Raw genomic sequence first — 144,179 nt, forward strand, 5'->3', positions numbered from 1 at the left:
TTGGATATATTCTATGCTACCTACAGATAATGTATTTATGTCACTCTTGCTTTGTGAGCTTATTTGAGAAATATTTCCTGACACCAGTAGCTTTTTATCACTATTTGTACTTCCTCTCTTGATTAATTCTGCAATGGTAAATGATATCCCCCTTTTATATAGTGTTGGATTATCTGTACAATAGTACCTCTTGACTTTCTCTCTTGCCTTAAAAGGACTTAATAGGAATGATGACAGGTGAAAATAGTTACACGGAATATTAACAGATGGGTCATAAAGAATGGTGTTTCATGTATAAATGAGTTTAAGAAATTCTGGGTAAATAAGTAGAAGTTGTTTATAATGGAGCATATCAGAAGCTTTGATGTGCAAATATGTGCTGTAAAGCTTCCAAAGAGCATGTGATATGCAACATTTTCCAATCTTCTAATGATAGAAACTTTTTCACAGCACATCCAGTGATATCTTAAGGAAATGTTTATAAAAAGGTCCAGGAGGCAATCTCCTCTTTGATGTGATGGAAGGAACACAAAGTTACCTTTTAGTGAAACAGTAGTGATCTGCTAGGGCGTTGAGAACTGGATACCTGTGGGTGCTATGCTGAGTGCCAGCTGTGCTAACAGTACCTCAATTTCACAAAGAGAGAGGCTGAGGTATAGAAATGGCAAATAGTTTGGACAGTGTCCCACCACATTAAGTGGCAGTCATGATTCAAATCGAGGGCTCAGGTTTAGAAATCCCCCAGGACACTCTTCTGCCTCCCCCAATGACAGCTAAACTGCCTAAAAGGAAAGCAGTGAAAAAGGACTGTTTAAAGACCCAGGCACATTAATTAGATTCTGTCATTTTCTGTAATCATCATGCTGACTTTTACCTCTGTAGAGCAACTTATTTTACACCAACATCATTTACATTTATTATCTCCTAGAGTCTCACCCAACCCTGTCAGTGGACTGAGAAGTCCACTGGATACAAAAAGTTTGAAGGATACAAAAGTTTGAATGTGCTGGCTAACTCAACATCACTAATCAAGGACTAAAATAGTCAGGGGTTTACCTTTTTACTATCTCTATCCTAGCGAGAAGAGTGTCCAAATTTAATGAATAAAAATACAGGAATTTACGATTAAAAAAATAAAAATAAGAATAAAAATCTTTGAAAAGTCTAAATTATCAGGTTTGATTAACTCTAGGCTAGTAGAATGCTAGAACGAAAAAGAATGTCAGATAAAGAATGACTAGTGGTTTTAGTATATGTCTAGTACACTACTTGAGACATGCTTATAGTAAGATTTCACATGCATTGTTGATCTAAAAATTTTTATATGCATTTTATCTGGCAACTTGATAACTGGAAACAGAGCTCAGAACACAGGATTGAGTAAAAGTAGAGACGGAAGCTAAGTGACCTGGAAGCAGTGGGACATTAAGCTCTGTCTCTGAGCTTCTCAACTGGTGTGTGCTGATGGCTTAACAAGATGGAGAAGTACTGGTTCCCTCAGCCCCCTGCACAGTTAAGGAAGTCAGAAGTGGTAGAAACACAAGTTCTTTCCAGGACTCCTTGAAGGGTGACCCAAGCATGATGAGGTCTAAAGGGGGCCCAACAGTCTCTCGATGACTTTCAGAATAGTTCCAACTACATCGGCAGCCAGCTGCAAAGCATGCCACTGCCCATCATGGACAAGGAGACCCATGCACCCACAAGTTTGTATTCCAAATGCTCGAAGAGCAGGGCTCACAGCCCAAGGTGCAAGCTTTTGGGGTGAAGGTGGTCAGGACATCTTTCAGGTATGGGCCCACACAATATAGCTCCAAATCTCTTTCACATATATTGGATAAATGTTGCTTTGTGGCCCATGTGCTCTTACTGGCAATCTAGCAAGCTTCTCAGATGACTGTATTCATGTTCTGTAAATTAGAGTTTCAATGTTACTTTCAAATACTTGATACGTAAAATATAGTTTTTGAACTCTGATTGCATTATTGTAAGCTAAAATTTAACATATCATTTGTCAACAAAGGAAAAGGAAAAACTATTGAAGTTTTTAAATATAAATTTACCCTTGCAAGTGTTTGAATAGGCTGTGAAAAAATGGTTTCAAGGTGTTATTGCAAAACTGTTTTTAATGGTGATGACGAGAATTTCAAGAGAATGCATTAAAAAGTCAATTAGGGTTCACTTGTAACCATTTCAACATAAAACATGATAGAAAAAGCTATCTTGACTTTCACATCCACAAGAGAACACTGCTCCTACCTTAAGAAGAGCAACCCAGATAATCTACAAAAATCATGTTTTTTTTAAGCCTGAAGAGAATTCAGGTTGTAAAAAAGCCTAATGAACCGGATCCAAAAAGTGACAACAACCTCCTAGGAGAGCAGCTTTTTTCCTGAGCAGCAAATCCAATGGAAAAGGAAGCTGAAAAAAAAAGCAGCTGAGCCTTCAAGGCGATTTTAAAGGGTTTAGAATCCCCAAGAGCTCAGACACAGGGGCCTGCATCTATCCTTTGGCCCTTTTCCATGGACCTTCACAGGACAGCTTGAGGGGGCAGGGAGATAACTGAGAGACCCTGAACTCAGGCATGGAAATCCTGCTGAAGTCAGAGAGGAAGAACTAGGGGAAGTCCCGAACACCCACGTCATGGTGCTGCTGATGAGCAGCATGTACCTCTGGGTGAGGAGCTGCAGAACTGAGAAAAACAGCTACTCTCTGTCCCCAGGTACAGATGGGAGTCTAAGGAGAACTGAGAGTGATTCCAGGAGAACTCAGAGTAACCCCAGAGATACACATGGGCCTTACCCTGGGTTAGGTTCTTCTCCCCACTGAGGGAAGGTCCAGGAAATGGAGGTAGACAGCTTACCCCAAACACAACTACAAAAGACCTCCTGAAGACTAAGGGCAGAACAGGGATGTGGAGAGAAACACCAGACCTTGCACTGAGTACTAGGAAGGGACCATGTACAGTTGGTAGAGGGCAGGAGCGTGGATATGTTAGGATACAGGGGGGAATTTTCCCCCAACCCCCTGGGTTCTTCTGACACTAGACAAATACATTTATATCAAACAGATTAAGTAGGAGAAAATATCAAATTTAATAACAGATATATGGAGAATTTACATTATAAATTCTGAAATAAATGATGCAAGTCTGGGGTTTATATTCTGTGTGAAGGGATCTAAAGTATAAAGTGGTTGGGGGTCATTTCACATTACGCAGAGGGAACAACTTCATATGACAAAGTCTTCCCTCTGGATGTTTGCCCTGCCTTAAGGTAGGTTCCTCTGATTTTAAAAAGAAGAAGAAAAAAAAAAAAAGGTTGTTTCTGGAAATATCCTTAATTTAGTAAATCTAGGTAATCATTCTTGAAGAAGTAGCAACAGTTTCAATCGAGGATCTCAACTGCTCTTAGTTCTACATATCAAGATAACATATATTGGGGGAAAAAATCTAGACGTCTTGGAAAAAGTCTATCTGAACCCTTTTCAGGACACTGCTACCACAGAGGAATAAAGCAAAAGCAATCGGATCCTGTTAAAAAGTGAAGGTAAGAAAGAAGTGATTGGCCTCCCTGGTGGCACAGGGGTTAAGATGTAACTTATGAAGCTACCCACAGCCACTGCAGCATGAGTTTGATCCCCAGCCAGGGAGCAACCTACATGGCACAGCAGACCTCTCCTGACTCGCCTGCTGTTCCCCTCAGCAATGTATTTCAGTCAGTCTGCCTGTTCTGTGCCCGGCTCTGTCTCTGGTGAATCCTCACACCCCCCACAACTCTGGCCTGTGCACCAGTTTTTGTATGCATAAATAAATCTTAAAAAAAAAAGAAAGGAGTGATTAAATACTCCCAGGTGTTCACATCCCAGTTTCTGCTAAAGGGAAGTGGAGGATAGGCCTCTGTAAGTGTTTTAGAAGAGGCTTGATGGAGATGTGGCATGTGCATTATTTCAAACTAAGGTTAATAAAGACCCTGCAGGTTCTCATAGGAGAAACTTTTACCAATCCCTTAACTATCTTGAAAAATGAAAATTGAGACTATTGTTCAGAATGAGGCTTTTTACCAGAAAGAACCCGTCGATGGTAGAAACCTATCTATGAGGCAGGGCAGACGTCTAAATCGAAAATCTGGTCATTGTCATATGAGTCACCCAGTCCTCATAATGTGAGTTCCCTTCCTCTCTCCTTGAAGGCCCTGGCCTCTATCTTATTCCTTAGCTAAGGATGTATACCCTCATTTGCCCCCACTGACCCCGGAATTCACATCCACTTAAATTCTCCATATGTTTGTAACTCATCTTTGTTTTTTTCCTACTGATGTATCTGACATTACTTTGTTGTTCAGCCAGTCTAAAAGAACCCAAAAGGGGTAGGGAGAAACTTCCTCTCTTCCCCTACAGAAAGTTGTGATTCCTCTATCACTTTACATGAAGCCCACAGTGAAATGAATAACTAAAGCCACAAAACCTTACAGGCCTAGCTCCACTACTGACTAGATTGTGTCAAATCGTCTCACTAATGGTGAGCCAGATAACAAAAGTCTGCCCTTTCTCTAGAGATGATTGCTGTTTTCTTCAGACTCTACTATTCCTTTATAATTGATGATCTCTGAATTTAATTTTAATCAAAATCAAATTATAGGGCCTCCCTGGTGGTGCAGCGGTTGAGCGCTGGGTTGCGAAGCTGCCCGCAGTCTCTGCAGCGCCGGTTCGATCCCTGGCTGCTCCCCGGCCACCGGAGGAGGGTCCCACACGGCGCGCAGACCACTCCTGCCGCCCGCTGCTCCCCTCAGCAGTGTGCTTCAGTCCTTCTCCCTGCTCTGCTCCCCGTTCTGGCTCAGGTGAATTCTCTCACCCTCCCGCACTTCTGACTGTACCCAGTGCTTGTATGTATAAATAAATAAATAAATCTTTAAAAAAAAATCAAATTATAAAACACATAGAAAAAGTAAGAAAACTAATATTTCCTCAAAGAGAAAACAGTAAATGAAATCTTACCTACAGAATAAAATTGTTGTTGGAATTATAAGGCAGACACTTTAAAATAATGTTTATAAATATTTAAGATGAAAGAAATAGAATAAGTGAACATGTTAGGACAATTTCAGAGTCAAATGCAAATGCTAGAGATGAAAGCTATATTACAGATAAATAATACTGTCAATGAGTTTATTATGTTGTATACAGCAGAGGAAGGAATCAGTGTCACTGAAAACAATGTGATTTTAAAACATATCTGCGTTCAAGATAAACATGCCAATAAATACATAACTTGATTTCCAGGAGAAATACTTTAATGGCCCAGAACATATGAAAGCCATTGACCCAAGATTCAATAGACTCAGAAACCTAAAGAAGAATAAATACAAAGAAATACCAAAATTATACATCACTGTCTAACTGCTTAAAATCAAACATGAAGAGAAAAACTTAAAAGCCACAAGAGAAAACAAAACACATTACAGAAAGTAGAAAAACAACAGAAATTGCATCTCCTCACTGGAATCAATAGAGACTAGAAGACACAGCCATGACAACTTTAAAGTGTTAAACAGAAAAACGTATTAGTCTAGAATTCTAGAACTAGTTAAATTATCTTTCAAAAATAAAGATATTTCCCAAAGGAAAAGGTGAAAGAAATTGTCTTAAATAGACTTCTGTAAGGAATACTAAAATGTATTAATTTAAGAAATACTAAAGGAATACTAAAATGTTTAGTTCAAAAAGAAAAATACCAAGTAGAGACCCAGTTATTCAGGAAGGTATGAAGAACACTGGAAAAAGAAAAGACATATCAGTAGATATAAGTGACAAACACATACACACACAAATACATACATTTTAAAAACTATTAAGCTTATAAAGTAAAAATAGAAACAATGTAATGTTAGGTCGTACCATATTTAGAAATAAAAAAATGTGTGGCAAGACAGAGCACAGGGGAAGAGAGAGTGATAATTAAAAATATGCTATTTTAATATCCTTACATTGTAAATTAACAGAATTTTGTTATTATATACATATGACAAGATAGAGATGTATAATGTAATCTTTAAATCAACCACTAAGAAAATAACATAAAATGATATAACTAAAGATAATACCTAACATAGAAAATAAAAATAAAAGTGATTACCTAAAAATACTTAATTAACAATAAAAAGGGAGGAACAAAGAAAGAGCAAATGCAACAATTAAAACCAAATATCAGCATTGTAGTTTAAAACCCACATATACTAATAATAACTAATAATAACTAAAAAAAGAAATTAAAAGATGCAGACTCAGACTGGCTAAAGAATGCAACATCACAGTCGATGTTTTTGAGAAGTAACACTCTTTAAACATCGCGACAACAGAAAAGGGGGCCTCCCTGGTGGCGCAGGGGTTAAAGACATGCACTATCAAGCTCTTCCCAACCACTGCAGCATGAGTTCTACCCTCAGTCAGCCAGGGCGCAACCCACATGGCACAGCAGACCTCTCCTGTCTAGCCCACTTCTCCCCTCAGCAGTATATTTCAGTAGATCTTCCTGTTCTGCTCCCCACTCTCTCTAGTGAATCCTCTCACTCCCCCCACTCCTCGCAACTCTTGTCTACACCCCAGTTCTTGTGTGCATAAATAAATAAATCTTAAAAAAAAGACAACAGAAAAATTGAAAATGAAAGAATGGAAAATATATAGCACTGAAATACTAATTATAAAACATCTTCCATCCCATATTTTACAATAGAAGTAGACTTCAAAGAGTATTACCAAGATAGACATTTCATAATGATAAAAGGGTAAGTCATCAAGAAATCTTAAAAATTTTAAAGCTGTCATATTACTAGTTCTCTTATGAACTAATGAAAAGTATAGACAGATCCAAATTATTGTTGCAGATTTTAGCACCTATCTCTCAGCAATTGATAACAAGACAAAAATTTAACAAAGACATCGGAGATATAAATCAACTTAGTTGAAAGTTATAGAACACTAAACCCAAGAACTGAAAAGAATTGTATAATCTTCTCATGTGCACTGGAAAAATTCACCAAGGTAGACTATACTCTGAGACATAAAACAAGTCTCAATAAATGTCAAAAGTCAAAATCACACAAACAAAGCATGTTCTTAGGCTGTAACAGTATTAGATTAGAAATCATTAACAAAATATTACAATAGAATTTTCTGTAATGATGAAAAGGTTCTATATCTGTACTGCCCAAATATGGTACCCATTATCCACATATGACTTTTAAGCAATTAAAATTTGGCTAGAATGGTTTAGCCACTGAATTTTAATTTAAATTCATTTAAATAAATTAAATATCCACAATTGACCAATGAATACTATATTGGACAGTTCAAATCCATTAAATCTCCAAATATTCAGAAATTTAAAGGCACATTTTTTAATACATTTAGTACACAAAACCACATTTTCTTGGGTCAAACAAATCACAAGCAAAACTGGAAAATATTTTGAACAAACTCATAATAAAACACACGATGTCAAATTTCATGGAATACACATAAAGCAGTTCTCAGAGGGTACTTCATAATTTGCAGACTTGTAGATATTACTTAACTTCTCTGAACCTCCATTCTGATTTCTTAATGGGGAAAATAATGCTACCTACCTAGATATTTTTGTAGGAATCAGATGAGAAAATCTTGCATTGGTTTGTGATTATAAAGTGCTATTACTTTAAGACATACTTAATAAAGATAAGATATCCAAAAAAGCATATTTAGGAACAAAATATCACCCATGTTTGAATTATTATCTCGCCATTACCTAGTTGGGTGACTGTGGATACTTTGCATAAGGTCACTTGACCTCAGTGTAAAAGAGAACATAAAAACAAAAGCAAGGTAATTTTAAAGTTATTTTCAAACTCTAATTTTTAAGAACTATGAAAGTGTGACATTTCCTTTGTAATGTCTACATGACTACGAAGTGCACTGCATTATCATCACCAGGATTCCCTTCTTTCCTGTGGGATCAGGAAGGAGAATGGTGGAACCATCTCCTGACAAACACTGCACTCACTTCTTCACACGCATCATTCCATTTCCTCCTCACACTCCTCCTGGGGGGCTGGTATTTTAAGAAAAGTGTTACTGAAGAATCTGAGGTTCAGAGAAATAAAATGATTTGCCTAAGTCTGCACAGTTACACAAGGGACAGTTCTCAAATTTCTCTCTCTCTCTCTCTCTCTAACTTCATATTCACCCTCGAAAGTGACCTCGAGGACCCGCCAAGCTCACCAGGGAGCAGGACCCAGGGAGTCTCTGCTCCAGAAGTGGACACGCCCGTCCAGTCACCCGCATCCCCGCGGGGAGTGTCCCGGCCTCGCGCTTCCCCGTCTGTCTCGGGCCCAGGCCCTGGGACTCGCGCTGGGCGGGGCGGGGACGCGAGAACCACGAGGAGCCGCGACCCGCCGCCGGGTGACCGCGAAGACGGTCACGAGCACCAGCGCGGGCGCGTCACGCAGAGACGGGAACAGGGGTTTTCTCTGAGAGAACGTGTGATGTCCCCCAAGGACACCTTCTGTTGAGGCAAATGTTTTCTTTCTAAAGATTTATTTATTTACACACGCAAGAACTGGGCAACCCGCCGCCCCGGGGAGGTTCATTACCGGCTCCAGCAGCCCCGGTGGTGTCCTCACGCTCTCCGCGCTCAGCCGTCGCCGCGCTCCGCCCGCTCGGCCACTCCAGCCCCTCCTCCGGCCTCGGCACCGCACCACACTGCGCTGCGCTGCGCCACGCCACGCACGCCACGCACGCCACGCCACGGACGCCACGCCACACCTCGTACGCCACACATGGCACGCACGCATGCCACGCCACGCATGCCACGCACGACGCCACGCACGCCACGCCACGCCGTTTGGCCCAGTGCACATGCACAGTGGGAGGGCGGCAAAGCCTGAAGCTTCCCCCCTACTTACCCCCACACCCCTTCATTTGCATGTTGTCATTCCACACCAACCACCAAAGCACCCACAACCCTCCACCAGTCCATTGTGGTTCCCCCCTTTTTCGCCCGCAACACCCCCTCTGGTAACCTCAATTCTATGGTAGGATTTCTAGGGTTTGATTTAATTGTGTCCGTTCCTTTGTTTTGATGTTCCGTATATGAGTATAATCATCCAGTATTTGTCTTTCTCCAACTTACTTCACTTAGTGTAATCCCCTCCAGTTCCATCAGTTCCCTCCATGTTGTTGCAAATGGCATGACTGCATTTTTTTGTGGTAGGTGAACAGTGTTTCATTGTGTAAATTTACCATAAATTCTTTATTCACCCATCAGTCCTTGGGAACTTAGACTACTTCCACAACTCAGCTGTTATAAATAGTGCCGCAATTAGGATAGGAATTCATCTATCTCTTTAAGTTAGTGTTTTTGTATTTTGGGAAATAGATATTTAGGAATGGAATTGCCAGACCATACGGAAGATATATTTTACTTTTTTGAGAAACCTCCATACTGTTCCCATAAAGGCTGAACCAGTGTACAGTCCCATGAACAGTATGTGAGGGTTTCTTTTTCTCCTCACCAATATTGTTGTTTCTGATATTTTTGTTATGGGCCATTCTCACAGGTGTGAGGTGGGTGATATCTTGCCAAAGCAATCCAAACCAAAAAGAACAGAAGAATTACAGTACTAGACTTCAGACTATACCACAAAGCTATAATAATAAAAACAGTATGGTAATTGAATAAAACAGACAAGTAGACCACTGGAATACAATTAAACACCCAGAAATAAACCCATGCTTATACAGACAAGTAATATTTGACAAAAGAGCCAAGAGTATACATTGGGAAAAGGAAAGTCCCTTCAATAAATAACACTGGGAAAAGTGGACAACCAAATGCAGAGAAACTAAACTAGACCACTGTTTCACACCATACACCAAAATAAACTCAAAATATATTAAAGACATGAATGTAAGACCTTAAGTCATAAAATATATAGAAGAAAAACATAGACAAAACACTCCACAACATTGGCTTCAAAGATGTTTTGGGGGACTTGACTTCAAAGGCAAGGTAAACAAAAACAAAATAAACAAATGGCTTTATATCAAACTAAAAGCTTCTCCACAGTGAAATAAATATCATTAAAATAAACTATCATTAAAATAAAAGATATCTACTGAGAGGGAGAAAGTATTTGTACATCATACATTCTACAAAAGATTGATTACCAAAATCTACACAAACTCTACAGAGAACTCATACAACTTAACAAAAAAAAAGCAAATAATCTAATCAAAAAATGGGCAGAAGAACAAAATAGACACTTCTCCAATTAAGACATACAGATGGCGAACAGACACAGGGGGGAAATGTGGAGGAGTGAGGGTGCCTGGTGGTGGGTGTGGTGTGGTAAAATATACCTAAAGAGGTGTAAACCTATACCTCTGAATCATACACAGTGTTGTGAGCCAATGTTATTTCAGTGGAAAACTAAACATTGGTTTTTGTTCCCATTCAGTGAAAATACAAAAATGAGATAGCAGAAGAAGACATCAAAGGAAAAGAATATTCATTGTCACTTATAATCAGAAAAATGCAAATCAAAACTGTAATAAAAAGTTCTTGGAATTATCATTGGATTACAATACCATATAGATTTTTGGAACAATTTTCCACACCTTGATATGAAGATGCCTCATCATACCCACTAACAAAGTTCTAGAGCACATCTAAATAATTTGAGTCTATAAATATTTCCAAAATATTTTTAAAAGACTATTTTCTCAGTATCTTCTATTGTATACTTTAAAAAGGAATTTTTTTAAAAGATTTATTTATACAATTACAACCCCCTTATTTTGCCCCCAATCCCTCCCCTCCCCGCGCCCCACCCCCCACCAAGTGTCTCTGGTTCATAGTTGTTTGTTGATTTTGATTTTTTTTCTTATAGTTATTCATTTTCCTGGTCCCTTATTTAAGTTTTCTAGATTCCTGCTATGAGTGAGACCATCCGGTATTTTTCTTTTTTTTTTTTTTCTGGCTTATTTCGCTGAGCATGATCCCTTCCAGTGCCATCCATGTTGCTGCAAATTGCATGTGTTTATCTTTTTTGAATGCTGAGTAATATTCCATGGTGTATATGTACCACATCTTCTTGATCCAGTCATTTATTTTTGGGCATTTGGGTTGTTTCCAAAGCTTAGCTATTGTAAACAGTGCTGCTATGAATATAGGGGTGCAGGTGCTCTTTGGAATTGATGTTTCTGTGTCCTTTGGGTAAATACCTAGGAGTGGAATTGCTGGATCATATGGAAGCTCTATGTTTAGTAGGTCCAGAAATCTCCACACAGCTCTCCATAGTGGTTGGACCAGTTTGCACTCCCACCAACAGTGCAAGCACTGGGTATAGTCAGAAGCACGGGAGGGTGAGAGAATTCACCAGAGCTAGAGTGGGGAGCAGAGCAGGCAGAAGGACTGAAATACACTGCTGAGGGGAGCAGCGGGCGGCAGGAGAGGTCTGCTCGCCATGTGAGACCCTCCTCCTGTGGCCAGGGAGTAGGCGGGGATCGAACCGGTGCTGCAGAGGCTGCAGGCAGCTTCGCAACCCAGCGCTCAACCGCTGCACCACCGGGGAGGCCCTATAAAAGGAATTTTTATGAAATAAATTTAAGTCTCAACAGTGTGACCTTGCCAAAAAAAAAAATATAGTTATGTTGTCTCCATTTGATTACTTTCTAAAATAGTGACCACTTTGGCAACAGCAATATTCATCTGCTTGGAACAAATATTATCCACACGTGTGAACATGTATCTCAAACACATATTGCAGCATATCTCTGATGACTCACTTCTTTTGTGTTTCATAAACATCTTAAAATGCTTCTGAGGTCATTAGCTTCTGGGTGAAGTCAAACTACATGGATAGTTCATTTACTGCATCCAGCTGTAAGGCACCAAACTGAATTTCAGCTATGAGATCTTTCAGTACAAGAAGTACGATGTATTTTATGAGATTCTATTTCTACTTTAACTCATATGAAGAAAAGTTGATTATTTTAATTATTACCAGTCTGTAGGATTTGGAAACAGACTAAATATTATGCTCTCACTAAAGCATAATTAAGGGATTTTTTTCCCTTTAGCTGATATTATAAATACTAGCATTTGTCCTAAGTATTAATTTTGAAAAGAAATATTACAAATTGCAATAACATTTCCCTTTTGTATAGAAGTGAATAAATGATTTTACTTAATTTCACTTTGACTTTGATTTCAAATCCTTCTTACATGCTTTCATTAAATAACTTAAATTTATCCAAATGAGAACTAGTTCTTCTAACTCCACCTTTTTGTCCCTCATAAGCTTGTGTTCTTTTGTTAGGCCTACTCAGCCACCTGGTCCTGAATATTTAATTTGAAAAGAATCTCCAGCATCTGTCATTAACTGTCAGTCTCTCTGCATCTGGTTTAGCTATGATCTTTGTATATTTATGGATAGTCTTTTAAGCAGACATTTTAAAAAAAAAAAAGTAGGATAAACTAGGAAAAGAGAATGAGGGAAATTAAGCAAAAATCATGTACTGTAGCAGAATTTTTATAGTGTCTGGTAAAAAAATTGGGTCTAAAATTAAATTGATAATGCAGAGTTTCTTTAAGCTAAAATATATTTTTAATGTTTCTATAACATTATTTTTTTAAAGATTTATTTATTGATTTATACAAGAACTGGGGTACAGGACAGATGCGTGGGAGGGTGAGAGGATTCACTAGAGACAGAGCCCGGAACAGAACAGGCAGACAGACGAAGCACACTGCTGAGGGGAGCAGCAGGCGAGACAGGAGAGGTCTGTCGTGCCATGTGGGACCCTCGCCGGCTGGTCGGGATCAAACTGACGCTGCAGAAGCTGTGAACAGCTTCACAGTGCTCCGCTCAACTGCCTGTGCCACCAGGGGAGGCCCTGTTTCTATAACTTTTTGAGGGAACATTGATTTGCAACACTTTATACAATTAAGGGATATAGGTTCATGCCTCATAAGTTATATGTTTCCACACCAGGCCTACCACACATGTATACCTAGAATCCTCCACCATAGACCACTGAGCCTCCTTCCCACTCATCCCCTCTCTAGCCTCTATTCTGCAGCCATATTTCTATAGTTTGTTTTTATTAGTTTTGTCTGTTCCTTTTGTTTATTTCTCTGTATTTCATATATGAATCAAATCATCCAGTATTTGTCTTTCTTCTTCTTAGTTCCTTAGCATAATCCCCTCCAGTTCTATGCATGTTGTTTTGGCAAATTTTCATCTGTTTTTAAACTGAGTAATATTCATTGTACAAATAGGCCACAACTTCTTTACCCACTCATCTATACTTGAGCACTGAGGTTATTTCTTTTTTTTTAAATTTCTTTTATTTTTATATTCCCCATACAATTGCAATCCCCTGATTTTGACCCCAATCCTTTCCCCGCCCTCCCCCCCATAGTGTTTCTCTGGTTCATTGTTGCTTGTTGATTTTGATTTTTTTCTTTCTTATAGTTATTCTTTTTCCTGGTCCCTTATTTAGGTTTTCTAGATTCCTGCTATGAGTGAGACCATCTGGTATTGTTCTGTTTCTTTCTGGCTTATTTCGCTGAGCATGATCCCTTCCAGCTCCATCCATGTTGCTGCAAATTGTATGTGTTTCTCTTTTTTGAATGCTGAGTAATATTCCATGGTGTATATGTACCATATCTTCTTGATCCAGTCATTTATTTTTGGGCATTTGGGTTGTTTCCAAAGCTTAGCTATTGTAAATAGTGCTGCTATAAACATAGGGGTGCAGTTACTCTTTGGAATTAACGTTTCTGTGTCCTTTGGGTAAATACCTAGGAGTGGAATTGCTGGATCATATGGAAATTCTATCTTTAGTAGGTTGAGGAATTTCCACGCAGCTTTCCATAGTGGTTGGACCAGTTCATTGAGGTTATTTCTATAGCCAATGCAAATCGTGGGTAGCGAACATAGGAGTATAAATATTCCTTTGAATTAATCTTTTTGTAATTCTTCTAGTGCATGCCTAAGTAACTTCAAATAGATACCTAGGAATGTGGCATCAACCATCAGATCTGTTTTTAATATTTTGAGCAAACTCTGTACTCTTTTCTATAAGGGCTAGCCCTGTCTGAATCCAACCAACACCCTCCCCAACACTTGTTCTAGTCTTTTCAATATGGGTCATTCTCACAGTGTAAGGTGGTATCCCAATGTGGTTTTGATTTACAGATGATGAAAAGTGATGATGAACATGTTTTCATGTTCCTGCTGGTCATCTATATGTTTTGTTTGGAGAAGTGTCGATTTTATTGGATAATTTTTGTTGTTGAAGTTTGTAGATCTTTTATATTAGTCCCCTGTCAGATATATGATATACAAATATTTTCTTCCACTCAGTGGGACATCTTTTTGTTTTAATGGTAGTTTATTTCACTGTGCAAAAACTTTTCAGTTGGGTGGCATCCCATTTGTTTATTTTTGCTGCTGTTTACCTTGCCATTGGAGTCAATTCCCCAAATACATCCCTGAACTCCATGTGGTAGAGTGTTCTGCTTATGTTTTCTTCTGTGTATTTTTTATGGCTTCAGATCTTACATCCACATCTCTATTCCATTTTGAGTTAACTTTTGTATGTGGTATGAGACAGTGGTCTAGTTTCATTTTTCTGCATGTGACTGTTCAGTTTTCCTAGTACCATTTGTTGAAGAACGTTTCCTTTCTCTAATGTATACTTTTGGCTCCTTTGTCATAGATTAATTGTCCATTTAAATAAGTTTCTGTAGTCTCTAAAAAAATGTATGTTAGAATTTAGTGTGATAGATAATATTTTGTTATTATATAAAGAATATGGTAAGTTGGGCTACTTATCTACTTTGGGTTATCTTCCCTCCACATTCAATCTGATGTTAAGCAGACCACTTAGTAGTTTGTTTTGGAATCTTTATGGAGCAGATAAATTTAAAGATTTGGGGATTTGATCCATAGTAAAGTAAGTAAGTATAACTCCATGTCTTACCTACCTATGAAAGATGAAATAATTGAATTTCACAACTCTGAAATATTAAGACAAGAGTCAGTTTTCCTACTATGTAAAAAAATGAAAGGACATTATTCACCACATTATTCACCACTTCCTGAAAGCACAACAGGGAGTTAATTGAGTAATTATAACTAACTTAATCATAATGGAAATGAAAGTGCTATAGCTTATACTTATTAAAAATCTGAAAGGTTACAATGTGTTATAGAATTGAGTCAAAATTGAGAACTATCTATTAACCTAAAATATTCCATGTAATGGTAAAATTACAAGTACTTATGAGAATTGAAACGAACAGTAGCATCATTCCAGAAATTAGCTTTTGCATTTTAAAAATTGCCACAATATTACCCTTTGTCACAATAGTTGATAAATAATTTTAATGGATATGGCAATCCTTATTTCATATGATCATTATGAAGTTTACATGAGTAAATTCATATAAAGCATATGTCAAACACAACAGTTCACGTATGGAAAATCTTCAATAAATTATAAACTAACAATTAATTGCTACCTATTTCAAATTACCAAATAAGTAAATATCCAAATTGTGAGGCAGTCTTCCCATTGATGATGGCCTTGATCTTCCACTAGATAATCCATCCATTGTTGGATAGCTCTAATGCTGAGAAAGGAAACTTGTATATTACATTACAGCCTTCAACTTTTGCTGTAAATTTTGTTCATTGGACAACACAGACCAGCTTCCCTGTTTTCCACATGACAACTCTTCAAACATTTCTGTACAGCTACATCCTCTTCCTTCAGACCTACCCCTTGACAGTCATCTTTAGAAAACTGAACCTGGAAATGACCACTGTAGTCCACCACAGTATAATCAGGGCAGAGCTTAGATTTAATACTTTATTAGTACTACCTAGAGATTTAATACTTTATTATTAGTCCACCCTTATTCTAGACACTATGTTGGAGGTTAAGTTTAAATATTATTACTGACATTTTGTGTTGCAAATGACAGAAACTTAATTAGCTTGAGTTAAAAGGGAATTTACTAGATTCTGGCAGGTTATTACAGTAGAATGACACTAAGAGATAAAGATGCACCTCAGCCACAGAAGCAACTGACCCAAGGAAACTAAAAATAGAAAGAAGTCTCTCCTGTTCCTGTCTATACAGATCAGATCCCTGTGTTGCCCCCATAGTGAGAATATGGCTACCTGCCAACCCAAGGTTTTACCTCTTAGACCCCAGATTTCCTAAAAGGGACTGTCTTACCATTCTCAGATCTGATTTTGGACTCGAAATAGATTCTCTTTCTTGTTCAAGTGTCCACTTCTGGTCTTATCACCTACATCATGTTGTACCTTAAGTGCTTATGTGGCTACCATTCTGTATAGGTAGAGAGTTAATTTCTGGAAAAGATGTGCTGGAAGGACAGCCCTGCCAGTGTTCACTGGAGAACACGTTGTTTTAGTTTTCTTTTCTTTTTTTTTTTTTGAATAGCAATTAGTTTAACCCACTTTAACATTTATATTTAAACCTCAGTTTAGTCTCATGTCCTGGTCTATTCTTGTGATTGTGACATCGTTTTTACTAACTGAACTTCAGAACATCTTTGCAGCCTATATCCATTGCTTTTGTATTTTACTTATCCAGAGACTGACTTTCACATCTTCGTGAGTGAATGATAAAGTGTATAGAGTTACAGATAGAACCTTGTTGCAGCCCATTAGAAATTTCTTTGGGGGTGAACATGGATCCATTTATCAATACCTTTTGGGTACAATCAATCAAACAACCACGATGTCTTAGAAGTGAATCTTTGTAGGAGCTCATGGATGTAATGTCAGAGACACTGAGGTTAGAACACTCAACATCTCCTCATCCCATGGGCGAAAACTATTTGAGGAGCAATGTTCCTGCTGCACCAAAAGAATAAAAGCATTTCTTTTTTTAATTAATATTTTATTTTATATAATTCTTATATCATTTTTCATTTTTGCACAATGTCTGCATTTTCATATTGGTTATATTCCCCATACAATTGCACCCCCCCTTGTTTTGACCCAAGTCCACTCTCTCCCTGCCCGCCCACCCATAGTGTGTCTCTGGTTTATAGTTGCTTGTTGATTTTGATTTTTACTTTGTATTAATTAGTCTTTTTCCTGGTCCCTTATTTAGGTTTTCAAATTCCTGCTCTGAGTGATACGATGTGGTATTTTTCTTTTTCTTTCTGACTTATTCCGCTGAGCATGATCCCTTGTAGCTCCATCCATGTTGCTGCAAACTGCATGTGTTTATCTTTTTTGATTGCTGAGTAATATTCCATTGTGTATATGTACCACATCTCCTTGTTCCAGTCATCTATTTCTGGGCATTTGGGTTGTTGCCATAGCTTAGCTATTGTAAATAGTGCTACTATAAACAAAGGCGTGCAGGTGCACTTTGGAATTACTGATTCTGTGTCATTTGGGTAAATACCTAGGAGTGGAATTGCTGGATCATATGGAAGCTCTATCTCTAGTAGGTCAAGTAACCTCCACATAGCTCTCCATAGTGGTTGGACCAGTTTGCACTCCCACCAGCAATGCAGGAGAGTTCCTTTTTCTCCACAGCCTTACCAACATTTGTTGTTGCTAGTTTTTTAATATGTGCCATTCTCACTGGTGTAAGATGGTATCTCATTGTAGTTTTGAATTGCATTTTCCTGATTACAAGTGATGTTGAACATTTTTTCATATGCATGTTGGCCATTTGCATTTTCTCTTTGAAGAAGTTTCTTTTTAGCTCTTCTGCCCATTTTGTCACTGGATTATTTTCTTTGTTTTTGTTGAGTCTCATCAGCTCTTTGTAGATTTTTGTGATCAGTCCTTTATCATTAGTGTCCTGTGCAAAAATTTTCTCCCAGTTGGTGGGATTTCTCTTTGTTTTTCTTATTGTCTCTTTTGCTGTGCAGAAGCTCTTTAATTTGATGTTGTCCCAGCTGTTAATCTTTTTTTTTAATCCTCTTTTTTTTTTATAGAGGCACTTTTTTTTATTTACTTATTATTTATTTATTTATTTGTTTGTTTGTTTTATACATGCACTGGGTATAGTCGGAAGCACGGGAGGGTGAGAGAATTCACCAGAGCCAGAGCAGGGAGCAGAGCAGGCAGAAGGACCAAAGTACACTGCTGAGGGGAGCAGCGGGTGGCAGGTAGGTCTGCACACCATGTGGGACCCTCCTCCTGTGGCCGGGGAGCAGCCGGGGATCGAACTGGCGCCGCAGAGGCCGCGGGCAGCTTCGCAACCCAGCGCTCAACCGCTGCGCCACTGGGGAGGCCCCCAGCTGTTAATCTTTCCTTTCACTCTCACTGCTTTGGGTGATGTGTCTGTAAAGATGTCTTTGAGGTGCATGTCATGTAGTGTTTCGCCTGTATTTCCTTCTATGTATTTTCAGGTCTTATGTCTAGTTCATTAATCCGTTTTGAGTTGGTTTTTGTGCATGGTGTGAGGTAGTAGTCGAGCTTCATTCTTTTGCATGTAGCGACCCAGTTTTCCCAGCACCATTTATTGAACAAACTTTCTTTGCTCCAGTGCATATTCTTTGCTCCTTTGTCAAAGATTAGCTGACCATAAATCTGTGGGTTTATTTCTGTATTTTCTATTCGGTTCCATTGGTCCATGTGTCTGTTCTTGGTCCAATACTATGCAGTTCTGATGATTATGGCTTTGTAGTATAGTTTGAAGTCTGGGAGTGTGATGCCTCCATTCCCTTCTTTTTTATTTCAAGCGAGCTTTGGCTATTTGGGGTTTCTGGTGATTCCATATGAATTTCATCAATAATTGTTCTATTTCTTTGAAGAATGTCATTGAAATTTTTATTGGAATAGCATTGAATCTGTAAATTGCTTTTGGTAGGATGGCCATTTTAATAATGTTAATTCTTCCAATCCATGAGCAGGGGATGTCTTTTTTTATTTCAAGATGGGCTTTTCTCTTGGGCATGAAGTGGTGCCTCATTGTGGGTTTACCTTTAAATTTTTTTTTCTCCACTAAAGAGAAAGGCATTTTTTTTAAAGATTTATTTATTCATTTATTCAAGCACTGGGTACAGTCAGAAGTGCGGGAGGGTGAGAGAATTCACCATAGCCAGAGCGGAGAACAGAACAGGCAGACTGACGAAATACACGGCTGAGGGGAGCAGCGGGCGGCAGGAGAGGTCTGTGCGCCACGTGGGACCTTCACCAGTGGCTGGGATCGAACTGGTGCTGCAGAGCCTGCAGGCAGCTTCGCAGCCCAGCGCTCAACTGCTGTGCCACCAGGGGAGGCCCATGAGAAAGGCATTTTTTAAAAATGAAATCCAAAGCAGAGGAAAAATAATTTCCCACCAATTTTCCCTTGGAAGCAAATTCACTTCCTGCTTATATTTCATCCCTTCACTGTTTTGTGTGCTCACTGAGGAGACTCATTAGCCACCTCCTGTCTTCCCCCTCTTCTTTCTCATTGTCCCCCCACCCCCACCCACTGCTTTTCCAGGCCTGCTAAGTTCGGGTAGCCAACAAGGAATTATTGACAATCCGCCCAGTAATGCCAAATGAAAACAGTGCAGGCAGTCACAGATGGCCTACTTGAATAAGAGCCGCAGACCAGCTTTCGGCAAAATATTGGGTCAGAGTCCTTGAAAGGAAAAGACGGCCTAGGTGTGGTGTATAGGACTGAGGGGAAGGGGATGAGGCAGTGAGGAGACACTGACACTGGATGAGGTGCAAGTATCTTCTGCTGAGAGACTCAGCAGGTCTTTCTTTAATCAATTTTAGTAATCAGAAAAAAAATGCATTATCATGTGTAAAGCAGAGACAATCAGAGTATTCTATTCCCATGGACTACTGGCTCCTACAGGTTTCAGCTAGACGGTAGCCTTGAAGGTTAATAGATAAAAAACCAAACCTAACACTAAAACTTATGATTTCAGCTAGACAATTACCTAAGACAGTGGATAGCCGCCAGTACATCCCTATCAGCTAAAGCTTAAGCAAGAAAAGACTTTTCTTATTCGCATGGCCTTCAGCCGGAACCGGCTGCTACTCAGCATCAGAACTTTTTCTACCTAGAAACTTCTTAACACAGTTAACTTCATTTAAAAACTTTCCTAAGAAACTTCTAAATAAAAGGAACTTCTAAAAAGCAAAAGAAGGACTTACTATAATAATTGTGCTGGTTTGCTTGTCAGGCATGTACAATAAATTGTCTCCCATTGTCAAGTGGGTCAAATTGTTTAATAACTAATTTCTAAAGAGATAATTTTCCGCGCCATCCACCCACAGTCTGCTGACACGTACAATCCACTGCCCAATATACTCTCTAATAAATTTTTCTCTCTCTATGACCAAGAACAAAAAGCAAAGGGATGCCAGATCTTCAGCTCCATGGTGTGAGGCCCTTTCTCTTTGTTGCTTGTCAGTATTGTATCTGGCTGGGGCAACAAGACCCCCTGCAGCAAATAAGCAAGAGCAGGACCCCTGTAAAAGTCTCTCCAGGGAGGGAGAACAATGAATCTGTTTCTCAGCCACCTGGGGTTTCCTCATGCAGGCTTGTCTCCCACCAGCAACCCTATGACACCTTCATTATTGAGGAATCCCAACTCCAATCCTTCGGAGGAGTGACATTTTAGGAGCCTTCAAAGGAGAAGCAGATGTTTCTCTAGTAAAGAAGGCAGAGAAAGATGGTCCAGGCAAAGGGACCAGCATATACTAAGGGACAAGAAGGCCTGGAAAAGAATGAACATTTAGGAAGCATCTAGAGGTCAGCTAAATTAGAGGGTTCCCAGGTAGGGCATGGCAGGGCGTGATGGGAACACACTGGCCATGGAGGGCCAGGTCAGGTCCAGATGTGAAAAGTGAAGGAATCCCTTTGTTACAGGAGGATGAGGGGTACCCCAGGACCTCCAAACCTGTCTGCTCTAAATAGGTTCTGCCACCCAGCACATCAAGACAAAACATGCTCAAGTGCATAAAAGCTTCAATGGAAAACAACTTTAATACAATTAGTGTGCAATAAAGAGAAGAAAAAACAGGAAGAATACAGTTTCCAAATCAAGCACCAAAAACTACTACCCATGCGCTTGTGGGTAAATGCCCAGCCAAACAGAGTTAGCTCAAAACAGGACCCGAGTCTAAGGCATTTCCTGGTGGGGGCCCATAGGAAAGGGGCAAAAGGGGCCAGGAAAGTCTAGAAGGAAAAGAGCAAAATCAGGGCCTCCCCGTGGCTCAGCGGGCTGAGCGCAGGGCTGTGAAACTGTCTGCAGCCTCTGCAGTGTGGGTTCGATTCTGGCAGGCCAGGGAGATAACCACATGGCGCGGCAGACCTCTCCTACATCGCCTGCTGCTCCCCTCAGCAGTGTCTTTGGTCCGTCTGCCTGTTCTGCTCCCCACTCTGTCTCTGGTGAATTCTCTCACCCTCCCCTGCACCTGGCCTGTACCCCAGACCTTGCATAAAAATAAAATAAAAAACTAAAAACTAAATAAATAAATAAATAAATAAATAAATAAATAAATAAATAAAAGAAACAAGCAAAATCAAAACCCAAATCAATATAAAGGCTGCCATTGTCAGCCTCCCCACAGGTCTCTTCCCCACATCTCTGTCTCTTTCAATTGTCTCCTTCCATATCCCCCAATTTCCTGATACAAGCCCCAGGCCAAGGAACAAGTAAGTACAGCTTCTTCACATGTCTCTCTGCTCCACTGTCTCCTCCAGGTGCTGGTCTTGGTATCCCCTTCCTTCTTTCTCCTGCCTTCTCTTGCTCCCCGTCCCTGCTCAGCTCCACACTTCCATGACAGGGCAAGTGAGACACAGGGCAAGCTAGAAATTAGGCAGTTTTAGGGACAGTGCAGGAGGGGACCTCTGAAGAATTTAGGGATTTTCTCCTCAATAAACTTTTTCTTTATCAAAACAAACCTGCCTCTTCTTGCTTGCTTGCCTGAGAGTCTGCGAAGTTCCTGCTGCGGCTTCGGAGACACCATCCCGTGGGGGTCTAGTGGCTGGGACTCAGCGCTGCACCTGCAGCCTGGGATCTGTTCCAGGCTGGAAGACTAGGCCTGACAATTCCGGTATCACAAGGAACCTGGAAACTCCCCTTTCCTGGGGATTGCCTTGTTACACCTTCAGCTCTAAAATCATTCCTGTGTATTGGCAGCAAGGTAGTTTCTCCCTGTTTGGATAATATTAAGTATTCACCTGCAGGAGGGTGGGGGAAGGACTTTCAACAATGCTTAAGAGAAACCCACACCTTGACGATTCTCTCTGCTATCTGATGAGCACTAAATTAATTTCCATATGAACGCATGATGTGGAGGTAAGACACAGAAACACAAATTACAAGAGACACTGCCAGCTCTTATTAAATTTCCCAGAAACACAGTGTGTGCATTAATTAGTCTAAAGCACCTGGAATCTAATGCAAGAGAGATTTACAGGGAGCAGCTGTACAGAGATGGATTAACCCCAGAAATAGGTTTGGCTCTGAGGCTGATGTTTTCTTTTCCTCTCTGAATGGAACAAGATAAGATACATTACTTACAAAATGTAACCATTTCTGGCAGTTTTACCTCTGGTTCCTGCCTCCTACCCCCACCCCAAGTGCTGCCAGTCACAGAGACTGGTTCTGAACACACCCCAAAGTTAACTATTAGCGGCCTGGGGCCTCTTAAACTCAAGCCCCAGAGATGCTTGCGGGTGAATTGTGCAAATCTGGGGGGAAAATGCCAGTTCCTGATCCTCTCAGGCTTGGCCCTGTTTTCTGTCAATCCAGCTTTGCATGATGAATTGAAGAATTTCCCATATGGCCGAAGGCACCAAGGCACCATCACTACTGGGCTTAATCCTAATGCATTTTTTAAGTCCCCCTATTTTAACCAGGCGCCAAGGAGAAAGGATCAACTTGAAAAAATTCCCTGAACAGGCACCAAGGAAGCAAGAGGCATGAATGCCACTTTCTTTGAAAGGCTGAGGCACTGGGAGTAGAAGAGTTGTCATAAAATGCAGGCTAGAGCTCCAGACCCCCTGGGCTGTGACCGAGGCCAAGGCCAGTGTGGCACCCTCAGGACACTTGTGACCTGCCTCTTTATGCTCCTATGGAGAGTTCAGCAGGTGTGATGGGATTTTTTTGGAGTTAGTGGGTTTGGAGTGCGGGGTCCTTGGGCTCACTCTGGGAAAGGTTTCACCAGAGCTCCCGTTTCAGCAACACGCAGTGAGTTTCCCAGGCAAGTTCCTCCACGAGAACAGAGACATTGGTTATATTTAAAAAGCAGGTTTGTTAGGGAAAGGACAGAAGAATAAAGGACACTTGCATAGACACAAGCAGGCAGGAAGAGCTGCCCTGAAAGGGACAGGTTGTCTAAGAGAGGCCTGCGTGTTTGCAGGCAGGTGGCCTTGAGGAGAGCGGCCTCCGCTGAAGGAGGTCAATGAGGGGAAGTACAGGTCACGGGCAGGTAGGGAGCTGCTGCCCTGCAGAGGGAGAGGGTTGGTAAAAAGAAGCACCTGCATAGGCACAGAAGGCCGAGAGATTGCTCCCAGAGCCTGTGCAGAGACTGCACTGATAAAGTCTTCTCTTGTTTGGGAGGGGCTCACTCCTTGTGAGCCTTAGGTTAGTTGCTTATTTTTTTTTTAAGATCTATTTATTTATGCATACAAGAGCTGGGGTATAGGCCAGAGGTGTGGGGGGTGAGAGGTTTCACCAGAAACAGAGTGGGGAGCAGAACAGGCAGACTGACTGAAATACACTGCTGAGGGGAGCAGCGGGCGAGTCAGGAGAGGTCTACTGCGCCATGTGGGTTGCTCCCTGGCTGGGGATGGAACTCGTCCTGCAGTGGCTGCAGATAGCTTCATAGGTTGCATCTTAACCCCTTGTGCCACCAGGGAGGCCCATTTGCTCATTTTGGATAACTATGTAGAATCTGAAAAGGACAGGAGATTCCACAATGGACTTGATCTCCATATCTTTACCCTTGAACCTTTGCTCTGGACACTGCCTACAGCAGCTTGATACCTGCTTGGATCTTATGCTTTGTAATTTGGGCTTTGGCACCTAAGGATCTTGGTTTCCATAGCTGTGTCAACAGCTATGCTAATCTCTTCTACCCCCAATTCCTGTGTGAGCCAGGTTGCTGGTCTTGTGGGGCCGCCTTTGCAGTTTTGCTATTCCTGTCCTCCATCAGGTGAATACCATGTGAACAGTCTTGTTCTGGAAAGAACAGACTTATTTTGCTGTAATCTTGCTGAGTGATCATGGGCAAGTCACTGAACCCCACATTTTCCTCCACTGTTCAACAGAGAGGTAGAGTGGCATGATCTCCAATATCCGCATGATGTTAAGATCCTATTATTTTACTAACAGCAACCTTATGCTTTCACATTGTGGTGGACATGGTGATGGGCCTCCCAGATGGTCCTTCTGTAACAGGGAGCTTCCCAGGAAAAGGGGAAGTGCCAGATTCCCTGCCCCACCCAAGGGAGGTTATAGCTGATCAGGGAAGAGAAGAAGCTGAAGAGGAGACTGGAGAAGGAAGGAAGCAGGATAGAGAGCCAGAAGGAGACCTAGAGGAGGCACATGGAGTGAAGAGACATGTGAAGAAGCTGTGCTTGATGTTTGGTCCTAGACGGACTGAAACAGATGTGGGTGAGAGACCAATGGCAGCATTGATCTTGATTCTGATTTTGCACTTTTCCTCCAGACTTGTCTGGCTGTTTCTGACCCTTTTCTATGGGTCCCCACCAGAAGGTGCTTTAGACTTGTGGCAGACTTTTGGGCCTCAGTGGCCCTGCTTTGGTTCAACCCAGTTTGGCTGGGCATTCACCCATGAGGGCATGGGTAATTTTAGGTGCCTGATTTGGAAACTATATACTTTGTCTTTTCTGTACTGCACACTATTGTATTAAAGTTACTTTCCATTAAAGGTCTTGTATGTTTTGTCTTGGTGTGGCAGACGGCAGAACGTATTTAGAATGGGCAGGTTTGGGGGTTCTGGGGTGTCCCTCTCTTGCCCTGTAACACTTAAGTGAAGACCTTATTGTCCAGAGTTGGAAAGTGTCACCAGGAAAAATTGCCTCAAATTGCATAAAGCTATATACCAGAGTCAATGATGCTCCTCAGTTCCTCCTGAATAAGCAGCCTTCCTGCTAAGCCCCTTTATGGAGTCAGCTTCCGAGAAAGCCCAGCCTGTCAAGGTCACTCCATAGAGTTGTACAGTTTGAGCCTCTGACTGCACATCCCCCCAGCCTTCTTCCCTCATTGTAGAGGAAATGATGTCTCAGATAATGACTTGCCAAGTTCATTCTATAAGCAGGGCTGGGACTAAGTCTTCAGTTTCCCACATCTCAACCAAGTCCTCCTATCATTACTCACTGATTTCCTCAACTTAAACCACTTTTCTTTGCATATGGAGAGAGAGAGATGTGTAGACAGAGAGATAAATAGAGTCATCCATCCATCTCCTCTGCGAGGAAGAATAATAAGCAAATGCATGCATTCATGAGCTCATTGCCTCTACTTTATATAAATAAACCATTGGCTTTTGTTTGAGGGAATTTTTTTATGTCCTTGAGAAGCCATATCACATAAAGACAATAAGCTGTGGCTCAGGAACCAGGAAAGGCTTCTTATTCTCAGATTCTCATTCTTGTGCTGCAAATATGCTGCCATTTGAGAGTAGGATTTTTTCAGAATCCAAGACTGATGGCTGGGGGATAAGAGTGGGGAAGGGGTAATCATGTTATGAAATTATGGTTCCACAAAGATTGATGTCATTGGGGAAAGCAGTGTGAAGGAGAAATAGGAATTTCTGTATACACACACATATTTGTATATATTTATATACATATATTTATATATACACATTTATATTTTATATATGTATTTTTAGCAATATCTTGTGGTCAAAATTATTTCATAAACATTTGATAATAATAATAACTCTCAATGGTTTCAGTTATTCTCACAAAGAGTGGATGACTTGAGGGGTGGGGGAAGGATGGGCAAGATACAGAGCATACTCACAGCACCTCGTTGCCAAGCTAGTGTATTTTGAGTGCCACTCAGTGAGGTAGAGGTGATGAAACTTGTTGCACCAGGCATGTGTTTTTGAAAAACATGCTCTCTATGAAAAAGCTAAGGGACAGACATTCTTTAACCAAAGCACTGAACACTGTCTGCTACAGCACCTGTTTTCTTGTTTGGGTTAAATCACTCCAGGTGTTTTAAGTCAGACCAGCTCCTTCATTTCATAGGTGAACAAAAACAGAAACCCTGAGAAGAAAACAGCTTTTGCAGGTCGGCCAAAGAGTGACTGATTTAACAAAAGCAAACAATTCCAAATTGGAAATACATACCTGGTCCGTGGTCTGGAGAGCACCCTCTTCTGTTTTAAGAGCCCAGGGTGCATGGGTGGGGAGGAGAGCAAAAGCCAGCTGCCGCTAGGCTCCCCGCCATGTGCACTGGCATCGGGACTGCCCCATGCAGGCTGCAGGCTCCAGCCAAGAGTGGCCTGCAGCATGGTCAGCAGGTTGTCCAAGGACGGTCATGGAAGTCACGTCCTAAGAAAGGAGCCAGAAAGCAAGAATTAAGCATTTCCAGTTTTATAACTAAATAGCATTCCAAGGTACTATCAACTATAAATCAAATGTGATGTTAAAAAGGAAAAGAAACGAATCACCTAAATGGAAATAACTGTCTCCGATCAAAATATCTTGCAATTAAATATCCATTTCTTCTCTAAGTTCTAATTTTCTCTTAGGAGAAGTCAATGTTTTTGCAGTGACAGTCCAAAGTCATGAGGAGAACAGTGTGAGGTTTTATCCCTGGCACTGAACATTTTAAAGGTATATGTTTTTAATAACGTTTTAAACTGAAATATATCTTATTTATAATCAAGTGCATGAAAACTGGTTTTTACGTTTTATAAACCTGATAACCACTGCCCCGCTGACCAAGACCAAGAGGACATTTCCTGCTCCCTAGAAGCTTCCTGGAGTGCTTGGATATCTAAATAACATTAAAATATTACGAAAATGGAAACCTCCACCATCCGGGTGGCTAGCTCATCCCAACCCGGCATTATCCTGAAGACAGGCCTCCTAAGACATTCAGGCACCCGAGCTCAGAACGCCCCACCCACTGCCTTCTCAAAACAGCACCATGCCTTGAGAACATCTTATTGACAAGGTAAAGGAAGGCTAAGGCCTAGGGTAAGGCAAAACTTTATTCTTTGCTCCCTCTAAGGAGCCATGTGGAATGGGGGATTGCCGCAGACCAGCTTTCAGCAAAATGTCAGGTCTGAAGTCCTTGAAAGGAAAAGACGGTCTAGGTGCAGCGAAAAGGACTGAGGGGAAGGGGATGAGGCAGTGAGGAGACACTGACACTGGATGAGGTGCAAGTATCTTCTGCCGAGAGACTCAGCAGGTTCTTTATACTTTTTTAGCAAGCCGTGAGATGACAATATCATGTGCATAGAAACAAAGCAGAAACAATCAGTGCATCCTTTTTTCCATAGACTTTTGGCCACTACGTGCTCTCAGTAAGAAGGCAACCTTCAAGGTTAATAAAAAACTAAGCCTTACACTAAAACTCATTGTTTCAGTTAAACAATAACCTAAGACAGTGGATAGCAGCCAGGACACCCCTATCAGCTAAAGCCTAAGCAAGAAAAGACTTTTCTTATTCGCATGGCCTTCAGCCAGGGGACCGGCTGCTACTCAACTATCAGAACTTTTTCTACCTAGAAACTCCTTAACTCAAATAGCTTCATTAAAAAACTTTCCCAAGAAGCTTCAAGAGAAGGCAATAGAAGGACCTACTATAATAGTTGTGCTGGATTGCTTGTCAGGCATGTACAATAAATTGTCTCCCATTGTCAAGTGGGCCAAATTGTTTAATAACTAATTTCTAAACAGATAATTTTCCGTGCTGTTCACTTACAATATGCTGATAAGTGTAATTTATTGCCTAATATACTTTCTGATAAATTTTTCTCTTTTTGTGACCAAGAACAACAAGCAAAGGGTTGTTAAATCTTCAGCCCCACGGTGTGAGGCCCTTTTTCTTAGCTGCTTGCTAGTACCTTATCTGACTGGGCCAAAAAGGCCCCCTGCAACCGGGGATGGTGAGAACCTGAGGTTTAAGGAAAACCCGGCGTTTGGGGATGACCTGATAGTTTGTCTTATAAGTTATGGTTTTCAATAAAGAATATTGAACTTAAAAGAGTGTTCATCAGTTTGTTTAATCGCCACTGGGTGGTAGAAACATACATCTTGAAGTTGAAAAACGATGCTTCTGGTGTGTTTCAGTCCCTAAACTGATGTTTGCAGGAAGTTTGCCTTTTCTTTCTTCTGGATTGTAGAATCAAGTGCCAGGCATCAACTTCCATTCCATTTTTTTTTTCCCCAGTGGGAAATTTTCTTCAATTCTCAAGTCAGGATTTACTAATATTTGAAGCTGCTGTCACCTGATGATTTTGGAACGGATTACCCCAACCTTCTTCATTCCAGTACACATTTCAAAATCCTTCATACTTAGAATCTTCACCCTGAAGATTTCTTCTGTTAGGGGTGTGAAATAGAAAGTTGTGGACCTCCCTGGTGGTGCAGTGGGTGGAACACTGCACTGTGAAGCTGTCCGCAGCCTCTGCAGTGTGGGTTCGATTCCCGGCCGCCCAGGGAGAAACCCACATGGCACGGCAGACCTCTCCTGCCTCTCCCGCTGCTGCCCTCAGCAGTGTCTTCTGTCTGTCTGCCTGTTCTTCTCCCTGCTCTGTCTCTGGTGAATTCTTTCACCCTCCCATGCCTCTGACTACACTCCAGTTCTTATATAAATAAAAAAAGTCTTTAAAAAGAAATAGAAAGTTGCCTGTATTTTCCAAAATTCAAATCCTAGTTCATAAAAGGGCTTCAATCACTTTCCCCACCTCTCAAAAACACTGTCTCAATTCCTTCCCAGTGCACGTTCTAGTTAGGAACTGAACCAAACTATATTAAGGACAATTATAAATAAAAGACTTGAAACTGTGGATCAGAGGGAGGGATAGTGGAGGAAAGATAATTGTAAATAGATGCCATCATTCCTCACAGGGCCCAAATCAGCCTTTGGAACAAATAAGCCAATTTAATTCCTCTTGTTATCTCTCATAAGTAAGAATTTTGAGGAAATACCAAATGCCTAAGAGTTTAGGACATTTTTTTTCTTTTTCTCCAAGTGGGAGTTGGAGTTATGTGATTTCAGCAAGGTTGGAGGATGGTGTGTGAGGATAGCAAGAGGTTCCAGTGGAGCTCAGACTGAAGTCCAGCCCTTGCTATGCAACTAGTGGGCTCTACTCATGCCTTGACACTTGTTTTGACAAGGTAAAACTTCTATTTACTTCTATAGAGATGGGTTTGCTTTCTGGCTTCAGGAAAAAAAGATTGTTATGTGTAGATGTCTAAAGCGAGAAATACCACCTTGGCCCAAAGATCTATTTATTGTCTCATTATTTGTACTCCCATTTTTACTACGTTTCTCTAATTATATAATGTAAATATCACACATTCATTGTGAACAACTCAAACCATTTATAAAATATGAAACTTTTGAAATATAAAAATATAATAAAAATTATCATGTCATCTTACCATAATAATAAGCATTAATATTTTGGTGACATTTTTGCATGCATCTCTTTACATATCTATGTGTTTTTACATAAACAGCATTTAGCATAAATGATAATTTTCCTGGGATATCTTTCCACACCCATGTCAGCAGATTTATCCCCATCTCCATTTTCCCCAAGTAACACACGTATCTTAGCCAGAAAAAAACTTGAGGTTTTGCATGCAAATAGTTTATTTGGGTTCATTACCACGGGAACAGGAAACATAAAGCAGGGAGTGGAAGAAAAGTTGATACCAGGGTGCTTTACTGACCTGGGTACTGCCATGGGCAACTGGGGTTCAATCTCCCTGGGGCCCTCGAAGGAGCTAATTCTGTGGAATACAGAAAATTATCCACCGATGGAAGGAAAGATGGAGGGACCTATTAACTCGCTGATTTCTATCTCACATAGATCGAGGGTCGCCACCTGGGCTATTAATTCCCTCTCCTAGGTTGTACATGAGTGAGCAGGTGCCAGACCAGTGCAGCAGTCATCTCACAGAATGGCTTCAGAAAGGACCTGAGGCAGCAAGTGACACATAAGGTGCAACTGGACTAAGGTGGTGGAAGGTTATACCTGCATGAAACTGCTCACTATGAAACAATAAACTATAGCAGTAAAAAGGTGAACTGAAGGGATAGAAGACATGAGGCCTGAGAAATGTCCCTTACAGTCTACTCCTTACACCACTCAGATCTATTCACGCACTCTGTGGAGTCCAGTCAGTCACAGTCTTTGATGTGGTGGCCAGTGACAAGCTCTACAAAAGACTCTGTTAATGGACCAAGCCTCCACAGATGCATGTGGTCACAACACCATTATTAATGTGCTTTGTCTCTTTCCCACACAGTCATTCCAGATTCCACTCTCCCTGGAGCAAACCTATATTCTTCATCCCTGCAGAGTGGGAGACTGAGTCCCTCACCCCCATCAGGACATGGTTGCTGCATGGCCCGTTTGTATTTCTATTTGGCAAGAAGCCCCAGTTCTCCAGAGTTTCTACATGAGCTCCTTTCTTACTCCATTGTGCAGCAGCAACCCTAGCTCCTCATAGTAATCAGGGTCAATTATTCTGAAAACGATCACAACAGAGTTCATTATGGCTCACTGGCTCAAGGAATATAAATGCTTAGGCAGTAGATATAACCTCAAATCCAGCAGAACCTTGCTGGTACAAATATGCCTCCCAACCTCCCACCTCACGTCCCTGGAGAGCCTCTAATCTAATAGGGTGAAGGTGTGGGGTGAAAAGTATAAATTCCTCCAGTGCATCATTAGGAGTAATGGTGAGAGTGGCTGATCCTTCTTCACCTCTTAGTTGCAGGATCCATGCTTTCTCAATATTGGAACACAGATTATATATTGGCCATTACTTCAATGTGTATAGCACATGTTGAAAGCTGTCTTCCACCATCTCAGAGTGTTTTGCACAAGATAAAATGTTAAAAGTTTTTAATGTCTCTCATACTTCAATTATGCTGTCAACTTCCAGGTGACATGCTGTGTGGTAGAATCAGTGATTCCTGCAGACACGCTGCCAATGTCATACTTACTTCACCATAAAATGTGCCCCTTATCAGAGGCAATGTTATATAGGCTCTATGCTGGTGAATCAGGCAATCTGTTGGCTCTTGAAAGGAGATGCTGGCAGTCAGGGAAGGGAATCTTACATCCAGAATGGATGTCAATTCTTGAGAACAAATCACTCTCCATAACAGAGTAAACTGAGTGAAGAAATCCACCTGTTACCATGTAGCTGTCTGGTCTACTTAAGTGATGTTATCACAGCAAGATCTTGACTGTGATTTCTTTGACTGGAAATCTGGGCATTCGTGAGTGACAGTGACTGATGAATCACCCATGATGAGAAGAAACTCATGCTATTGGACTCAGGTATGATCAAACCGCCCTTGATCTCGATTTCTATGACTTTCAGGGACTGTTGAATAAGCCCTGGGGTGACCAACGAGAGAGGCTGAGTGTTATCCACACAAAGGGGACATGATCTGTGGTAGGTGCTCTCTGAGGTGAGAACTAACATGAGACACAAAGGTCTTAAACCCTGTGTCCACTCCCATGGACAAAAATGCCTCATTTCCTAACTTCCTTTGACGTTCATCTTTCGCCTTCTCATCTTTCGCCTTCTCAGCACTGAATCATTCAGAAAGTCACAAACCAGTGCCAGGAGTCTATTTTATAGCCATAACGGAGGGAGGTCAACATTGCCACCATTCAAATTAAGTCATCAGGGCACTGCCTGCAGCTCTTGCCACTCCTCACTGTCTCATTGGGTGTTCCTGGGTGAGGCTATTTAATGAAATTGTAGCCCTGGATATCCCATTACATCTCTAATCTTAATATCTTCCTCCTAAAACATATGTTCTTATAAATGGATGTCCTAACATGGACTGATATAGACATTAATAATGATTTCTTGATTATACTTATGTAATGACATATGGCTGATTTGATAGATATTGCTCATTTACAAAACCCTACTGTTTAACTAAAATTCAATATCCCCAATTTTTTTTTTCTTTCGGCATAGGGATAAGAGGATTCAGCAGAGACAGAGTGGGAAGCAGAACAGGTAGATTTACTGAAATACACTGTTAAGGGGAGCATCTGGTGAGATAGGAGAAGTCTGCTGAGCCCTAGCAGGTTCAGCTCCCTGAGCTGGCCTAGATTCAGGCCTCAGTGGTGCAGCACTGAGACTTCACCCCTAGGACACCAGGGAGGCCCAACAAACCAAATTTGCATTACACCTACCATGTGTACTACCTCTATTGTGTACTTGGGAAGATCCCAGGTCACCACTTATTTGGTTCCTGCTCTGTAAAACGCCCAGGTAGAATTCAGAACAGAGGCAGCAGACATGTGAAGGAATCAGGGCCTGAGGGGCCTGGGCAGTGAGTGGTTTGGCTAAAGGGTTTACACTAGTTGTAGATCTTCTGCATAGGCCATAGCAAGAAGGAGGCCAGCACTATGACAGAACTGGACGCAAAAGGAGTGAAAAAATTTGGGTGATACAAAACAAACTTTATTAGTATTTCTATAATGAACAAGAAACCCTGGAGGAAATAAAATGAAAAAAACGTGAAATCAATTAGGAAACAAAGATTTTTGAACTACAAGAGGAGGGCCAGGTGTCAGTGGGTGGAGGGATAGTAGAAGTTAAACGAGGATATGTGGCTAGAGAGGTGGGTGAGGAGAGGTTTGGGGTCAGCGGTGCTTAGTCAGCACCAGAGGTGGGCAGGCAGGACAGGGGTCAGGGGATGAGACCCTGGAGGAATGGCATCAGGTGAGCACCCTCTGCATATGTTGTTCCAGAGCAACAGGAGAGCCCAGCAGGCCTGCTGGGTCAGACAGACAATGCCCAGGGTACTGTAGCTGTTCCTGGGCACTCTGAGCTCACTAAACCCTACATAGCCTGAAACTCTCCAGATTCCAGCAGGATGTCCCCAGGCTGCTGAGCTAATACCAGCCCTGCTGGGGAAACTAGTCCAGGACCTGCAACCTGTGGGGCAACCTGCTGGGCATAAGCACACACCACCTGTTTGTGGGGAGCCAGGCCCTAGCCAGGCCATAGCAGGGCATGTTGGCAGTGGTGTGATTACACCAGCCCCACCGTGGGAGACAGGTAGAGGCCAGGATGCTTCAGGAGCTGCCCAGTGTGGGCAGTTCACACCCCACCCCTTCTGGGGAAGCCAAGACTGGCGCAGGATCCCAAAGACTTCTTTGAGGATTTTGAGATAAGAGGACTGCTGCAGGAGGAACCAGACAATGACCAGGATGCTGCACCCCATGGGGACAGTGCTGAGCTCACTCCACCCCTGCTGGAACAGCCAGGCCCTGGCCAGGAGAATGCAGCCTACGCAAGAGCGTCCTGAGCTAGAACCACACCTGTGGGAGGAAGCCACCTCTGGCCAACATCCTGCAGGTTCAAGTGAGGGTGCGAAGGCAGCAGCAGCCCTGTCTGGGGAACCAGCCCCTGCAGGGATCCTGCAGCACAAGCAGAGACAACCCCGGTGTCTGCTTCTCTCCAATCAGCAACTTGGCTGGGCTCTGGCCTGTCCCATGGGCTGCAGGGGAGCCCGACTGTGCTCCTTGAGAAGCGGCTACAGATGCAAGAGGACAGGCCATCAGCCACACGCCAGATTGCCTCTTGCCTTTTCAAAAAGACCACATGCTAGAGCCCTGAGCAGGGACCACCCTAAAATAGGGGGCCCTTGGGATTCTGTTCCTCAAATGAGGCAGTTGCAATTGCCAGGTCAGACTGCTCGTGGTCCAAATCTAGCCCGTGTGGTCTCCTCCAAGGGCCACCTGACCCTACCCCGCCCAGCCGGGCCCATGCACCAGCCTGGGCCACTCACCCTCGGACGGCTCCTCCAGGGATTTCGGGTACTGCAGCCAGTTCCTTTGGACATGTGCCCCAATCTCAAAGTTGCAGGTGCACTTCAACCTGGGCTCTGTGCTGGGACAGATCCCACACTGGGCTGTGGGAGGACAGTCGGGGAATTGCACTCTCTGGATCTCTTCACCTTCCTGGACACAAAAGACCTCCTGGGAGTAAACAGACGCACCTGCTGGGTAGCAACCAGCTGGGGCAAGAGGGAGCAGCCATGACGGTTTGGGTCCCACCACCAGCCAGGCTGGTTCTGGTGTAGACATGAGCAGACTCCTGGGTGGGCCAGACCCTCCTTCCTGGAGCATGCACACACTCACTCTCACTGCACGCACACCCGCACTCACAGGGGGAAGGGAGGGGTGGGGGCATCAGAGTCCTGGCGTGGTCTGACCTGTCCCTAGGGACCCCCTAGTTACCTGAGGGGCAGTGCTGGTGCTGGCCCGAGGCGTACGCACAGGCTCCTCATGCCTTTCGGCAGAGTGTGACACGAGTTTCGGGGACCTTTTTTGGGTCCACTGCGGGGAGACCTGGGCAAACAGCAAGAAAACGTGGGGCCGGGTCCAGGCCCACCAGGCAAGTGAGCTGGGTCAGGTTTGGTTCAGAACCAACTGCCTGGGGACCAGGGTTCCGAGGTCATGTGTGCCCTGTCATCTCGTGGAGGTGATGTCACTTCCTGGGTCCCCTTCGCTGGACTTCCTGCTCAGACAGATGCCCCCCCCCGCTCCCCCCCAGCCCGCCACATGGCTACCTGGGCCACTTCCTGTTGGCCCTCCATACCAGGCTCATCTCACAACACTGACAGCAGCACAGCCTCCCAGAGACCTTGGATGGAGCCATGCAGCCAGGGACAACCTGGGGACCCAGGTCTCTGGCTGCTGACCTGGCTCATCCTCCCTGCCAGGAAGCAGGCCCTGCAGCATCGGTAACTCCAGGCTCCTGTCTCCCATGGACCCAGAGGAGCTCCAGAGTGTGGAGCCTCTCCCTGGGGAGTGGGCCACTCCTCTCTGCTGCCCTTGGAGGGGAGGCTGGTGTCAGGCTCACAGCATTTGGAGGGTTCCACCCGGGGAAGGGCACCTGCACACGCCTCACCCAGGCCTGGCCAGCCCTGCTGGGGGCAGAGACATCTCCCACCCGGGGTGCCTGTCCTCCCACCCAGTGTACCTGTCAGCCCTGCTCCTCTCTGGCCGTGCCCTACAGGGCTTTGCGGGCCCAGTCCAGGTGCCAGGGCCACAGACCGTGTACACGTGCCGGCCACAGATTTCTCAGGGCCCCCAACCTGCTCACACACCTGCCCACCTGCCTGGAGGTTGTATCGACTTGGGACTGGGTTCTGACTGGGACGAGGCCACCCAAGGCAGGGGGTGTCCACTCCAACAGTGACTGATGCCAGCGAGGCCTCTTTTGTCTCCTTCCCTGTCCTCACTGGCTGACTCTCCCTTTCTCTTTCTGTATGTCCCTCTGATGTTCTCTCTCCCCCTCCTGGTCTGTCCTCATCTCACTCTCTGTGTGTGTCCCTGTCCCTCTTGGCCTCTCTGTCCCTGCCCCATTCCTCTGTGTCCCTGTCTCAGTCTCTCTCTGATCCCCAGTGTGCAGAGGACCAGAGGGAGGGAGGGAGGAGCACAGGGGACTGAGGTGATGGTGCACGGGTGCCTTGGAGAAGGAAACTCTATGGGGACTACACCTGAGGGGGTAGGTGGAAAACAAATAGTCTTTACAAGTGAAAAGTGAAGTTAAAAAATAAAAAAAAGAATATAAAAAAAAATACAATCACGCCTGCAGGATCCTCATCCTGGTCCTGGTTTCTGCAGCAGTGGGGGTGTGAACTGTCCACACTGGGCAGTTCCTCAAGCATCCTGGCCTATACCTGTCTCCCGCAGTGGGGCTGTTTTGATCCTGTCTCCTGGAGACAGCATAAAATTGGGTTTTGTTTTTTGGTACAACTAGTCACTCTGTGTCTTTCTCTTTGGTGAGTTCAATTCATTTCCATGAAGGGTGATGACATGACGACTTTCTACTGTGCTTTTGTCTTTAGTCAAATCCAGGCAAGAAATGTGTGGTAGGGCCTCCCTGGTGGCGCAGCGGTTGAGCGCTGGGTTGCAAGGCTGCCCGCAGCCTCTGCAGCATCGGTTCGATCTCTGGCTGCTCCCCGGCCACCTGAGGATGGTCCCACATGGCGCGCAGATCTCTCCTGCTGCCCGCTGCTCCCCTCAGCAGTGTACTTCGTCAGTCTGCCTGTTCTGCAACCTGATCTGGCTCTGGTGAATTCTCTCACCCTCCTGCACTTCTCACTGTACCCAGTGCTTGTATAAATAAATAAATAAATAATTTTTAAAAAAAAAGTTATATCTCAATAAATTTGCTTTAAAAACATAACAAATAGGGTCTACATGTTGCCCTGTGTCTGTCCTCCACAGTATCCTCATCAAGGGCTTGTGTGGCAGGGAACTGCCTGAGCCCATGAGGAGCTGAGCACAGACGGTTTCACTGGACAGAAGCTGTCAAGGCGCCTCCTTTGCGTGGTCCTGAGTCACGCGATGAGATGCTGACATCACACTGCTTCTGTGATGGGAGAGACTTTAGGGGCCTTGGGTGGGAGGCAGCTTATTTTTCATGTGGGCAGAATGGAAATAATGAGTTTCCAGAAGGTCTACTGTGTTGGTTTTCAATTCTCCACCAGTTCTGGGATACACAGGAGGGGAGACAGCTCCCCCCGTGAGTGTGTCTGACTTGCTGGCTCTTCCTCGTGAGGAGACTGAAGCAGAAGGGACGCGCCACGTCACAGAGTCAGGCTCACAGGGGCTGAGACTTCCCGCCCGGGCTCCCCCTCTCTGGGGTGACTCCCTGCACACGGTGGACCCTCAGCTAAGGGGACGCCCACAGGACAAGGACCTGAGGGTTTTCTCCAGGAGCCACATGCAGGAGCTCTGAGGCAGGTCCTTCCACGCTGATCACGGCCATTCAGAGTCGCCAACATCTCATTCCCATCATAGCCTCGTGGAACCCAGAGCTGGAGCCTCTGAGTGAGGCCCCACCTGCCGCCTCCCCCTCAGAGACTGTGGAGATGCCAGATCTTTGTTTTAGGTGCAAAGGAGGAAGAGATTTGGTACAAACCCGTAAAATATTCAGGCGATAAAGTGATCAGTGGCTGTTTTCTCACAAGAAACAGTGGAGGCCAGAGTAGCTCACGTGACGGTCAAGGTCCTGATTGCAATGAGCTGTCAGACAAGGAATCCAAGTCCTCTGAAGTGTCCTTCAAAATATGTGATTTTTAAAATCAGTTCTACCGTTTTCAGATTCCCATTTAATTTTGCTGTTTTGTTTTCTTTATACTATCCCCAGAGCGGTGTCTTCAGGGTCACGGCACGGAGGAGCTGTCAGCAGCCTGGAGCTGTGAGCAGGGCTGGCTCTAACCTGCTAGCAGGGAGTGGGGCCCTGGAGCCCCAGAATCATTCCCCACAGATGGCCCTCCAGGGCAGCACAGGCCTTTCTCCTCTTGATTCCCTGAATCACCTCCTCTTCATTGCAGGAATCTCCCTGCCACCCCAGCATTGGGGAGTTGGGGAGGATGTTGAGGCTCAGGAAATGGGGGCCTCCTCCTAACCATCTGTCCTCTCCTCCTCTCTCTCCTTCATCAGCCTGAGTGTGCGTGTTTGAGTCACACCAGCCCTGCACTGACAGGAAAGGCCCAGAACCTAAGTGATTCCCTAATCAGTTACAGCTCCAGTCCCTCTGCAGTCCCACCAGGGGAGACAGAGACTCTCCCAGCCCCAGCCAGAGTCGCATCTCCCACACAGACCTTCCCCTCACAGTGTCCCCGATGCTGCCCCTTCCTGGCCCCACCCTTCCTGGTGCCCCCACCACTCCTTTTGGGCCCCATCCCCTAGTCCCCATTTTCATCCTCTGCTCCATTTCCAGGAGCCTCCCTTTCTTCCTAGTCATGCCCTGGGGGCTCTCCTCAACCTCCCCTCATTCAGGGATGGAAAATTTTTAAAAGATGTATATTTGTTTATTTATTTCCTTACAGCGTGGGTCATCTTTCTATAGTTATTGTTCCTCTTAGGTGCGGCCCTTCCACCAATGATCCACCACACACCACCACCAGCTCCCCGGGTCTATCCCCGGCTCTGATCACTCCTGCTCCCCCCTGCTGCAAGACGTGGATGGTGGTTGGCCCCGGGTCTTGGTGTTTTCCTGGAAGCTTGTCCTTTTCTTGGGCGAGGCCCTGGGCTCCTGGGTAGAATTGAATGTTAATTCCCAGGTGGAGGTGATTTCACACCTGGAAGCAGAAGCAGAAACAAAGTACAGAGACTCTGGAGTCCAAGGATCCATCTGAGACTGAAGGAACCTCTATATTTGGGGATCAGCCCATAGTCTGGGAATCAGCTGTAATGACCTGGAAACCTGCTTTTGTCCTTTGTCCATAGGACTAAGAAAATTTGGGGACTTCTGACCTGACACTGGACTTGGGCGCCCCCTTGTGAGCAGATCCCTGTCCTGCCGCTGGGGGCCCAGGGAGCCTGGGGAGGGCCTGGCTGAGCAGGAGAAAGGGCAGCTCTGGTCTCCTGTGCTCAGCCCTGTGGCCACACGGGGGCGCTGCCGCGCTGCTCCGGATTTGGTGGCGCTGCCAGGAGGGGGCGGGGGCTGAGGTGGGCACAGCTGGGGATGCTGGAGGGTGGCAACCTGGGGGTGAGATGCTCTGTGAGGAGTCAGAGCAGCAGGGCTCAGAGGAGAGGAGACTCCGGAGCCTGCCCTGTGTGTGAGGTTTCCATCTTTTCTCCCAGAACCCCTCTCTCCAGTCCCTGGACGGTGATATCTGGAAAACTGGAAAAGAAAAAAAATTTTCTTTATATAACCTATTAAATATTGAGAGTATTTTAAAAAATAACATTTAAAGAATACTGTTCGATTTACAGAAAAGTTGCAAAGGCAGTACACGTCTTGTTAATCCCACACCATTTCCCTTTTGTTAACATCCTACATGAGTACAGATTTTTTTTTTTTACCACTAATGCAGCAATGTTGACATAATAACTAAACACCATACTTTAATTCGTTTTTGCTAATGTCCATTTTATGCCCAATAATCCCATCCAGTTTGCCTGGATGACAGTTTCTCAGACTTTCCTTGTTTCCTTGGGAGAGGTGTTGGGGTCACAGATGGGGGTTCTTGGGTCACCTCTAAGAAAAACTTCACCAGAGTCCTCCTTTCAGTGGGGTGAGGGCACACACACACACGCACACATATGAAAAGAAAGAAGTCCATGCTTGCACAGACACAAATTGGCAGGAGGACCTGATCCTGGAGTGGGGGGGTGTTGGGGAAGCCTGTTAGTGGAGGCTCATTAGAACTCTGTTGGTGTGTGTGGTGTGGAATTACACATTTTAATAGGTGTGAAGCTGTACTCCAAAAATTTATACAGTGTTATAAACTTGTGTAACACATGCATATATATATTAATTATTGCTTTTGGGTGTTTTGCTTACATTACTGCTAAAAGCCATGATCCATTACGGAGGTATTACTATGTGGGCCTCTTAGTTGAATCATAGTCTCTGGTATACTATCAGCTTTCCAATCCTCAGATATGGAGGAAATTTCTAATTCCATTTATACCACATCTAGGTCATGGGTAAGAAAATGTTTGCTCCTCAGTTGATCTATGTAGCCAACATCTGCATCAGTAATATAGAAAATCCTTGAATTTCCTCAAATTATGTCCTGGTAAACGTTCCTCAAATTATGTCCCCTGCAGTTATTTCATTGTTTTCCTTTCCTTTCCAGTCTGATTTGGCTAATTTTAATGCCATTCCAATAGGGAGCAGTGGTAGAGAAAGAAATAGATGAGATAGTAATACATCACTCCTTAATTCTTGTAGCCCTAGGAAAATCAAGTGTTCTCTATGGTGGTGAAAAGAGATTATTTCCTGATGCAGGAGCACTCACAATGTAATGGAAATGCAGGGTTGTATTGCCATGGTTTGATCCATAGCACCTTTTGGAATAGTGCCCAAGTCCTGTTTCATAAGCCTAAATAACTAACCTGGACCCGGGTTCCAAGGAGGACCATGAATTTGTGGCTCATGCGTGCACACTCCTCTGCCCCACGGGGGGCATATTGTGGCAACACCCTTGTAGAGACTTTGTTTCCTGTGGTTTCCTGAGGGGAGGTTCCCCGAACTGTGTTTGCATGGAATAGCTGTGAGCCATCTACAAACTTCCATAATGGAGTTTCCCTTCATGTATTTAAGCTGTATTCTGTTGTATAGTGATTTGTGGACCAGACAATGTAGCAGAAGTACACTGAAGCAAGTTGATTAAGAGTTGATAAATGAATGTAATGTAACAGAATTAGCCGACTGCTTTATTCTCAAAATGTTTATACTTCAGTTAGTTTATGCTTTAGTTGGAATTACCATGTTAATCCCTTCATCATATTGCTCTGTACTATTCTCAAATAGTTTCTCATTAAAGTCTTTTCTCCTTGATCTGCTTTGCAGACTTTCCAAACAAAGACTGCCACCTTTTTCCAATGTATGTTTTTCAAGCATCACAGAACTGGGGTGTAGACCAGAGGTGCAGTGGTTGAAAGGATTCACCAGAGAGAGTGGGGAGCAGAACAGGCAGATGTACTGAAATACACTGCTCCAGGGAGCAGCAGGCATGACAGGAGAAGGCTGCTGTACCCTATGTGGCTTAGCTCCCTCGTGGGGAATTGAACTCAGGCCACAGCAGTGATAGAGCTGAGACTTACTCTCAAAGCCAACAGCGTGGCCCCTTTCCCAATAATTTCTCACTGCACCATTGGCCATATAGAATTTAATATAAAATGAATGTGTCTTTACTGATCAATGAATCATGTCACAGGCAAGTTTTAGATTTAAATTAATTGGTATGCATGTGTAAGGACTATATACTACATGGTTACTATGAATAGTTTTTTCTGAAATTGAAAAGACTCTTTTTGGTAAATGTCAAAGTAAAAACTAATATGAAAATATTTAACCTTTCGTTCTTATTATAACAAAATGGAAAATAACAAATGACAGGGTTTCACATGGTAGCCCTGAAGGATAATGCTTTTCAGATCCCTTTTATCCATCTCTTTTAATAAATAGCCCTTCATTACCTTTTTATGTTACAAGTTTGCATACTGAACCAGATTGCAATGAAATAACAGTCTAATAAAAAACATTATGTTTGAAATAGATGTAGTTCATTCTGTGCCCATAAATTTTTAAGTAGTTGATGGAAAATTGGTCTCTCTAAGTAAGAGATTTTTGTTTTATTTTCAAGTTAGGCTATAGTTTTGGATCTGTGGACAAACCATTTACTCTCCCTGGTATTATCTTTCTTCTAGCTAATTCTGTGAGTCATAGTCTCTTCTGGTACCATCGATATTATTGCAAAGAGGAAGATTTAATCCGGTGGGGTTTTTTTAGTAGCTGAGTAGTATTTGTGTGTTGTGCGCCATATTTTTGTAACCAACTCATCTATTGTTGGACCCTTAGGTTGCTTCTATCACTTTGGTATTGAAAATACTATTACAATGAACATAGGAGTGCACATATCCCTTCATATTAGTGGTTTTGTATACTTCAGAGAGATATCTAAGAATGGGATTGCTGGATCATCAGGTAGAACTATTTTTAGTGTTTTCAGAAATACCTATCCTACTTTTCTAGGAAAGGAAACAGTCTTCATTTCCACCAACAGTGGAGTAAAGACATGGCTATAAGTTCTGAAATCACAAAATACACAGAAAAACAAAAATGACACAGTTCCTTAATCAGCCTTAGAGATGACTTTTGTCAATCGGATTACATTGGCAAAGGAAACAAAAGCAAATATAAACAAATGGGACAATATTAAACTAAAAGGTTTCTATAGAGTGAAAGAAACCACCATTAAAAAAGCTAATGATTTGGAGAAAATACTTACATATGTCAGACAAGGGCTTAATATAGAAATTTTATAAAGAACTCATTAAACTCATCACCAAAAGAACAAATGCCCCCATTGAAAAGTGGACAGAGATGTTGAAGAGCGCCTTGTCCACAGGAGACAGAGATGGCAGCAGGCGCATGAACGTGTGTTCTTCCTCTCCTATTCAGAAAGCAAATCAGAAGCAAAATGAGCGATCATCTCCTATCTGTTAAGAGGGTTATTATCAAAATAGACAAGAAACAAGTGATGGTAAAGTTGTGGAGAGAAAAAATTCTTTGTAGATGTTGTTACAAATTTAAACTGTTCTAATCATGGAAATAGTGTGGCAATCCCTCAACAAAATTAAGAAAAGAAATATCACATGACCCAGCTAGCTGACTTCTCTTTAGTTGTCAAGCTTTACCACAAAAATATACAAACTTAAATTCAAAGAGATATATGGAACACCATGTTCATCATAACATTATTCACAACACTCAAGACAGAGAAACAAACTCAGAGCCCACTGATAGATGATAAAATAAAAAAAAAGTGATATATATGATATATATATCATATATATATATACAGTGGGAGACTACTCAGCTATAAAGAAGATGAAATCCTGCTGTTTGCAACAACATGGATTGACCTAGAGTATCTATATTTTGCTATCTAAAATAAGTCAGAGGGATAATAAAAGCACCATATGATTTTGTTACAGGGCAAGGAGAGGGGTAGCCCAGACACCACAAACCTACCTGCTCTAAATGGGTTCTGCCGTCTTCCGCATCACCACAAACATATGAGACTTTACTGGGAAGGAACTTCAATACAATTAGGAAACAATATAGGAAAGGCAGAGACTACAGTTTCTTTTTTTTTAAATATTTTATTTTATATAATTCTTACATCATTTTTCATCTTGGCACAATGTATGCATTTTCATTTTGGTTATATTCCCAATACAATTGCACCTCCCCCTTATTTTGACTCTAGTCCTTCCTCTCCCTGCCCTCCCTCCCTCCCCCCACCCCGCACCCCCTCCCCCTGCAGTGTGTCTCTATAGTTTCTAAATAAAGTATCCAATGTTACCAGTCCCCTTGTTGGTAAAAGTCCATCCAAAAGGGATTGGCCCAGAATAAGGTCCCAAAGCCTGCCACAGGTCTAAGGCAGCTTCCAGTGGGGACCCATAGAAAAGGATCAGAAACCACCAGACAAGTCTGGAAGGAAAAGAGTAAATTATCAAAAGCAAGACAAAAACCGCCATTGCCACCTCCCCACGGGTCTCTCGCCCACATCTGTGTCACCCAGTCCACGACCAAAAGGCAAGCGTGGTTTCTTCACGCGTCTCTCTGCTCTACGTGCCTCCTCTGGGTCTCCTTCTGGCTCCATCCTGCTTCCTTCCTTCCTCAGTTTCCTCTGCAGCTTCTTCTCTCCCTGCTCAGCTCCACCCTCCCTTGGGTGGGGTGGGAACCTGGAACCTCCCCCTTTCCTGGGGACCACCCTGTTACAATTTCACTCCTATATGGATGATAGAGAAACAAAACAAATGAACAAACAAAACAAACCAAAAACAACATCTTAGTCTGTAAGAACAAAATATTTGCTGCCAGAGGGAAACAGGAGAAGGGGCTGAGGAATTTGGGTAAAGGAGTTCTTGTATGGTGAAGAATAGAAACTGTTTATTCAAATGTAAATTTTTAATGTACACCAAAACCTATCCCTATATAATGGTACAAACCAGTGGAACTTCAGTAAAAATTAAAAGAAAATGAAGTGAAACACAAAGATGTTTATTAGAGCTTATGAAATTTGTGATAATTCCGAAGCTCCGTTTGTATATATATGTAAAAAAGTAAAAGCTATTCTGAGATATTTTGACTTGCTCTCTTATATGCAATCCTCATACTTTTCCTTTTTTAAATTTTTTCTCCCTCAGCAGTTAATTTTTAAAAACAATGGAATCAACTGATGGCCTATGAAGGGACATTTAAAGGTCTTAATTTCAGAGGACATTTATTCTGATTGCTGTGTGTTCTTTACAGTTTTTGCTATAATACATGGGAGTCAGAATCTCCAAGATGGATGAGGGTTGCTCCAAGACCCACATTTTGATGCAAATTTCCTAAGTCATCCTAAATTCCAGCCACTTCAAAATTCATGGAGCAAACCCAAAGATGTAAAATTGTGGAGAAAAGGGAAATGATTTCCTTAGAACAAGAAAATGACACCTCAGGCTAAATTCAACCTTGTAAATACAATGACAAACCAGCCACATTCATTTGTTAATTGTCCTTGGCTATCTCCTCGCTGTAGTGCAGATTTTAGTAGTTGCAAAAGGAACTACAATATATGGTAAATAAAGTTTGAAATATTTATTCTTTGAGGAGAGAGAAATTTGTCAATCCTTGTTCTACAGTCATGATTTGTAAACATTCACGCCCAGCTTCTCTGGCATAGGGAGGGTGAAGAAAGAGATCTGAGCCTGTGTTCTTCTTCCCTTATCAGGTCTCTGAATCTACAGAAAATAAGGGAACTTTTTAGAGTTTGAAAATCAGTGAATTTATCTTTAATTGCCGCATCAATATTAGCTTGCTAATGCTGTTAATAACATTTATATCAGAAATAATAATAATTCAGGGTCAGTGATATAAGCGATGATTGGATAGTTCATTAAGGGAACAAACATTATTAAGCAGTCTTTGTGGTGGAACCATAGCTGGGGGAGGCGTGAGGTATGGGGGTGTAAGAGTGCGGCAGAGATGGAGTAGAGAACAGAAAAGGAGGATTTATTGAAATACCCTGCAAGGGAACAGGGGGCAAGAGGGAGCTATACAGCTGTGTGTGAAGGATTTGAGACTTTTACACTAGGGTTCCATAGGGTTTCTTACTTGGGGAGCCAGTTTGCACAGGTTATCGGCTGGGGTGTCTGCTCTTGGGTGCAGACCCTTGACACTGACACATGTGCAGGCCCTGCCTCTGCATTCCTGGAGTTGGGCTGGTTTATCTGCCATGGTGGTCAGTCTAGCGGCCCAGTTCCCGTGGCAGCCTTATTGATGCCCTTCTCTGCTCAAGTCTCTCAAACATGACTGTGGGGTAAGAGTGAGAGCTTAGTTTTTAACCTTATGAAATGACACCCTGACAACCGTGTTGGGCCAGATGTATACTGCAGGAGTGACAACATGATCCTTTCTCTGGAAATCACAGTATTTTCTTTCCTTTTTCCAGAATTTATACTATTTTTGCTGATTTGATGGGCTCATGTTTTAATATTTGGTAATTAAACATGGTTTTGACAGGGAATGAGTAATAAAAAAATAAAGCAACCCAATTCAACCCCCTTTTGCTCTTTTGATTGTACCATAACTTACAACTTAATTGTGAGAAATTCTCTCTTAAAAAATGTAGAATTGCTTCCGTGTTTAGCCTTTGGGGATTTGGGGTTCCCTTTTTGGTAATTTACTTGACACTTATTGATATAAAGTGTTAAGTCATAAAGTGCATGCTTTGAATTGTTTCTGTCAGTAGAGACTTCCAAATTTAATGGATGCAGACAGGTGAAGACCAAGAAGAGGGAATGTAAATTGCATATAGGAAATTATCCACTGTGGCAGAAAAACAGAAACCAAATGGTGGGGTAGTGTTAAATAAGGTTAAAATTAAGCCCCTACCCCTTGCCCAGCAGGAAGGTTTGGGAGGCTTGAACACAGAGAGAACTGATGAGGCTGCTCTGGGTCCCAATCCGTAAGATGGATCCCTTTGACCAGGAATGTGGAGGCAAGGCCAGGACACATTCTGGGTCAAAGATCAAGCCCCCAGGATCAGACACCCCTGTACTAACCAGCCCAAAACTAACTCCCCAAAGCAAAACTGACAAAACTATTTATAAAAGGGAGCCCAAAATCTTTCTTCACTTGTAGATCTTTCCTGTCTCCCTAGCTGCTTCTCTTAGCAGTGTATTTGAACAAATGTGCCTTTTCTGTTCTCCAGTCTGCCTCTGGTGAAATTTTTCACCCCTGCACCTCTGGTCTGTCAAGGTATCATTAAGAATTTGAAAACCAAGCCCCCACTCCTTGGCCAGAGGCAAGATTGGGAGGCTGGGATGATACAGGGAGTGGATGGAACTGCCATGGAAACATGGACCTTAAGCTGGTGAGGCCCAGAACTGATGATCCTCTATGCTGATTCAGATCATCAGTCAGGACACACCCAAGACTAGTCAACCTAACCAGTCAATGGTTCTAAAGCGTAGAGACTTGGGACCCAAACTCTGAGCAGTCCACCCTTCCTGTTTCGCCCTCTGCTTCTTTTAGCAGTGTATTTCAATAAATTCGCCTGGTATTTCCCATCTGTCTCTGGTGAACTCTTTCACCCCTGCAACAGGGCCTCCACCTTGATTCTTCCCCACAACATTCTAGATCAATAATCTTTGTTAGATAGAGTGGTGTGATTTCTTATAAAAGAAGATGGAACCTAACCTCTTCAACTACACCAATCTTCCATCTACCCAAACCTCTACTCTTTGTTCTCTGAATTCAGCAAATAAAAATAAAACTTAAAAAAAAAAAAAAAAAGCATGGGCCTCCCCTAGTGGCACAGGGGTTGAGTGCTAGGTTGCGAAGCTGCCCACAGAATCTGCAGTGCCGGTTCAATACCTGGCCACCAGCGAGGGTCTCACATGGCACCACAGAACTCTCCTGTTGTGCCCGCTGCTCCCCTCAGCAGTGTATTTCGTCACTCTGCCTATTCTGTTCTCTGCTCTGGCTCTGGTGAATTCTCTTACCCTCCCGCACTTCTGACTGTACCCAGGGCTTGTATAAATAAATACATAAATCTTAAAAAAAAAAAAGCAATTACATCTACCAAGTTGCTCAAGATAGAAAGTTTGGCAGCATCTTTAATTTCTGTCTTTCCCTCACTTTCTATATCCATCCAAATCAGCCCTATTAGCTAACATCCTAAGCAAAGTACCACTCTGACCCACTCCTCTCTCTTTGTCTACTGCAAGTTTCTCCGTTTTTTTCCCTGTTGCATCTTGTTCTCCTACAATCTAGTTTCCCCAATGCAAAGAGATTTTCCTCAAACACAAATTATTCAATTCACTCCACTCGCCAACACCTCTCTCCATTTTCACAATTAGTTGAAGTTCAGGCCATCCCCCTGAATTAGGAAGTTCTGAGTGACTAGTTTCTGTGAATATCTTTGACCTTGTCTCACAATTCCTTCTCCTTTGTCCACATGAAACACTGACCTCCTTTTTCTTACTGCAGGGTGATTCAGTCCTTTCTGCCTCTCTGTGCTCCCCTCTGCAATTGTGCTTTCTCCCAAACTTTGCTCTATGCATCCTGGTCTGTCAATAGAGTTCATATTGTCATTTATTGAAGTCTTATCATTTCCATGAAAGAATAATGTTTTCATAGCTTTACAGATACATACATTTTATTAAAAATATCCTGATGGGTTTCATATTTTCATGTTATCCTAAATGGCATTGAAAATTCAATTGGTTTGTTTCGATCCTTTGTACAGTTCCTATCACCATTTGTTATTTCTCTGTTGGATATTTTAAAACTTATTTATATTGCTTTTATTCCCTGCCACTGAAAAGTCAGTTTTATCACAACAATCTCTCTATATCTTGATCACTAGAACACTATCAATTGTACAAAAGTACAGTGTAGTTTCTCAATAATTAGTCATTGTTTCTTTTGAGTGAATATCATATATAGGTAACCTTGGAAAAAGTAATTAGCCTCTCTAAATCTCCTTCCTCAGATATTAATATATATGTAAGTGCACATATTGATATATGCAATATACATAGAATTAAACCAATGATACTTATACTTCCTGATATTTATCACTATTAAATCACTTTATTTTGGTTGAAGTGTTAAAAGCAACCTAAAAAACAAAGTATTCTGAATTTCCTAACATTTTTGTTTAGTTTTAAGCACACTGGTACTGTTATGACCTATTGGATTTGTTAGTATATTCCTTCTCAAAGGAACTTTTGTGCAGATAGTATTATTATTTAATGTTATTTTTCTACTAAACTGACTGCATGACACAATTACAGCCCCCCAAAAAGAAAGACAGGCTGAAAAAGAATCCTGAAATTACCTCTTGAAAATTTTAGAATTTAAACCTTACTAGTTCATTGCAACAGCAGTAACTGTGCCTTTATTTTTTTTTTTAATTTTCTTAAAGATGTATTTTATTTATGCAAGCACCGGGGTGCAGGCCAGATGCGCGGGAGGGTGAGAGGATTCCCCAAAGACAGCCTGGAACAGAACAGACAGACTGACTGAAATCCACTGCTGAGGGGAGCAGCGGGCGGGGCAGGAGGGGTCTGCGCGCCACATGGACCCTCGCGGGCGCGGCAGAGGCTGTGGACAGCTCCCCAGCGCGCGCCCAACCGCCTGCGCCCCCTGTTTGCTGTTCTCCCCACAGTGTGAGCGCGACCTTAAAGCATCTGCACAAGGCAGGGCCAGGATGGGGACGCCTGGAAAAGCCAAAACCCAGGACGGGATTGCTCAGGACCGATGAAAGGGCCTCTCGGGCATTCCAAGGGTTGTCGTTAAGCGGCAGCTTTTTCGTTAAGGCTGAGAAACCGCTGGCGGTTCCCTCTGCCAATGGCTGTGGCCTGTGGCTCTGACGCCACAAAGAGCCCTTGTGACGGCACCGGCACCGCCTGCATCAGGCCCGCCCGGACTGCGCCTGTGTCCTCAGGAGCCGGGAAGCTCTGGACAGTGACCTGTGCACTCCGGACGACGTGAGAGACAGTGAGAGCCTGTTTTGGTTCTCTTTGGGTTTATTTATTGGTTTATTTATTTAATTATTTGTTTAGGCTATTTATTTTAGTTATTTTATTTTTCTTTCTTTGTTTTTTACCTTATTTTCCTTGTTTTTGTTTTTTTTTTTGTATTTGCTTATAGTCAGGGCTGGTGAGGGTGGTCAGCGTAGTCAAGCGCACAGGCGCTATGTCCCAGGGACGGCAAGGGCAAAGCTACCTGGTGCTGGGGGAGCTGGGGCGGGGCTCCCACGCCAAGGTGACGCTGGCGCTGCACGCGCTCACGGGCACGAAGGTGCTCATCAGGGGCGTCCGCAAGTCCGAGGTGCCCGACCTCCGCCTCCTGGCCCGCGAGATGGGGTGCATGAAGGCCCTTCACCACCCGAACATCGTGGAGCTCTTCCAGGTGGTGGACACCGGGCCGGAGCTGCAGCTCGTCATGGAGTACGTGCAGGGGGAGGACCTGCAGGACTTCCTGGACAGGCGTGGGCGCCTGGGCGAGCGCGAGGCTCGCCCGCTCTTTCGGCAGATCCTCGCGGCCCTCAGCTACTGCCATGCCAAAGGCATCGCGCACAGGGATGTGAGGCCTGAGAACATTCTGCTGACCCGAGAGGGGAAAGTCAAGCTGGCGGACTTTGGGCTCAGCGTCCAGGCCTTCAACCGGGCGCTGAGCAGGTGCTGCTGTCGCCCAGAATACAGGGCCCCCGAGGTCTACCTTGGCCAGCGCTACAATGGCCCCAAGGTGGACGTGTGGAGCCTGGGCGTCGTGTTCTATAAAATGGTGACCGGCACACTGCCCTTCAGGGGCCCAAACCTCTGGGCGATCAGGGTGCGCGTCGTGGGCAGGCGGGTCCAGCTGCCCGACTATCTCACGGAGCAATGCCAGGACCTACTGGCCAAAATGCTGGCACCAGACCCCTGGAGGCGCAGCACCCTGGAGAGCATCCGGCAGCACGCCTGGCTAGCAGAAAACACTGAGGGACTCCTGCCCTTCAGCGAGCCGTCCCTCAGCCCCCAGGACCCGGCCATAATCAAAGGTATGGAGCGCCTGGGCTACCAGAGGCAGGAAATTCGGGAGGCCATTGACGCTAACAAGTACGACAAGGTCATGGCCACCTACCTGATCCTCCGCTCCAGGAAGCAGGCGGGGGAGGAGGACTATGAGGAGGAGGGCCAGGAGCGGCCCAGGCGCGTCACTTTCCAGGTGCCAAAGCTCGTCACCTTCCGGGAGCCCGGTGACCCCGATTCCAAGGACAGCCTCCCGCAGCCTGAGGTTTCGGGGAATACCCCAAGGCCGGGTATCCTGCGAAAGCAGGAAGTCCAAAAGAGGGCAAAGGATGCCACCCCGGGCACCAGGGTCATCTCCGCAGGAGTCCCTGAGCTGGTGGAAGCCCAGAAGCACACCACCGCCGCAGGGCCAGGCCGCCTGTTAGATGATGCCCCGAAGGGCAGACCCTCTGCGCTAGGCCCGGTACTGGAGGACGCCTGGGGGGACACCAGCACCTCTGTGGCCAGACCCCAGCAGGAGGACACCAGGGAGCACAGTAGCACCTTGGTGTCAGTCCTCCAGCTGGAGGACACTGGGGAGCACGGCAGCACCACTGAGACAGGCCCCCAGCTGGAGAGGGACCAGGAAAGCAGGGCCAGCACGATCTGTCCAGCTCCACAGGCCTCCAGCACCCCCCTAAGACCTCCCCCAAGACGTGGCTGGCCTTCCAGTGCAGTGGCCCCTTCAGCAATCATCAGGGCCAGAGACAGGGTATTAGATATTATCCTAGAATTTTGTTGCTGCTGTGCAGCATTCGAGTTGCCGAGCAACAAAGACTAAAAATAGCACCACACCAGACAAAAGCCTCCCCACCCCAAAGCACAAAGTGGCCATGGTGAACAGGAGTACACCAGGGAAGGATGAGGCTCTGGAGAGGCTCAGGGGCTGGGCCCAGTCACAGGAGCCAGGAGCAGCATGAGACCCATGGGACTGCAGCACAGAAATCTGGGCAAAACTGATGTCCCTGAGCAGAGCAGGTGAAGGGCCAGGAGGGCCACGGAACTGGTGAAACACCTGGAGGGGAGCAGAGTGGGTGAGTGGTGGGGTGTGGAGGGGCTGGGGAGAGCTGAGCAGATACAGGGCCCAGGAGGGGTATGAGGCTGTGTGGGTGGCCCCAGGGCCAGAGGCAGGAAACCCTGGGCCTCTCTCCCCCATCATAGGCTCAGTTCCCTGAGGACCATACTGCCCCCTTGCTGGGAGAGACCTGCTGCTCTATCCTGGGCACAGGGATGGCATAGAGGATGCAGGAGCTCTTGCAAAGGCTTGGGTCCAGGTGGTAAAACGTGCAGATTGCAAGGAGCAGATAGAGAAGGTCTCTAGCTCCCCTTAAGAAAGACTCGGGGACCAGTATATTAGAATCCAAACAGTGTGGCGGCTCCTGAGAGCAATGTGACAATTGCCACAATCTCGCATTAATTGGGTGGCTGTGCTAGTGTGGCATAATAAGCCCCCTGCCCCTGTGCGCTGGACTGGACAGTCAATGACGGGTAAGATCAGGAAGTGAATTCTGACAACCTAAGACAGACGCAGTCCCCGAGGGGAATTTGGTTCCCACCTTTTCAGCCATGACGAATAACTGGAACAATTAGGCCTGGGCGTTGTTAAGGCACCACCAAAATATGTTGTTACTCATTGCCAGTAACAAGGATCATAGTAAAGGAATGCAGCCATGGAAACTGATTCTATTACTTAGTAAATAATATAGCCAAACAAAGGTATAAGAATAAATAATAGTATATGAAAAATATAATACTAAAATAATAATAACAATGTAATCATAATGCAAATGTGCTAGAGTGAACCTCCAGTATGGAGATTAGAGTAAGAAATGTTCTTGATTTGCACTTGATTTCTTGATAGATAATAAGCAAGATGTAATGATATATGACACAATATGCACTTATGCCTTGGTAAATGATTAACCAGACACTGTGCAAAACACAATGAAGTAATTACTGTAAAAATGTATAAAAAGAGAAGATTGCTTTCAATAAATTGCACTCAGATTTTCACTCTCCCTTGAGTGTGTCTGTGTGTCATTCTTTCTTGTCCCTCGCCCTAATTCCTTCGATCACCTTTTGCTCATTCACATTCAACCCTGAGATTGTCTCAATCTCCCGCCACTGCTGGGCTGGTCCGCGGCAGCTGGCGCCCAAACGTGGGGCCCGAGTCCCAAACTGTGGGAGCTCTGTGAAGCTGGACGATTTGGCCTTCTCTGCTTTGTGTGCCTGCGTGTATGTTAGTGTGAGTGCTTGTGTTTGCGCTCCAAGGCTCTTTTGAGCCGCGGAGCCTGTGTGGGCTCGTACCTGCAGTTCCGCGAAAGCCGTCACGGTTTAGTGGGGTCTCCCTTGGGAGTCCGAGACCGGGGCTTATACGGTCACCCCTATACCAAGGCTTTCTAATACTCCGCGAGGAGTACGGTCAGGCGAGCATCGCTGAGTGTTTTTAGTTTCGCTTTCTAAGCGATCCACTCTCTAGGTTTTTCCTTAAGAAGAAGACGTGTTCGCGAGGAATGAGCTCTAGGTAAGCTATCTCTTCACTTTTATATTTTCCTTTATTATCGAAGGATAGGGAGTCTCGTCGGGGCGCCGCGGGCCCGCTGGTAAAGGCTGACCAGTTAAAGAAGGCGAGTAATCCATAACTATGGGACACTCTTACTCTAGAAATAGAGGACTTTTCCTTTCAGTTTTAAGTCACATGTTGAAAAGCCGAGGGATGACAATAAGTAACAGATCCCTCAGTGAATTTTATGAGTTTATTTTAAGAATCTGCCCCTGGTTTCCTGAAGAGGGCAGTTTGTCTTTGACAAATTGGATACGTGTAGGAAAAGAAATTCAAAAATTTTATATTCAAAACGGCCCTACACAGGTGCCCGTTCAGGCTTTTCCTCTATGGGTACAAATTAGAAATTTATTAGTTGATACTACAGAAGCAGATCTATGGAAAGGAGAAATCTCAGAAAAAAGTAGTGATCAGGAAGCTGTTCCTTTTGCCAATAAATCTAAAACATATTCGGGTGCTGTGTTCCCTACTGCACCTATTGCAGAAGGAGAACTTGTAGATTGTCACCCTGGAGATCCTGAATATGCAGAAGTTATGGGTGATGAGGATAATAGTGACTTTGAAGAAGCATTTGCTGATCTTTGTAGGACAACAGAACCAAAACAAAACCCCGTGCCACAGAATACTCTTATGGCTCCAAATTATTTTAACAAGAAAAAACAATGTAAATGCTCTAAACCAAAGAGGCTGCACACCCCTCCTCCAGGAACAGTAAGTGACATAAGGATGGACATAAATTAAAACAAATAGAAAAGAATCAAAAACAAAACTCTCCTCTCAGAGGGGCAAGCCCTCAGCCCCGTAAACGAAAGAGGGTCTGACTCGGCGCCTAACAACATCACACCGACTGAAGCGCCTGACTCTACTGTAACCATACATGAATTACCTAGAGGCACTCCAGGAAGTGCCGGACTTGATCTTGCATCGGTTGCTGATGTTATTGTTTCAGCCATCGATGGAGTTACACCTATTGAAACCTGCTTAAAGGGACCACTACCCCAAGGAACAGTGGGGCTGATAATTGGCCGTAGTTCAAATTATAAAAAGAATTTTGAAGTACTTCCGGGCATTGTAGACTCTGATTTTACTGGAAAAATTAAAGTTATGATCAGACCTTTAAAGGAAACAATACAAATTCATAAAAATCAGCGTATTGCGCAAATTCTTGTGCTTTCTTATATTAAGTTACCAAACCCAATTTTGAAGGAAGAAAGAGGAGAACAAGGTTTTGGGTCCACAGATGTGATTGCTTGGACTCAAAATATTACAAAAGAAAGACCATTGAAAAAGTTAATTATTAATGGACACCCAATTATGGGATTGTTAGACACAGGAGCCGACCGGTCATGCATTGCAGGTAAAGATTGGCCTGCGGCTTGGCCTGTGTTAAATTCTTCCTCTACACTGATTGGATTGGGCATGGCCAATAATGTTGCTCAAAGCTCACAAATGTTGTCTTGGCAACTGGGGTCACAGAAAGGAAAGTTTCAGCCTTATGTGATTCCTGCCTTGCCGTTTTCCCTATGGGGACGTGATATTATGGAATCTTTACAAGTGTCTTTAGTTACCCCTGATGTAATAGATGAACAGGCTTTTTTATAGGGGCCATTGAAACTCAACAATATGCTGATAAAATTAATTGGAAAAATGAAAATCCTGTCTGGATCGATCAATGGCCCCTTACTTCAGAAAAGATCCAGGCTATTCAAACTATAGTTAAAGAGCAATTAGCTAAAGGTCATTTGGAACTGTCTACGAGTCCTTGGAATACTCCTGTTTTCTGTATAAAGAAAAAATCTGGCAAATGGCGATTATTGCAGGATCTGAGAGCGGTAAATGCCACAATGCAAGACATGGGGGCCCTACAACCAGGGTTGCCCTCTCCTGTAGCAGTTCCAAAAAACAGCTATGTTATTATTATTGACCTTCAAGACTGCTTTTTTACAATTAAATTACATCCAGATGATTGTAAAAAATTTGCCTTTAGTATTCCATCTAGTAATTTTCAGAAACCGTGGCAACGTTATCAATGCAAGGTTTTGCCACAAGGTATGAAAAATTCTCCTACTTTATGTCAAAAGTTTGTAGATCAAGCTTTACAAAAGACAAGGTTAAAATTTCCAGAGGCCTACATTGTTCATTATATGGATGATATTCTCCTAAGTCATCCTATGAAAGAAATTGCGGATCTAATATTGAAACATCTCATAGGACAATTGACTACATATGGCCTAGTAGTGGCCCCTGATAAAATTCAAAAAGATAGACCTTTAAATTATTTAGGAAAAGTCATATATAATAATTGCATTATGTCACAAAATTTACAGATTCGTGTTGATAAACTACAGACTTTGAATGATTTCCAAAAATTATTGGGAAATATTAATTGGATAAGACCTTACTTAAAAATTACTACTAGAAATTTACATCCACTTTTTGCAATTTTACAGGGAGATTCAAACCCTAAATCTCCTCGTAAATTAACTCAGGAAGCATTGCAGAGTATTAAATTGGTTAAACAAAAATTATCTGAAGCAAAAGTTATTCAAGTGAATTATTCAAAAACTTGGGACTTATTAATTATTCAGACTGTTTATACTCCAACAGCTTGCTTATGGCAAGACGGCATCCTGGAATGGCTGCACTTGTCACATGTACAAACACGTGTGGTCACTGCATATCCATTAATGTGTGCCTGGTTAATCATAAAAGGTATCCTGAGGTCTCGAGAATTATTTGGCAGAGATCCAAATAATATAATAATTCCATATAACAAAACACAATTTAAATTTTTATTGCAAAATAATAATGATTGGGGAGTTGCCATACAAAATTTTTCAGGACAAGTTAAATTTCATTTGCGTCAACATCCATTATTGAAATTTGCAGAAAAAACTAAACTTATTTTTCCAAAAATTATTAATTCTAAACCTGTACCCAATACAAAGGTCATTTTCACTGATGGCTCTTCATCTGGAGTCTTTGCAGTTTATAGTCTTAGAGATAAACCTTTGCAAAAAGTCTCTAAAAATGTCTCTGCTCAGCAGGCTGAAATAATTAGTCATTATGACACTTGAGCATTTTGCTCAGCCTTTAACTTTGTTTTCTGATTCTAAGTATGTGGTTAGGCCATTTATTCTTTTAAAATAAATAAATAAAATATTTCTAAATAATAATATTTAAAGTTCATTTACTATTGCTAAGGTAATAAAAAATGGTTAAATATAACTATATAATATAACTAAAGGTTTTTATAATGATATTCTAAACCCACTGCAACGAATGGGTGGGGGCTGCCCCTGATCTCAACAAGCAGCTGCCTGGACTTTTTCTCCAGTGTTGGGATCACTGGCAAGTCTCTACTGCCTTCCTGCTGTGGGGGACTAAACTGTTTTGGTTCATTCTAGGAAAAAGGTTTTATTTCCCTATGTTTTTTTTTTTTTTTAAATTTTAAAGTCTAAATTGTCTAAGTAAAAAAAAATACTGAGTTATTTTAAATTTGCTAACAAGCTATACAAAATGCTTATTGGTTGAATAAAAGTTTTTAGATTTACTTATTGGACCTGTAAAAGGTTAAATTTCTTGTTAAAATTAATTAACCAAAAAAAAAAAAAATTAAATAATAATACAAACATATTTGAGCTAAATTCAAACCTCAAATTTTAATAAAAGCCTAAAAACAAACAAACTGTAAAAATTTCCCTCTTCTTCTGTTATCAAAATAACAGTATTCTTTTTTGTTTTAATATATACTTGCTCTCAGTATAATAAAACATTGACAACCTAAAGCCAAATAATCACTTCTTAAAAATATAAACTCAAAAAATATTCTCTTATCTAAAAAAGTTAATAAAACTGCCTGATTGTTGTGGTCTCGAGCCCAAGGTCTTTAATAATAATTAAAATTAAATACTTATTTTCTGCACAGTTTTTAGCTTTTAACTCATTAAAAAACCTCAGTGACGTCACAAAAATTAATAAAATAACTATCTCTTAAATTATATACATATGGCCAAAATTTTAAATATATATATCAAGAGATCTCTGTATCTGTTTGTCTGTCTTTGTGTTTTGTTTTGTGTTGTTTTATTTTGTTTTGTTTTTGACCTCTAGAGGACTAATTATAAATGGCGCCTATATAAATTCTCATAAAAACAAATCTTACAATCACTATCAAAAATTTTTTTTAATTTTTGGAAAACAAAAACTAGTTCAAATTTTATAATATAATTCAAGGCATATATGCCTTAAAATTATGTTAAATATTAATAATTTACTTTGTTTAAATGTGTTTATTAAAAAAAAAAAAATATTGAGTCACCTCTATGTAAAAAATGTACAAAGTATCTATATGGTACTCTAATTTTTTTGTTCCTTTTTATTAATTTATCTAATACTTGTTTAATGATGCTAATTCACCCATCTGGTCCCTGCTAAATTAAACCAACACCTTGGTTCCTCCTCTGCACTGACTGAAACCTGAAAAGTCACAGATCACCTACTTCTTCACCACTTCCAATGGAACTCGTGCTTACTTGAACTTTTTCGTCTTTTTGCTGCTGTGAATACTATCAAACTTTTTAGCACCAGACAAAATATCTACGCCGTATGAAATTTCAATCTTCGTGCCTGCATTGAATACCCCTATACATTGCTTTTTGGATCTGCCAACACAATGAACATTTCCTGCCATGGGAATTCCTATTCTGTCACCTGTTCTAAATGTGTGTTGTCTAATTGCCTAACTCCTAATATTGTTCATAATTTTTCTACTATGGTTATGTTAAATAGACCTTCTTATGTTATATTACCTGTGGATTTACAAAATACCCCATGGTTTGACAATATTGCTTTACAAATTATTCAGGAAGTCAATGCTTTAATTCATTCTAAACATTTTGTTGCTACGCTTATTTTACATATTACTGCCCTGATTGCAATTGTTACTTCTCTTGCAGCATCATCTGTTGCCTTGGTACAGGAAACACATACAGCACATTTTGTTAATGATCTTACACAAAATGTAACTTTGGCACTTGCTTTGCAACATTCCATAGATAGAAAAATGGAACAAAAGCTTAATGCTCTTAGAAAAACTGTATTGGCACTGGGAGAGGAAGTACAGCAAATCAAAAAACTTCTCTCCACTCGTTGTCATGCACAATTTAAATTTATTTGTGTTACACCTAAACCTTATAATTCTTCTCTTGATTGGAATTTTGTTAAAAATCTGCTTGGTGTTTGGCGTGAAAGTGACTCTAGTCATGATATGTCATCTCTTCAGGCAGAAATCTCTGCGATGAGCCAGGCGCATTTGTCTGAACCAGCATTGTCTGATTTTGCTTCTACATTTTCTGATTCTCTGCGTTCTCTGGCTCCCTCAAATTGGCTGCATTTTTTAATTTCATTTGGAGTGATTACACTCATTGTTTTGGTTGGTTGCCTTTTAATGCCTGTGTTTTTAAAGCTACTTAACAAAAATCTGAAGATTCTTCGTCGTGATATGCATTTTGCAGCTTCAATTTAAAAAGAAAGGGGGAACTGTGGCGGCTCCTGAGAGCAATGTGACAATTGCCACAATCTCGCATTAATTGGGTGGCTGTGCTAGTGTGGCATAATAAGCCCCCTGCCCCTGTGCGCTGGACTGGACAGTCAATGACGGGTAAGATCAGGAAGTGAATTCTGACAACCTAAGACAGACGCAGTCCCCGAGGGGAATTTGGTTCCCACCTTTTCAGCCATGACGAATAACTGGAACAATTAGGCCTGGGCGTTGTTAAGGCACCACCAAAATATGTTGTTACTCATTGCCAGTAACAAGGATCATAGTAAAGGAATGCAGCCATGGAAACTGATTCTATTACTTAGTAAATAATATAGCCAAACAAAGGTATAAGAATAAATAATAGTATATGAAAAATATAATACTAAAATAATAATAACAATGTAATCATAATGCAAATGTGCTAGAGTGAACCTCCAGTATGGAGATTAGAGTAAGAAATGTTCTTGATTTGCACTTGATTTCTTGATAGATAATAAGCAAGATGTAATGATATATGACACAATATGCACTTATGCCTTGGTAAATGATTAACCAGACACTGTGCAAAACACAATGAAGTAATTACTGTAAAAATGTATAAAAAGAGAAGATTGCTTTCAATAAATTGCACTCAGATTTTCACTCTCCCTTGAGTGTGTCTGTGTGTCATTCTTTCTTGTCCCTCGCCCTAATTCCTTCGATCACCTTTTGCTCATTCACATTCAACCCTGAGATTGTCTCAATCTCCCGCCACTGCTGGGCTGGTCCGCGGCAAAACAGGACTCTTCAAGGTGGACAGAGTTTATGCACAGACCAACCTTACTCCACACGACCTGCTCAGCTGGAAAATCTGCACATCTTCCTACACCAGGAAGCCCTAGGCTGTGATCAAACTCAGTCCCACAGTGAGCATTGTCACCTCAAATTTTTGCAGCTTGGGATTCTTACACAGTGTCAGCCCAGCTGGTATTTCCCCTTTTAAAAATCCTCTCCAGACGGCCACCCACCCCTCCTCCTCCCTGGATTCAAACCCTGCAGGGTGACCTTAGCCAAATTGGAAACGTTAATAACGCCCAACAGATGCAGGCTTTGGACACCAGTCTCTGCCAAGTAAATCACTGGGTCCAGGAACGAAAAGCTACAGGGGCTGTCTACCTTAAATTTGTGTTTTTTATCATTGTTTAGATTGTGTTCAAGATGGGTAAAATGAAATGGCATAAGAAAGAAAGAAAGCAAAAGAAAGTGTTGAAGGTCTGAGAGAGATTTTGGTGAGAAATCATGTGTACTCAGGTGTCTCCCCCTCCTCCAACACATTCAAGGACTTGCTCATCTGACCAGCAAAGTCCCCTCTGATCGATACTTCATCAGCCGAAGCTGGGGCCAGGACATCCAAATGTGGACCAGCTCTCCCTTACTGCCATGGATCCTGCCCCTAGTAGGCCCAGTGATTATGATGATGCTTTTCTTTGTTTCTACACCCTGTTTTCTCTGCTTTATCCACGCAAAGCTCTCTGAGATGAGCCTTCGCTCTCCCAGACCCGGGAAAGCCATTCCTGTTATTGACAGATGAGCAACAGGGCATTGCTCTAGGGTTTCTGGGCCAACCTGGGCTGTCCAGCGACCAGTTGCTTATTTCCATAAACAAACGGATCCCACTGTAAGAGGATGGCAGCCCTGCCTGCACGCACTTGCGGCAGCTGCTCGTCTCGCTAGACAGGCCTTAAAACCCACACTGGGCCAATCTGTAGATGTTAATTCTCCACATCGGCTCCAGGACCTACTCAAGCAGTATGTATGCAAGTGCTGGGCCCAACTCGGGCACGCATCACTGCTCCCCTGGTCCAGGTTCCACTCAGCCTACAGAGCAGAGACCCACTGTTTCTAATCCCATCACTTCAAGCCACTTCCCCTTCTTCTGTCTATACCTGGAAATTCCAGATCAGCGCAGCCTCAGGCAAGGTATTAGCACTCACAGGGCCTCTGATCCTAACCTTATTTTTTTCTTTTTGCCCCATGCTTACTGCATTTCATCCAACACCGGATCCAAGACCCACCCCGTAGCACCTTTAACCAAACCTTCCACCTATATCCTCGTGTCCCTGCAAAGACCTTCTCATAACCAGGCCTGAGCCCCCACCCCGGTCTTCGCCCCCGTCCAGCAGGAAGTAGCCAAAGAAAGAACCGTCGCCCCTTTTCCTATCAACAAAAGGCTGGTATGAAAGGTCGATGCAGGGGCCAGGAATGGGGAAGCCCACATACAAACAACAAGATGGCCCTGACACCAGTACCCCTGATTCCATCAAACCGAAACTGAAGCCATAAGCAGGGGAAAACAACTCGGCTCCACGAAAAAACAACTTTGTTCCACCTAAACCTGTTCCCCCCCCGCCAACCCAGTTTTCCTGCCTAACCTCTCCTCACCCTATGAAATGACATCTCCCCCCACAATGGTTGTGACTTCAGGGACACCCCACCTTGAATCAGCAAAGCTCGCCTGGGGGCACAATGAATGTTCCCTTCCTTTGAGAAAGTTTAGCCTGGCTCCCCTTTTCTTTACCGCGCCAAACCTTTCATCTTGGTTCCCGAAACCTGGAAGTCTGTGTCCCCTGGCGCTGGGGCTGCCTTCCCGTCCCTGGGACCTCTCCTCTCCATGGCAGACGCCTCACATCCACCACCGGCCTTGATCCTTGGGGTGAGTCACCTGCCTGACCCTCCTTCCTAGGAGGCCCTCAGCCCTGGTTACCTGGCTCCTCTCCTCACCCCCATCCTGGTCGACTGTTCCATAAACCGCGGGCCTACGCCAGCCGACCCCCATTGCTCCTGGTTCTGATTTGGGGACGCCCATCCAGTCCAGGTGTCCCTTTCTCATGCCCTCCCATCTCTCCCTCCTGCAAACCAGTTGTACTTTCCAAGTCTCCAGTCTCCTCTCCCTCTTCGCCCTCTCCTCTTCTGCGTTCTCTGATCCTCTAGATGTTCAGTCTTCACCTCCTTCAGCTCCCCAGGCCTGCCCCCGCTTCCACCTCCCAGCTACCACACCTGCTCTCACAGTCGTCCTCTTTGTCCCCTTAGGGAGGTTGCGGGGACTGAAGGAGCAGGTGGAGTCCACGATCCTTTCCCTCTGTCTGATCTCTCCCAGATTGAAAAGCATCTCGGCTGTTTCACTAAGGACCCCACTACCTACACCAAAGAATTTCTTTATCTTACCCAAGGTTACACCTAAGGTTACACCTATAACCTTCGGTGTCATGACTACATGTTATCCTCTCTTCCACCCTGACCTCTAATCAAAGAAAGCCACCCCGGGCAAAAGGGTAAGGAAGCCACCCCGGGCAAAAGGGTCACCTTTGCAGGAGTCCATGAGCTGGAGGACGCCCAGAAGCACACCACCGCCGCAGGGCCAGGCTTCCTGTTAGAGGACGCCCTGAAGGGCAGACCCTCTGCGCTAGGCCCGGTGCTGGAGGACGCCTGGGGGGACACCAGCACCTCTGTGGCCAGACCCCAGCAGGAGGACACCAGGGAGCACAGCAGCACCTCGGTGTCAGTCCTCCAGCTGGAGGAAGCTGGGGAGCACGGCAGCACCACTGAGACAGGCCCCCAGCTGGAGAGGGACCAGGAAAGCAGGGCCAGCACGATCTGTCCAGCTCCCCAGGCCTCCAGCACCCCCCTAAGACCTCCCCCAAGACGTGGCTGGCCTTCCAGTGCAGTGGCCCCTTCAGCAATCATCAGGGCCAGAGATAGGGTATTAGATATTATCCTAGAATTTTGTTGCTGCTGTGCAACATTCGAATTGCAGAGCAACAAAGACTAAAAATAGCACCACACCAGACAAAAGCCTTCCCACCCCCAAAGCACAACCACTCAGTGGCCATGGGGAACAGGAGTACACCAGGGAAGGTTGAGGCTCTGGAGAGTCTCAGGGACTGGGTCCAGTCACAGGAGCCAGGAGGAGCATGAGAACCACGGGACTGCAGCACAGAAATCTGGGCAAAACCGATGTCCCTGGAGCACAGATGTCCCTGGAGCAGAGCAGGTGAAGGGTCAGGAGGGCCACAGAACTGGTGAACCACCTGGAGGGGAGCAGAGCGGGTGAGTGGTGGGGTGTGGAGGGGCTGGGGAGAGCTGAGCAGGTACAGGGTCCCTGGAGGGTTATGAGGCTGTGTGGGTGGCCCCAGGGTCAGAGGCCCCAGGGCCAGAGGCAGGAAACCCTGGGCCTCTCTCCCCCATCATAGGCTCAGTTCCCTGAGAACCATACTGCCCCTTGCTGGGAGAGACCTGCTGCTCTATCTTGGGCACAGGGATGGCATAGAGGATGCAGGAGCTCTTGCAAAGGCTTGGGCCCAGGTGGTAAAACGTGCAGATTGCAAGGAGCAGATAGAGAAGGTCTTTAGCTCCCCTTAAGAAAGACTCGGGGACCAGTATATTAGAATCCAAACAGGACTTTTCAAGGTGGACAGAGTTTATTCACAGACCAGCCCTCCTCCACACGACCTGCTCAGCTGGAAAATCTGCACATCTTCCTACACCAGGAAGCCCTAGGCTATGATCAATCTCAGTCCCGCAGTGAGCACTGTCTGTCACCTCAAACTTTTGCAGCTTAGGATTCTTACACAGTGTCAGCCCAGCTGGAATTTCCCCTTTTAAAAATCCTCTCCAGACAGCCCCCCACCCCTCCTCCTCCCTGGATTCAAACCCTGCAGGGTGACCTTAGCCAAATTGGAAACGTTAATATCGCCCAACAGATGCAGGCTTTGGACACCAGTCTCTGCCAATTAAATCACTGGGTACAGGAACGAAAAGCTACAGGGGCTATCTACCTTAAATTGGTGTTTTTTCATCATTGTTTAGATGGTGTTCAATTCCCTTCTAAAACTAAGGTTTTGCTAAGTCTGGTAAATGCAAGTGAGGTGAGGTATGTGTGTTTGAAAAAAGAAATGTATGGAAGAGGGATATTCTGAAGGGCCTTAAGATTATGTAAAGCCAGATGGGTAAAATGAAATGGCATTAGAATGAAAGCAAGCAAAAGAAAGTATTGAAGGTCTGAGAGAGAGATTTTGGTGAGAAATCGTGTGTACTCAGGTGCTTCCCCCTCCTCCAACACATTCGTGGGCTTGCTCATCTGACCAGCAAAGCCCCCTCTGATCACTACCTCGTCAGCCAAATGTGGGGCCAGGACATCATGGATCCTGCCCCTAGTAGGCCCAGTGATCATGATTATGCTTTTCTTTGTTTCTGCACCCTGATTGCTCTGCTTTATCCAGGCAAAGCTCTCTGACATGAGCCTTCACTCTCCTAGACCCGGGAAAGCCATTCCTGTAATTGACAGAGGAGCAACAGGGCATTGCTCTAGGGGTTCTGGGCCAACCTGGGCTGTCCAGCGACCAGTTGCTTATTTCTCTAAACAAATGGATCTCACTGTAAGAGGATGGCAGCCCTGCCTGCGCGCACTTGTGGCAGCTGCTTGTGTCGCTAGACAAGCTTTAAAACCCACACTGGGCCAACCTGTAGATGTTAGTTCTCCACATCGGCTCCAGGACCTACTCATTCACCAGGCTCTCTCCCCTCCATCACCTTCTTGTCTGTTAGATTTCTACTCTCTTTGTCAAAGACCCTCTCATCTCCCTCTCCCAATCCTCGACTCTCCATCCTGCTAGGTCTCACAGGTGTTCCACTCCCTAACGCAGATAACACCCTCTTCTTACTATGGTGGACACCATCACCAGTCGCACAATGGACCTGCCTTTATCTCAAAGATTACTCCACAGGTCTCCTCCCTGGTCATCACTTGGGAACTACACATTCCCTCCCGACCGCAATCCTCTGGTAAGGGAGCACGGGTAAATGGTGTGACCAGAGACCACCTAACCAAACTCTCCACTGAGCTGCGGAAATCCTGCGTGGAGCTGCTCCCACTGGCTTTAATGCACCTCCGAGCCACCCCTTGTGGCCCCTTGTTCCTGACCCCCCTTGAACGGATGTGTGGCAGACCTCCTCTTACTAACCATGAGCTCCCCGTCCAACCTTCGCTGTTGACTGGATATTTTCCATACTTCTCTTTGCTCAGACAGCTGCTCCAAGAACACGCACACCATTGTCTGCCACAACCTGTGCCTCCGTCCCCTGATGCACCTGTCAACCTGCTGTGTCCTGGAGACCAGGTTCTTCTGAAAGCCATCTCTCCAAAACCACTTCCGCCAAAGTGGATGGGTCCACACACGATCATCCTGACTACACCAATGGCTGTCAAGGTCTTGGGCAACACGATCTGGCATCAGCTTTGCAGGTTCAAACCAGTCCCTGTGGACAAGCAGTATGTATGCGAGTGCTGGGCCCAACTCGGGTACACATCACTGCGCCCCTGGTCCAGGTTCCACTCAGCCTACAGAGCAGAGGCCCTCTGACTCTCCCTCCTCTGTTTCTAATCCAATCACTTCAAGCCACTTCCAGTTCTTCTGTCTATGCCTGGAGATTCCTATCAGCACATCCTCAGGCAAGGTATTAGCACTCACAGGGCCTCTGATCCTAACCTTATTTTTTCTTTTTGCCCCATGCTTACTGCATTTCATCCAACACGGGATACAAGATCCGCCCCGTAGCACCTTTAACCAACTCCTCCACCCATGTCCCCGTGTCCCTGCAAAGACCTTCTCATAACCAGGCCTGAGCCCCCACCCCGGTCTTCGCCCCCGTCCAGCAGGAAGTAGCCAAAGAAAGAACCGTCGCCCCTTTTCCTATCAACAAAAGGCTGGTATGAAAGGTCGATGCAGGGGCCAGGAATGGGGAAGCCCACATACAAACAACAAGATGGCCCTGACACCAGTACCCCTGATTCCATCAAACCGAAACTGAAGCCATAAGCAGGAGAAAACAACTCGGCTCCACGAAAAAACAACTTTGTTCCCCCTAAGCCTGTTTCCCCCACTACCAACCCAGTTTTCCTGCCTAACCTCTCCTCACCCTATGAAATGCCATCTCCCCCCACAACGGGCGTGACTCAGGGACACCCCACCTTGGGTCAGCAAAGCTCGCCTGGGGGCACAATGAGTTTTCCCTTCCTTTGAGAAAGTTTAGCCTGGCTCCCCTTTTCTTTGCCACGCCAAACCTTTCATCTTGGTGCCCGAAACCTGGAAGGCTGTGTTCCTTGGCGCCGGGGCCATCTCCCCTTCCCTGGGACTCTCCTCTCCATGGCAGACGCCTCATATCCACCACCGGCCTTGATCCTTGGGGTGAGTCGCCTGTTGACCCTCCTTCCTGGGAGGCCCTCACCCCTGGTTACCCGGCTCCTCTCCTCACCCCCATCCTGGTTACTGTTCCATAAACCGCAGGCCTATGCCAGCCGACCCCCATTGCTCCTGGTTCTGATTTGGGGACGCCCGTCCAGTCCAGGTGTCCCAGTCCAGGGGACAACCGAGCGGTGGGGACGTCACCCTCGCTCGCCTGCCCTCATTCCATAGGCCAGGACCAGGTCGTGTGTTGCTGCGATTCGGGGTCTGGCCCCCAAAGGTCAGATCAGGTCGTGGGACGCTCTGGTCCTGAGTCTGTACCCCCATTTGTTGGGGAGAGGAGCCGACTTAACCAGGAGTCCACAAATTCCAAGCCGAGCCCGGCCACCCCTCTGGGACGCCTTCTCTCAAACCTCGATCCTCTGGGATTCAGGCCAGATCTGCACCTCAGCGTCTCATCTTCTGCAACACTGCCCGGCCTCAGTGCCCATTGGAGAATGGCTCTCACTGGCCGGGACATGGCACTTTCCATTTCACGGTCCTTACAGACCTAAACAGTCTCTGTCACCGCAATGGAACATGGTCAGATCCCTCATGTCAGGCTTGCTTTCTCGTGCGCTCCCGTCCCTCCCTCCTGCAAACAAGTTCTACTTCCCAAGTCTCGAGACTCTTCTCACTCTTCACCCTTTCCGGACCCCTCTTCTGCATTCTCTGATCCTCTAGATGTTCAGTCTTCACCTCCTTCAGCTCCCCAAGCCTGCCCCCCCTTCCACCTCCCAGCCAGCACACCTGCTCTCACAGTCGTACTCTTTGTCCCCTTAGGGAGGTTGCGGGGACTGAAGAAGCAGGTGGAGTCCAGGATCCTTTCCCTCTGTCTGATCTCTCCCAGATTGAAAAGCGTCTCGGCTGTTTCACTAAGGACCCCACTACCTACACCAAAGAATTTCGTTATCTTACCCAAGGTTACACCTAAGGTTACACCTATAACCTTCGGTGTCATGACTACACGTTATCCTCTCTTCCACCCTGACCTCTAATCACAGAGAACGTGTTTTTCAGTCTGCTCGAGGCCACGCAGATCAGGTCACTTCACTGACACAACCATGCCCCAGGCCCTGAAGCAGGTCCCCGCCAGGAGCCTGGCTGGGAATCCCAGACTGACACTGACGCGGGTCGCGGGGGCAGGGCTCGCTGAGACGCTTCATCCCCTGCCTCTTAGCTGGGCTCCAAGTAGCAGCCGGTCTCCAAGGCAGTTAATTTTGACAAGCTGCGGGAGATCACCCAGTTCCACCCCGTATGGAGGAGGACGGGGACTACAAACAGCGATGAAGAGCATGTGGCTGCTAGATCCGCTCATAAACCTACCCGGGATGGGTTGGTTGCTTACAACTGGCGTAGAGGGCAGGAAAGTTCAAAGCAGGACGGCTCTACGCAGACGAAACCTTTTGGAACCTGGGGAGGGATTGCTAGGTGGCCGGCCATGAGCAGATGGTGCTCGGTGGCCAACCTCCTCGCCCTGTGGGCACCTCTCCAGGAATGGCCAGAGGTAGATGGATCGGCGGGGCAGTTGGAACAGGCCCTGTATGAAATAGAAGAAACCCTGAATGCATGCAGTGCCCGCGAGGCGGCAGGAGCCGTGGGATGGGTGTTTCTCACAGCTCTGCTTGAGTCCAGGCAGAAAGAGCAATCTAGAGTCCAGCGAGTATGGGATGAGATGAGGGAAGAGATGCGGAAACTGCAACAATGTTTGAGGATTCTGGAGGAAGAAGTTCGGAGAAACCAACCCACCATTCTGGAGATGCCAGACTCCTGCTCAGAAAGGAAGGAGAGGGAGGCTGGCCCTTTGCCCGAGTCCCAACTGGCGATGGCAAACCAACCTGCGACCCCAGAGATGCCGGACTCCTCTGGAGAGGAGGTGGAGGCTGGTCCCATGCTCCGGGCCCACCAAGTGGTGACTCAGAAATAAAGCGGCAGCCACCCATGGTCCCAGCGTGGGGGGTGGGGGGGGTCAGGCTGCTGGACCACCACAAATGACAGAATTTACTTCCTATCAAACATACACCCAGGCAGAACTGGTGGACTTGGGCAAACAGTTTCCACCAGAAACCAGGGGAACCCTTGGCAGCCTGGCTGCTACATTTGTGGGGCCTGGGGCTGGATGGGATTATTTGCACAGCACAAGTGACGGAGAGACTGGCCTCCATGGCTTTACACCCATCCTTGTGACAGAGGCTACAGAACAGCCAGCGGTATGGCCAGGGCGACCACACCCTCCGGGAATGGATAATGGCTGCCACACGGACAGTCTGTCTGATGCAGGAGACATGCCGGACACAGTAAGTGGATGGCAGACGTACACCGAGCTGGTACAGGTCCTTCGGGAATTGGGGATGCGGCAGGCCATGTTTAATGTGAATTCCCGTGGTCCTGATGATGAGCGTTTCACAGCAGGGATGAGAGACTTGGTATTAAAAAATGTCCCCTCATCCTCATTTGGATCCCTAATGGCAGTTGTAGCACCCCATGTGAGTCGTCAGCTACACGACGTCACAACAGTGATAGCCAGCTTGGGCGAAGTTGAGAGCCGTTGCTCTCAAAGTCCGAAGGGAATATGGGTAGTTGTTGAAAAGTCAAAAGGAATGCCAAGGAGGGAAAGGAAGCCTCTGGCATCACAGAACTTATTAAAGTCACCCATAACCAAATGTGGACAGATTTAGTGAGAGCAGGTGTAGATAGCAGTAAAATACATGCTCAGCCCAATCTATATTTGTTGGAATTATGGCAGCAGCTGCAAGAAGACCAGAGGTTCATGCCCATGAGAAGGACTGCTGCTCAGGGGGAGCCTGGAAGCTCCAGGTCTCAGGCACACGCCCTGTGCCTGGAACACACTTGCTGCCAACCCCATCCTCGGGTGATGGCCTGATTGCTTTCAAATAGGGTGAGGGCCAAGGAACCTGTCCACAGGGGATGGGCAGGGACTGGAGGCCACATGTGGAGCTTGCCATCCACTGGTCCCCAACTAACATGCAAAGAGTTTTAGCTCTGGCAGACACAGGAGCAGAATGTACTCTGCTCTATGGAAATCCAGAAAGATTTCACAGGTCTACTTGTATTGATGGCTCTGGAGGCCAGAGTGTCAAGGTGATATCAGTGAGACTATCTCTGGGGATTGGGCCATTACCCCCCAAAAGAATATAAAGTATATGTTTCACCTGTCCTGGAATACATCCTGGGGGTGGATGTACTATGTGGCTTATGGCGAGAGACCACAGCTGGAGAGTTTCACCTTAGAGTGCGTGTGGTAAAGGCTGTGGTGAGAGGACACGCTAAGCATCTGCCCACACAACTGCCAGTCCCTAGGCGAGTTACTAATACCAAGCAATATCTGTTGCCCAGAGGCTACAAGGAAATGACGGGCACAATATCAGAACTGGAGAAAGCGGGCATTGTGCGTACTGCCCACAGCCCCGACAATTCACCAGTGTGGCCAGTGAAGAAGCCGATGGCTCTTGGCGCATGACAGTAGATTATCGTGAGTTAAATAAGCTAGTTCCCGCCTTGCATGCTGCAGTGCCTTAGGCAGCAGATTTGGTGGATCATCTGCTGGTGCCAATGAATGTCTTTTGCCACTAGGTTGGTACCTCGCCTGGACTAACGTGTGTTCTGTTGTCTATTGTTATTATAGTGTGATGTACACTATTCACTTTTGTGGGCCATGGCTGCATTGTTTATGTTTGCTAAGAAACAAAATTGTATTATGTAGATGGTCTGGCAGAAAACCCTGAGGGGGTGGATTGTAGGGTAAGGTAAAAAGCATCAGGCTTTTCTCCCCTCCCGCCATTAGGAGAGATGACGGATCCCTGCGGGCCTGAACTCAGGCCTGATGGCGGCACCTGGAGTAGGGTGGGGGTGCGGTGTCGAGGGTGGAGGAGGGCAGTGGAGTGTGCGGAGGAGAGCGGCGACTACAAACAAGGGCGAGGAGCATGTGGCTGCTAGAACCGTTCATAAACACACCTGGAATGTGTTGGTTGCGTTACAGTGGGGTCCTGGGGTTCACTCTGGGAAAGGTGTCTGCAGAGCTCCCCTGTCAGTGGCACGCGGCGAGTTTTCCAGGCGAGTTTCTCCACGAGAGAGAGACGGTAGTTATATTTAAAAAACAGGTTTATTAGGGAACGGTAAAGGGGCAGGTTTTGCTGAGAGAGGCCTGCATGGTTGAAGGCGGGCGGCCTTGACAGGTCATAGGCGGGCAGGAAGCTGCTGCCCTGCAGAGGGAGAGAGTTGGTAAGAAGAGGAACCTACACAGTCCCAGGTGGGCAGAGGGAGTGCTGCCCCGAGCCAGTGCAGAGACTTTACAGACACAGTCCTCTTCTGTTTGGGGGGGAGGGGTCACTCCTTGTGAGCCGTCAGTTGGCTGCTGATTTTGGATAACCACGCAGAATCCAAGAGGGACCGGAGATACCAGGATGGGGAGTGGAGATTCCAGGATGGGCCCAATCTCTGTATCATTTCCCTCAGGTCTGTGATCCACTCCCTAGAGCATCTGATCCTGCTTGGGTCTCATGCCTTGTGATAAGGCCCTGGTGCCTAAGGGTCACGACCTCTACAGCTGGGTTAATGGTCATGCTATTACCTTCTATCCCTACCTCCTTGTGAGTCAGCTATGGTCTTAGGGCACCTCCTTTCCAGTCTTTCTATTCTGTCCACCATCAAGGCCATTACTATTATATTTTGTGAGGAGTGGAAGTTGGGTCCAGAATGCTGGGTGAGTACAGAGTATGCGGCTCTCGTAGCAATCAGAAAATTCATATCTTGCCAGTGACATCCAGGATTACCCCAGGCTCAACCACAAAGACCTCGTCACTGGGGAGTTGACGACCTCCTTGGTCCCTGTCACTTGTCTTCCAGGAGGTGGCAGTAGTCAGTCTGTTACAGGGCCGGAGAAGGACCCCCCAGAACCCCCAAAGCTGCTTACTCTAAATAGGTTCTGCCATCTGCGGCATCAACACAAAACATGTAAGATTTTAATGGAAAGGAACTTTAACACAATTAGTAAACAATACAGAAAAGACAAAGAATCTGTTAGAGGTCATGGAGAAGGACAGCCCAGCACCACAAACTTGCCTGCTCTAAATAGGTTCTGCCATCCGCCGCATCAACAGAAAACATATGAGACTTAAATGAAAAGGAACGTTAATACAATTAGTAAACAATGCAGGAAAGGTAAAGAATATAGTTTCTAAAACAAGCATCCAAAGTTACCTGTCCCCTTGTGGGGAAAAGTCCAATCAAACAGGATTGGCCCAGAGCAAGGCCTGAAAGCCTCTCCCAAGTCTAAAGCACCTTCCAGTGGAGACCCACAGAAAAGGATCAGAAACAACCACACAAGTGTGGGAGGAAAAGAGCAAAATCAAAATCAAGACAAAAACCACCATTGTCACCTCCCCACCGGTCTCTCGCCCATGCTGTTGTCACCCAGTCCACGACCAAAAGGCAAGTGCAGTTTCTGCACGTGTCTCTCGGCTCCATGTGCCTCCTCCAGGTCTCCTTCTGGCTCCATCCTGCTTCTTTCCTTCTCAGTCTCCACTGCAGCTTCTTCTCTCCCTTCTCAGCTCCCTTCTCTCTCTTCCTTTGGGTTGGGCAGGGAACCTGGAACTTCCCCTTTACCTGGGGACCACCCTATTATCTTGGATATCTCATACAGAAACACATATTTTAACTGTCTTAATTTGTTTAAGTGAGATGTCATTAAATTTTAGTTTTCTTATAAGAAGCAAAAAATAAACCTGCAAGCTCAACAATATTTAGAGAAAGTGATATTGTTTAACATTCTCATTCTTAAACTTAATAAGACCTTAGTTTTATATGAAATTTGGCCACCATTTATTTTTTTTTTTTTGGAAGGTTTTTTTTTTTTTTTTTTTTTTTAATAGAGGCATGCTTTATTTATTTGTTTTGTTTATACATGCACTGGGTACAGTCAGAAGCGCGGGAGGGCGAGAGAATTCACCAGAGCCAGAGCAGGGAGCAGAGCAGAAGGACAGAAGTACACTGCTGAGGGGAGCAGCGGGCGGCAGGAGAGGTCTGCGCGCCATGCGGGACCCTCTGCCGGTGGCCGGGGAGCAGCCGGGGATCCAACCGGCGCCGCAGAGGCCGCGGGCAGCTTCGCAACCCAGCGCTCAACCGCTGCGCCACCGGGGAGTTGGCCACCATTTAAATAATGATAAAAGAAAAAATTTAAGGGAGAGATACCAATTGTAGCTGTTAGTTTTTCTTAGGACAGGAATTTTAAATTAATTTCAGAGTTGCAAATTCTAACATCCCAAAAACCAAATTTCTTTCCTAGGCAAGTACTAGATAGATTGATGAAAACCAAGAAAAATAAGAGAGACTTAATATCATATACATTTCCTACATACCTGTGAGGAACACAGTGTTGCTAAAGAACTTGCCCATGAGGCTAGGTTTTGCTAGGACAAGGGGAAAGAAAGAAGTCAATCTGGGATTTTTCTGGAAAAGAATTTTATCAAGAGATTTAGGTCTAATCATCAAAATGCAAACTTATCTTTTTTGATGTAGACTAGGTCAATTACTCTTCTTTTTTTTCCTGAATACTGTGTACTTCCTTTTGAAAATAGAGACATTTCAACAAAAAATGTTGATACTCAACATGAAAACTGTAAGGCTTGCATGCTACAAATTCAACCATTAAGTTTTGATCTAGTTTTTGATTACCAAAATCTTAAATCCTGATCTCAAAATTGGGAATTTTTTATTAGACTTTATATAGTTGTCATTTATAACTAATACTCCTAAGGCATTAGATAATGATACAAACAGATTTTTTGATTTTTTTTTAAACTTTGTCATGTGCATTAGTTTTTAAAAGTAGTTATTCTTTTTTTTTTAATAATAAATTTTATTTTTATATTCCCCAACAATTGCAACCCCCCCATTCTGACCCCAATCCCTCCCCTCCCGGCCCCCACCCTCCAAAAAGTGTCTCTGGTTCATAGTTTTTTGTTGATTTTGATTTTCACTTTCTTATAGTTATTCTTTTTCCTGGTCCCTTATTTAAGTTTTCTAGATTCCTGCTATGAGTGAGACCATCCGGTAGTTTTCTTTTTCTTTCTGGCTTATTTCGCTGAGCATGATCCCTTCTAGCGCCATCCATGTTGCTGCAAACTGCATGTGTTTATCTTTTTTGAATGCTGAGTAATATTCCATGGTGTATATGTACCACATCTTCTTGATCCAGTCATCTATTTTTGGGCATTTGGGCTGTTTCCAAAGCTTAGCTATTGTAAATTGTGCTGCTATAAACCTAGGGGTGCAGGTGTTCTTTGGAATTGATGTTTCTGTGTCCTTTGGGTAAATACCTAGGAGTGGAATTGCTGGATCCAGGGAAGCTCTATGTTTAGTAGGTCCAGAAATCTCCACACAGCTCTCCATAGTGGTTGGACCAGTTTGCACTCCCACCAACACTAATGTTCTCCCAGTTGGTGGGGTTTCTCTTTGTTTTTGTTATTGTCTCTTTTGCTGTGCAGAAGCTCTTTAATTTGATGTAGTCCCAGCTGTTTATCTTTGCCTTCACTATCACTGCTTTGGGTAATATGTTTGTAAAGATGTCTTTGATGTGCAAATCATGTAGTGTTTCGCCTATATTTCCTTCTATGTATTTTATGGTTTCAGGTCTTTTGTCTAGTTCTTTAATCCATTTTGAGTTGATTTTTGTGTATGGTGTGAGGTAGTGGTCAAGCTTCATTCTTTTGCATGTGGCAACCCAGTTTTCCCAGCACCATTTATTGAACAAACTTTCTTTGCTCCAATGCATAGTCTTTGCTCCTTTGTCAAAGATTAGTTGACCATAAATCTGTGGGTTTATTTCTGGATTTTTTATTCGATTCCATTGGTCTGTGTGTCTGTTCTTGTTCCAATACCATGCAGTTTTGATGATTATGGCTTTGTAGTAGAGTTTGAAGTCTGGGAGTGTGATGCCTCCATTCCCTTCTTTTTTTTTTTTTTTCAGGAGAGCTTGGCTATTCAGAGTTTCTTGTGATTCCATATGAATTTCATCAATAATTGTTCTAGTTCTTTGAAGAATGACATTGAGATTTTGATTGGAATAGCATTGAATCTGTATATTGCTTTTGGTAGGATGGCCATTTAATAATGTTTATTCTACCAATCCATGAGCAGGGGATGTCTTTCCATTTCTTTGTGTCTTCTATTTCTTTTAATAGTGTTTTATAGTTTTCTTTGTATAGGTCCTTTACCTCTTCGGGCTCAGTGTCCAAGGCTTCCCCCAGGCGCTGAGCACATGCTGCTGTCGCCCAGAATACAGGGCCCCCAAGGTCTCCTTGGCCAGCAGTACAACGGCCCCAAGGTGGACATGTGGAGCCTGGGCATCATGCCCTACCAAATGGTGACCGGCACATGGCCCTTCAGGGGGCGCAGCCTCAGGGCAATCAGGGAGTGCATCCTGGGTGGGAACATCCACCAGACCACCTACTTCATGGTCCAGGGCGGGGACCTGCTGGCCAAAATGCTGGCATGGGACCCCTGGAGGCGCAGCACCCTGGAGAGCATCCAGCAGCACGCCTGGGTAGCAGAAACGAGCAGGGGACTCTGTCTTCAGCAAGCCGTCGCTCTGCCCCCAAGACCGGGCCATAACCAAAGGTATGGAGCGCCTGGGCTACCAGAGGCAGGAAATTCGGGAGGCCATTGACACTAACAAGTACCGCGAGGTCATGGCCACCTACCTGATCCTCTGCTCCAGGAAGCAGGCGGGGGAGGAGGACTATGAGGAGGAGGGGGAGGAGCGGCCCAGGCGCGTTACCTTCCAGGTGCCGAAGCGCGTCACCTTCCGGGATCCCGGTTACCCTGATTACAAGGCCTCCCCACCCACACCCACCCCGCCGGCACCTGAGGTTTCGGGGAATACCCCAAGGCTGGGCATCCTGGGAAAGCACCCAGTACAGAAGATTGAAAAAGGATACCAACCCCCACTCCCTCAGCCTGAGGTTTTGGGGAATGCCCCAAGGCCAGGTATCCTGCGAAAGCAGGAAGTCCAAAAGAGGGGAAAGGATGCCACCCTGGACAACAGGGTCATCTCCACCATGTTCCTGAGCTGGAGGATGCGCAGCAGCACACCACTGCTGCAGGTCCAAGCCCCCTGCTAGAGGACACCCCAAAGGGCAGTCCCTCTGCGCTAGGCCCAGAGCTGGAGGATGGCAGGGGGGACACCAGCACCTCTGTGGCTAGACCCCAGCAGGAGGACACCAGGGAGCACAGCAGCACCTCGGTGTCAGTCCTCCAGCTGGAGGACGCTGGGGAGCACGGTAGCACCACTGAGACAGGCCCCCAGCTGGAGAGGGACCAGGAAAGCAGGGCCAGCACAATCAGTCCAGCTCCCCAGCCCTCCAGCACCACCCTAAGACGTCCCCCAATATGTGACTGGCCTTCCAGTGCAGTGGCCCCTTCAGCAATCATCAGGGCCAGAGATAGAGTATTAGAAATTATCCGAGAATTTTGTTGCTGCTGTGCAGCATTGTAACTGGAAAGCAACAAAGATTAAAAATAGTGCCATACCCGGCAGAAGACCCCCCACCCCCAAAGAACAACCACTCAGTGGCCATGGAGAACAGGAGTACACCAGGGAAGGTTGAGGCTCTGGAGAGGCTCCGGGGCTGGGCCCAGTCGAGGGGCCAGGAGCAGCATGAGACTCACAGGACTGCAGCACAGAAGTCTGGGCAGCACTGATGTCCCTGGAGCAGAGCAGGTGAAGGACCAGGCAGGCAAGGAAACTGGTGAAGCATCTGGAGAGGAGCAGAGCGGGTGAGGGTTGGCGTGCGGAGGGGTTGGGGAGAGTTGAGCAGGTACAGGACCAGGAGAGGGGTGTGGGGCTGTGTGGGCAGAGCCTCCAGAGGTAGGTCCCGGGGCCACAGGCGAGGAACCCTGGGCCTCTCTCCCCCATCTTAGGTACTGCCCCCTTGGTGGGAGAGACCTGCTGCTCACCCGGGCACACGGATGGTGCAGAGGATGCAGGAGCTCTTGCAAAGGCTTGGGCCTGGGTGGTAAATCATGCAGATTGCAAGGAGCACATAGATAGGCTCTCTAGCTCCCCTTAAGAAAGACTCTGGGATCAGTATATTAGAATCCAAACGGGACTCTCCAAGGTGGGCAGAGGTTATTCACAGAGCAGCCCTAATCCACCATGACCTGCTCAGCTGGAAAATCCGCACATCTTCCTGCTCCACGAAGCCTAGGCTATGATCAGTCTCAGTCCCGCAGTGAGCACACCTAGGTGTCCAGTGTCCCCTGGGCCGAAGCTGCAGCTCGTCATGGAGTACGTGCAGAAGGGATTTTGCAACTTGGGATTCTTACACAGTGTCAGTCCAGCTGGAATTTCTCCTTTTAAAAATCCTCTCCAGACGGCTACCCACCCTTCCTCCTCCCTGGATTCAAACCCTGCAGGGTGACTTTAGCCAAATTGGAAACATTAATATCGCCGAACAGATGCAGGCTTTGGACACCAGTCTCTGCCAATTAAATCACTGGGTACAGGAACGAAAAACTACAGGGGCTGTCTACCTTAAATTTGTGTTTTTTCATCATTGTTTAGATGGTGTTCAATTCCCTTCTAAAACTAAGGTTTTGCTAAGTCTGGTAAATGCAAGTGAGGTGAGGTATGAGTGTTTGAAAAAAGAAATGTATGGAAGAGGGATATTCTGAAGGGCCTTAAGATAATGTAAAGCCGGATGGGTAAAATGAAATGGCATTAGAATGAAAGCAAGCAAAAGAAAGTGTTGAAGGTCTGAGAGAGAGATTTTGGTGAGAAATCGTGTGTACTCAGGTGTCCCCCTCCTCCAACACATTCATGGGCTTGCTCATCTGACCAGCAAAGCCCCCTCTGACTGAACTTTTGTCAGCTGAAGCTGGGTCCAGGACATCCAAACTTGGACCAACTCTCCCTTACTGCCATGGATCCTTCCCATAGTAGGCCTGGTGATCATGATCATGCTTTTATTTGTTTCTACACCCCATTTTCTCTGCTTTATCCAGGAAAAGCTCTCTGAGATGAGCCTTCGCACTCCCAGACCCGGGAAAGCCATTCCTGTTATTGACAGATGAGCAACAGGGCGTTGCTCTAGGGGTTCTGGGCCAACCTACGCCAGTCAAGCGAGCAGTTGCTTATTTCTCTAAACAAATGGATCCCACTGTAAGAGGATGGCAGCCCTGCCTGCGTGCACTTGCGGTAGCTGCTCGTCTCGCTAGACCTAAGGCCGTAAAACCCACACTGGGCCAATCTGTAAATGTTAGTTCTCCACTTCGGCTCCAGGACCTGCTCACTCATCAGGCTCTCTCCCCTCCATCACCTTCTTGTCTGTTAGATTTCTACTCTCTTTGTCAAAGACCCTCTCATCTCTCTCTCCCAATCCTCGACTCTCCATCCTGCCAGGCTTCACGGGTGTTCCACTCCCTAACGCAGGTAACACCCTCTTATTACTACGGTGGACACCATCATCAGTTGGACAGTGGACCTGCCTTTATCTCAAAGATTACTCCACAGGTCTCCTCCCTGAGCATCACCTGGAAACTACACATTCCCTCCCGACTGCAATCCTCTGGTAAGGTAGAACGGGTAAATGGTCTGACCAGAGACCACCTAGCCAAACTCTCCACAGAACCCACAAATCCTGGATGGAGCTGCTCCCACTGGCTTTAGTGCACCTCCGAGCAACTCCCCATGGCCCCTTGTTCCTGAGCCCCCTTGAATGGATGTATGGCAGACCTCTTCTTACTAACCACGAGCTCCGCGTCCAACCTACACTGTTGGCTGGATATTTTCCATACTTCTCTTTGCTCAGACAGCTGCTCCAAGAACACGCAGACCTTTGTCTGCCACAACCTGTGCCTCCGTCCCCTGATGCACCTGTCAACATGCTGTGCCCTGGAGACCAGGTTCTTCTGAAAGCCATCTCTCCAAAAGCACTTCCGCCAAAGTGGATGGGTCCACACACGATCATCCTGACTACACCAATGGCTGTCAAGGCATCAGCTGTCCAGGCTCAAAGCGGTCCCTGTGGACAAGCAGTATGTATACAAGCACATGGGCCCAACTCGGGTTTGCATCAATGCATCCCTGGTCCACATCCCACTCAGCCTATAGAGTAGAGGCGCTCTGATTCTCCTTCCTCTGTTTCTTTTTTTTTTTTTTTTAAGATTTATTTATGCAAGCACTGAGTACAGTCAGAAACACAGGAGGGTGAGAGAACTCACCAGAGACAAAGTGAAGAGCAGAACAGGCAGACTTGACGAAGCACACTGCTGAGGGGAGCAGTGGGCGGCAGGAGAGGTCTGCCCGCCATGTGGGACCCTCGCCTTGAGGCCAGGGATTGAACCGGTGCTGTAGAGGCTGTGGGCAGCTTCACAACCCAGCGCTCAACCGTCAACCGCTGCGCCACCGGGGAAGCCCCTCTCCTTCCTCTGTTTCTAATCCCATCTCTTCAAGCCACTTCCAGTTCTTTTGTGTATGCCCAGCAATTCCAGATCAGCACAGCCTCGGACCAGGTATTACCTTGGCCCACAGGTGGCATTTTGTGACTCGGCCTTGGCCAGTGCTGAGGAAGAACAGGTGCGGCTGCACAGGCAGCTAAAGGAGCAAAAGCTGGTCTGCTGGCTCTTGGCTCAGCAGGTAGCCCCATGGGACCAGGAGCCTGAGAAGATGGAGGCCCCAGCCCCCGGGGGGAAAGTGTGCCTGGGGAGACCCACCAGGCCCTTCAGGGAGCCATGGAGAAACTGCAGGTGAGTGTGTGTAAGGCAGGAAGGAATGGCCACAAGGCAGGCTCTTCTGCCCTCCGCCATCAGGATAGATGATGGATCCTTGTCCTGAATGCATGCCTGATGGCGGGCACCTGGAGTAGGTTGTGGGCATAGGTAGATGGGATTCAGCTGAGCTAAGACTGTGCTTTTAAGGGCGGTGTCACGGGGACGCCAGCAGCAGCAGTAGAAGCCGAAGCTGAAGCCGGAAGAGAAGCCGAGATCACCAGAGAGCCCAGATAAAGTGAAGATTTGCTGGGGGCTGGCAGGCCTCCCAGCCCCCCAGCACCCCAGCCAGCACCCCTGCCTGCCATATGCCTGGTGAACCCCAATAAAAAACCTGCAAAGCCACTGAGGACTCTGACTCCTCCTTTACCCGGTCTGCATGGGATCAGAAAACCTGCGCTGTGCCCTGCTCCTGCCCTTACACTCTCTAAAGAACCAAGTAAGGTGAGCCTTGTCGACGATGTGCAGCCGACCCAGGGTGAGGCCCAGCTGGGCCTGACTCCGCTCGAGAAAGCCTCTGCGCAACAGGTCGTTCAGCTGCTTCAAGAAATGCAGAACTCCCAGGAAGGCGTCACCATTGGAAACAGCCCATGCCTTCCCTTCTTCTACCAGGCTGACGACAATGAGGTGAAGATAATGGTGGTCTAGGCCACCGGCATGGGGCCGGAGGCTCTGCCCCCACCTGGCCCTCACCAACCCATCCCTGTTCCCCAGGCTTTCCCCCCCATCCTTTGGCTCTCCTTCCCAGTCGTCCTTTCATCCCTCGGCTTAAAAAAGGGGTCCAACAACTCCCCTATCTAATAGGGTGAAATAGGTGCAGACCCTAGCCTCTGAGGTTAGGGCTGTGTCTTAATTTAACTCTGGACTAATCATACTTCCAGAGGCAAGGAGCTAGAAATATCCAGCTAGTTATTTAGGGGGCTCCATTCTACAATATAGGGGCTCCTTGAATGACCAATTGAATCCTTACCAGGCCTTCTTGCAGAGGGCCTAGGTTATATTAGGCAATTCTGGGCCACGTGCCCCCCACCTCACCCCAACCATGTCGAGCGGGGCAGCACTTTGAAAGCCCAGCACGGGGGCTAAGTGCAGACAGAGATACCAGCTGGGGCAGGTGGGCACCAACACCTGTCTAGAGTGTAGCCACAGAGATAGCAGTGGTTTATTTGAGACCACCCAGATCCACAAAGGGGTGGCCTCCCCTGCTCCCTTTTGAAATTTCCCCATGGGCCTTTGCACCCAATTTTGTTTTTGTTTTTTTTGCTTTGTTTTTAATTTTTTGTTGGACCCAATAATTGTTTTGATTTTTCTTTATTTTTTTAATTTTTACTTTTTGTTGCACCCAATTATTCTGGACGTGATCCCTATCTGCAAAGAGGAGGCCTCTCCTACTACCTAGCAAAAGTCCCCATGGGCATGTGTGCCTGATTATTTTGTGGGAACCCACCTGTTAAGGGGGGGCTCTGCTCACTACACATGTCTTGCAGCTTGAGGTTACCCTGTCCCACTCACAAAAGTCAAGCGGGCATGAGGTCACCACAGTCCTCAAAGGGGTGTCCTCCCCTGTCCCTGCTCACAAAAGGTCCGCGGGCATGAGGCCACCCCAATCTGCAAAGGGGTGGCCTCCCCCATTACCCCTCAAGTCCTGCGGGCATGAGGCCACCCCAATCCACAAAGGGGTGGCTTCCCCTGTCCTCCTCACAAAAGTCCCACGGGCATGAGGCCACCCCAATGTGCAAAGGGGTGGCCTCCTCCTTCCCCCCTCACAAAAGGCCCATGGGCATGAGGCCACCCAATCTGCAGAGGAGTGGCCTCTCCCGCCCTGCCCCTCACAAAAGATCCACAGGCATGAAGCCACCCCAGTGCACAAGGGGTGGTCTCCCCCATGCCCCCTCACAAAAGTATGAGGCACCCCAATCCACAAAGGGGAGAACTCCCCCATCCCCCTCCTCACAAAAGTCCTGCAGGCATGAGGTCACCCCAATCCGCAAAGGGGTGGCCTCCCCCGTCACTCCTCTCGAATGTCCCACAGGTATGAGGCCACCGCAGTCCACAAGGGGGTGGCCTCCACTTGCTGTCTTTGCAAAAGTCCCGTGGGCCTCGGTGCCTGATTATCTTGGGGCCACCCCGGATTTGCAGAGAGGTGGCCTTCACTGCTTCTTTTACAGAAAGTCCCCATAGAGGGGATGCATGGCTTACTCAGGCAATTTGGGGGTACACACTCCCCCAACCCTGTAGAAAACTGGGCTTGGCCAGAAGCCGGGCCGGGGTGGCTGGTGGAGGCCAGGCGGAAGGCGCGCGGGTGCCCCGCGGTGTACATACTGTGCTGGGACGTGTGTACATGGGGCTGAGACGGCCCCTGTATCACAGCGGAGGCTGCGGTGGCCCCTGGGAGAGGAGGTTTCTATGAATCAGTTGACATCGAGGAAACTTATTTATAGATCGCCCAGGACAGAGGAAGGAGGCAAGGCCAGGGAGTGGTTCCTGGTGTTTCACTTTTGTTTCTGAATAAACCGAACTCACCACTTGGTCTGGCCCTGGGATCTGGGCTCAGGCAATGCGCTGGGTGTGGGTCCTGCCAGCAGAGGGCAGGCTTCGGGGTGCAAGGTGCGCATTGGCGCTGCCTGTCAAGGCATCCAATCCCCCTCAGCTCTCTGACCTGTTGGGCCTGTGGGCTGCGTGCCGCCCCGGGAGGGCCAGAGTACTGGCTCCCAGCCTAGGCATTTCTCCTCTCACCCTGTTCTTCTGGGGCTCCCACCCAGGCCCCATGAGTCCTCCAGGCTGGCACTCTACCCCTGGTGGCCACAGCAGGGTTCAGATGAAGACCAGCTAAGTCCAGGTGCTTTCCCGAGCAGCCTGGGAAAAACTGGGGCCTCCCAGGCACCCCTGCGCCCCCATGCTTAAACCTTCCCTTCCCCCTGAACGCCACAGAACACAGCCAGCACACAACACGTTGCTCCCCATTGTTCAGAAATGGGTTTCATTCTCAGCCAAGAGACAGCAGGACTGGTCGCGGCCAGAAGCACACAGCTGCCGGAACAGCACCCCCATGCTCGGGGAAGGGGCAGGAACTTGGCTGGGGGGGCTGACTGTGCACAGGCCGGGAATGGCAGGGAGGCTCGTCGGAGGTGGCACGTGTTGGCGGGGGTGGCTGGGGTGACAGTGTTTGCTTGTTGTTGGGCCACAAGACTCAGAAGGACAGCACAGCCGGCGGTTCCCAGCACCAGAGATGCACGCGTGCACGTGTGTGTGTGCCCGTGTATTTATAGACATGCATAGGGCAGGAGCAATACCACCGAGGGGGCACAAGAGTCACCGAGGTCACGCCTGGGGTGTCAGCTCACCACCACAACAGACTAAAGTCACAGATGAAGGGGGAGGCTTGGAGGCTGGGGGCCAAGTCACAGAACAGTCACCCAGGCAGGCCCGGGAAGAGAGGTGTCCCAGGAAGAGGAGGGGTCTGGTTAGAGGTCGAAGGGGGCCCTGGGGCTCTCAGGTTGGATGGACTTGCCTGACCCGATCAGCTGGCAGCTGGAGAGAAGCAGAGAGAAAACTGGGGAGGGAGAGAAGGGGGAGAGCTGGGAAGGCAGGTGCAGCCTGGGCTGCAGCGCTGTGGGGAGGTGGGGAGGGAAGACGAAGCAGGGGAGGGTGTGGGCAGGGGTTCTGGATGAGAGGAGAGGGGAGACAGGGAAGGGGGACGCAGGAGCAGGAGCTGGAGCCTCTCCCTGCTCACTCGCAGGCCTCTCAAACACACGAGACAGTGCACCCGTGGGCCAGACATGTGATCGGCCCCCTCCGGCTCCCTCCTCTCTGCTCCCCTGTCTTTCAACCCACCAGCCCAGGGTCACCCTTAGTGTCAGGAGTAGGCGGCCTCGGGCCCCACGTGACTCCACCATTTCTGATGGAGAAAGACAGGGGAATACCACTGTTTGCCCCGGGAGGGCAGAGCTGAGAGGATGGCTGGAGGGAGCACCGGGGCCCCCTGGGGTAGGCAGAAAGCACAGTAGTTCCCCATATGGACCCTGGGGAGGCAGGGAGGGCAGGAGGCCAGATGCTAGTGGCCACAGGCTTATAAGTCTAAGAGGGGAGCCTCAGCTGGCTGGGGGACCGCAGGTCGTGTAGGTGAGGCTGGGCCCTTCCTGGTGTGGAAAAGCAGAAGAGCAAGCATCCGTGTAGGGGTGCGGGGGCAGGCAGGTCTGTGGGGCAAGTTTTACTGACCAGCTTGGGTAGAACTCAGAGAAGCCGACTTGCCCAGCTCAGCCGACACTGAGGTCCCCTGGCTGAAAAAGGAGAGGTGACACTATGAACAACAGGCCCAGGTCCACGGGCCTGCAGGCGGGCTTCGGTGCTTCACCTGGGGCACAGGGACTGCCGTGGCCCTGTGCTGGCGGGAACAGCAACAGCAGGCACGGAGGGCAAGGCGCTCTGTGGCCTGCCTGGTTGCAAGGTGGCTGCGGGCCGAGGGTGTGGCTTGGACCCTCAGGCTCTCCAAAGCCATCAGACAACCTGAGCCTTCCTGAAGGGACTCAGTTGCCACAATAAGGAGGAGGGGTCAGACCTCCTCTGCCCTGTGGTGGATCCGGTTCCAAAGCTCCCAAGGTGGCTGCCCTGCCCCAGCAGCACACTCACATTGGGGGATGGGGGCTGCACCCCCAGCATGAATTTCGAAGGCTCCCTGACGGCCTGCTCCCTGACAGCGGCACAAGCGGCCTATCAGCTCAACACCCTGCGTGACCATCTGCACTGCGGGTCCTCGAGCCTAGAGACTTCCTCAGCCAGAGAACATCCACCTAGGTGGTGCCCGGGTAAGACAAGTCTCAGTGGCTGTCTTCAGTCGGAGGTACTTTGGGAACCTGGGGTTGGCTTGCCTGTATGAACTTAAGTGTGTGTGTGACCAATATAGGAATCAAATTCTCTCTGAGAGCCAACTTCTGACTGAAGCTTATCTATCACCCTCGCGGCAGATGCCTTCTCTCAAACCTCGGTCCCTTGGAGCTTAGGCCAGATATGTGCCCTAAGCGTCTCATCTTTTACTGCAGCGCTGCATGGCCTCAATACCAATTGGACAATGGCTCCCACGGGCCGAGCATGGCACTTTTGACTTCTCGATCCTTACAGACCTAAAGAGTTCTGTCACCGCAATGGAAAATGGTCAGAGATCCCTTAGGGCCAGGCTGGCTTTCTCTTGTGCTCCCGTGCCCCCCTCCAGCCCCTCCATCCTGAAAACCTGCCATACTCTCCAAGTCTTGAGACTCCTCTCACTCTTCCCCTCTCTGGACCCTCTTCAACGTTTTCTGATCCTCTAAATTCTCAGTCTTCACCTCCTCCAGCTCCCCAATCCGGCCTCCCCTTTTTTTCACCTCCTAGCCACCACACCCGTTCTGGGTGGTCCTCTTCTGAGTCCCCTCAGGGAAGTGGCGGGGAATGAAGGAGGAATTAGGGTCCATGGTCCATACTCTCTGTCTGGTCTCTCCCAGACTGAAAAGCTTCTTGGCTCTTTCACTAACAATCCCACCACCAACACCAAAGAGTTTCCTTGTCTTACCCAAGCCTGTGACCTTACTTGTCATGACTACATGTGATCCTCTCTTCCACCCTGACCTCTGACAAAAGGGAGCAGGTTTTTAGGTCTGCCCAAGACCATGCAGATCAGGTCCCTGTGACTGACACAACCATGGCCCCAGGCTCTGCAGCAGTTCCCAGCCCAGAGCTGGGGTGGGGCTACCAGACTGACACAGGCTGGGCCCCCGGGGCAGGACTCACCAAGACCATTTTATTACCTGTCTCCTAGCTGGTCTCCAAGTGGCTGTGCACAAAAGTGTAAATTTTGCTAAGCTCAGGGAGATCACCCAGTCTGCCTCAGAAAACCCTGCTGCCTTCCTTAGTCGCCTGACAGAGGCGTTCCAGCGCCATAGCAGGCTTGACCCTGACTCAAATGGAGGCTCAACAGTTCTGGCAACCCATTTTATATCTCAGTCAGCTCCTGACATTAATAGAAGCTTAAGAAGTTTGAGAGGACTCCCCTGATGGCGCAGATGGCAAAGTGCCGCGCTGTGAGTCTCTCCGAGGCCTCTGCAGTGCCGGTTCCATGCCGGCCGGCCAGCAAGGGTCCCACATGGCACAGCAGACCTCTCCTGCCTCGCCCGCTACTCCCTTCAGCAGTGTATTTCGTCAGTCTGCCTGATCTGTTCCCCACTCTGTCTCTGGTGAATCCTCTCACCCTCCCACATATCTGGCCTGGACCCCTGTTCTAGTGTAAATGAATAAATAAACCTTTTTTTTTTTTTTTTAAAGAAGGCCGAGGACTGTCCTCAAACCCCTATCCAGGATCTGCTGAATATGGCCTTGACAGTTTTTAAAAACCGGAAGGAACAGGACAGGGCAGAGAGGGAACCCCGTAGTCTCCAGAAGGCTGGGCTTCAAGCTCAGGCCCTGGTAGGGCCTTGAGACCGCCAGGCCATGTTCCTCCAACCACCGCAGTGCCTGCCGCCTGACAGAGGACGACAACGGGCCCCATGGCCCCCAACCGACCACCGCTGGGAGCCTGCTTCAAATGTGGTCGAGAAGGCCACTGGACCAGACAATGCCCCAACACCTGCCAGGACCATGCCCCATCTGCAACGTCCAGGGTCACTGGAAAAGTGACTGTCCCTCCATGCCTGGCTGCGGTGGACCAGTCCTTCCAGCCCCTGCAACTCTTGCCACCGGCGGTCTTCGGTTTGGCAGCTGAGGACTGAAGAGGCCCGGACTCATCGACCCGGATAAACTTCAAGGAGCCCAGGGTAACAGTCAAGGTAGCAGGTAAGTCCAACTCCTTTCTGGGCTCTCCTTTAATATGTTGCTGGCCTCCTTCTCTGCAGACCTTCTCTGCCACAATCTCAGCAACTCACTGCACAACTCCTCACCTTCCTGGGCTCAAAAGGATACCGTGTCTCCCCGTCCAAAGCCCAACTTTCAGTTCCCACAGCCGTCTATCTGGGTCTTCCACTAACTCCTTGGATATTAAATCCTTATTGGATTGATGATGTACAAATAGTTTCTCCAATTTGATATTGTCTTTTCATTTTAAGGATAGCTTCCTTCACTATGTAGCTTTTTAGTCTGATGTGATTCCACTGGTTCCTTTTTGCTTTTGAATCCTTGGAGCACAGAAGACACTATGGGCAGTGAAAATCCTCTGTATGATATTCTCATGATGGACACAGGTCATTACACGTGTCCAACACCCCAAGAATGGACAATACCAGAGTAAACCTAAGGGAAACCATGACTTTGCAACTATGACGAGCAGGTCCATTACTTGTAACCCACGTGTCAGTCTGGTCTTAACACGTGATTTGGTCATGATGTGTGAAGAGTTTTATAAGTTGAGGAATGAAGTGTAATTTACTTTAGAAAGCATATTTCATGCTCATACAAGGACATTTAAATAACACTCAAGGATACGCATAAGTCATTCCCCTCCACCCCCAACACCCCAATCAGCCAGTATCTGCTCAAAACCTAGCAATTTATCTTTTCTCTTCCAAATATATGTATCTCCATGCTCCTGTCTGGGCAATAGTGTTCGTTTTCCCATCAGTAAAGGAGTTCAGGTCACAGAGTTGGGGGGAAACATTTGCAAATCACGAATCTGACAAAGGACTGTATCTACAAATAATGCCGAAAACTCAATGATCAGAAAGAAATAACCCAATTTTAATAAGGACAAAAATAGTGTAATAAATGAATGGCACCTCATCTGTAAAAATGTACAAAACTTCTATACAAACGGCAACTGTATTCATAGAAAAGTGAAAATATGAACAATGCTCACTATCACAGTTAAGAACAGTGACACCATCACACCTAGGAGAGACTGAAAATGCAAACTCTGCACAATACCAGGTGCTGTCAAGGGTGTGAACAACAGAAGCCTCATTACATTCATTTTTTTAAATTTATTTATATAAGAGCTGGGGTACAGGCCCAAGTCGCGGGAGAGTGAAAGGGTTCACCAGAGACCTGATTCACCAGATCTGGTGAATCAGGATTCACCAGAGTGGGGAGCAGAACAGACAGACGGACTGAAAGCACTGCTGAGGGAAGCAGCAGGCGAGAGAGGAGAAGTCTGCCCTGCCAAGTGGGAGTCTTCCTGGCTGGCCGGGAATCGAACCTGCACTGCGGAGGCTGGGGACAGCTTCACAGCACTACGTTCAACCCACTGTGCCACCGTGGAGGGCCCTCATCACATTCATTTTAAAAGATGCTTTAGGGGCTGAGAGACACATCAGAGCCCTGGGCACTATTGTTGCCTGGTTGAGAACAAAACAGAACCTGGTAAGAGATGACACCACAGGAGGGAGAGATGAGGGTGACTCCCCCATGGAGTCCATTTACACTGTCCCCAGGGGCTCAGGGTCAAACCACTGATCTACACTTACCTAGAGCCTGAGTGTAGCTTCCTCCTTGTCTCCCTGTGGGTAGAAAAATCATGTGAGACCAGGGAGCAGTCAGGTCAGAAGCCTAAAGGAATCTTCTAATCCTGCACCACAGGGAAGTTTCCAGAACTGGGACTAAAGACCCAGGTCAGGACTGGGGAAAAAGAAGAAAGGAGGTGAGGGGGGACTGGAGCAAATGCCCTCTGGGCAACACATGTGTGTGGATGGCACTTCCCAATAAACAGGCAGGGCAAGTTCTGCCTGGGACATGGAAGCCCCCAGTGGACAAGATCCCTCACTCCTTTCCCTACCTGAGTGCTTCCTCCTCCACATCACAGCTGCAGCCACCGCAGCTCCAGGGAGCACAGCTCCAAGGAGAACCAGGCCAGCAATGATGCCCGCGGTGGGGATGGAGGACTGAGGAGGGGGCACTGGAAGGGAAGGGAAGATCATACCCTGAGCCCCAGACCTTATCCTGACTCTCTGAAGGTCTCCAGAAGGGCTCCTGATGGCCCTGAGAACAGCCTCAGTGCCCACATCCTCCTCCTTACCCCATCTCAGGACTTGGGGCTCCAGCAGTCCCTCATGCTGCACGTGGCACATGTATCTCTGCTCCTCTCCAGAAGGCACCACCACAGCCGCCCACTTCTGGAAGGTTCCATCTCCCCCAGGCCTGGTCTCCACCAGCTCCATCTCCTGGGTCAGGTCCTCCCCATCTCGCTGCCAGGTCAGGGTGATGTCCACTGGGTAGAAGCCCAGGGCCCAGCACCTCAGGGTAACCTCATCCTCAGAGGTGGGGTGGTGAGTCACATGTGTCCTTGGGGGATCTGAGGTGGTAAATCAGAAAAGTCATTTTGTGTTTCCTCCATGGACACTGAAGAATCCTCATGAGAGCATCCTCACAATGGACAAGACAACTGGTGTGGCAGGAAGAAGCATAAACTGTAAAAAACAGGCTAATCTGGGGAATCTGTGCGATTCTCCTATTCCTAAGAAAGTTCTGGAATGAGGAGGAAAGCCCAGGGTAGGATGAAGCAGAGGGAGTGGAACACAGACTTTTTATTCCTGACCTGGGTGGAAGGTGAATGACACAGAAAAGCAGGAATCACATAACTGAAAATGTTCTCAGACCAGAAACAAGACTGAGAGAGAAACTCGTGGTTCTCAAACAGGCCCCTGGTCAAAAGGACCCGGTGACGTGTGATGTCAGGGACTGTCTGTCTTTCTCAGGAGAGACGGGATCCCTTCACTGTCCTTCAGGAGAAGCCGGAGTCTCTGGGAGTCTCTCTAGTGCAGAACATGAACCCCAGGGGATTCCCCCTCTCGGGACTAGAGAGAGGACTCATTTCCCGCAGTGACTCCAGGCAGGGGGGGACCGGGAGGCCTCCAGGCCCCTCTTACCCGTGCGCTGCAGAGTCTCCTTCCCGTGCGCCAGGCATGTGCGCAGCCACCTCAAGCACCTGCCATCCGCATAGTTCCTGAATCTCTCTGCCTCACCCTGGGCCTCCCACTCGCGCCGGGTGATCTGAGCAGCCGTGTCCGCAGCGGTCCAGGAGCGCAGGTTCTAGTTCAGGGCCAGGTAATCAGCGCCATCATAGGCGAACTGATCATACCCGCGGAGGAGGCGCCCATCGGGCCCCACATCTCAGCCCAACATGTTCTGGAAGGTCTGAGACCCTGACCCTGCCCCATCACCCCGGGATCTCCCTGCCCACGCCCCCTCCCGCCGGGAATAAACTAAACAGAATGAAACGGGGTGAATGTCCCGCGGGCTGTTCCTGGGCAGGTTGCAGAGAAGCCTGGAGGGGGAGACCCTGGGCGACCCCCCCCCCCCCCCGTCCGTGGGGATGGGGGTGCTGACCCGGCCCGGACCCGCGCCAGCTCACCGGTCTCGCTCTGGTTGTAGAGGCCGCACAGGGAGTCCAGGTGTGCTCAGAACCAAGGTATGCGGTCCCTTAGGATCCGAGTCCTCCCGTCCCGCTCCTCCTGCTCCTCCTGCTCCACCTGCCCCGCCCAGGGCGCCCGGGCTCCGCACTCTGGCCCGGAGAGTCGCTGTCGAACCGCCCGAACTGCGTGTCGTCCACGTAGCCCACGGCCATGAAGCGGGGCTCCCCGAGGCCGGGCCGGGTCATCGCGGTGTAGAAAGTCCTCAGGGAGTGGGGGCCTGGGGGCGGGAGGGGAGACCCGGCCTGTTCTTCTCCCCTTCGGGGGCTCGAGTCCCAGGGGGCGCCCACGAGACAGAAAGTGGGTGAAAGACGAATGAGAGTGAAAAGCGGTTGCGGGACGAAAATGGCCGGGACTCGGGGGCCAGAGGAGGCTGGGGTCTCGGGGGACGGAAAGGGGCCAGGACGGGGCGGGGCCGAGGTGGGGGGACAACTAGGGCGGCGGCGGGGTCGCGCCTTTCCCACGCCCGCCCACGCCCTCGCTCCCGCCTCTGGGAGCGCCCTGTCCCCTCCCGACCCGCACTCACCCGCCCGGGTCTCCCTCGGGGCCGCGGCCCCCGCGAGCAGGAGCAGGAGGGCGGCGCCCCCATCCCCCAGGACGCGCCTCCACCCGGGCTGGGGAGACGGAGTCCGGGCGGGTGGGTGGGGGCTTTGGAACGGGAGCCGCGGGGCTGCTGATTGGCTGTTCTGGAGACCTCCAGGCAATGGGGAGTGAGCCCTGGGGTGAGTCACCAGTATCCAGGCAGGAGGACCCGCCCAGGCTGTGAGCCCAGAAGCGGAACCGAGGGGAGAGGGCGAATCCCCAGCAGTCACCTTCCAGCCCTGCACCCCGCGCTGGGGACTGAGACCCAGACAGCCACACCGGAGACCTGGGACTTTGCCGCCCCCTCCTCTCCTGCTCCGAGACCTTTGCCACACCGTGTCCCTGAGTCCAGGCCCAGGGACTGGGTCAGCAAGTCTCAAACATTTTTCTTTCAGAAACTCTGTTCAGTCTCACAAATTATTACGGATCCCATGTATAATTTTGTTACGTGGGTTACAGCTTTAAACATTTACTTTACTAGAATAAAACCTTTTTAAAAGATGTTATTGCTTCTTTACTTTAGAATATAAATAACCTGGGGCCTCCCTGGTGGCGCAAGGGGTTAAGCATCAGCACTGTGAAGTGACCTGTAGCTGCAGCAACACAAGTTGGCCAGGGAGCAACTCATATGGCACCACAGACCTCTCCTGCCTCACCTGCTGCTCCCCTCAGCAGTGGATTTCTGTAGATCTGCCTGTTCTGCTCCCCACTCTCTGTCTTTGGTGAATCCACTCACCTGCCACACCTCTGGCCTGTACTCCAGTTCTTGTGTGCATAAATAAATAAATCTTTTTAAAAAAGAATACTAATAACCTATGATATGCTAATGATGGAGTTTTTGAGTCAGTGGGTTTGGAGTGAGGGATCCTTGGGGTCACTCTGGGAAAGATGTCACCAGGGCTCCCATTTCAGCGGTATGTGGAGAGTTCCCCAGGCAAGTTTCTTCACGAGACAGAGACAATAGTTATATTTAAAGGGAAGGTTTTTTACGGGGAAAAGGATGTCCTAAAGCTAATTCCATACAGGCTTTGTGGACTCCACCCCCACCCCAGGCCAAAGCCAAAGACACTGGGAACTCCAAATCCCATCACTACCCAAGGGAAGGTGGCTGGGACCTGAGGGCGGGGTTAAGCAGCCAGGTTTGTTATAAAACCAGACACGTGGGCTTTGGTGGGGGGCTCTTTTTTTGGCTCTCCGCCAGCTGGCAGCGCTTGGCCAGCTCTGAGAGTGCCTTTGTGTTTCCAGGTTGGCGAATAGGGTAGGACGCATTAAAGACTTTATTTCCCTATTTTCTCCCTTAGTTGTACATTTCCTCATGTCCCTTTCCCTTTTATTAACCTTTTGTGTGTGCCTGCAGTGGAGTACAAATAAGTCCCTTTTATGCACGCAGGTGAGAACCCACAGCCAGGCAACCCATTTTTGTATCGGGGCTGCTCAGGTTTATTAGGGAAAGGTTTATTAGGGAAAGGGACAGAAGAGTAAAGGATATTTGCATAGACACAGGTGGGCAGGAAGAGCTGCCCAGAAAGGGACAGGTTTGCTGAGAGAGGCCTGCATGGTTGCAAGTGGGCGGCCTTGAGGAGAGCTGCCTCCACTGAGGGAGGTCAATGAAGAGAAGTGCAGGCATGATACAGGTCATGGGCAGGCAGGAGGCTGCTGCCCTGCGGAGGAGAGATTTGGTGAAAAGAGGCACCTGCATAGTCACAGGTGGACAGAGGGAGTGCTACCCCAGCCTGTGCAGAGACCGCACTAATACAGTCTTCTGTTGGGGAGGGGCCACTCCTTGTGAGCCTTTGGGGTAGTTGCTGATTATGGATAACTGTGCAGAATCTGAAAGCGACCAGAGATTCCACCATGGGCTCAATCTCCATATCTTTACCCTTGGGCCTGTGCTCTAGACAGCAGTCTGATACCTGCTTGGATTTTCTGTTTTGTAATCTAGGCTTTGGTGCCTACGGATCTTGGTTTCTAGATCTGTGTCAGTGGCTGTGTTAATCCCTTCTACCCCCTGCTCCTTGTGTGAGCCAGATTTCTGGTCTTGGGGAACCTCCTTTCCAGTCTTTTTCTATTGCTGTTCTCCATCATTTACTAACTTGACAACTTCCAGTACTATTTTTACTATTGGGATTTGTGGTGCAAAATAAAGTGAAAAAAATTTTTTTAAATAATTTGATTCCAGGGACCTCCCTGGTGGCGCAAGGGGTTAAGACGCAACCTATGAGGTAATCAGAAGCCTCTGCAGCCTCAATCTGCTCTGGATTCCCAGGCCAGCCAGGGAGCAACCCACATGGCATAGCAGACCTCTCCTGACTAGCCCACTGCTACCCTCAGCAGTGTCCTTTGGTCAATCTGCCTGTTCTGTTCCCCACTCTGTGTCTGGTGAATCCTCTCACCCCCCACACCTCTGGTCTGTTCTCCAGCTCTTGTATGCATAAATAAATAAATCTTTTAAAAAAATAAATAATTTGATTCCAGTGTAATGAATACTGAAGAGCTTTATGAAAGGTTTGGCCTGGTAAAGAAAAGGAGAGCCAGGCTAAACTTTCTCAAAGGAAGGGAAAATTTATTGCGCCCCGGGCGGACTTCACGGACCCATGGTGGGGGTCAGTGAAGCCTGGTGGGCTGTTCCCAGGTGGGCTGCCTGGTGGGTTTTTGCATTTGGCCTCCTGCATGGACCTTGACTTTATAACTTAGTGGAACAATATATTACTTTAAAAAAAAAATCACACATTAGCACAAGACCCAACCAATATGCAAGAGAGTGATGAGAAAATATATTATTGAGCAAATGAATATAAAGATTCCAGCAGAATTTCCAGTCTAGGTGCAATTGTAATAGAGTGGTGCCCAGGAAAATGTTCCCTCGCCCCACCCAAAGGAGGGTGGAGCTAAAGAGAAGAGAAGAACCTGGAGAGGAGACAGAAGAAGAAATGAAGCAGGATGGAGCCAGAAGGAGACATGGAGGAGGCACATGGAACAGAGAGACACGTGAAGAAACTGCGTTTGCCTTTTGGTCCTGAAACAGACGTGGTTGAGAGACCCATGGGGAGGAGAGCAATGTTAGCTTTTATCTTGATTTTGATTTTGCTCTTTTCCCTCCAGACTTGTCTGGTTATTTCTGATCCTTTTCTGTGGGTCCCCACTAAAAGATGCTTTAGATTTGTGGCAGGCTTTTGGGCCTCGCTCTGGGCCAATCCCATTCGGGTGGTCTTTTACCCATGAGGGGACGGGTAACTTTGGGTGCTGGATTTAGAAACTATATTCTTTGTCTTTTCTATATAGTTTACTAATTGTATTCAATTTCCTTTCCATTACAGTCTTAAATGTTTTGTCTTGATATGGCCGATGACAGAACCTATTTAGAGCAGGCAGGTTTGCGGGGCCTGGGGTGCTCCTCTCCCTGCCCTGTAACACAATGAACACGCCCATGCAGGCATAATTAACAAGTTTGCTTACTCACAGCTCTTTCCCTTCTAAGATGCATGGCCAGGGCCTGAGCACTCTTATCTACAAGGTTGGGCAGTAAACCAGCTGGCCTGTCTCTTAAAGGGCATCCTCAAATACCTCATCTTGCCCCCTTTGCCTGGCGCCCCTTGTCTGGGGACTTTGCAGCAACTGGTTGTGCCTGCTTGTAGGGTAAAGAAAATATCAAGCTTTTCTGCCCTTCCGCCATCAGGATAGATGATGGATCCTTGTCCTCAATGCATGCCTGATGGCGGGCACCTGGAATAGGGTGTGGGCATAGGTAGATGGGATTCAGCTGAGCTAAGACTGTGCTTTTAAGGGCGGTGTCACGGGGATGCCAGCAGCAGCAGTAGAAGCCGAAGCCGAAACCGAAAGAGAAGCCGAGATCACCAGAGAGCCCAGATAGAGTGAGGATTTGCTAGGGGCTGGGAGGCCTGCCAGCGTCCCGCCCCCCCAACACCTCTGCCTGCCATATGCCTGGTGAACCCCAATAAAAGACCTGCAAAAAACCCACTGAGGACTCTGACTCCTCCTTTACCCGGTCTGCATGGGATCAGAAAACCTGCACTGTATCCAGTCCTGACCCTGCACTGCTGAAAACGATGCTATTGATGGAGGACAGGAATGAAAACAACTGAAGAAAGGAAGCACCACAAGACCAGAAACCTGGCTGTAGGATAAATGGTTTTCAGGCTTTTCTGCCCTTCCACCATCAGGATTGCCTTGCCTGATGGGGCACCTGCAGTTGTTACATTGTTGCAAGCTGTCTGGTTTACTTCTGTGGGCCGTGGGAGGGGTATTGAGATAGGCTCCAGAGAAGCAGAAGCAGGAGAGCAGCAGAAGAGAAAAGGGGAGAAAGTAGCCAGAGAAGCCCAAAGTGAAGACTTGCCAGGGGCTAGGAGGCCTGCAGGCTTTCTGGCCCCCTGGCACCCCTGCCTACCCTGTACCTGTTTGCCACACTACATGTAAAGCTCAATAAAAGCCTAATAAAACCAATGCGGGCTCCAGGACTCTCCTTTACCCCATCTGCCCAATCATAAATAACCTGCTCTGTGGCCATCCTGGTCCTACACTGGCTCTCACAAGGATGGGGGTAGAAGAGATTAGCATAACCATCAACACAGTTGTGGAAACTAGGATCCTTCTGCACAGACTACACAGTTGTGAAAACTAAGATCCTTTGGCGCCAAAGCCTAGATTACAAAGCATAACATCCAAGCAGGTATCCCAGGGTGCATCCAAAGGTAAAGATAGGGAGATTGAGCCCATTGTGGAATTTCAGGTCTTTTTCAGATTCTGCAAAGTTATCCCAAATCAGCCACTAACCCTAAAGCTTACAAGGAGTGGCCCCTCCCAACAGAAAAGGACTATATCAGTGCAGTCTGCACAAGCTTGGGGCAGCTCTCCCTCTGCCCACCTGTGACAGATACCTCTCTCCGCAGAGCAGCAGCCTCCCTGCCTGCCATGACCTGTACCTGCCAAGGCTTCTCCTCACTGACTTCCCTCAGTGGAGGCAGCTCTCCTCAAGGCCGCTCGCCTGCAACCACGCAGGCCTCTCTCAGCAAACCTGTCCCTTTCGGAGCAGCTCTTCCTGCCCACCTGTGTCTATGTAAGTGTCTTACTCTTCTGTCTCTTGCCCTAATAAACCTTCCCTTTAAATATAACTAGTGTCTCTGTCCCGTGGAGAAACTCGCCTGGAGAAATCTCCATGTGTCGCTGAAATAGGAGCTCTGGTGAAACCTTTCCCAGAGTGACCCCAAGGACCCCACATTCTAAACCCACAGACCACAAAAACCACATCACTATCAATGTAAGAGATATGGACACAGTTGTGTATAAAAGGAACCCTTGGTCTTTATTTTTTGTTTTGTTTTGTTTTGTTGATTTTTTTAAAATAAATTTTATTTTTATATTCCCCATACAATTGGAACCCCCTTATTTTGACCCCAATCCCTCCCCTCCCCGCCCCCCAACCCCCATAGAGTGTCTCTGGTTCATAGTTGCTTGTTGATTTTGATTTTCACTTTCTTATAGTTATTCTTTTTCCTGGTCCCTTATTTAAGTTTTCTAGATTCCTGCTATGAGTGAGACCATCCGGTAGATTTCTTTTTCTTTCTGGCTTATTTCGCTGAGCATGATCCCTTCCAGCGCCATCCATGTTGCTGCAAATTGCATGTGTTTATCTTTTTTGAATGCTGAGTAATATTCCATGGTGTATATGTACCACACCTTCTTGATCTCTGAAGAGTAAATGCAAATGGCCAACAGGCATATGAAAAAATGTTGAACATCACTTGTCATCAGGGAAATGCAAATCAAAACTACCATGAGATACCATCTTACACCAGTGAGAATGGCACATATTAAAAAAACTAGCTACAACAAATGTTGGCGAGGATGTAGAGAAAAAGGAACTCTCCTGCACTGTTGGTGGGAGTGCAAACTGGTCCAACCACTATGGAGAGCTGTGTGGAGATTTCTGGACCTACTAAACATAGAGCTTCCATAGGATCCAGCAATTCCACTCCTAGGTATTTACCCAAAGGACACCGAAACATTAATTCCAAAGAGCACCTGCACCCCTATGTTTATAGCAGCACTGTTTACAATAGCTAAGCTTTGGAAACAAACCAAATGCCCTTGGTCTTTAAACCGGTGCTCAAACCTTATGGGGCTACCCAGGTCTGGGACCTCATACATGAATAATAAAGCTGCTGACCTCACCATTCCTGAAGTACCGATTGTTCTTCCTCTGCCTGGATAAAAGGCCAGAATTTATTTCTACAAGAACACTATGGAAATGTAACAGAATAAGAAATATTCAATGATACTGTTTCAGGTTTTACTTTGCAATTAACCTTGGAGAAAATACCAAAACACCACCTGTATAGTTTTAATGTAGTATCAAAGTGGAATATTTCAAATTGTCTGAAAACACTACTTCAACATATTTGTGTAAGGCAGTGTCTGCACAGTTATAGTAAGGCAGTGTGTATTTTTTCATAGACTTCAACCAGAACAACAGACCAAATGGAGAAGAAAATATGAAAATGCAAAGGTCTTCTAATGAGACAGACAAGAAAGACAATTGCAAAAATATAAAATGCAAAAGATCCACTCTTCTCATTGCCCCGATTATTTTCAGAAATATTATTTCTGTTAAGAACACTTTCTGTTAACATGCATTGGGTTATACATATTATTCTAAATGAAATAGTTACATGATTAAACACAGCTTTATTCCTAGGGTGGTAAATAGGGGTAGTAATACCTCATAAACAAAAGTATACTTGGCGTCCTCACGTATCTGTAAGACTTTATGCAGATTCTGAAAGGAAAATGACTGAGAAGCGCTGACCCAGTCCTTGGGCCTGGAATCGGGGAGACAGTGTGACAAAGCTCTGGGTGAGGAGAGGAGGGGGCAGAGCAAAGCCTCAGGGCCCTAGTCTGGTTCCCATAGTTCCAGGCCCCAGGGCTGTGTCCAGGGCAGGAAGGTTACTGTTGGGGATACCCCACTGTCCCCTTAGCCTCCCTTCTGTCTCCACCACCTGTGCTGGACCCTGGACACTTGTGACTCCCCCCCAGTTCTCAGTCCCCAGTGCCTGGAGGTTCCCAGAGAAGCCAATCAGCATGGCCCCCAGTTAAATCTCTGTCCACCAGCCTAGAGTCAGAAGCTCCCCAGACCCCAGCAGTGCTGGTCATGGGGCCCCCAACCTCCTCCTGCTGCTTCTCTCCAGGGCTGTGTCCCAGGCCCAGGCTGGTGAGTGCAGGATGGGGAGAGAAAAGGCTTCTCTGGTGGAGGCTGTTGCCTTAGGCCCCTCTGTCCCCCCACGGTTCCTCTCAGTCCTAGTGCCTTTCTGTCCCTCCCACACTAGCTCCCTCTTCTGTCTCCCTGAGACCCACTCCTTCTCCACCTGATGCCCCTTTTCAAGCTCTGGAGGCTCCTCCTTCCCTGAACACTTTCTCCCCTCATGCCCCATCTTCCTGGGACTCAGGACCCAGGGAGATGGGTCAGCCTGGCTTTCACCCCTTCCTGCCTCCAGGCTCCCACTATCTAAGGCTTTTCGAAACCAAGATCTCCCAGGGCCTCCGGTGGCACAGTGGTTGAGTGTCGCACTGCAAAGCTGTCTGCAGGCTCTGCAGCACTGGCTCAATTCTACGCTGGCCAGGGAGAAGCCCACATGGCACAGCAGACCTCTCCTGTCTCGCCCACTGCTCCCCTCAGTAGTGTCTTCGGTCCGTCTGCCTGTTCTGCTCCCTACTCTGTCCCTGGTGAATCCTCTCACCCTCCCACGCTTCTGACCTGTACCACCAAGACCTCCCAGCTCAGCCTCAAGGAGCCCCAGTACATCGCCGTGGGCTACATGGACGACACACACAGTTCAGGCGGTTTGACAGCGACTCTCCAGGTCACAGTGTGGAGGTGCTGGAGCCCAGGGTAGAGCAGATGGGACAGGAGCATCTGGACAATGATACAGAACCAAATACAATAGGCACAGAGGTTCAAAGCTCCCCTACATGGCTCCTGGAGGACCTGCGCAGCTACTACAATCAGAGCTAGGATGGTGAACAATATTTGCCCAGGGAAGGTCACAGATCCCATTCCACAGTGATTTCGAGAGGCTACGGCACCTGCCATAGTGGAGGAGGAAGTTTGGGCAAAGGACAAAATGAACAACCTGGAGGGCAGGTGCGTGGAGTGACTCCCAAGACTCCTGCAGATGGGGAAGGAGGTGCTGCAGCTCAGAAGTAAGAGGTGCTGAGGAGTCTTTCATCTCCCTGAGGCTTACACCCCTCAGGGAAAACGGAATCATGGTCAGAAAAGCGCCCCCTTCTGGTCAGAGAAGGAGCTGTCTGTCACATTTCAAAACTGTAGTAGAGACTGGTCCAGCGGCTCCTATTTTTTCTGAGGGACAGTTAAGGAATCCAGTTTCTCCTGAGAAAGAGGGGAGACACCCCCTGAAATCACCCTGCATAGGATCCTTTTCACTGGCAGTCTTCTTAGGAACAATGAGTTTCTCCCTCAAGATCTTGATTTTTAGTCAGAGAGCATTTTTGGAGATCTCACTCCTGCCTGTCTGTGTCATTACCCTCCACCCAAGTCAGCAACAAAATGCTTAGAGACCCGCATCCTACCCCAGGCTCTCACCTACTCTCCCGGACTCCCAGACCAGGCTGGTTTCTGGGGGTTGTGCTTCCTTCTTCCAAGCATATTGTCCTGTCCATTCTGAGGATCGTCATGAAGCTGCTTCAGTGTCCATGGAGAAAATATAAACCATAAAATTTCCGATTCTTCCCACTCAGACCCCCAAAGGGCACATGTGGCCCACAACCCCATCTCTGAGCATGAGGTCACCCCGAGGTGCTGGGCCCTGGGCTTTTACCCTGTGGACATCAGCCTGAACTGGCAGAGAAATGGGGAAGAGCTGATGCAGGACATGGATTGGGTGGACGCCAGGCCTGCAGGTGATGGAAGCTTCCAGAAGTGGTTGGCTGTGGTGGTGCCTTCTAGAGAGGAGCAGAGAGACACATACTATGTGCAGCATGAGGGGCTGCTGGAGCCCCTTATCTTGAGATGGGGTAAGGAGGGGGACTTGGGCACAGGGCCTCTTCTCAAGGGAATCAGGAGCCCTTCTGAGAACTTCAAAAGCATCATTGCTGACCTGGTTCTCCTTGGAGCTGTGCTCACTGGAGCTGCAGTGGCTGCAGCTGTGATCTGGAGGAAGAAGCACTCAGGTAGGGAAGGGACTGGGGGGATCTTGTCCACTGAGGGCTTTCAAGTCCGAGGGAGAACTTGCCCTGCCTGGTTAATGGGAAGTACCATCCACACATGTGTGTTGCCCAGAGGGCATTTGGTCCAGTCCCCGCACTTCCTTTTTTCATTTTTCCCAGTCCTGACCTGGGTCTTTACTCAAAGTATTCCAGGATTAGAAGATTCCTTTAGGACTGCACGGGCTGACTCCTCCCTTGTCTCACATGATGATTCTTCCCACAGGAGGACAAAGAGGAAGCTACACTCAGGTTGCAGGTAAGTGTGGGTCAGGGGTTTGATCCCTGAGGCCCTGGGGATAGTGCTGATGAAGCCATTCAGTTTCCATTCATGATGGTGATTTTCATGTCTTCAGATCTTAAGGCCACTTATTAGTGGCTCAGCTCACCATACAGACATTCACCTCTTCTTTTGACTTCAACTGTGAACAATAATTTACATTGTGGGGTAGAATTGGAGGCTCATTCCTCCTTTGAAGGAAAGAGACCACAGTTATGGAAGAAGGTGAAAGAAGAAAAGCACAGCAGCAAGCAGGAAATGGTTGTGAAAAATGAGAAATTAGGGCCTCCCGGATGGTGCAAAAGGTTGAGCGCAGCACTGTGTAGCTGTCTGCAGCCTCTGCAGTGCCGGTTCGATCCTCGCCAGCCACAGAGCAACCCACATGGCATGGCAGACTTCTCCTGTCTCGCCCGCTGTGCCCCTCAGCAGTGTATTTCGTCAGTCTGCCTGTTCTGTTCCCTGCTCTGGCTCTGGTGAATCTTCTCACCTCCCATGCATCTGGCCTGTGCCCCAGTTCTTCTGTGCATGAATAAATCTTTCAAAAAAAGAGAGAGAGAAATTATTCAATGCTGACTTTACAAAGACTGAGCACATTATTTTTTCTTTAAAGATTTATTTATTTATACAAGAAATAGGGTATAGGCCAGAGGTGCAGGAAGGTGAGAGAATTCACCAGAGACAGAGTGGGGAGCAGAACAAACAGACGGACTGAAAGCACTGCTGAGGGGAGCAGCAGGTGAGACAGGAGAGGTCTGCCATGCCATGTCAATAACTCTCTGGTGGGCCAGGAATTGAACCTGCGCTGCATAGGCTGTGGACAGCTTCTTAGCACTGTGCACAACCCGCTGCACCACCGGGGAGACCCTGAGCACATTATTGCTCCATTATTAAATATTTTTAATGAGGGGAAAAAATCTATATCCAGCCAGGAGACATAGCAATGACAGCATTTGAAACTCCACATTGAGGGCACTGCTGACAGATAGATGATGGTCATGGTGAGAGACCAAGAGAAACCAACCTCATGGGTAAACACCAGGGTTTGACCTAAGAGGTCACTGTGTCTTCCTAGCCAGTGAATCTATAACTTATATAGTCTCATCAATAATTTTTAAAAAGTTGGAGAGATAGTAAATTATGGAGGGAGCCAGGTAATATACCTTTGCTTTAACTCCCAAAATTCATTAAGGAAAACTCATTGTGCTTAATAGCACCAAGGCTCAGCACCATGACAAGGGAACATAAGCACAGGATTCAGGTGGTGTCTGGTGTCAGGAGTGAGCTCCGTCTTCCTGCTGGTCTGGCAATGACCACTTGTAGTACTTTGTTCACGGGAAGCCTCAGTATGACAGCAGGTCTGATGGAATCTAGTAGTGACTGTGCAAGTGACCCACTTCCTAGCAGGTGTGATGACACTGTCAACTCCTGACACACAGGAAGCTTCTTCTTTGGGGACATTGTGAAATGCATTTTACTGATGAATAGATAAACTGGAATTTCTTTATTTTTTAAGATTTATTTATTTATGTATACAAGAACTGGGGTACAGGCCAGAAGTGGGGGAGTGAGAGGATTCACCAGAAACAGAGTGGGGAACAGAACAGGCAGATTGACTGAAGTACACTGCTGAGGGGAGCAGCAGGCAAGTCAGGAGAGGTCCGCTGCACCATGTGGGTAGCTCCCTGGCTGGCCAGGGATCGAAGTCTTGCTGCAGTGGCTGAGGATAGCATCATAGGTTGTGTCTTAACCCCTTGCACCACCAGGGAGGCCCTACACTGGAATTTCTAAAAAATATCTATACTACCATGATTCAATCCAGATGTGGGGCTATTTAACTAAAGATTTTATGGCTTTTAATTTAAAACCATCATGAAATAATTGTAAAATAGTGTGCATCTAAATGTATTTGGAAAGGGAACATTGATGGCCAAGTAGTATATTTGGCTGCTGGATTTCTAGCTAAACTGATACATTGTGCTTTTGCTTTTTTCAAAGTGAAAAACCTATACTTTTCCTAAAAAGAAATAACTGCCAAATATTTATTCTTGTCACTGAAGACTGGTTTTTCTCTGAGTAAGATGTGGGATTACCAGACCTTTCTGGGCAGAGATTGACATGGTGCAACTTCTTTTTGGAAGCCTCCGTCTGGCTGCTGTGCAGAATCAAGAGGTGAAGGTGATAGGTGGGAAGATAAATGTGGGAAACTAGCACAGGTTCTAAGATGGAAAATTTGGTAGCTTTATGGGGTATGATGAGGAAAGTAACACAGTGTTTGGATCTGGATATATTTAGAGATGGACTTTACAGCATTTCCTAATGTAACATCTGGGTTGTGAGAAAGATGGGTCAGGATGCCACCCAACATCTCAGACTGTGAAGTAGAGATGTGGAGCCCTCGGTGACACGGGCAGGCTTCAGAAGTAGCACATTTGTGGAAATGGCATCCGAGGTGTTCATTAGGAGAGTTGAAGCTGAGGGTTACTGAAAATACAGTGATGGTGGCAAAGGTCAGACAAGCCTGGAGCACAGGTGAAATATGTAAACTGAGAAATAGATCTGGGAGGTGATATGATGTAAATGATATTTGTTGGGTGACCTGATCAGACCAAAGCCCCACTCACTGCACAGTCTGACCCCCCGTGGAGAAGACACAAAGATCAAAGAGCCCCACTTCAGTGAGCCCAGGAGTCACTGGGATGCTTATGAAGACTGAGAAGGTCTAGAACAGAGCCCGAGAGTCTGTGTTTATAACAGCGCTGGTGCTGATGTGCTGGTTTCAGATCACACTTTTAGCAGCAGGTCAGAACCATGACTCCCTCCTGGCTGTGCGTCAGCCTCACATGCAGGGCATGATGAAGAAGAGATTCCCAGGCTCCCTGTTCATCACTCTGAGCTGCTGGATCTGGGAGAGACCTGAGCATTTGTAACACGCCCACATACATCCTGGGGCTCAACCATGTGGGTCTGCCAGACTTCAGTGGCCCGTTCAGCCACCATTACGGTTACCTGCAGTTCTGCATTCCTATACCAAGGTCAGAACGGTCCAGTCACAGTCATATGAGCCAAACCTTACAAGGTGCCTTTCATACCAATCAAGAGCAGAAAGCTGGATCACTCTGGAAAGGGTGTGCATCAAGAGGTAGGACCGGGAACACCCGGGGGGCTGAGGACGGATGCATAAACTCATTCCCGATTCGTACATCATGAGGTATGCCCAGGAATGCCCTGGGCGCTGAGGACTGATGTACGACAAGGGACCCCAGAGGCTGATCAGTGGAATGCCTTCTTAATAAGATTAGAAACATGGCCGGGGGTTTGGGGTCCAGTTTTCGATTACAACACTTGGTCATCAAGCTGATAACATAGTCAGCAGACTCATGTCCCCCCAAGCCCTTGATGACATTCCCGAGTTTCACCCATCCTTTCTCCTTGACCTCCTAACGCACGTAGCTGATGCTCTATGATTATCCCACCAATAAAAACGGTCAGGATCTTGCTCGCAGCGGCAGCCTGCATTATGCAGCCTGCTCCACGGCTCCCGCGTCTTTGTCAGTGTGGGGTTGCCCGATGCAACACAGCCAAATTGGGATCCCCCTGATGTCGGTGATCAGGGAGCTGTGAGGACCTGGGAGGAAAAAGACAAGACATGTGCTGGGGGGTCTGTTTTGCTTTCTCCCCCAGAAAGCATATCCAGGTGGACATGAGGAAGTGGTTCAGCATAAGGAAAATCTGTCACTATCCCTGGATGGATTTCTTACTCGTTTCATACAAATTTACAACATAGATTTTTTCAAGTAAAATTTACTAAAGGCATTAATAGATACATGTGAATGTGTATATGCCTGTATATAATAGTGTAGTGTGTAACACTGACTCCAGATCCCTGTAGCTTACCCAGCTCTGTCCTGCTCCCTGAGTGGTGGGACATGTGGGCTTTGTTGGTGCAGCTGCCCCAGTGGGCACAGCCAGAGGCCAGTGGGAGCAGGAGTCTGAAAGGGCTGGCAGATGCAGTGGGGCTTTCCTGCCCTGGCACCCTGTGTGTGCAGGTGGGAGCTGGTGGGCACAGCTCTAGAGGTGGTGGCAGAGGGGGAGTTTCCTGACAGGGGGCAGACAGACTTCAGAGGGCCCCTCCCCCAGAGCAAGCCAGGGTTAAGCACAGGAGCCCCTAGGGCTTGGCTCCTCCATCCCTGGCCCCTCAGAGGAGCTGCTTCTGCGCAGCACCAAGGCCGCCCTGCAGTGGGTGCCACAGGACAGCTTCGCTAAGGACCTCCTCACTGAGCTAGGGATGATAGCTGGGGGGCATCAGCTGGGTATGAATGGACCCCACCAGCTCTGGCAGGCTCCAGAAGGCCGCTGCTTGAGGACAGGGCTGAGGCCACCCTGACAGCTGTGGCCACTGCACCCAGCAGCGGGAGTGGCAGTGGGTGACAGTAGGTGGGCACTTTACCAGCAGCCACCGTCAGTGTCATGGAAATGGCGGCAACCAATCTGGCAGCAGAGGCTCTCTGTCCCCACACACCACCTCAGGGCATGCAGCCCACTGGGGCTACAGCAGCAAGGTCAGCTTTGAGACCTGTCATTGCTGCTGACTGTCCGGCACCACCTCCCGGTGCTGTTGCCTCCTTCCCTTCAGGCCCAGCATTCAGACTGTGGCTGTGCCTGCTGGGGTGATGCTCAGAGGGGAGCACCCCCTGGGAACACCTCCTGCTGCCACTATGGGTTGGGTCCTGGCCCAGTGCTTCCGGCTGTTCCACCAGCTCCAGGCCCTCCCTGATGGGACTGTACCACCTTACACAGGCAGCCTTAATTTGGGACTATTGGACACAGCGGACACTATCTTGGGTGACACAGCCGGCCACTGAGGCCTTAGAAACTCTTCATTTCCCTGCTCTCCTGTTTGTTAGAGAAACCTCATTGCTGTTCCCTGAGCCTGAGTGGTTGCAATTGAGCACAGGGGTGAGAACCACAGTGTCCTCTCCCCTACCTTAGCTCTGTCTTTCTGAGAGGGGGCCAGGGAGGAAGGGCCCATACCTAGTAGAGGAATCTGCACACATGCAGGCTGCACATACATGCTACATGACTCATGATCTGTTTTCTTTGAACTAAAGCTCTTGTTTAAACTGAGATCCTGCCCTGCTGATGCCCCAAAGAGTGCCGGACACTGATGCCATCTGATGTACCAGGGGCAGGATACCCAGGAGGTTGATGGCAAGTTCTGGGGCTGCTCATGACAGACACCAAGAGTGTCAGCTGTGACAGGCTGTTCTGATGGATGATTTGCTCAGAACATAAAGGTTTGTCAGTGCAGAGAGCCCCGGGAGACACACAGGAGAGAGGCGTGTGGAGAAGCCGCCTTGCTTCTTGGCTTTGGACTTGAACCAGGAACTTAGAGACGTGGAAGGAGACTCCTGGAAGAGACCCAGGGGGGAGACAGACCTTTCCCTTGTACTTTAATTTTGCTCCTTTTGGCCCAGACTTACTGGCTCCTTTCATCCACTTCCCAGGTCCCCACCTGAAGGTGCCTTAGCATTGGGGGACCTTTCAGGCCACAGTGGCCTGCTTTGGGCCAAGGCTGTGTGTTTGGGTCTTTACCCACGAGGGGCTGGGGAACTTTGGGTGTTTTATTCCTAATGTTATTTCTTCCTTTCTCTCTATGAACATTAATTCTTTTAAACTTCTTTCACACTAAGAAATAAAACTACAGTTTTGTCATGAAACTAAAGAAAACTACAAAACTTATGCAAAGCTGGGCCCATAAATATATCTTTTGATATATGATATATCTTTTTTTAAAAGATTTATCTATTCATTTACACAAGAACCAGGGTACAGGCTAGATGCGCAGGAGGGTGAGAGGATTCACCAGAGACAGAGCAGGGAACAGAACAGGCAGACTGACAAAATACACTGCTGAAGAGAGCAGCGGGCATGACAAGAGAGTTCTGCTGCACCATTTGGGACCATCGCCAGCCGGCCGGGATAGAACCGGCGCTGCAGAGGCTGCAGACAGCTTCACAGCACAGGGCTCAACCACCTGCGCCACCAGGGGAGGCCCGATATATCTTTTTTTAAAAAGATTTATGTATTTATCCATATAAGAACTGGGGTACAGGCCAGAGATAGGGGGGCGAGAGAATTCACCAGAGAAAAGTGGGGAACAGAACAGGCAGACTGACGAAGTACACTGCTGAGGGGAGCAGCAGGCAAGTCAGGAGAGGTCTGCTGCACCATGTGGGTAGCTCTCTAGCTGGGGATCAAACTAGTGCTGCAGTGGCTGCAGATAGCTTCATTGATTGTATCTTAACCCCTGCACCACCAGGGAGGCCCTGATATATCTTTCAATAAAAATATATATATATATATAAAAGCTAACTGAAATATTTCTTTTCTTTCTCTCTCCCGAGGATGTAAAATGCTGGAAGCCATGCTACTCATGTTGTCTGACAAGGGTCCGGGCCGCACCCTGATTAAGTGTTTGCATCTCATCCTCACTCATTTTCTACAATTGCGCCGACGCTGTCCCATACTTCAGGAACCCCTGACACCCAGGCTGTTGCGGCTGGTTTGCAGCAGTAAAATTTTTACTAAGTATTCTATTTTCTCATGTCAAAATGTTAGTTTGCATATATCCAATAAGGTTCTTTTTTCCCTTCTAGTTGACTGACTATTGGAAATATGGGTGTTTTACCAAGTGTTGCATCTGGCAACACCACACTGATAAAGAAATGGGAGTCATGGAGCAGGCTACATAATGCAGCATGCTGCTGAAGAGCAAGATCCTGGCCTTTTTATTAATAGAATAATCATACAGTAGCAGTTGTAAGGGGAAGGAAAAAAGAAAAAGGGGAAGAAGGTGACTAGAAAATGTGCTCCACATCTATATTTTCAGGGGTTGTGAGTCTGCTCTCCAGGCACTTCTCATCTGCTGGTTGACTGGGTATTGTAATTGAGATCAGCCCACACAGACCTTCCCCCCACAGTGTCCCCGATGCTGCCCCGTCCCTGCCCGGTCCTCTCTGGCTCCCCACTGTACCCCTTTCCACCTCTGTCCCCTAAAGTCCCCATTTCCATCTTCTCTCTCTTTTCCAGGAGTCTCCCCATCTTCCTAGTCAGTGCCCTGGGGGCTCTCCTAGGCCCTCCCCTCCTCCAAGGATGGAGAATGTCAGGTGATTCCCAGGAGGAGGGGCTTTCGTCCTTGGAAGCAGAAGCAGAAACAAATTACAGGGACCCTGGGATCTAAGTTTCCATCCCAAGAGACTGAGGCAACCTTTATATTTGGGGATTTTCTCAGAATCTAGGAACCAGTTGTCATGTCCACTGGAGACTAAAAATGAGGACACTAAAACTGACACAGACTTGGGCGCCCCCTTGTGTGCAGATCCCTGTCCTGCCGCTGCGAGCCCAGGGCCTGGGGAGGGCCTGGCTGAGCGGGAGAAAGGGCGGCTCTGGGCTCCTGTGCTCAGCCCTGTGGCCACACGGGGGCGCTGCCGCGCTGCTCCGGATTCTGGTGGAGCCGCCAGGATGGGGCGGGATGTGAATTGGGCAGAGTTGGGGGCTCTGGGGTCGGTGTCCTGGGGTTAGATACACTGTGAGGAGTCAGAGAAGCAGGACTCAGAGGAGAGAAGACTCTGGAGCCTGCCCTGTGTGTGAGGTTTCCAGCTTTTCTCCCCAGGACCCCTCCAGTCCCTGGATAACAAAACAAGTCCCTGGATTCCAGTCTCTGGAAAACAGGAATGTGGATCATTTTTTCCTTCTACAATCTATTTAGTATTGAGGACATTAAAAAAAAATAACATTTAAAGAATACTGTTAAATTTACAGAAAAGTTGCAAAGGTAGTACAGTTCTTGTTTACCCCACACCATTTCCACTTTGTTAACATCTTGCATGACTAAAGTTGTTATTTATTTTATAGCTAATAAAGCAATGGTGACGCAATTACCAAACTCCATGCTTAATTTCCTTGAATAGTGTCTCAGTGCCTTGGTCTCTCTCCTCACCTTCTGGGATACCTATAACTCTTTTTTTTTTTTTAAGATTTATTTATACATATAAGAACTGGCGTATGGGCCAGAGGCGTGGAGGGTGAGAGAATTCACTGGAGACAGAGTGGGGAGTAGAACAGGCAGACTGACTGAAATACACTGCTGAGGGGAGTAGCTGGCAAGTCAGGAGAGGTCTGCTGTGCCATGTGGGTAGCTCCCTGGCTAGGGCTAGAACTCCTGCTTCAGTGGCTGCTGATAGCTTCATAGGTTGCGTCTTAACTCCTTGCACCACCAGGGAGGTCCTGTGGAAGCACAGGCCGGCAATACCGGAGGGTGCTCTTGGACTTAGGGTCTTGCCATTCAAAGGCAAAAAGCAGTTGATCCTGGGCCTCCCTGGTGGTGCAGCAGTTGAGCGCTGGGTTGCGAAGCTGCCCGCGGCCTCTGCAGCACCGGTTCGATTCCCGGCTGCTCCCCGGACACCGGAGGAGGTTCCCACATGGCTCGCAGACCTCTCCTGCCGCCCGCTGCTCCCCTCAGCAGTGTGCTTCAGTCCTTCTGCCTGCTCTGCTCCCCGCTCTGGCTCTGGTGAATTCTCTCACCCTCCCGCACTTCTGACTGTACCCAGTGCATGTATAAACAAAACAAACAAACAAATAAATAAATAAAAATACATACCTCTTTAAAAAAAAAAAAAAACAGTTGATCCTGCACATCTATTGGGATACAGAAAAAGTCATCTTTAAGATCTAATATAGAAAACCATCCAAAGTCACCAGGTATGGCAGTTAATAAGGTGTAGGGATTAGGCACAGTCGGGATATAAATCCTGGACAATGTCATTAATGGCCCAAAAATCTTGGACAAAACGGCCTGTATGGGGTTTCCTCACTGGCAACATCGGAGTGTTGTATGGTGAGCGGCAGGGCCTAATGAGTCCAGATTGAAGGAAACTTTTTAACACTGGTTCAATTCCCCTCAAGGCCTCCTTCTTTAAGGGGTATTGCTTCCTCCTTGGGGTTTTGTTTCCTTCTATCACTTCTTTTATTTTTTTTAAAGATTTATTTATTTTTATACAAGAACTGGGGTACAGGACACAAGCGAGGGATGGTGAGAGGATTCACCAGAGACAGAATGGGGAACAGAACAGGCAGAAATACACTGCTGAGGGGAGCAGTGGGCAAGGCAGGAGAGGCCTGCCCCGCCATGTGGGAATCTCCCTGGCCGGCCAGGAATCGAACCAGCGCTGCAGAGGCTGCAGACAGCTTCACAGCGCAGCACTCAACACACTGTGCCACCAGGGAGGCCCCCTGCAATCACTTCTATCTTTATAGACTCTGCATTTTTTGCACGTCCTGGGGTCCCACCAGCCCATACCCATTTACTTACTCGTTCAATGATTTCTGAAAGTAAAACTTCACTTTTGGTGGAACATCTTGAGTAAAAAACATCTGGAACTACAGAGCATGTTCTGGAGGTACCTGTAGGTGAAGCCTCAGAATTTTGGGTGAAAACATAATTTGTGCGTTAAGCTTACTTAAAAGGTCACAACCAAGCAGCGGGATTGGACACTCTTCCATGTACAGGACGCTGTGCTGGAGCTGTGTGGTGCCCAGCCGGCATCCAGAGGTTGTAAGAAGGCTTTCTGTTGTGGCCTTCCTGGGATCCCAGTGACTGCTGCGGTCTCTTTGCTCACTTTAGTCAATCTAGAATTCAGAACTGAGAATGTCGCTCCAGTGTCCACCAAGAAATCAATCAGACGATTCCCCACAGCGAGTGTTATCGGGGCTCTGAGGCGGTTATTGTAATGGGCTTCTTTAGATTTAGTGGAGCCCCCGGGAACGCCTATTCTTCATCTGAACCTTCTCCATGAATATCATTTGTCTCCTTTCCTCTGTAATTGGCTCTAGATTCCTTCTATTCTGTCTATATTCCCTCCTATCTTCACCGGAGCCTCTACTCTGTGCTATCATTTCTCTCCTTTCCTCTCTCCGTGGTTCTGGGTTCTGTGTGCTCTGTCTATATTCCGTCCAGTCACCCCTGGGTGAATCGTCCTGTCGTGGTGTCCTCTGTCTTCTGTCCTGTCTTCTGTCATTATTGTGTCTGCTGCTCCCCTGTAATCTGGGACAACTGTACTTCCAATGTCCCTCCTCCCTGCAGTGAGCATGGACTGTTAGGGCGTTGGGAGAGGAAGATAAATGCAGACAAGTTCGCCATCCTCTTAGCAGCCTGCCGGTATGAGGGGACAGATCTCCTCCAATTTAGGAGGTCCGCGGTGGTAAAGGGATGGTGTGACCAAAAGTACCCAGCAGGTCACCCATGTTCATTCAAGCCACCCACTGGCAGCTGTCGGAGAGGAAACTGTCCTGCTTCAGGGTGATTCTTCCTGCAAAAGTGGGTGCCCCATCTAGTGTGGGGGGAGATGCCATTTTTTTTTTCTTCCCTGGAGGGCAGTGGAGGCTGTGAAGCCTCAGGAGTCTGCGTGGGAGGGGCCTTGTCACACGGAGAAGGACTTTGTCTTGGTGTGTTTAAGATGTTTAACACGTGATAATCCTCCTCTTCTTACTCTGCCCTCTTGCAGTCCTCGTGGAGGGCGGCCTGTAGCTGGTCCTGCATACTTTTACAAGCTTGATCCTGCATGCTTTTAAAAGCTGACTCAAAAACAGTACGGTTTTCATCCCTCATACTCTTAATAGTTAAATCAAGAGCCTGAATTTGTTGTTGCATGGCTAAGTTAAGAGCCTGAATGCATTCTTGCACATTCTCAGTATGTGAAGTAGAACATCTGCCTCTCATAGAAACAAGAATGTAGCAAATGGCGCTTATGCACATTACCAAAAAAAAAAAAACCCAGAAGCAAAGACTGTAAAGTAGGGATGGCTTGTAAACCACCCACATTTGTGTACAGAAGTAAAAAAATGTGCCATATACCAGGTTTTATCAAATTATGTACATTTATAAAACTGGTGATAATATTTAATGGAAAAAGGCTACTTAAACTCAAGGCTAGAAAAAACCGAAAGAACTCAAACTAGGGATAAAACTGCTTAAGCTCATGGTTGAGGCCATGCTTTGGTCAAAAACACACCCACAAGAGAGAGCTGTACACAAGCGGGGGAAAAAGCAGACTTTTCAAGACCTGAGACAAAGATTACACCACGCGTCCTGCAGACCTAGTGGCACTTGCGGTGACCATCGCAAGGAAAGTTACTTTGGGCTGGTCAACCACAGGTGTAACTTGGTCAACCACGTTGAACACCAAACTTTTACAGGACAACCCCCTTATGAAACTGGTTGTGTGACTGTGGGTCCTCACCTGTGCGCTTAGAAGGGCCTTATTAAGGCTTGACTGCAGGCACACAAAAATGGTTAATAAAAAGTTAATTTACCAAAGAAGGGGAAATTTAGAAATGAATAACTCAGGGAGATAAAGAGGGAGATAAATTCATGAATGCATCCTACAAGTTCTGCTGACCTGGAATCCCAAGGGCACGCTGAGAGCTGGGGACGAGCCAAGAGCCATGTGCGGCCAACACAAGCCCACGTGTCTGTTTTTATACCAAACCTGGCAGCTTAACCCCACCCTCAGGTCCCAGCCACCCTCCCTTTGGTGGTGATGGGATTTGTCTTTCCCAATGTCCTGATGGCTTTGGTCTGGAGTGGGGGTGGGGTCCACAAAGCCTGTATGAAGCTTGCTCAGGACATCCTGCCCCCTAATATTGTCACTATAGTTTTTATTTTGGAAAAAAGTTTTTATAAAAATATTTTATTCCTATTAACATGTAGGGTTGTTAATATCATTCTAAATGAATAAGCATTTTTTAATTTTCGATCTCTAGTATGGCAAATATTGATAGATATAACCAACAAAATTACCTTGGATCCTCATTCATCTGTGAGAGTGTATTCAGATCATAAAGACAGAAATTTTGAGAATCACTGACTGAAACAGACCCTGGTACTCAGAGAGAGGGTGTGAGAAAGGCTACTCAATGCAGAAGCAAAGACGCCAGAGCCAAGAGCCACCTGCAGGAGGGTCGGGACCCAGCCCCAGCTCTCAGGCTGGTTCTCAGGGCTTCAGGCCTCAGGACAGTGTTTGGGTGGGGAGCCAAGCGAAGGGAATATTCATCTCCACTTTGCTCTGTCACAGGCTGCGCCAAGTCCTCACCCTGTACACGCCCAGTTCTATTTCCCTGTACACGACCGTCCGCATAAGTCAGTCAGCGTCAAGGTTTTCGGGGTGTAAGTCTGCACTGGGTTTTGGAGTCTTCCCAGACCAGGAGGATCCGGAATATGCTGCCCCCAACCTTCCTCCTGCTGCTGTCCGGGGCCCTGGTCGTGACTGAGACCTGGGCAGGTGAGTGCGAAGTTCGGAGGGGAAAAGTTCGGAGGAGAAAAGTCCTTCCAGGCTTTGGCCTGGAAGGAGTGAGAGGACCCTGCAGTGGCCAGGACCCAGGAAGAGTCCCCCGACCGCCCTCTCCTCCACCCACATCAAACCCCACACCTCGGTGTCCTGCTCCTCCCTTCCACCCACTCCTGTGCCCTGACATTTTCCTGCCACCCCTTTTTACTCTCACGAATCCCCTTGCTCTCTCCCCCTGCCTGGCCCCTTCATCCTCGGACCCAGACACTGGCGCCCAGAGGAGAGTTGGGGTCTCAGCCCCTCCCCTCCCCCAGGCTCCCACTCTGTAATGTACTTGCACACTGCGATGTCCTGGCCTGGCCCCGGGGAACCCCACTTCATCTGCGTGGGCTACGTGGACGACACGCAGTTCCTGCGGTGCCACAACAATGACCCGAGTCTGAAAATGGAGGCAACAGTGCCCTGGATGGAGCTAGAGGGGTTGGGAGAGCCAAAAGCGGATTGTCAAGAGCCACGTACACCTGTCCAGGCTCCGACTGAGCAACCTGCGGATACACTACAACCAGAGCGGAACAGGTGCGTGATCCCCACCTACGGGCAGGGGTTCCCTCCAGTCTCTGGGTCCGAGCTTCCCCTCGAGGCCTTGGAACTTTTACCCTGTTTCTATTTTAGTTTATTACAAATCCCCAGCAGCTGCGCTTGCCTGGGGATGGGAGGTGCTAAGTGGGTGCGGCTGACGTGGCGGGGGCGGCCGGTGCCTCACACCTTGCAGGTGAGGGATGGCTGTGAAGTGGGCCTGGACGGTAGCCTAAGCCGCTTCAATCAGTTCGCCTACGACGGCGTTGATCCCCTCACCCTGATGGAGGAGCTGCGCGCCAGGACCCCAGCGGGCATGGAGGTGCAGACCTGGGAGGGTGAGTGGGAGGAGGTCCTCGCTCGGAATTCCACACTCCCCGCCTGGAACGCGAGTGTGGCCAGTGGCTCCAAGGACAACTGAAGAAAGGGAACCGGACACTGCGTGCAAGTAAGAGTTGCCTCGGGCCTCCCCTAGGGCCAAGGCTGGCATCCAGCACAGGGAAGCAAAGTGGGCTCAAGGCCAGATACCACCCTCCTATGGCCCCAGAAGGTGAGGAGTCCTCCTTGGTGTCCAGATCCTGGAAAGTGACCCCTAGAGTGCCAGCCCTTCCTGGGGGCAATTAAGGAAGGCGCTCTCTCCAGGTGAGGAACAGTCCTGAAATAACTGATCTCTCTGATCCTGGCGGTGTTCTGGTGAACCGTGTATTTCTTGCTCACATCTGATTCTCAGAGGTCTTGGATCCTGACTCCAACTTTCCTGAGTCACTTGGGCCTCTATCCAGGTCAAGACGAGAGGTCTCTAGTCTCTCCCTCAGAGCCCTGCAGCCTGCTACCCTGAACTGCTGCACCCTGATTCTAGAACTTTCCAAGGATTAGGAGACTATCCCAGTGATCCAAGGCCAGGCTGGTGTTCCAGTTTTGCACTCTGTCCACCCAGTGCAATTATCTGTCCATTCTCAGGATGGTCACATGAGGCTGCTTCAGTGGCCTATGAAAGTAACCTAAAGTATGAATTTTCAGAACTCCCAAAGACACTCGTGACCCACCATGCTACCTCTGACCATGAGGTCACCCTGAGGTGCTGGGCCCTGGGCTTCTACCCTGTGGACATCATCCTGACCTGGCAGTGAGATGGGGAGGACCTGACCCATGACATGGAGCTGGTGGACACCCAGCCTGGGGGGGATGGAACCTTCCAGAAGTGGGCGGCTGTGGTGGTGCCTTCTGGAGAGGAGCAGAGATACACGTGCCGTGTGCAGCATGAGGGGCTGCTGGATCTCCGAGTCCTGAGATGGGGTAAGGAGGGGGTCATGGGCACAGAGCTTCTCAGGGGCATCAGGAGCCCTTCTGGAGCCCTCCAGCAGGATGGGGGCTGAGGCCTGAAAGTCAGAGTCTCAACTTTTCCCTTCCAGAGCCACCTCCTCAGTCCTCCTTACCCACTGTGGACATCATTGCTGTCCTGGTTCTCCTTGGGGCTGTGCTCACTGGAGCTGTGATTTGGAGGAAGAGGCTCTCAGGTAGAGAAGACCTCATATGAGATCTGAGATTTCTTGTCTAACATCTGCTTGATACTGTGAGGCATGATCTCACATACATGCACTTTCTCAGCTGAGAGCCAGGTTTGCTGACAATTTTTTGTAAAGCTCATGAAACTCCTTGGTATGAAAAATGAAGGACAAATATTTCAACTGATGACTTTGGTCATGGGGACCTCACTTGAGTAGCTGCAGGTAAAAAGGAAATGTCCCTGCTAAGGACGGAGGAGGCTGGCCCAGCTCCCACACGTGCTTTCTCCTCATGTTCCCTGATCCTGTCCTGAAGACCAGGACAGGCCAGTTCCTCAGGACTTCTTGGTCCTGCCTCCTCCCTGACCTCTCACAAAATGTTTTCTTCCTATAGGAAGAGAAGGAGAGAAATACTAAGTCTGGATATGTGGGGTAGGAAGGCCCTTAGAAAAGTGTAGATGGTGGGCCTCCCTGGTGGCACATGGGCTTGGGCACGGCACTATGGGGTGATCTGCTGCCTCTGCAGAGCGAGTTCAGTCCCCAACCGGCCAGGGTGCATCTCACATGGCGAGACAGACCTCTCCTGTCACGCCCGCTGCTCCCCTCAGCAGTGTATTTCAGTCAGTCTGCCTGTTCTGTTCCCCACTCTGTCTCTGGTGTATCCTCTCACCCCCGCATCTCTGGCCTTTATCCCAGCTCTTATATGCATAAATGAATAAATCTTTAAAAAAAGAAAAGTGTAGATGGAGTCCATGGGGGAGCTCACCCACCCCATAATCGTTCCTTAGTCTCATCTTCTGGGCACTCTAACCAGGGTCTGTCTTCTGGTTTTGCCCCAACCAACTTTTAAAGTAAAACTCTGGGGCCTCCCTGGTGGTGAAAGGGTTTAAGATACAACCTATGAAGCTCACCACAGCCACTACAGCACGAGTTCGATCCCCAGCCAGGGAGCTACCCACATGGCACAGCAGACCTCTCCTGATTCACCCGCTGCTGCCCTCAGCAGTGTATTTCAGCAGATCTGCCTGTTCTGTTCCTCACTCTGTCTCTGGTGAATCCTCTCACCCCCCCCCCACAACTCTGGCCTGTATCCCAGCTCTTATATGCACAAATATATAAATCTTTAAAAAGAAAAGACCACCTAACTTCTCTTGTTGCAAAGGGTACCTGCATGTGTCTGTCTGTGCTCCTACTAGCATAATGTGAGGAGGTGGGGAGACTGGCCCAGCCCTGCCCACCAGATCCCTCCCCACACTGACCTGTGTCTCTCCCTGATGACTTTCCTGCTCCAGCAGAGGTGGGACTGGGTCGTCTTCATCCCTGTCTTAACTTCTATTGCACTGAGCTGCAGCTTCTCCTCTGTTAAAATAGAGAATCTAAATAAATCTTAAAAAAAAATAAAATAGAGAATCTGATACTAAACAGAAGGGGCTGGGAAAGGCCACATGCAGTCAGATTCTGGCAGCAGCCGTAGCAGCTCTTGCCTTTCCTGGCTCTCCTTGCTTTCTCGGGAAACATGGCTTCCAGCGTGGCTGTCTCTGAAGGTGTCAGGAAAGTGTCCAAGGGCATGAAGGTGTGTAAGTCATCAACGCCACAGGAAGTGAAGAGGCGCAAGAAGGTGGTGCTCTTCTGCCCGTGTGAGGACAAGAAGAACATCATCCCGGAGGGCAGAGAAATCCTGGTAGCTGATGTGGGCCAGGCCATGAACAACCCCTACCCATCTTTGTCAAGATACTGCCAGACCAGGACTGTGCCCTCCATGACGCAACCTAACAGACCAAGGAGAGCAAGAAGGAGGCCTTGATGCTTATCTTCTGGGCCCCTGAGTGTGCACCCTTAAGTGCAAAATCATCTCTGCCAGCTCCAAGGAGAAGCTGACATGGATCAAGTATGAATTACAAACTGCTGGGGCCTCCCTGGTGGTGTAAGGGGTTATGTCTCCGCGGTATGAAGCTATCTGCAGCCACTGCAGCACGAGTTCGATCCCTGGCCAGGGAGTTACCCACATGGCGCAGCAGACCTCTCCTGTCTCGCCCGCTGCTCCCCTCAGCAGTGTATTTCAGTTAGTCTGCCTGTTCTGCTCCCCACTCTGTCTCTGGTGAATCCTCTGACTCCCCACCCCACACCTCTGGCCTGCACCCTAGCTCTTGTATGCATAATTAAAAAAAAAAAAACTCTACCCTGGCAGAGAAGCTGGGGGTAGCATGTCATCTTCCTGGAGGGCAAGCCCCTTCCAACCCCTGCCTAAAACATCTGGCTTCCCCAGACCTGCCCACAGGGGTTGCAGGCTGCCCCCTTCCTGCCAGACCAGAGGGACTAGGGAATCCCAGCAGGGGGAGGACGAAGCCTCCACCTAGTTGCCAAAAGCCCCCCCACCCCCAGAACTTTTTCCAACCTCCATCCCTGACAGATCTGGCCTTCCCAAACCACCTTTGATCTGATTCCTCTTGGGTTTAAGCAGACCACGTTCCCCCCAGAAGGGAATTATGACTGTTGTGTGCTCAGTTCTGTTCTCCTCCTCTGGGTGCCCCCATCTCCAGCAGCAAGAGGAATATTGGGGTATTTTTTATAAAGATTTATTTATTTATTTATTTATACAAGAACTGGGGTACAGGCCAGATGCACAGGAGGGTGAGAGGCTTCACCAGAGACATGTATACACAGTTTTCTTTTAATTGTTGTGCTTTTCCTTTGTAATAGAAGGTCCCTTACTGGTCCTGCCTCCATGAGTGGCCATGACCAGGGAGGGGGAGGGGAACCAGGCAGTGTGGGGAGTGGGTCATCTCTACGACATCCCGTTTCTACACAGAATCAGACAGCACAGGGTTGCTATTGCGGTTGAAAGGTGGCAGCACGGAAGAGAAGGAACAGTGAGGGCTTGGAGTATTATTAAAAAAAAATAAATACCCCGGGACTCCCCTTATGGCGCAGGTGGTTGAGCATAGCGCTGTGAAGCTGTCTGCAGCCTCTGCAGCGCCAGTTCGATCCCAGCCGGCGGGTGAGGGTCCCACATGGCACAGCAGACGTCTCCTGTCTCGTGCGCTGCTCCCCTCAGCAGCGTATTTCATCAGTCTGCCTGTTCTGCTCCCCGCTCTGTCTCTGGTGAATCCTCTCACCACCCCTTCCCCCATACCTCTGGCCTGTACCCCAGTTCTGGTATGCATTAATAAATAAATCTTTAAAAAAAAAAAAGGAAAAAATAAAATGAAAAAAAAAAAAAGGAAATGCAGGAACATTCATCTGGGAGATGAGTCATAAAGATAAATCTCTCAAACAAGGGGGAAATTGCAACAAATGGGGGGAAGACAAACTCTTAGTCTTGCTAATGCCCATCAAAGACAAACCTGTAGGGACATAGGGGAAAGACAACCTTGTTAGTGCCTGTCTAAGAGACTAGTCATTTGTAACTGCATCACCCCCACCTGTAGAGGGGCTGAGAGGAGGTCAGGCAGGGAGCAGGTCGGGCAGCAGGGGAGGGAGGGATGTGGAGGTTCCTGTGTCCATTAAGGGGGTCAGTGTAGATGGTGGGATGGGAGCAAAGCCCTGGGGAGGAGTGATGGGGGTGAGGGTCCCATGGAGGGAACAGCCTGTGGGGGGCTGGCTGGTGCCCGGTGAGCAAGGACAGAGGGGGTCGCCCTGCTCATTACTTACAGGAAGGACATGAGAGGTGAGCCTCAGCTAGTGACTTGATGGTCGTAAGTTATATCTCAATTAAGTGGCTTTAGAACCATATTAAGAAATGGGTCTACAAGTTGCCCTGTGTCTGTCCTCCACTGTATCCACAGTGAGGGCTTGTGGGGCAGGAAACTGCCTCAGCCCACGAGGAGCTGAGCACAGACGGCTTCACTGCACAGATGCTCTCAAGGAACTTCCTCTGCATGGTCCTGAGTCACGTGATGAGATGCTGACATCACGCTGCTTCTGTGATGGGAGAGACTTTTGGGGGCCTTGGGTGGGAGGCAGCTTATTTTTCATGTGGGCAGAATGGAAATAATGAGTGCCCAGAAGTTCTTCTGTGTTGATTTTTGATTTTCCACCAATTCGGTGATAAACATGAGGGGAGACAACTCCCCGCTGTGAGTGTGTCTGACTCTCTGGCTCTTCCTTGTGAGGAGAATGAAGCAGAAGGGACGTGCAGAGTCAGGCTCACAGGGGCTGAGACTTCCCGCCCGGGCTCCCCTCCTGGTCCCTCTCTGGGGTGACTCCCTGCACACGGTGGACCCTCAGCTAAGGGGATGCCCCCAGGACAAGGACCTGAGGGTTTTCTCCAGGAGCCACATGCATGAGCTCTGAGGCAGGTCCTTCCACGCTGATCACGGCCGTTCAGATCCGCCAACATCTCGTCCCCATCGCAGCCTCGTGGGACCCAGAGCTGGAGCCTCTGAGGGAGGCCCCTCCTGCCGCCTCCCCCTCAGAGACTGTGGAGACGCCAGATCTTTGTTTTAGGTGCAAAGGAGGAAGAGATTTGGTACAAACCAGTAAAATATTCAGGCGATAAAGTGATCAGTGGCTGTTTTCTCACAAGAAACAGTGGAGGCCAGAGTAGCTCACGTGACGGTCAAGGTCCTGATTGCAATGAGCTGTCAGACAAGGATTCCACATCCTCTGAAGTGTCCTTCAAAATATGTGATTTTAAAAAATGAGTTCTACCGTTTTTAGATTCCCATTTAGTTTTACTCTTTTTTCTTTATACTATCCCCAGAGCGGTGTCTGCAGGGTCATGGCACAGAGGGGCTGTCAGCAGCCTGGAGCTGTAAGCAGGGCTGACTCTGACCCGCCTGCAGGGAGTGGGGCCCTGGAGCCCCAGAATCAGCCCCCAGGGCTGGCCCTCCAGAGCAACACAGGCCTTTCTCCTCTTGATTCCCTGAATCACCTCCTCTTGATTCCAGGAATCTCCCTGCCACCCGAGCATTGGGGAGTTGGGGAGGATGTTGAGGCTCAGGAAATGGGGGCCTCCTCCAAACCATCTGTCCTCTCCTCCTCTCTCTCCTTCATCAGCCTGAGTGTGTGTGTTTGAGTCACACCAGCCCTGCACGGACAGGAGAGGCCCAGAACTTAAGTGATTCCCTGGTCAGTTACAGCACCAGCCCCTCTGCAGTCCCACCAGGGGAGACAGAGACTCTCCCAGCCCCAGCCAGAGCCGTGTCACCCACACAGACCTTCCCCTCACAGTGTCCCCAATGCTGCCCCTTCCTGGCCCCACCCTCCCTGGTGCCCCCACCACTCCTTTTGGGCCCCATTTTCCTAGTCCCCATTTTCATCCTCTGCTCCATTTCCAGGAGCCTCCCTGTCTTCCTAGTCATGCCCTGGGGGCTCTCCTCAACCTCCCCTCATTCAGGGATGGAAAATTTTTTAAATATGTATATTTATTTCCTTACAGCGTGGGTCATCTTCCTATAGTTATTGTTTCTCTTAGGTGCGGCCCTTTCACCAATGATCCACCACACACCACCACCAGCTCCTCGTGTCTCTCCCCGGCTCTGATCACTCCTGCTCCCCCCTGCTGTAAGACGTGGATGGGTGGTTGGCCCACGGGTCTTGGTGTTTTCCTGGAACCTTGTCCTTTTCCTAGGTGAGGACCTGGGCTCCTGGGTAGAATTGAATGTTAATTCCCAGGTGGAAGTGATTTCACCTCTGGAAGCAGAAGCAGAAACAAATGACAGAGACTCTGGAGTCCAAGGATCCATCCAAGACTAAAGGACACTCTATATTTGGGAGATCAGCCCATAATCTGGGAATCAGCTGTTATGACCTGGAAACCTGCTTTGTCCTTTGGCCATAGGACAAGAAAATTTGAGGACTTCAGACCTGACACTGGACTTGGGCGCCCCCTTGTGAGCAGATCCCTGTCCTGCCGCTGGGGGCCCAGGGAGCCTGGGGAGGGCCTGGCTGAGCAGGAGAAAGGGCAGCTCTGGGCTCCTGTGCTCAGCCCTGTGGCCACACGGGGGCGCTGCCGCGCTGCTCCGGATTCTGGTGGAGCCGCCAGGACGGGGCGGGGGCTGAGGTGGGCAGAGTTGGGGGTCCTGGAGGGCGGCGGCGTGGGGGTGAAATGCTCTGTGAGGAGTCAGAGCAGCAGGGCTCAGAGGAGAGGAGACTCCGGAGCCTGCCCTGTGTGTGAGGTTTCCAGCTTTTCTACTCAGAACCCCTCTCTCCAGTCCCTGGACGGTGATTCCTGGGACCAATGGAAAAAGAGAAAATATTTCCTTCTATAACCTATTAAATATTGAGAGTATTTTAAAAAATAACATTTAAAGAATACTGTTCGATTTACAGAAAAGTTGCAAAGGCAGTACACGTCTTGTTTCTCCCACACCATTTCCATGTTAACATCCTACACGAGTACAGTTTTTTTTTTTTTAACAACTACTGCAGCAATGTTGACATAATAACTAAACGCCATACTTTCATTTCAGTTTTTGCTAATGTCCATTTGATGCTCCATAATCCCATCCAGTTTGCCTGGATGACAGTTCCTCAGACTTTCCTTGTTTTTATAACATTGACACTGGTGAGGAGTGATGTTCGGGAGAGGTGTTGGGGTCACAGATGGAGGTTCTTGGGTCACCTGTAAGAAAAGCTTCACCAGAGTCCTCCTCTCAGTGGTGTGAGGGGACACACACACACACACACACACACACACACACAAGGAAAGAAGACGATGCTTGTGCAGACACCAGTAGACAGGAGCAGCTGCCCTTGGAGAGGGCGGGTGTGTGAGGAGAAGCCTGCAGGCCCCAGGCGGAGCCTTGGGAGCAGAGCTGCGTCTTCCTGGGGCAGAAAAGGCACTGAGGTCGTGTTCTAGTTGGGAGGGCTCATTCCTTTGTGGAATTGTCATCTGTTGTTAAATTAATTACTTCTATGGTGTGACTAGGCTGATTTGTCAGGAGCAGCGAGTTTCTGCAGTGGCTCCATCCCTGTATCCCGCCTCTGGTCTGCACCTCCTTATACTTCCTGTAGCATCTGATACTTGCTATAGCAGTTGGCCCACAGCGATTTTCATTTCCATAATTGATTTAATGACTATGTTAATCACTTCTACCCCCACCTCCAGTTTCAGGTCTTGTGACCCCTCCACCCTAAATTTCCTACTCTTAGCCTCCGTCAAGGAGCACTGCTCAGGAGTATTGTCCCTCAATTTAGGTTTTTTGTTTTGACTGGGACTGTGGGTTTGGGGAAGCAGACTCCAGGGGTGCAGGGACATTGTCCACTCACCACGGCAGTGCTCATTATGTCCACCTGACCCATCACTGATGGTGTTAACCTTCAACACCTGGCTAAGGCACACTTTCCCAGATTTCTTCCTGAAAAGCTTCTCTTTTTCCCATTTATTTAGAGGCTATTGTCTTTGGAAGGAAGTCACTATGGGCAGCTCACACTTACGGGTGTGCTGCTATAAACATTTACATGCATGATTCTACTCCTAGGCATTGACCCAAATGACACAGAAACATTCATTTCAAGGGCACCTGCACCCCTAAGTTTATAGCAGCACTATTTACAATAGTTAAGTTATGGAAACAACCCAAATGCCCAAAAATAGATGACTGGATCAAGAAGATGTGGTACATATACACCATGGAATATTACTCAGCAATCGAAAAAGGTAAACACATGCAGTTTGCAGCAACATGGATGGAGCTGGAAGGGATCATGCTCAGCGAAATAAGCCAGAAAGAAAAAGAAAAATACCAGATGGTCTCACTCATAGCAGGAATCTAGAAAACCTAAATAAGGGACTAGGAAAAAGAATAACTATAATAAAGAAAAAATCAAAATCAACAAGCAACTATAAACCAGAGACACACTATGGGGGGGAGGGGAGAAGAGGGATTGGGGTCAAAATGAGGGGGGTGCAATTGTATGGGGAATATAAAAAAATAAATCTTAATAAAAAATAAAGTAGAAAAAACCATTTACATGCATGCAGAGTTTTTTAATATAAGTTTTCATTTTTTTTAAAGATTTATTTATTCATGCATACAAGAACTGGGGTACAGGCCAGGGATGAGGGGGTTGAGAGGATTCACCAGAGACAGAGTGGGGGGCAGAACAGGCAGCTAACTGAAATACACTGCTTGAGGGAGCAGTGGATGAGTCAAGAGAGGTCTGCTGTGCCATGTGTGTCACCTCCCCAACTGCACACATCTTCATAGGTTGCGTCTTAACCACTTGTGCCTCCAGGGAGGCCCCCAAATGTGTTTTCAAAATATTTGGGTAACTAGCTGGGGCAGTGATCGCTGGGCTGTATGTCAGGTTTTTGGGTTTTCAAAGAAACTGTCAAAGATCTTTGACAGTGACCGCACCCTTTAGCTTTCCTGCAGGCAGTGTTGAGGCTCCTGTTGTCCACATCCTGGGCAGCACCTGTGCAGGGTTTGCATTTTTCAGCCCCTACCAGGTGTGATGGTGTCACTGTTGTTCCCTTTGTCTTTCCCTAGTGCCCTGTGATGCTGAGCATCTGTTCATGTTCTTCCTTGTCGTCTGTGTCTCTTCTTGGTGACGTGTCTGTTAAAGTCTTTTGTCCATTTTTCAAATGAGGCACCACTCATTTACAACACTGTTTTTGTCCCTTTTAAAATTGTGTTATTTCTCTCTGCTCATTGAGTTTTAAGCGTTATTTTGTAAATTCTAGATACAGTCCTTGATCAGATTCATGATTTGCAAATGTTTCCCCCACTCTGTGTCCTGAACTCCTGTACTGACAGGAAAACAAGCATTGTTGTCCAGACAGAAGCTTGGAGATATATATATATATATATATATATATATATATATATATATTTTTTTTTTTTTTAAAGAAGAGAAATGATAAATCACTAACTGTTTTTGAGCAGATGTCCTAGCTGACTGGGTGTTGGGGGGGGGTGACTTACCTATGTGTGTCCTTGAGTGTTATTTAAATGTTCTTGTATGTGCATGAAATATGCTTTCAAAAGTAAATTACACTACATTACTCAATTTATAACACTCCTCACACATCACGACCAAATCACGTGTTAAGACCAGACTGGCACGTGTGTTACCAGTGATGGACCCGCACGTCACAGTCGCCAAACTCATGGTTTCCCTTTGGGTTCACTCTGGTGTTGTCCGTTCTGTGGGTGTTGTTGGACAAATGTACAATGACCTGTGTCCATCAGAGTATTTTCACTGCCCATAATGTCTTCTGTGCCCCAATGAAACAAAAGCAAAAAAAAACCAAAAACCCAATGGAATCACATGGGACTAAAAAGCTTCTACATAGTGAAGCAAACTATCATTAAAATGAAAAGACAATATAGAGTCAGAGAAAATATTTGCACATCATCAATCCAACAAGGAGTTACTATCCAAGATCTACAAAGAACTCCAAAACAAGGAAACAACCCAATCAAAACAGGGGCAGAGAAGCTAAATAGGTACTTTTCTAAAGAAGACACACATGTGGCCAACAGGTACATGGATACATGTTTATCATCATGTGCTGTCAGGAAAATGCCAATTAAAACCACAATGAGTTACCACCTCACACCTGTGAGAATGACCCGTTGAAGGGTGTGGAGGGAAAGGAACTCTGGCACATGAGGATGAAGTCTGGTCCTGTTAGCGGTCTGAATGAGAGGTTCCCAGGGGCCCTCAAACCTGTACACTCTACATGGGATCTGCATCAGCTGCCTAAAGACAAAATCTAACGCATAACATCTTTGTTAGAAAAGAACTTGAACACAATGTGTGTGCAATAGAGAATTAGTGTGCAATAGGGAAAGAGAAGAGAAAGAACATAGATAAATAATTCCCAATTAAGCACCCAAAGCTACCCATCCCCTCATGGGTAAATGTCCAGCCAAACAGGCTTGGCTCCAAGCAGAACCACTGAGGCCCAAAAGCCTGCCACAATCTATGGCACCTACTGGTGACCCATGGGACAGGGGCAGGAGGGGCCAGGCAAGTCTGGAAGGACAAGAGCAATGTCAAATCCACATCAAGATAACAGCTGCCATTGTCAGGCTCCCCTGGGTCTCTCACCCACATCTCTGTCTCTTTCACGTGTCTCTGACCCTACATAGGTCCTCACACGTGTGCTCACAGGCTGCACCTGCAGAACTTCCTCTTGCACCTGTGCGTGTCCACAGGGCGTCTGTCCTGAAATCCTCCATGTCGCTTCAATAATGATGTATTGTATCGCCTCAGTACCCCGGACTCATAAGTATCCTTTTGCTTTAAACTTGATTCCTCATTTTCCCTCTATATCAACATCCTTTCAGTGAGAAGGTTTGAAGTGTTTGGGGAGAAACAGGAACCCTCTGCTGCATGGTCCCCCTCCTAGATGATGTTGTCATCAGGGCTCACGGCCTTATGGTCACATCTCCTAGCGCACAGCCCTCCCCGGGCAAGGACTGGTCATGGGAGACAGACATACAGCTTCCCGTGGCCTGAACTTTTCTCACCATTTGGCTCCTGCTTTTTCCATGAGGGCCGAGCAGGAGGAGGGGAGTGTCCAGCTCCTCTCCGGATCCTCAGCCTCTGTCCTCCCTCAGGCGTCAGGGCATGAACAAGGACAGGGAGTCGGGGTACCTGCTGTGTCTAGGTTCTGCCATCACTGGCCTGATGCTCTTTTCATTATTTACCCTCATCTAGAAAATAAGAATGAATTTGAAGTTCTTTTTAGCTCAAATCCTAACACTCTGGCAGGCATGGATTTTGTTTTTAAGATTTATTTAATTATTTTTAAATTTATGTGTTTATGCATACAAGAACTGGGGTACAGAACAGAGGTGGGGGTGAGAGGGCTCACCAGAGACAGCGGGAACAGAACAGGCAGAGTGACTGAAATACATTGCTGAGGGGAGCAGTGGGCAAGTCAGGAGAGGTCTGCTGCGCCATGTGGGTATCTCCATGGCCAGGGATTGAACTCGTGCTGCAGAGACTGCGGACAGCTTCACAGGTTGCATCTTAAGCCCTTGTGCCACTGGGAGGCCCAAGATTTATTTATTCATGCTTATAAGAACTGGGATACAGGGCAGAGGTGTGGGGCGTAAGAGGATTCACCAGAGGCAGTGGGGAGCAGGACAGGCAGACTGACTGAAATCCACTGCTGAGGGGAACAGTGGGTGAGACAGGCGAAGTCTGCTGCACCATGTGGGTTGCTCCCTGGCCTGGGATCTAACTCACGCTTCAGAGTCTGTGGATGGCTTCACAGTGCTGTGCTTAACCCCTTATGCCACCAGGGAGGACGAGGCATGAATTTTTGCCGCTTCACTTGTCACTTTCTCAAGACAGAACAGAGAAGGGGGGGTCAGGTGGGCGCAGGACACCACACCCTGCAGCGGGACAGTCACCAGTTCCACTCTCAGGTTATGTTAAAACAGGGCAATGTTGGGGACAGTCACTGTCTCTGGGTCCTCATCCACGTATTCACACTTGCAAGACGACACTCAGGCTCAGGATGTAAAAGCAACAGGGTTTATTAAAAAGGGGAGACTGCAAACAAGGAAGGAGTGTCTAAGCCCAGAAACGGCCATCCATCCTACCTCAGACAGTGTCCTCAGTGTCCAGTGGTCCGAAACAAAGGCTACTCATACAAGCTGTGCTATGACAGCCTGGAGCTGGTGACAACAGGTCAGCAGTGGAGCAGGATCCAACTCCCGGTGGCAGCAGGAGGTGATCCCAGGTGGGGCTGCTCAGGTGATGCTGCAGCAGCCAGCAACAGCTGTCCAAAGGCCAGGCGAACAGCACCAGACCCTGGACTGGACACTGTCAAATGCAACAGCACCAGGAGATGGTGCCAAAGAATGAGAAGTGGTGGACAGCTCTCAGAGGAGGCCGGATACAGGTCAGCAGTGCTGGTCAGCACTGGTCCAGCAGGCAATGGTGCCAGAGATGCCAGTTTACATCTTAATCAAGATGCCATTGTACCAACAGCAAACAGCCTTAGAGAGGCTGGACATAAGCCACCAGCAAACAGCCCCTTTAGAAACCCCAGGGACAGCCTGACGATGTTCTCTGCAGGCGGTGTTAGAGCCAGGGCCAGAGGCAGGTGTAGCCATCAGGTCTCAGAAAGGTGTCTGGAAAGGTCTCACACTCTGCAGAGGGCTTGGCAAAGATCTTTCTAGGAGTACCGACAAATCTGACCAGGAGCTGTCTATCAAGTGGCTCAGGCTGGCTGCTGCTCTGGCTTGTATCCTCTTCAGGGTGCCACCTTTCAAGCTTGATTGGCCCCTTTATAATGCCAGCTGTTTGGTTGGTGCCAGTGGAGCTCCAATCAGATTGGTCCATTTAGAGGCCTGGATGGTCTCAAAAACCTTGAATAGTGGGGTGCTCCCTGGCGGTACAGGGGTTAAAGACACAGCACAATCAAGCTATTGCCAGCCACTACAACATGAGTTCGATCCCTGGCCAGGGAGCCAATCCACGTGGCACAGCAGGCCTCTCCTGTCTAGCCCGATGCTCCCCTTAGCAATGTATTTCAGTAGATCCTCCTGTTCTGCTCCCTACTCTGACTCTGGTGAATCCTCTTACCCCTGACACCTCTGGCCTAAAACCCCATTCTTGTGTGCATACATAAGTAAAAATAAAAATCTCTTTTAAAACAAACAAACAAAACAAAAAATATCTTGAATGACACCTGTCAGAGCCTGAATCTGTTTGGTCCATTACAATTCTGGCACTGTGTTCTCAAATGAAACACATGCCAGTGTGTCCAGATGCCTGAGGTCAGATAGTCTCACCCTGGAGTGCGGGCTGCTGTCACTCAGATGGCATCAAACAGGCCCATAGGCTGCACGCAGTAAGGTCCCCTCTCCCCCCAGCATCAGGGATCACAGTGGGTGTGGGCTTCAGCAGGGCCAGATGCTCACCTGAGCATCCAGAGCAGGCACCCCTCTATCACAGGCCACCAGGCCGGTCTCCCACCTGCCACAGCACAGCCCAGGCCAACGCTGCCAGAGCTCAGGGAGGCCCACAGTCCACATGCTGAGTTTGGGCCTAGAATGCCATGGGCCTCTCTCCCCATGGCTTCTGTCAAGGCTTGCTACTGAAGTAGGCCTCAGCAAAGCTGGTCATACCCCACCACTTGCACCAGGCTGCAGGGATCCAGATTAAATGTAAAAGCAGGAAAATGACCTCTGGGCAAGTTTGCTCCCAGAGGACAAACTGACCAGAATAAAACTGAACCTGCTGTTCCCTCTTGTGGTGGCTCCTGGCAGCATGGACAGCACACAGTGACCTCGGCGGGTCAGAGAGTCACTCAGCTGAGAGCAGGCCTGGCAGAAGCTGTGGACACAGGAGATGCTCCCAGGGGCCTCCTGTCTCCAGGCAGATGCTGCAGGTCACTTCTTCCAGGAGGGGTCCAGTAGTGACCCCAAGGCCATGACTGTCCTGCAAGGTGGGTGAGGAAGTTGAACAAGGGAGGGCAGAGGAGACGCTCAGGGAGGAGGTGACCACACCTGCCCTGGTCAGACCGCAGGAGCCTCCTCCCTGCCCCGCACACTCTCACCCTCTCCAGTCTCTGCTCCCCACGGTGCCCCAGGCCTTTCTCAAACTGGACCCTCAGCTGCCTTCTCTGCTCCCCACACCAGGCAGGGAGGGCTCACAGGGCCTGGCATCACCTCCACTTTCTCTCCCACCTCACCTGCCTCCAGCACCAGAGCAACATCAGGAGGAATGTTTTTTAATTTGACTTGTCAGTAGAAGGGCGCCTGGGCAGGTAGTGGGTGGCCATCACTAAGAGGACCCAACCCTCACTCTGGATGTTTCCAGTGGATGTGACCACACTGAGGCCTCAGCCTACTCAGCTCAGAGACCCTTCCTCACTGCAGCTGCCACAGCAGGGGGCCCTGGGTGGTCAGAACCCCGGGTCTCCCGATGTGCGGCCTGGGCTGAGCTTCTGAGTCTCATTCCCCACAGTCATGAGTTACCCTGGGATCATGGTATCTGACAACTCACAGGGTGTCCTGGGTTAAACTGAATAATTCATGCAAATGTTTCTCTTATTTTCACTGTTGACTTTTTTTCTTTTTTTTTTTTTGGTTGTATTATGAAAACTCAGTTCAACACTTTCTCCTTCTCCCAGGTGTTTTTCTAATTGCACAGCCTTGTTACAGCAACAACCCAAATAAAAGATCTTTTATTGTAAAAAAAAAAAAAAAATTACCTCCAATCCCAGTAGCAAATATCATGATGATACTTACCTTTCCGTGCTCTCCTCCAGCGCGGCCATGCGGACAAGCAGATGCATCCTGAACACTAGTGGGGAGAGGCGTGGGGGAAGCAGCCTGGGTTTGACCTGACATCCTCTCCCTGCTGCACGTGGAGGGTTATGCTGGGGAGACGGGAGAGCCCCAGAATGAGAAAGAAACGTCAGTTCGCCCCTCTAACATTACATCTTCCCCTAAGAGCTGAGGGAGACCCTGGCGGGTCTGCTAAACTTGAGCAGCCTGTTCAGGTGCCATTTGTGTGACCTGCAGTTCTGCATTCCTGCACAAGGTCAGAGCTGCCAGGTCACTCAGTCACGGGAGCCAAGCCTTACAAGGTGCCTTTCAAATCTTTCCAGAGAGAAAGCTTGATCTCCCTGGAAGGCGATGCATCACGAGGTGGGACAAGGGAGCCCAGAAGCTGACCAGGGGACCGCCTTGTTGATAAGATTAGGCCCATGGTCCAGGGTCTGGGGTCTGGTTTCGATTCCAACACGTGATCATCAAGCAGATAAGAATTATCTGGTCAGCAGACTCCTGTCCCCCCGAAGCCCAAGATGACGTTCCTTATTTCACCCATCCTTTCCTCCTCGTCCTCCTACCCCACGTAACTGACGCTGTATGATTATTCTAGCAATAAAAACGGCCCGGATCTTCCTCTTCCGCAGCATCCTGCATCATGTAGCCTGCTCCACGACTCCCGTTTCTTTATCAGTGTGATGTTGCCCGACGCAACAGACCCTGCTCCATCTCCCCTCCCTTCCTGGACTGTGGACAAAGGCTCAGCTCAGGAACTGGGGTGACTCGGGCTAATCCTGCCCCTGGGCCAGGCCAGTGGGGGACACACATTCCTCCCTCCCCCTGTGTGGCTCCCTCCAGTTCTGGTCTAGAGAGAAAGTAGCTGAAGCGCATGGAACAACCTCATTTTGAGGCCCGTGGGTTTTCTATGGTGAGTCCAAAGAAGATGAACGTCGGGGACTGAAGATGAACATTGGCGACTGGGGGAGGGAGCTGTCAGGGGTGAAGTTACCACCACATCCTAGCAGGGGCCTGGAGCAGGAGTCCTGCCCAGCTCCTTACACCTCAAGCCAACCATGAGATAGTTCTAAACCTCAGCCTCTTCAGGTCCAACGCCTTTTCAGTCCTGCTTGGAAACTGCTTCTCCACAGAACTGCATTTACTGAGGTGTTGTTCTCACACTCTTTACTCTGTGTGCGATTTCAATTCATTTATTCTGGGGCTTGATGTTAATTGTCTTCCCATCATCTTGTGTTGTATATCCTGTCATTCTTGTTACACACACACACACACACACACACACACTCCCCTCTCCTTGGGAACCAGACCCTCACTCAGCACTGGGGTTACTCTGACCCTCTGTCTCTGGTCCCCTCAGAGCCGCCCTCTCTGCAGTGTCTCTACTCAGCAGGGTCTGAGCAGCCCCAGGAGTCCCTGCACCTCCTGCCTCTGACCTTGTGGGAAACCAGCCCCTAAGCCTGCGTGACAATGAGGAGGCGAAGGCAAAGTCCTGAGGTCAGTGACTGCTGGAGGAGACAATTTTCTTTTTTCGTTTCTTTTTCCCCTCATTGTACTACTCAGTTGAGGTAACATTGCTTTACACACCGTATGTGTTCAGAGGCCCAGGGTCACCCCTCTTCAGATGTTTGTTACCACATCACGCCTACCATAAGGGCACCCACAGTCTTCACCATAGTTCACTGGGCCCTTTTCCTACCTTGTTTCCTGCTCTTACCCCACTCCATACCTTCAATTCCATAGTCATATTTCTAGAGTTTGTTTTGGTTTAGTTTCACCTGTGCCTGTTTTGTTTCTTTATATTCCACATATGAATGAAATCATCCAGTATTTAACTTTCTCCTGCAAACTTATTTTACTTAGCATAATCCCATCCATATCTATCCTTGTTGCAAAGTCAGTATTTTTCTTTTTCATGACTGAGTAGTATTCCATTGTGTATACGGTTTGTGTTCTTTATCCCCTCACCTGCCGTTGGGCACTTAGGTAGTCTCCATTGCTTGGTTATGGCAGACAGTGCTGCAGTGACCATAGGAGGCGCATATTCCTCGGAATTAGCATTTTACATTCTTTGGATAAATACCAAGGAATGGAATGCTTGACCATGGGACAGGTCTATTTTGAATATTTTGAGGAAACTTCATTTGTTTTCCATAGGGGCAGGACCAATGTGCTATCCGTAGAAAAGAGAGGTTCCAGGTTACCGCCCCACCCAAGGAAATGTGGGGCTGAGCAGGGATGAGAAGCTAAGGAACAGGAGGAAGACGTGGATTGAGATGAGGAAAGAAGACTGGAGGTGTGGTACATATACACCACGGAATATTACTCAGCAATCAGAAAGGATAAACTCATGCCATTTGCAGCAACATGGATAGAGCTAGAAGGGATCATGCTCAGCGAAATAAGCCAGAAAGAAAAAGAAAAATACCGGATGGTCTCACTCATAGCAGGAATTTAGAAAACCAAAATAAGGGACCAGGAAAAAGACTAATTGCAATAAAGTAAAAATCAAAATCAATAAGCACCTCTAGACCAGAGACACACTACAGTGGGGGGCAGGGGGAGGAGAAGAGGGATTAGGGTCAGAATAAGGGGGGTGGGAATTGTGTGTGAATATAACCAAAATAAAAATGCATACACTATGCAAAAATGAAAAATGATGTAAGAATTATATAAAATTCAAAAAAAGCCTGCAATTCTCAGATTGGATAATATCAAGGAGATTTGTATTCTGTGTGTGTTAGAAAGACTTTCTATACAAACAAATGTAGTTTAAAAGTGAAAGGGTGAAAGGATATGCCAAGGAAATAGAAAGTAGAACCACAAACCTTTACTGTCATTGCAGAAGGTGGCAGGAGCGAGGCCTGAGGGACCCAGACAGCAGGTCCCTAACCTCTCTGTCCAGGAGGGAGGGTGAGAGCAGAGTGTGGGGGGCACAGTGGATCTGGAAAAGGACTCTGGGCACTGGGGTGGAGGGGTGGTGTGGTCACTACCTCTGAAGAGATGGGAGCCTGTTCCCTACATGAATTGTAAATCAATGTTACTGCAATTTGAAAAACAGCCCTCAGCAAAGGGACAGGGAGTGGAAGAGAAACGTATCTGCTTTGGTAATTTCACATCGAAGAGATGTGAAATTATTCCCCTAAATCACACACAGTACTGTAAATCAGTGTTGCTTCAATTAAAAAAAAAAAAATAGGCCTCATGAAAGTAACAGGGAGTTGAAGGGAAAAGCATCTGCTTTGCAGTCTCCAGGGTGTTGTCATCAAGGGGCTCAGAGAGAGGCTGTGGGGAGAGAAGATGGCAGCTCCAGAGCCTCCTCTCCTCACTGCCCCCACCCCAGCCTGGTGCCAGGGTTGCTCACAGGGCATCTCACCGACTCCCCTAGTGATGCTCAGCCCCAGCTCACCCTCTCAGCCTGAGTCACACACACCCAGCCTCTCCCCTGGCTGCCAGACTAGGACAGCGCCGCAGCGCCCCCGTGTGGCCACGGGGCAGAGGACAAGGGGCGAGAACCCTTAGGTCTCTCCAGGTTCTCATGGAGCTCCCAGAAGGACAGGGCTGTGCACAGGAGGGGGAACCCCACACAGCTTCAGGTTCTCAGTCTGACCTGTTTCCTAATACACGCTGACATGATGAAGGTCTCCTGTCTCGCCCGCTGCTCCCCTCAGCAGTGTATTTCGTCAGTCACCTATTCTGTCCCCTGCTCTGTCTCTGGTGAATCCTCTCCCGCACATCTGGCCTGAACCCCGGTTCTTGTATGCATGAATAAATAAAACTTTTTTAAAAAAGGGTCTAGAAGTACAGATGATGACTTGAGCTGCAGTATCATCACTGGTCCATACAAGGTGTTTAACCTTAATAAGATCCTTAACGGATCACTGGAGGAGGGGGAGGTTAAGGCAATGCACCAAGAACGCTTTCTGAAGGGACACATTGGAGAGTGATATGATTCTAAATAAAGGCCCAGCTAAACCTGGATTCCAGTGTCTAGGACAGCCATACTAGTTAAATGGAAGGTCCCAGCTCCAGGTTGTGTTGGTATCCTGTGATGAATCCCTGTCTCATTCACCCCCAGGTGCTCTCCAGTGTATCACCCTCTTTTCTCTCCGTTTTATGACTTACTACTCTCCAACATTTTCTAGTTGTTCCACCATTCACTAGTGCATTGTCCATGTTTTCACTGTCATTTGAGATCGTTGAAGTCAGGAGAATTGTCCCATGAACACATTTCCTCAAATGTAGTCATTGGCTAGAAATATCCATTAAAGTAATGAAGAAATGTACTGGCTCCTCTCTCATTACTTCTTGGTTCACATCCTAATCCACTGTCAGTTCTCCCCTGTATCTCTTCTGATTTTTCTATCTCTGTGCCTTCCCCAGACCTCATCTCCTCCCTTAGGCTCCTGCCCCAGAATAGTGACTTTTCCTAGATGATCCTGGAGGGGAGGGTTTTAGACCCTTCCTTCCATCTGGAGGACATTAGGTTGAAATAATCCAACCTCAAAAGGAAACACTGAGAATAGTCAACCTTTCATAGGCTAATATTGCTAAATATACAGCTCATGCATTATTATGCCCATAGTTGTTCCTTCTCATCAAAAATGGACTTCTGACCAGGGAATGAGGATGAGGTAGGAGGAGAAAACTCCATCCTGCCACATTATCCAACAAGCATTACTGGTGATATGTTGGAACCCAAAGTGAAAGCCCTCCAAGAAAATGAAGGAGGAGGAAAGTAAGATTACCTTCAGACAGGTGTACAGGAAACGCACTAGTGCTGGAAGCCAGAGGAGGAAGGTAAATCTCAGGTGGAGGCATTACCATGTCTAAGCAAAGAATTTATCCCTGATGAAGGGCTGATCAAAACTGGAATTAGGGGCCTCCCCGGTGGCGCAGCAGTTGAGCGCTGGGTTGCAAAGCTGCCCACAGCCTCTGCAGCGCTGGTTCGATCCCCGGCTGCTCCCCGGCCACCAGAGGAGGGTCCTGCATGGCGCGTACACCTCTTCTGCCGCCCGCTGCTCCCCTCAGCAGTGTACTTTGGTCCTTCTGCCTGCTCTGCTCCCCGCTCTGGCTCTGGTGAATTCTCTCACCCTCCCACGCTTCTGACTGTACCCAGTGCTTGTATAAGTAACTAAGTAAGTAAGTAAATAAATAAATCTTAAAAAAAAAACTGGAATTAGACTAAATATTTACTTAGCCTCATTATTTCCAAACACCTTACTAAGAGATTTCCTTGTATTATCTCTTGTAATCCTCCAAAGAGCCCATTGGTCACTGATCTTATCATCAGAGCTAGATTACTAAGACCACGGGAACAGGAACCATGTCTTTTGTTCTCTTAATTCTTTCGCTTGATATTTGTCCAAACATCACAGCACAAAACACAGTAATTGGAAGGAACAACCAACACTGGTTGATTGATTAGTTCCTCTAGTCAGCAATTTTCCTCCCCTCTGAAAATACTCTCCTCCTTTAGCTTTTATCTCTGTAACGGTTATATGCATAACCTCCTCCTTGCCCTTAACTTTGGGGTCTTCCTTCCCTCTGTGAGAAATGCCTCTTCCATCTTTCTTTGGCAGACATCACCTATCTTGAAAACAATATAACTTGGTCACTGGGTGTGTGGACTTGTAAGAACAAGATCCACAAAATAGCCATGTGACATTGGGCACATTAACACTTTGTGTCTGTTTCCCTTCAGTGAAATGGTACTAAAAATAAATAATTCTAGAATGATTGTAAGAGTTGTTGTAAAGAGTTGAAATATAAAGAGTTATCATAGAGTTAAAACCTAATTACAGACAAAGCATAATACCTCAAATGCAAAGTCAACTGAAGAGAATATTTGGGGGAGAAGAAAATAAGTTCTCACTAAATGATAGCTGGTAGGGTATTTTGATTGTAGGCAAAAGAAATTGCATTTGACTGGTTTAAACCCCCAAGCCCACACCAAATGGAATTTACTAGCATTCTAACTGGCTCAGAGGTAACCAGTCAACATTGGGAAGGATAGACATACAGGGGTCTCAAGTGTTGAAATTCATTTAAGATCTCCTGGGGGATGCACTAGCATGATTTTGATCCAACTGTCTTCCATTCTGATCTTGGTCTAGAAAATGTGGGTTATGTCTTTTCTTTGAAGAAGAAGAAAGAGTGGAAAAGTACATGATTAATAGTCACCAAAATCATGTAGAATGGGGCAGGGGTTGAAATCTCTATTGCTATGGAAATAAATTACCACACAGCCAGTGGCTTAAAATAACACAAATCTGTTATTTTGTTGTTATTTTATTGTTCTGGAGATCAGAAGTTCAAAATCAATCACAGTGGACCAAAATCAAGAACCCCTGTAGCGCAGTGTCCCTGCCACCTGCTCTGAAAATCTTATAGAACATTATAGAACATTATATTATTCCCTCATCTTTGTCATATAAAGTAACCTGATCCATGGGACAATAACCCTCCTTAAGCGCAAGTCCTGCCCATATGCAAAGGAAGAGGATTATACACACCCTTTGTGCGTCTAAAAATGAACCCTGTAGTAAGTAGAATGGGTATAGACTGTGACACAGATTGTAGTTCAACCTAGGAGGTGTAGGCACAAAGGTGTGTATGTGAACTTAAGAGCAATTTTGTGTAAAAGTGTCTGAGGAAGGAGAGGGGAAAATTGGGTTCAGAAATGAGGTGATTTCTGAGCTGAGTTTTAATAGACAAGAATTCATCTCTAATGAGTGCTACACATGTAAACCTAAGAGAAGCCAAATTCAGATTTCTGAGTAAAAGACTAATGCTTTACTCTAGACCACAGATGAATTCCCAAAAGAGCCAAAAATTAAATCCAGGCAGAAATAATCATTTAATCAGTCAGTCAGGCCACCTTGCCTTGCTTTGTGATTTAAAAGGGCTTAAAGAATACATCTGGATCCCATTTTGAAAGCTTATTGAATCTTGAAATTCTTGTTATCTTAGGATTACTAGTGATTTTCAGGATCTTTTTGCTAAAAAATGCCATAAAAGAGCAGGCATATGTGGTGTTGCTGGGAGGAAAAGTAGTCATACTATTGTCTAGATGGCACAGTAGTTGAATTCAATGATCAGCCAGTTGCCTTGGGCTTACTAATTTCTTTTTAATCTTACACTGCAATGAAGAATTGCAGGGTGGCGTGAAATGTGAGAAGGGAAAAGGGGGAGAAGACTAGTAAGTCAAACACAAAATAGAAAGGGAGCAAGTAAAAGCAGTGCATGAAGTTCCAGCTGGCTAGCAGCGATTCACCACTGCTCCGTTTGCTATTAGAATTCCGGAGGCTTGGAGGGTAAAGGAATGTCCCCAGATATTCCTTTTTCAATGGTTCTAGGGTTGGTTGAATCTAGTGTTCACCTAGTCTGAACACTTTTCCGTATTCAAAGGTTTTTTTTTTTTGTATTTGCAATTTTTATCCAGCTAGTATATTAACATTTTTTAAAAATCAGGTTTTATAAGGAATTCTCAAGTAGACATGAATTCTCATGTCTCAAGTAGTGTACTAGAGGTATACTAAAAACGCTATTCATTTTTTATCTGACACTCTTTTTTGTTCTAGTATTCAACTAGCCTACAGTTAATCAAACAATGAAAAACAGCAGCCTGTCTTGTGCTCTCCCCTGACCGGTTTCAGTATTTTGGATATATTCTATGCTACCTACAGATAATCTATTTATGTCACTCTTGCTTTGTGAGCTTATTTGAGAAATATTTCCTGACACCAGTAGCTTTTTATCACTATTTGTACTTCCTCTCTTGATTAATTTTGCAATGGTAAATGATATCGCCCTTTTATATAGTGTTGGATTATCTGTACAATAGTACCTCTTGACTTTCTCTCTTGCCTTAAAAGGACTTAATAGGAATGATGACAGATGAAAATACTTACACAGAATATTAATAGATGGGTCATAAAGAATGGTGTTTCATGTATAAATGAGTTTAAGAAATTCTGGGTAAATAAGTAGAAGTTGTTTATAATGGAGCATATAGAAGCTTTGATGTGCAAATATGTGCTGTAAAGCTTCCAAAGAGCATGTGATATGCAACATTTTCCAAACTTCTGATGATAGAAACTTTTTCACAGCACATCCAGTGATATCTTAAGGAAATGCTTATAAAAAGGTCCAGGAGGCAATCTCCTCTTTGATGTGATGGAAGGAACACAGAGTTGCCTTTTAGTGAAACAGTAGTGATCTGCCAGGGCGTTGAGAACTGGATACCTGCGGGTGCTATACTGAGTGCCAGCTGTGCTAACAGTACCTCAATTTCACAAAGAGAGAGGCTGAGGCATAGAAATGGCAAATACTTTGGACAGTGTCCCACCACATTAAGTGGCAGTCATGATTCAAATCGAGGACTCAGGTTTAGAAATCCCCCAGGACACTCTTCTGCCTCCCCCAATGACAGCTAAACTGCCTAAAAGGAAAGCAGTGCAAAAGGACTGTTTAAAGACCCAGGCACTTTAATTAGATTCTGTCATTTTCTGTAAACATCATGCTGACTTTTACCTCTGTAGAGCAACTTATTTTACACCAACATCATTTACATTTATTATCTCCTAGAGTCTCACCCAACCCTGTCAGTGGACTGAGAAGTCCACTGGATACAAAAAGTTTGAAGGATACAAAAGTTTGAATGTGCTGGCTAACTCAACATCACTCATCAAGGACTAAAATAGTCAGGGGTTTACCTTTTTACTATCTCTATCCTAGCGAGAAGAGTGTCCAAATTTAATGAATAAAAATACAGGAATCTACGATTAAAAAAATAAAAATAAGAATAAAAATCTTTGAATAGTCTAAATTATCAGGTTTGATTAACTCCAGGCTAGTTGAATAGTAGAACAAAAAAGAATGTCAGATAAAGAATGACTAGTGGTTTTAGTATATGTCTAGTACACCACTTGAGACATGCTTACAGTAAGATTTCACATGCATTGTTGATGTAAAAATTTTTATATGCATTTTATCTGGCAACTTGATAACTGGAAACAGAGCTCAGAACACAGGATTGAGTAAAAGTAGAGATGGAAGCTAAGTGACCTGGAAGCAGTGGGACATTCAGCTCTGTCTCTGAGCTTCTCAAGTGGTGTGTGCTGATGGTTTAACAAGGTGGAGAAGTACTGGTTCCCTCAGCCCCCTGCACAGTTAAGGAAGTCAGAAGTGGTAGAAACACAAGTTCTTTCCAGGACTCCTTGAAGGGTGACCCAAGCATGATGAGGTCTAAAGGGGGCCCAACATTCTCTCGGATGACTTTCAGAATAGTTCCATCTACATCGGCAGCCAGCTGCAAAGCATGCCACTGCCCATCGTGGACAAGGAGACCCATGCACCTTCAAGTTTGTATTCCAAATGCTCGAAGAGCAGGTCTCACAGCCCAAGGTGCAAGTTGTCGGGGTGAAGGTGGTCAGGACATCTTTCAGGTATGGGCCCACACAATATAACTCCAAATCTCTTTCACATATATTGGATAAATGTTGCTTTGTGGCCCATGTGCTCTTACTGGCAATCTAGCAAGCTTCTCAGATGACTGTATTCATGTTCTGTAAATTAGAGTTTCATTGTTACTTTCAAATACTTGATATGTAAAATACAGTTTTTGAACTCTGATTGCATTATTGTAAGCTAAAATTTAACATATCATTCGTCAACAAGGAAAAGGAAAAACTACTGAAGTCTTTAAATATAAATTTACCCTTGCAAGTGTTTGAATAGGCTGTGAAATAATGGTTTCAAAGTGTTATCACCTATGTGCAAAACTGTTTTTAAGGGTGATGATGAGAATTTCAAGAGAATGCATTTAAAAGTCAATTAGGGTTCACTTGTAATCATTTCAACATAAAACATGATAGAAAAAGCTATCTTGACTTTCACATCCACAAGAGAACACTGCTCCTACCTTAAGAAGAGCAACCCAGATAATCTACAAAAATCATGTTTTTTTAAGCCTGAAGAGAATTCAGGTTGTAAAAAAAGCCTAATGAACCGGATCCAAAAAGTGACAACAACCTCCTAGGAGAGCGGCTTTTATCCTGGGCAGCAAATCCAATGGAAAAGGAAGCTGAAAAAAAAAAGCAGCTGAGCCTTCAAGGCAATTTTAAAGGGTTTAGAATCCTCAAGAGCTCAGACACAGGGGGCCTGCACCTATCCTTTGGCCCTTTTCCATGGACCTTCACAGGACAGCTTGAGGGGGCAGGGAGAAAACTGAGAGACCCTGAACTCAGGCATGGAAATCCTGCTGAAGTCAGAGAGGAAGAACTAGGGGAAGTCCCCAACACCCACATCATGGTGCTGCTGATGAGCAGCATGTACGTCTGGGTGAGGAGCTGCAGAACTGAGAAAAACATCTACTCTCTGCCCCCAGGTACAGATGGGAGTCTAAGGAAAACTGAGAGTGATTCCAGGAGAACTCAGAGTCATCCCAGAGATACACATGGGCCTTACCCTGGGTTAGGTTCTTCTCCCCACTGAGGGAAGGACCAGGAAGTTGAGGTAGACAGCTCACCCCAAACACAACTACAAAAGACCTCCTGAAGACTAAGGGCAGAACAGGGATATGGAGAGAAACCCCAGACCTTGCACTGAGTACTAGGAAGGGACCATGTACAGTTGGTAGAGGGCAGGAGCGTGGATACCTGTGTTAGGATACAGGGGGGAATTTTTCCCCACCCCCCTGGGTTCTTCTGACACTAGACAAATACATTTATATCAAACAGATAAGTAGGAGAAAATAGCAAATTTAATAACAGATATATGGAGAATTTACATTATAAATTCTAAAATAAATGATGCAAGTCTGGGGTTTATATTCTGTGTGAAGGGATCTAAAGTATAAGGTGGTTGGAGGTCATTTCACATGACGAGGAGGAAACAACTTCATATGACAAAATCTTCCCTCTGGATGTTTGCCCTGCCTTAAGGTAGGTTCCTCTGATTTTAAAAAGGAAAAAAAAAAAAAAGGTTGTTTCTGGAAATATCCTAAATTTAGTAAATCTAGGTAATCATTCTTGAAGAAGTAGTAACAGTTTCAGTTGAGGATCTCAATTGATCCTAGTTCTACATATCAAGATAACATATATGGGGGGGCGGGAATCTAGATATCTTAGAAAAAGTCTATGTGAACCCTTTTCAAGAGACTACTACCACAGAGGAATAAAGCAAAAGCAAACAGATCTTGTTAAAAATGAAGGTATGAAAGAAGTGATTGGCCTCCCTGGTGGCGCAGGGGTGAAGACGTAACCTATGACGCTGCCCACAGCCACTGCAGCATGAGTTTGATCTGGAGCCAGGGAGCAACCTACATCGCACAGCAGACCTCTCCTGACTCGCCTGCTGTTCCCCTCAGCAATGCATTTCAGTCAGTCTGCCTGTTCTGTGCCCGGCTCTGTCTCTGGTGAATCCTCACACTCCCCACAACTCTGACCTGTACCCCAGTTCTTGTATGCATAAATAAATGAATCTTGAAAAAAAAAAAAGTGATTAAATACTCCCAGGTGTTCACATCCCAGTTCCTGCTAAAGGGAAGTGGAGGATAGGCCTCTGTAAGTGTTTCAGGAGAGGCTTGATGGAGATGTGTCAATTTGGCATGTGGATTATTTCAAACTAAGGTTAATAAAGACCCTGCAGGTTCTCATAGCAGAAACCTTTACCACTCCCTTAACTATCTTGAAAAATGAAAATTGAGACTATTACTCAGAATTAGGCTTTTTACCAGAAAGAACCCTTCAATGGTAGAAACCTATCTACAAGGCAGGGCAAACATCTAATTCAAAAATCTGGTCTTTGTCATATGAGTCACCCAGTCCTCATAATGTGAGTTCCCTTCCTCTCTCCTTGAAGGCCCTGGCCTCTATCTTATTCCTTAGCTAAGGACATAGACCCTCATTTGCCCCCACTGACCCTGGAATTCACATCCACTTAAATTCTCCATATGTGGGCCTCCCCAGTGGCTCAGAGGCTGAGTGCTGGGTTGCTAAGCTGCCCGCAGCCTCTGCAGCACCAGTTCGATTACCGGCCGCAGGGCGAGGGTCCCACGTGGCGCGCAGACCTCTCCTGCCGCCCGCTGCTCCCCTCAGCAGTGTACTTCGGTCCTTCTGCCTGCTCTGCTCTCTCCTCTGGCTCTGGTGAATTCTCTCACCCTCCCGCGCTTCTGACTGTACCCAGTACTTGTATAAATAAATAATAAATCTTTTAAAAAAATTCTCCATATGTATGTAACTCAATTTTGTTTTTTTTTTGTCCTATTGATGTATCTGACATTACTTTGTTGTTCAGTCAGTCTAAAAGAACCCAAAGGGGTAGGGAGAAACTTCCTCTCTTCCCCTACAGTAAGTTGTGACTCCTCTACCATGTAACATGAAACCTATAATGAACTAAATAACTAAAGCCACAAAACCTTACAGGCCTAGCTCCACTACTGACTAGATTGTCTCAAATCGTCTCACTAATGGTGAGCCAGATAACAAAAGTCAGCCCTTTCTCTAGAGATGATTGCTGTTTTTCTTCAGACGCTACTATTTCTTTATAATTGATGATGTCTGAATTTAATCTTTATCAAAATCAAATTATAAAACACATAGAAAAAGTAAGAAAACTAATATGTCCTCAAAGAGAAAACAGTAAATGAAACCTTCCCTACAGAATAAAATTGTTGTTGGAATTATAAGGCAGACACTTTTAAATAATGCTTATAAATATTTAAGATGAAAGAAATAGAATAAGTGAACATGTTTGGATAATTTCAGAGTCAAATGCAAATGCTAGAAATGAAAGATATATTACAGATAAATAATACTGTCAATGAGTTTATTATGTTGTATACAGCAGAAGAAGGAATCAGTGTCATTGAAAACAGACAATGTGATTTTAAAACGTATTTGCGTTCAGGATAAACATGCTAATACATACATAACTTGATTTCCAGGAGAAATACTTTAATGGCCCAGAACATATGAAAGCCATTGACCCAAGATTCAATAGACTCAGAAACCTAAAGAAGAATAAATACAAAGAAATACCAAAATTATACATCACCGTCTAACTGCTTAAAATCAAACATGAAAAGAAAAATCTTAAAAGCCACAAGAGAAAACAAAACACATTCCAGAAAGGAGAAAAACAATAGAAATTATATCTCCTCATTGGAATCAATAGAGACCAGAAGACACAGCCATGACAACTTTAAAGTGTTAAACAGAAAAACATATTAGTCTAGAATTCTAGAACTAGTTAAATTATCTTTCAAAAATAAAGATATTTCCCCAAGGAAAAGGTGAAAGAAATTGTCTTAAATAGACTTCGATAAGGAATACTAAAATGTATTAGTTCAAGGAATACTAAAGGAACACTAAAATGTTTAGTTCAAAAAGAAAAATACCAAGTAGAGACCCAGTTATTTGGGAAGGTGTGAAGAACACTGGAAAGAGAAAAGACATATCAGTAGATATAAGTAACAAACACATACACACACAAATACATACATTTTAAAGACTATTAATCTTATAAGGTAAAAACAGTAACAACGTAATGTTAGGTTGTACCATATTTAGAAATAAAAAAATGTGTGGCAAGACAGAGCACAGGGGAAGAGAGAGTGATCATTAAAATATGCTATTTTAATATCCTTACATTGTAAAGTAGCAGAATTTTGTTATTATATACATATGACAAGTTAGAGATGTATAATGTAATCTTTAAATCAACCACTAAGAACATAACATAAAATGATATAACTAAAGATAATACCTAACATAGAAAATGAAAATAAAAGTAAAGACCTAAAAATACTTAACAATAAAAAGGGAGGAACAAAGAAAGAGCAAATGCAACAATAAAAATCTAATATCAGCATTGTAGTTTAAAACCCACATATACTAATAATAACTAATAATAACTAAAAAAAGAAATTAAAAGATGCAGACTCAGACTGGCTAAAGAATGCAACATCAAAGTAGATGTTTTGACAAGTAACACTCTTTAAACATATCGACAACAGAAAAGGGGGCCTCCCTGGTGGCGCAGGGGTTAAATACACTCACTATCGAGCTCTCCCCAACCACTGCAGCATAAGTTCTACCCTCAGCCAGCCAGGGCGCAACCCACATGGCACAGCAGACCTCTCCTTGTCTTGCCCACTTCTCCCCTCAGCAGTATATTTCAGTAGATCTTCCTGTTCTGCTCCCCACTCTCTCTGGTGAATCCTCTCACCACCCCTCACCCCCCCACACCTCTGGTCTACACCCCAGTTCTTGTGTGCATAAATAAATAAATCTTAAAAAAAAAGACAACAGAAAAATTGAAAATGAAAGAATGGAAAATACACAGCATTGAAATACTAATCATAACACATCGTCCATTACCGTATTTTTTGTAATAGAAGTAGACTTCAAAGAGTATTACCAAGATAGGCATTTCATAATGATAAAAGGGTTAAGTCATCAAGAAATCTTAAAAATTTTAAAGCTGTCATATTACTACTTCTGTTATGAACTAATAAAAAGTATAGACAGATCCAAATTATTGTTGCAGATTTTAGCACCTATATCTCAGCAGTTGATAACAAGACAAAAATTTAACAAAGACATCGGAGATATAAATCAACTTAGTTGAAAGTTATAGAACACTACACCCAAGAACCGAAAAGAATTGTATAATCTTCTCATGTGCACTTGAATACTTCACCAAGGTAGACTATACTCTGAGACATAAAACAAGTCTCAATAAATGTCAAAAGTCAAAATCATACAAACAAAGCACGTTCTTAGGCTGTAACAGTATTAGATTAGAAATCATTAACAAAATATTACAATAGAATTTTCTGTAATGATGAAAAGGTTCTATATCTGTACCACCCAAATATGGTACCCATTATCCATATATGACTTTCAAGCAATTAAAATTTGGCTAGAATGCCTTCGCCACTGAATTTTATTTTTTTTTTCTAAAAGACACTTCAGTCTTTTTTTTTTTATAATTGCTCTTTTTTGTTTGTTTGTTTTAAAGATTTATTTATTTATTTATACAAGCACTGGGTACAGTCAGAAGCGCAGGAGGGTGAGAGAATTCACCAGAGCCAGGGCAGGGAGCAGAGCAGGCAGAAGGACCAAAGTACACTGCTGAGGGGAGCAGTGGGCAGCAGGAGGGGTCTGTGCGCCATGTGGGACCCTCCTCTTGCGGCCGGGGAGCAGCCGGGGATCGAACCGGCGCTGCAGAGGGCAACTCAGCACTCAACCACTGCGCCACCTGGGAGGCCCTGAATTTTAATTTAAATTCATTTAAATAAATTAAATATCCACAACTGACCAGTGAATATCATATTGGACAGTTCAGATCCATTAAATCTCCAAATATTCAGAAATTTAAAAGACACATTTTTAATACACTTAATACACAAAACCACATTTTCTTGGGTCAAACAAATCACAAGCAAAACTAGAAAATATTTTGAACAGACTCATAATAAAACACACGATGTCAAATTTCATGGAATACACATAAAGCAGTTCTCAGAGGGTACTTCATAATTTGCAGACTTGTAGATATTACCTAACTTCTCTGAACCTCCATTCTGATTTCTTAATGGGGAAAATAATGCTACCTACCTAGATATTTTTGTAGGAATTAGATGAGAAAATCTTGCATTGGTTTGTGATTATAAAGTGCTATTACTTTAAGACAAACTTAATAAAGATAAGATATCCAAAAAAGCATATTTAGGAACAAAATATCACCCATGTTTGAATTATTATCTCGCCATTACCTAGTTGGGTGACTGTGGATACTTTGCATAAGGTCACTTGACCTCAGTTTAAAAAAAAGATACAAACAAAAGCAAGGTAATTTTAAAGTTATTTTCAAACTCTAATTTTTAAGAACTATGAAAGTGTGACATTTCCTTTGTAATGTCTACATGACTACAAAGTGCACTGCGTTATTATCACCAGGATTCCCTTCTTTCCTGTGGGATGAGGAAGGAGAATGGTGGAACCATCTCCTGACAAACACTGCACTCACTTCTTCACACGCATCATTCCATTTCTTCCTCACACTCCTCCTGGGGGGCTGGTATTTTAAGAAAAGTGTTACTGAAGAATCTGAGGTTCAGAGAAATAAAATGATTTGCCTAAGTCTGCACAGTTACACAAGAAGGGGCAGTTCTCAAATTTACCCCCCCCCCCTTCTCTCTCTCTGTCTCTAACTTCATATTCACCCTCGAAAGTGACCTCGAGGACCCGCCAAGCTCACCAGGGAGCAGGACCCAGGGAGTCTCTGCTCCAGAAGTGGACACGCCCGTCCAGTCACCCGCATCCCCGCGGGGAGTGTCCAGGCCTCGCGCTTCCCCGTCTGTCTCGGGCCCAGGCCCGGGGACTCGCGCTGGGCGGGGCGGGGACGCGAGAACCACGAGGAGCCGCGACCCGCCGCCGGGTGACCGCGAAGACGGTCACGAGCACCAGCGCGGGCGCGTCACGCAGAGACGGGAACAGGGGTTTTCTCTGAGAGAACGTGTGATGTCCCCCAAGGACACCTTCTGTTGGGACAAATGTTTTCTTTCTAAAGATTTATTTATTTACACACGCAAGAGCTGGGCAACCCGCCGCCCCGGGGAGGTTCATTACCGGCTCCAGCAGCCCCTTTGGTGTCTTCACGCTCTCCGCGCTCAGCCGTCGCCGCGCTCGCGCGCTTGGCCACTCCAGCCCCCCCCTCCGGCCTCGGCACCGCACCACACTGCGCTGCGCTGCGCCACGCCATGCACGCCACGCCGTTTGGCCAAGTGCGCATGTACAGTGGGAGGGCGGCAAAGCCTGAAGCTTCCCCCCTACTTACCCCCACACCCCTTCAGATGCATCTTGTCTTTCCACACCAACCACCAAAGCACCCACAACCCTCCACCAGTCCATTGTGGTTCCCCCCTTTTTCTCCCCCAACACGCCCTCTGGTAACCTCAATTCTATGGTAGGATTTCTAGGGTTTGATTTAATTGTGTCTGTTCCTTTGTTTTGATGTTCCATATTTGAGTATAATCATCCAGTATTTGTCTTTCTCCAACTTACTTCACTTAGTGTAATCCC

General features: G+C 46.8%; 1 pseudogene across 1 annotated transcript; it reads right to left on the minus strand.

Moving 5' to 3' along the window:
• Positions 1-1,193: 1,193 nt before the first annotated feature.
• On the minus strand, positions 1,194-101,454 carry LOC311188323 (class I histocompatibility antigen, Gogo-C*0101/C*0102 alpha chain-like; annotated as a pseudogene). The gene is made up of 4 exons: positions 101,394-101,454; positions 87,819-88,061; positions 86,969-87,244; positions 1,194-1,204 (listed from the first exon to the last, which is right to left on the minus strand). The product of its transcript is annotated as a class I histocompatibility antigen, Gogo-C*0101/C*0102 alpha chain-like (transcript).
• Positions 101,455-144,179: the final 42,725 nt, after the last annotated feature.

This window comes from Talpa europaea, assembly GCF_964194135.1.
Source record: "Talpa europaea genome assembly, chromosome: 2".
Classification (NCBI taxonomy): domain Eukaryota; kingdom Metazoa; phylum Chordata; class Mammalia; order Eulipotyphla; family Talpidae; genus Talpa; species Talpa europaea.